Below are 144,179 nucleotides of genomic sequence, written 5' to 3' on the forward strand. Positions count from 1 at the left end.
ATGGTGTGTGAATCTCTACAACGTGAACATTGAAAACACACCAACAATTAACAGGGGCACTTATGATTTCTGAAGGTCCCCAACATCTAAAGGCATGCTAGATGGGTAGAAAGATAGCAGGCGCACAGAGGAACTAAATACTTTACTGCAGTAACAGGCAATGCCCCAAATAACGGGCATTAAGGACCGGCACTGTGTGACAAGGAGACAAATTTGAGACGTACAACGGCATCCATTCTTACAGCTTACTGCCTCGTAAGTAAATTAGATTCATATTTGGGACAAGAGGATTACAAAGAAGAGAGTGCAAAGGAGGAGGAGAACAGTCTGCTGATAGGTCCGTGTTATTGTAGAAAAGAAAATTGAGGGTTGCTATGGGAGCCTTGAGGTTTTGGTATTCGAGGCATGCTGCTGTGCTCTACTCTTCCATACACATGGGAAGGTTGACAAAAGTGAAGACGTTGTATTCTATCATGATAGAGAAGCAGAGGAAAACGGCATACAGGACGAGGACGTACACGCCCAGCTTTAAATCCAGCCGCCACTTGTTGAAGTGGATCCCCAGCACCTGTGTACACACACACACACACACACACACACACACAAAACATCAAAAGGCTCGTTACTGAATCCTGAGCATGAGAAAAAGAATTTCAAAATCAGTTTCTCTACCAGATAAAATGAAAACGAAATTTCTCATTTATGTAGCAGCATTATCTGTTTAAACAAAACCAATTAAGCAAGTTTCACCAACAGAAAGTTGTATTTTTTTGCTGGCACTACAGTAAAGAAACAATCTACACCGTCTACACCTGATCAGTGTTTAAAGCTCACCATTAAGCAAATAGATCTCTAGTTTCCACTCTTTCCTTTGTTTACTCACTGCAACGATTTCCACTCATGATTATGTATTTGTTTACATGTGCATGCTGACGATTACTAACATAAAATGTGCTAAAGTGGAAAAAGACACACACGCACCAACAGCCAGAACTCTGCTGTGCACAAGTGATACTGCTACAGAAAATCTATATGGAGGGGGACCACGCACACATTTTGTAATAACTACAGTTTGTAGAAGTAATATTTGTTTACCACTTACTGTGTGGGGACTCATGTATATTTGATGTCACACTGTGAAATTTATGAATGTGTCTGACTGGAGCTCAGAATTTTCAAAGGATATCAAATTTCAAATTATTGCCAAATGCAGCACAAGGTTATCACATTGTAGAATTCTAAATATTGAATGAACCAATTATCACAGAACAGAGACAACACTAACCGAAGTGCGATCTTAATTCTGTAATATTACTTCAGTTTTATTTAAAACATGTACAGCAATTAACTAGATCATCTTTCTACAAGAGAGCAACGTGTGAACACAACATGTAAGCATTTTATTCTCACCGTGAGGGCCACAGAGCCCAGGAGAAGCACCACTGAGTAAAGCAGCCCCTGACTGTTAATCATCACCTGAAACACAAAGAAGACTCATGTGCACGATTCACCTGGATTTTGGTGGTTTCATCCATTTAATAGAACAGAAACGATCAAGTACAAACTCTTGTAGAGCAAACTAGCCTCTCACCACTGATCCATAGTTAACGCACATGGTCTGCATCGCCCAGGGAACCCCAAGTCCCACTAGAATATCAAAGACATTACTGCCAATGGTATTGGACACTGCCATGTCTCCCAAACCTGCAAGAAAAGAGACCAAACAAAGTTGTTTAAAAACTTAAGTTTTCTCTTCTAGACTTTTGGGTAAAATAAAAATGCTTCACTTCCAACAATTCTGCTGTTCTGTAGCTTCTGGTATTCACAAGGGCCCTAACCTTATTCAGCAGTGACGCATGCCTGCAGAGTAACATCTATAAACAGCGCTGTACTATTTCCTCTTGTTTCTGTGATCTTGAGTACTTCTCCACTTGGAAAAAAAAAAAACCTTAGTTGTCTTTTATGTACATAGACACAAAAGACAACTGACAGCTTTGAACATATACTGCACTAGTTCCTATATCTAGCTATTTACCAAAAAAAAAAAAAAAAGCAGTATTTCCAGCTTTGCATTTCTAAATTCACGCCTGTATACATGCAACACATACAGCTTCCATCTGTGGGTTTCATACAATTCTACATGTAAATAGATTACATCCTTTTTAAAAGAAAGGGGGGACATATTAAGCATCAATGTAAAAACTAAATGTTAAAGATGTTATATTTACAAAAGTGTCAATTCTATATCTGAGCAGCATGTTTTTTTTAAAAAGTTGAGAAGGGTAACAGCACTGGAAAAGTTGCTCACGGGGTTGTGCGTTTGAGGAAACCCCAAAATAAATCAGAGGCAGGACTGGGCCCTTAAGTGCAGATGGGGATGGATTCATCATTGTGACCGAATGCAAGGGCAAATATTTCAATTTAACAATGACATTTCACAACAACAAAAAATGCAAAGAATTTAGAGCTTTCTTCAAACCCAATTAAAAAAAAACAAAAAAACAAAAACAACTTATTGACAATCCAGGAACCCTGATGCTTTCTCTGAGAGGTGAGATGAGGTCATGTAGCACAGTGGTTTTGATGCATGTTGCTAGCAAATGCTTATTCAAATTTTCTTGTATGTTCAATATACTGTCATGGTAAAAAGTCCTCTTTAGGTCTTAAAATTAGGTAAAAGCAACCAACATAATGCACAGTCATTTTTAACAAAAACACAAATGAAGAAGCAGAATTTGGAAAAACTTCACAAGTCTTTGCAGCATTGCTTCGGTTCATTGAGGTTTCCAGGCATTCATAGATAAACAGCATTTCAATGAGGCTGATGTCTAGACAGTCATTTTTGTAGATTTGTGATCACTTTGTTACATAATTCACTGTACACTGTTCCACAGATTGCCTCATATTCAACTCTACAATCATTTGGGCACCTTGTAGTAATCAAGTTTAACATATACTGCTCTGTATACCAGAGGACTGTTCTACAAAGCAATTTCAAAAAATACTCAGGCAATCTTTCCATTATCCTCATAGCCAAACTTGGGGTAAGTTAATCAAGATAAGTTATCAGGGTTTTCACTGTGCATTCACATGAGAGGGGTGGCACTGGCAACATCAATTATGGTTAAGTGTAATGCAGGCAGAGCAGCTGCTTTTAGGATTGGAAAAGAGCCCTTATATGAATAAACTTGAGCCCATTTAAAAACCACAGAAGAGGTGAAAATACCTTGCCGAGCCACGATGAGACTAGCTATGCAGTCTGGGACGCTGGTTCCTGCCGCCAAGAAAGTAATGCCCATGATAACATCAGGAATTCCCAAAGTGTAGCCGATTATGGTCACCTGAAAGTATACGTGGGAGGCAGTGCTCAACAAATGGCAACACAAAGCAAGACAAAAGATAAATGTCAAAAAATATGTTGAACCTTAGTATGAATCTTCAGTCCGTTCAACATTGTTAGGAATGATTTCAGTTGACTATGCTGTTGCTTATATGGTAGCTAGACACATGGCAAGAACAGTTAATATAACCAGTAGTGTTTGCTTAACTTTTAGCCTTTGTAAAATATATACATAAAAAATATCAGCTCCCCAAATGAAATCGGAGCATCATCTTGTATCTATGTTCCTTGGATTGCAAGTGTTAGATTGCTGCTGACCAAGCTAGCAAGAAGCCATTCAAAGCTAGCATGTAAGGGTAGTCCAAGACATTTTTAGGTTAAAATACAATTTAAAACGCCTCTATTCTCATAGCATAGTTGTGTTGTATTAAAAAGGGGTGACAGCAGTCTTATCCAAATGGAAACCTTTCGAATTTATGGATTGCAGGCTACTAAAAGCCTCAGCTTAAAACAGGACTTTAAAAAAAGTAAACTCTAAGTAACCCTATTTGCTTTTGTAGCTGCCTTCATGGTTGCAATTTATGCTGCTGTGATTCATCATATTTAATTTGGACTGGATTTGGAGAATGTTTTGGGCTTCCACTCTCCACCATTTCACCCCATAATGGGGGCTTAAATTTCTTTGCGTTTTATTTTCCCACAGCAATAGAAATTCCACTTTCAATTCATAAAACACAGTTTACACCAATTTTCACTTTTCTGCTTTCATATTTAACAGTTTGGTTTTTTTAATCAAATAATTACTTCAGCAGCAGTCAAGCAAAATTAAAATGTTTCACTTTGTGCTTTGCAAATGATCTTTGGCATACAAATATTACACTCACCATCCAGACCATAAAGTAGGAGAAGACTGCAATCCAGACAGTAGACAGGATGAAAGAGAGCATGAAGTATTTCTCCCAGCGAGGCTTGGCACAGTTTGGGACCGTAAAGAACAGCAGCAGGAGCAGAGGCCACGAGATCAGCCACTTAAACTTACTGCCTATACCCCCTGCAGTGAAACAACAGCAAGAGATCAAAATTGTCAATTTATTTTGGCCAGGCTTCATTTATAAAAAATGAAAAATAATTATTAGCTTTAGCATCACATGCCAACAAAAACAAATCCATTCCGTTTAATGTTTTTTCCTGGCCTTTTTTCAAATGTTTACACCTTTCGGTGAATTCGGTCATTTTTTGCTTTGACCTTCAAATTATTTGTGGTATACTTAGAAATACACATCACTTACAGCATTATATGAAGACTGTTACACGTACAGCCTAAACAGTCTGCAACTGCGAATTATTCAGCTTAAGGTCACACTGAAAATGACTGTCAAAACTGTAGCTCCATTTGTATTCAGTTCCTCTTTGGTTTTACTAGTGAACATAAACATGTTGCCTCATCTGTCATTTACCACAAACACAGAGCATCAAGCTTCATTTCTTTTTTAAATGAAGCTCTCATACTGACAGAGCACTCCATTTTGAGGAAAAAGATTTCAGTGTGCCTTAAAGCACCAAAACCTTTACTCTTCCATGTCATTTATAATCTAACAAGATGCAACACCAATTCCACCCACTTAGATTCGTCCGTTTCATGATAAATCAGGATAATCAGATTCAGTCTTTTCACATGAGCAGACACTGACTGATAAAAGGGCAGCCCTGCTTAGAGATGTCAAAGAGGATAATCATTAGTTGGTATACAAGAACCTACTGCCCAATTTAAGCAAGGACATCAATAACTGCCGAAGCAGAAATAAATTCTTGAGCAGACTGAGCAGCGCCATCCAACTAAGTATTCCTCTAAGCACCAACAGCACCTCTAGTTTTTAAAAATCTATACCTACAGGAGGCTGCATAGCAAGTTTTGAAATATGACTGGCATGTCTGTGTGTCCCCAATTACACGCGTTCATCAAAGAAATACATCAAGCACGTACTTGGAATATGAAAAGGTGAGATGGTGTCATTTTCCACCACCTCGCTGGGTTTGTCCTCTGGCACGTTTCCATTCTCGATTTCAACCTTCCCGTCGATCACTTGTGTCTCCACACCATTGGCAGCTTGCACCAACTTCTGGCGCTTTCAAAAGAAACAAACTAAGTCAAAGAGCACATGAGCGAACGTGCTACTACTTCTGCTTTTAAAATTGATTTTGTTCCTCTAGTTGTACAATAAAATTATGTAAGTGTATGATGACATAAAACCCTTCAGGCCTTCTTAGAAACACAAAGCTGAAAATAGTTCCCACCTTTAACCTGTAAAAGGCAGCTAAATCTAGTTACTGGAGCACCAACGGCCAGCTGTACCTCTGTAATGATGAGGCGACTGGCCATGCGCAGGCGGGTCTTGGGTCCAAAATGGCTGGTCACCATGACACGGAGGCCAGCCTCTGGGAACCTGAACTTTGAAGGGCTTGCATTCATGATCTCATCCACCATCACCACAGAGCCGCGGCTGTAAGCTTTGCTAGGCTTGACTAAAGGGGTAGAAGCACACATTACAGCAATAAATACAAGACAAACCAATAATGGCCCAAACCATTACAGCATATTAAAAAAAATAAAAATAAAAATAAAAACAAAAAAAAACATCTGCTATATAAATTTGTAGTCTCGAGACTTCCAAGCCAAAATAAAGCATTACTGAGAGCTAAGCTGCCATTTAATTAGTGTCAAACAGAGCTGCACTAGACCATATTATTATTCTACCACTCCCCAATCAGTGTGAAGGCAGTTAGATGTCAAATATATCAAGTAAAACCATCCCAAGATGAGGAATACCTTGCATCTACAAATCTGGATGCCTTCCTTTTCGAAAAATCCATCATTTCTTTCAAGCCATCTTTTTCTGTTGGTGCCTTTATGTCACCTGCTCTCTCAGTGACAGGGTAAGTGCTTCTCTGAATCCAATTGTAAGGTAACATTGTTGGTTTGGAGCACCAGGATGCCAATCTTAGCACATACAGTTCAGTTCAATTCGCTTCAAATGGGTAGACTGTAAGAAAATGCCAAATTTGATATTTCTCAGACAATTCAACTCAACTTTTTAGATTATCCAATCATATTTAAGTGGATTTACAGAGATGAAAGTTTTATATAAAATTGTATACAAAATTCTCCAATGTGAAACTACAATAAAGCTATATAGAAACTGATCTCAAGTTGGTGATTTACTGACGCCTCAGTCAGACACGTCTAGAGACCAGTTGGTGCCCTCCTGGCTACCCCCGTTTGCCATGGTAACAAAATGTGTACTCCAAGGCAAACTACCTAGCAAAAGAAAAATAAGAATTTGTGTTTTTGAGAGTTGAATTTTTTTATTTTTTTATTTTTTTTAACTTGTTTCGATTCAGATTCTTGCATCACCACTTAGGAATGATGAATCCTATCAGCATTCCTCTTTCCTACATTAGTTTTTGCACATTATGATATTTCTTGGAGATATAAATGGATGGAAAAAATGTAAAACTATCACTAAGAATGTGTGTGGCGCATGCTAGAAAAGCAAGGGCCCATTACAAACGCTTCTCCATAAATGCTCGTAGTACAAAAATATGAATTTTTTGCCTTTCCTGGACTTCAATCTCAAAGTTACTTGGTAGAAGAGGAATGCTTGTGGAGAAAAGGAGATGTTCAAAAACCCTTTGATTCCCAAGTGTTTCGTGCTTCTGGAATATTGACAGGAGAGTTTTACACAGCAACTGGGTTGGTTAAAATAAGTGTGCAGTTCATATGATTTCTGGATACTGAACTTCAAATAGCTCTCCCATATTGTCTTGTAAAATAAATTTTTTTTAAATATTTAAAACTAGCAACCAAGACTGATTTCAAAGGGTGCATCTTTGAACATGTAACCGCAGGAACCTTTGACTCAACTCTAGCTGTAATTTGGCCGACACGTTAAACAGTCCGCTTCAGACTTCAACTCGGCCTGCTTTATTGGCACCCAGCAAATCCACATTTGGTCTTTGCATGTAATTAGTACTAAGATTCAGTGTGTGGGGAATTAAAAGTTCTACAGTCCACTTATTAGTTTTACTCAGCCTTAATTTGACTTATTATACATGCAAGAATGCACATAAATTAAATATGTAAACAGAGCTGGCATAAACATTTCCTCTTGTGAAATTCATTACCACTTCAGGAGCGAGTGGGTCTACACCCCAGAGATCAGCAGAAGAAAAGTAGTATGCAAGCAGAAAGAACTGGCACACAGCAGCACAACACTGTTGACAACAAGCAAGAAAAAGTTTAGTAAGGCTAAACAGACAGGCATGTTAGCACTAATGCAGCCAAAGTAGGAAAGGTTAGGTCTCTCAGAAGGGTTACATGTCTAATTAAAAACCTTTGAGAGTTCAAAAAGAAGGAAGAAGTAGAGGACTGTGGCTATAAAGTACTGTAACATGACACCAATGGTATTATTTAAAAGACTAATTTTTCTCCCAGAATAACCTTGAGACCTAAAACATGTTGTGTGACATTAAACTAATCTGAAAAGATTTTTTTGAACTTTATTATGTTGTTGCCCTTTTAAAACTTCATTTTGTGCCTGTTAAAAAGCTACACTTGGTTATCACCCAAAGGAGAACTGAGAAAATGAGTTTTGGAGGGGGGTTTTGGACATGACAAATCGTCTCTTGTGAAGTTTGCTTGTTGTGCTTCTGAAGAATTATTAAAAGAAATAGTTGACATTTTGTGAAATGTCTTTTTGATTCCACTCATGTTTATATGCCAAATAAACTCACCACCCACTGGTGTACACCTTGCTAGTCAGAGTTGCTTCCGTTTTTTGACCGCATATCCTTGATATGAATCTTCATTCCGCCGCATCCCAAAGGGACTGAGATCTGGTGACCGTGGAAGCCATTTGAGTACAGTGAACACATGTTCAAGAGAGCAGTTCGAGATGGCGTGAGTTTTGTGACATGGTGCAGTATCCTGATGTAAGCAGTCACCAGGAGATGGGTACATTGTTCATAAGGGGATGGACATTGTCAGCTACACTACTGAAGCAGGCTGTGACATTTAACATTCTTCTGCAAACCCTGGTTTTAATGAGCGGTTATTTGAGTTGCAGTTCCCTTTCTATCAGCTCAAAGCAGTCTGGCGATTCTCAGACTTCTGACACCCAAAAAGCATTTTTAAAATCACAGAACTGTAGCTCACTGGATATTTCCTTTTCCAGTCTCTGTAAAACCAATGTGGGGAAAATCCTTTCTTCACCATTCTGATGCTCGTTTGGTCGTCTTGACCGCATGTACACGCATAAACGCATCAATTTGCTGTTATGTGACTGTGATTAAATATTTGCATTAACAAGCAGCTGAACAGGCGTTAATAATGAAGTGGAAGGTGAGTGAATGTAGGTACAGCTGGGATAGCCTACTGTTTTACAAGAACAAAGAGGGCAGATGGCTATGTGACCACTGGCTAGCAGTTTTAGTTTGTAGGCTATAGCTTCACATTCTTATGAGTGGTATTGATCTTCTCATCCAACCACCAAGTTGTAAATGAGTTCATTTCACAACATGTTTAACTACTGTTCTGGGCATATTTTTAAAAGAACAAAGCAGAAGCTGAAGCATTTCAGGTTAGTTAGCCAAAAGGAAGCAAAGATCAAAGCCACAGCCCTTTTATAACAGGAGGAAATACCCACAGTCTTCCATAGGATTAACCACGTTGTTGCCTTTTCAACATACAGTCTCTCATTTAGCAGAGACTAGTCATGGGTATGCAGCCTGTCTGATTAACCTTACCTGGAAGTAAAGGCGATGACGGGTCGTCATCCCAAACATAGCCATAACTAGTATTACCGTCCTCCATCTCACTGCTGGCTGCCGCGTTGCCATTTGCCACATTTTTGTTTGACTTTCCCATGAAAAACTTCTGCATGCTGGAGTTGAATCTAGTAAAAAGATTAAACATAATACATGAATCAAAGATAGTGCAGGAGAGAAAAAAAAGTCACAAGATTGATCTGCAAATGGGTTTATCAGCTTTAGATGAAAGGCACCAATTTGTTTGAAATATAGCACGTATTAATAATCCTCTTATTTCTCCTATACAATTTACAACTCAGGTGGCTCACTTTCTAATAAATATCAGCACATTACATTATACATAATGAGCTGCTCTGCATTGGCGTAAGAGAGAAAGAAAATATCCCCAGAAGGCATTAACAAGCTTTTCAGCCTCAGACTCTCAGCAGGACCATTTGAGTGCCATTACATAAAAATGGATCAAAAAAACAACACCGCTGCCTTTGAACATAATTTGCGTAGAGGTTACACTGGCAGCATTACAAGAGCTACTCTAGCCCCTCGGCACCTTTGGAAACATTAAAAATTAAAATTGTTTGTGATTATAGGCTGCAGTTTGCAAGAGAAGATCCAAGGGTATCATTTTTGTTTTTCAATTTTTAAATTGTGTTTTCTGTGTTGCCTTTTTCCCTCTCAAATGAACTCTGAGGACAGAATGGGAATAAAAGACTACCTGAGGACATCAATAAAAAGCCCTTCTAGTTAAACACGACGTGTTCGGGGCAAGACATTTTCTCAAACATTCAACAGGTAAAAAGAGGCTTTGTGCATATAATTACAAGCTCATGCACATACTTGATATGTGTAATATACCATAGTGCATAACTACTGAATAACTTTTAAACATAATCTTAGCTTTCAAGGACAAATGACTAATTACATCTAATTTAACAAATCCTTATAAATGTTAAAGTATTTATAGTGATTTATTATTCTTACATTTTATGCACCTAACTTCTCCATGCTGTCATTTAGCAGCATGTGTGCAGCTTGCTTGTGAAAAATCACAGCCGTGCACTACAAGGTCACCTCAGTGCACAGACTGTGCTATATAAAACCCACTTTATTCCATTTCAACTGGAATAACATGACAGCATATCCTAGAGTAAGCACTTCTTTCCTCCAAATGAGAAAGAAAAGGAGTGATCTGGTTAAGCCTGTGCTCTTAGCCACTGCAGAGGGGGGGAGAGATTAAACTCTTATGGCAGCGAGAGAGCAGACTGCTGCTGAGTGTAACACAGATTACCAGCTGGACAGAGAAAGCAGCAGAGGACAACCTGGTTGGCATTATTCACTTTGGTCTGGAAAGACAAAAATTGAGTGCAATGAACTCCAAAATCTGAAATGCCTATGATTCCTTTCCTTTTCTCAAGACAGCATCCTATAAATAAAGCTAAAATTTAGACACATTAACACTGTTAATTGTAATTTGAGCAAGTTTTCCTCCACAAAGCTCCCGTGTTGAATGAGCTTGTAACACTAGTCAGACAATACGAGTAGCTGGAAATCCGCTGCTCATTTGTGCACGCACGGTTGGTTATGCAGGTTGTTAGTGCATAAGAGCGTGAAGCAGAATGTGTTATCATGATTCCAGCCTGATTCAACAAAAGCAGCTGTAAGAAGAATTTGCAAGACTCACTTCATGACGAGGATGTATCCTGCATACATGAGCACCAGCACCAAACTCTCCCACCTGATGGAGAGACAGGATGAGGAATAAAATTAAAATGGCTCGACTTGTATATAAGAAGTTAAATAGGAATTCAGTAGGCTATACGTTTTAGCTTATAAAGCTTCGAGGTATTACATGACTGTAATACAGCGGCCCCTCCCACTTGCTTTTCAAACCTGCCCTATGAGGGGAAGCTAATCAAAAGAAAGATGTCTTAAAGAAAAGCAAATAATGGGTGTACTGAGGAGCTACACCAGGGACGTCAAACTCATTTTACAGCATCACACATACAGCGCACTTTGATCCCTAGACCAGTAAAAATCCCATCAAGTTTAGATGCACATTGAATCCCAGCGATATTTCAAAATAAGGAATAGAAATGCAATTTCAACATGATAAAGACATGCTGCTCTATTTTGATGACTTTAATCGTAAGAAATAAATGTGTAAAATTATGGGGGGGGTGAATGCAATAACAGCAATAAGACAGTATGAAGCAGAAATTTTTTCTTAATTCACAAAAAAAAAAAAAGGTGTAATATGAAAGACTGTGGGTGAGGTTTTCATGAGTAAGACAACAGGAAAATCTATGAAAATACAATTAAAAGTCCAAACTGTACGCTCTCCTTCACATTTACCAGTAGGCCGGACTGGAGTGGGACGATTCCGGCCCCTGGGCCTCATGTTTGACATCCTTTGTCTACACCAACCACCAATGTATAACAGCAAAGGATTGTTGCAAACTGAATCAAGCAAAGCTGTCCTAACTGAAAAGAACTGAAAAGTTGGAAAACTTTAAACAACCTCACTATAAATATGGTTAAATGCACAGCTTACCAAACTATCTTCTCATCATAGATGAACTGAAAAATAAAAAGAAATTATTTTTTGATTACAGCACAGTCATGGCAAGTACTCATTAATAAACACATGCAATAACTTACTGCAATCAGAGCCACAACAGACAGGATGTAATAGAAGGAATCCCTGAAAACAGCCCACCAGGTCAGCATCACCACCTAAGAATTCACAGAAAGTATCTCTTGAGTTACAGTTAACATATTTGCAGAACACTTTCTGATTACACCTGCAGTTTAGTTCTCCACTTTCACTAAAACCAGTTCTAAGAAAACTGAAGCAGATTGCTTCATTTCCCCTCAAATGCGACACATGTGATGCTCTGCAGTCTATAAATAAACAGAACGATACAGTCACAGCAGTAAGTCACTCCTCTCTCTCGCACACACCTGTCCAGCAAAGATCCCGCAGACACCAATGATGCATAGGATGTTGAAGACCGCTGAGCCAACGATGGTCCCCACCCCCACATCACCGTGGGTGATGAAGACACCTGCACACAAGGAGGCAGCCAGTCAGAATTAGTGGTGACACCGACCATCTGGGAACGTCTGAGTGGGTGCACATACTGCTTGTATGTATGCATGAGTACCGATGACAGATGCAAAAAGCTCTGGTGCAGAACTGCCAGCTGCCATGAAGGTGGCTCCTGCGACATCTTCACTTAGATCTAGTTTCTGCAGGAATTAAGCAAAGATGATTGGTTTTACATACACCGTAAAAGTGTAACTTGGGAAGAGAGGATGACAACCACCACGTACCTCACAGATCTTCTCCAGTGATGTCACAAAGTATTCATCACATGTTATAGCAAGCGCCAGAAACATGTAAAGAGCCTGGAGATGGGGGGGGGGGAAAAAGTTACATTTGTAGAATTTTTATGTGACAAGGGGCAAGGATATAGTAAATAAAGTGTGCATGGGCTTAATGGATATATCCTTAAATCTGCAGAAATTAGCTAAGTTAATAAAGCACCAGTTGCTAAAAAACAGCTGAAGGGGAATCCGCTTTAAATTTTAATATCAAATCAGTTTTAGGAAAAAAAATATAAATATTCCCCACCACCATTCCTAACAGGCGGCTGGACAATGTATAAATTATAGATCATGTGTGACATCATCAGGGCCTGGCAGCTCTGACAGGCATGCTCTGCTCTATGCTATCCACAGGGGGCAGTGCAGGACTGCAGTGTGAGCAGACTCTCCACACATTTACTTCTCAGCAGTAAAGTCAGAATAGACATTATTAGTTAAATTTAAATGTGTAAATTGAAGCTCAGGAAAATTAAAGAGGTTATGAGTGTATTGTCTTGACTGCAACTCAAATCAGTTTTGAAATATCACTTTTAATCAAATATGCTCAGACATTGAGAAATCCAGCAGTGATAATGACAGAAGCAATAAGACAGTATGAGCTGCTCTCCATATCTAAAATATCCCAATTCTTTGTACTAAGGAAAGCTTAAGCAGGAAGCCCAGTTTCAAAGCAGCCCTCCATCATTATTTCTTTAAATCCAAATACAAAAAAAAAAAAAAAAAAAGTTCAAAAGACACCCTAATCAGAGCATAGTCCTCTTATTAAATGTAAAAAAATAAATAAATAAAAACCCACTTCAGAATTCCTGTGACCCAAATTTTAAATTTCACTTCACAGACTCCAGTCCTGGGTGTGTGCATTCACAAGTGCATAATAACAAGCAACTCTTAAACTGTCTTTATGCAAAGTCAGAGACATCATGACTCACTGAAGGCAAAACTTTTTAATATGGAATAATAAATAAAATACATTAAAACGCACATGCATTCTTACGAATGATGCCAATGTTAAAGCTTGGACCAAAAATACAGCACTGGCATATTTATGAAGCTTTCCATGCACACTCCTGAGCAGGGACACTTTTATGACATACAGAACCATAAAATGAAATGACTGCTCCAGAATCTTACTGTGTGCATTCGACACATTCAAAAGACAGTTTGACATATTAAAAGGCTGACCTATTAATGTAAATTGCCTTTTAGATTGTTTACCAAATTATAAACCCTAACAGGAAACAATCTTATTACAATTGGACACAATTCAAGGGTACTTTGCAACTTTTGCAAGATAATCCAACTGCAAGGATTGTTCAGATCTTTCACTGTTTAACTTTAAAAAAAAAAAAATGTTATATTTGACTAAAGTGTCCTTCTATGTCACATTTTGGATTATCATCAGTTTTTGCAACCATTGTTTGCAGTTTAAGTATTTGTTATTTTTCTGCTTCCACCAACTGTACAAATAGTAAAGCGACACTGGAAAAATACATTTAAAAGAACATAGCACTGATTTGACATTATAGTAGAGCAAAAATGTGACGTGTTTTACACTTTAAAAAAAAAAGTTTATCATGTTATTCCCTTATCCCCTTTGTTCTGAGTATATATATATTAAACTATTTCTGAGTTTGAATTTAAAGATATTTGCAGAGAAATGGGTGCATACTTATTTTAAATAACATGCACTTGAGCTAAAGAAAAGCACCTCTGATCAGTTTAAAATCTGGCAAATCAAACAAGCCACCATAATCTCCCTCTTAACTTTCAGGCTTAGAAAGCTGAAAACAGTAGTCGGCTATGTGAAAAGCCTCCAAATCTTCCTACAACCAAATGAGTCACCGACTGGAGACTTGTCATGCAGGTGCAGATTCTTTTAAAAAAGTAGTCTTACCGCCGCAATGTGCAGCAGAATGGCTCCACTCTTCCGTTCATCGTTGGTGAAAAAGTCGTCGGGGAACTCGTGTATTGCTGAGAAAAGAAGAAATGTCACAATCACCACACATCAGCAGCTTGACTGCGAAGTACACATCACTGTCCCATCTTCAAGATGGCTCACACTACACTACGACCACGTTATTCTTTTTCTTCCTTCCCTTTCCCCTTGGCTACCTAATATCGAAATGTGTCTTCCATGTTTAAAACTGGGCAGCTTTCAAGACTTTGTGCAAATGAAATAGTTTCTGATCACCAGCATCCCAGAACAGCTTTAAGGAACAGGAATAGCTCAGGCAAAGGAATAGTTCAGGCACAGGAATAGTTCAAAACACCTTCAATATCACATCACTAAGGAACCAATTATTTCATACCTACTCAAGGGGGGTGGTCTCAATCATCACGTCCTCTTATGATGTGAAAAGCTCGGGCTATGATAAGAGGCTGAAGTCATACAGAATTAAAGCAAGCAGGCAGAAAACACTCCCATGCTGAGGACTCGTCATTCATCATCCAGAACTCCAGCTGGCCCACAGTGTGATCACGATACGAGCATAAGGCTCAGATAGGGGAGCACGGCCACTCCACGGTGCACCTGGCTGAAAACAGAAGCTAGCCATCTCCCTGACAAGAACAGCATCTGTGGGGGGGAACGGCCTCTGTCCGACCCATCCCTGCTGGACCTGAGCTGCAGGTTCACATCTCAGCTTGCAACAAGCCTGCTGTATTCCAAGTGTAATACTTACAAAACTAGAGCATTCCCTAAACTCTGTATACTGCAGGTGGGAGGCTAGACTGAGTTGGAGCAGTGTTTGGAGTAGATGCTAACACATTGATGTAGAGAAAGGGTAATATTTACATATTTTTATCCTATTAAGTTGAATACATTAGCAAGCTAAATACTTAATTCAGTAATTAGCACAGTACAGGTGAGACTGACAGCGGCACTGTATGGAGCAGTGTTTGGAGTAGATGCTAACACATTGATGTAGAGAAAGGATAAAAATATGTAAATATTACCCTATTAAGTTGAATACATTAGCAAGCTAAATACTTAATTCAGTAATTAGCACAGTACAGGTGAGACTGACAGCGGCACTGTATGACAAAGCCACCGAAATTGATCTTGAGAAGGAACTTAACAGACATTAAGTGTTATTTAAGGGACATCAATGCTGTTGAAAACAGGGTTTTGCCCCATTCATGGTTCTCTGCCAGTGCTGTGAGCACATTTTGTTTGTGAGGGACAGCCAGTCAGAAGAGGGCTGGGCTAAAGGCTCATTAAGAGGAAAGAATGGGAAATCTTGAACTGTGAATCAAGCTAAGCTACTCCAGTAGAGTCCAGGGATTTAAGAAAAAAAAAAAAAAAAAAAAAGGAATTGGAAAGTAGTGTGATATAGGCCAACATTAAAACAAGTAAATGTACAAAATTTTTGAAGCGATTATTTTGTAACAGTTGATACATTTCACTGTGCAAGTGAACACCAGTGAAACTAGGGAGTGTATGAGAACATGGAGGCCATCATTTGGATCCTTTGAATTTTTTTGCTGTGAAATTCAGTCAATCTGCATAAAAGTGGTGCTTCAACTTACAGACCATCCCTACATCCCTAGAATTGGGAAAACACCTGATTGGGTTACTGCAGTGCAGTAATCATTGCTCTATCCTTCAGTAATCCAAATAAACAGGTATTGTTAAAATAAAACACTACAATCCAAGCCTGCAGAACAATGCCGTGTAGAGCAGAAAATAAGGACAAAATTCGGGCCCCTGTCACATATGGAGTCGTGAAGTGGAACAGTGCTCACCTGAGACTTGTCAATGCATCTGTCCCAATCTCACAGACATCTTTTTGCAATGATATTTTATTGTGTGCACATGTGACTGAGTTAGCATTTGAAACCGTGCACAGGGAAAATCAAATGCTGTGCAGGATGCAGTCCAAGACCTCTTAATCAACTGCGTGCTTCCTTCTTTTCATTTAATTACATCACATGACTGGTAATGTTGGTTCATTATGCATCGGTGTGTCGTACAATAGCTCCCTTTAGTTGCAAAATGAAAAAAAAGAGGCATGGCCCAAATAAATTACTTTCAAATTAATCAAACCTCGATTTGTAGATTTTGAAATTTGGATAAATGCACCCGATTAGATTAGTATATATGATAATAAAAAACTGATTAACCTAGAGTGTAATATAGACTAACATGATGTATAATGAAAAGCCTAAGGTGGCATTGAAATCCAACAGTGGCATTGACTATGTCAGGAAGCTTTAGCTCATTTCATTTCTGACAGCTTTATATGGCATATGAAGTGCACCGGAAAACTGGCTGCCTCGAGTAAAGGTGCAATCAATTACAGGATTTGTCAGCTGTGCCTTAGAGGTGATTGAAAACAAACTTATGCCTTATGGCTACAAACATCATTCTAGCTGTTGAAGGTTACCCATTAAGCTTCTGAAAAGCATGGAAAGGTGTGAATTTCCCAGTCCTTCCATGTTCAGTTGAAACAGTCAATAATTAAGTAGTTATTTGGTGACACTGTGTCCTAAATATGAAATCAGCTCTGGCACGGAGAGCGTTTACAAAAATTAAAAATAAAAATGGAGGTGTCTAAAAGGGTGCTGGCACAGTGACCGCAGAGATGACAGGTAGGCAGGGGTCACCTCTCAGTCCCTGTAAACATATGAGCAGACAGTGTCTGCAGGGTTCGTCTGCATCTCCTCACAGCAGAGGTCAAACAGGATGCAAACATGCTTCCGTAGCCAGTTCCCATATAAGGCCAGAACAGGATGTCCATACAAGAGTGGGACAATGCACACACTGCTTTAGTGATCCTTCTCAAATGAGGTCCAAAAATAGAATGATAAATATGTACCACAGCTAAAGAAAGTGGGGGTTTTTTTGTTTGTTTTTAAATACATGTATACAGAAAATGAGGAAGCAGCTTGGGGTGATGGATTACTAAAGTGTACCGCAAATATAGAATGTTTACCTCCAGATCAAATTTTATGACTTTAATCAAAGAATCAGTCGATGTTTGCAGCTTACAGCTTCACCGTTTAACTATTTTAATTATTCTTGATTTACTTCACTTCATCCATTTAAAGCAAAAAAAAAAAAAAAAAAAAAAAATCAGTTCTGTGCTTTGGGCCAGGGTAACTTATCTTTTTTTTAAATGAATGTAGTCACAAGGTTATCATCTTCCAGAAATTTGGCCATTTTTAGCTGCAGATATATAAATGTTATTCTATGGAAAATGTAGGTTGATTTGTGATTAGTTGCTCATAAACAATATAAGTACTGATTGCCTTGTGTCAAACAAGGCACTCAGCAGTCTGCTGCTTTCTGACTGTAACAAAATTTTATGTTTACATTGTATATCTAATATAGACCCAGCTGACTTCACATTGTTGAAGAAAATACTCAAGCAGCTGGAGGTCGTCAGCAACCTGCAGCAGACAACTGAACCCAGCATCACCAGTTCTCTCAGTCATGTCTTTAGCACCATCCTGCAGCACAGCATGAAGAGTTTTTTGTTTGTTTGTTTTTTGGAAATGCACCACATCTGAAGCCATCAAACAGACCTGATGAGGCATAGCAGCATGCAAACCTCCAAACAGCTCTGCATGTGGTCCCACGTGAGACACTGGGCAAGCACTGCTGGTCTAAACATCAGCTGAGGACAGAAATGCTCTTCAACAAGCTGCTCATATGCCTTCTTAAAAAAAAAAAAAAAAAAAATTGATGCTGCTGTGTTGGTATGGGGTCTAATGTGGCTGACAGCAAGGAAATTCATACTTTGATTCCAGTGCTCTGAGAACTGCTAGCCTTCGAGAGCAATCTCCTTCGTAAGTGCTGTTGTCTTTTTTTCCTTTTTCTTTTTTTTTTTTTTAAATATAAACGCAGAATGGATCATCGCTGTACATTTTCTCTCAATTCCCCAGTGTTTGCTGCAAAGCTGATGTTGGTTTAAGGAACCATTTTTCACTCCTGCACAGAGCATAGACGGCTGGCTGCATCACATTTGTCATCTTTGCCTAGCCTAACATACATTACCAAACTGCTCACTCAGTGTACAACTAATGAGGTTAACATTACGTTGCCCTAAAGTGGCATCGGTGTATTTGCACATGAGCAGGTCAGCGCATCTCTAAACATAATGTTCAGCCCTCCTCTCGACCCTCAAAATTTCAGTACAGCCCTGCTTTTATTCAAACAAGTTTAACCTTGGTTGCATTGTGAACCAGATAAATCCAAGACTATGGTTTATTCACAGTCTACAGTTTCAAGACGTGCAATATAGCAAACCTCCCCTTCATAGAATCTCAGTTTTTTTGATGCACTAAAGCCAGAATGTGGTAGAAACTCATGCATTTCTGCAATTACTATTCCATAATCTGGTAATATTCCAGATATCATGGTGCTGTTACATAACACAGCTCAGTATTGGGTGCCTTCTGTTGTCCCAGAGAGATGATTGACAGGATAGTGCAGAGAGCAGGCCAGTTTTCACCCAACACTTCTGGACACAAAAACACCCTATTACAGATGCAAGACTGACAAGGAGCCCTGCAAAGGTCTGTTTTATAATCCTATCAATAGCCCTACTTCTGAAAAACAAAAGGCTATTAAATGCGATACAACCGAATTAAAATCTGACGCGTGCAAAATGTTTTGGCAGAGTGCCTGGTGAGACCTGTCACTGCTCGCGTACTGACCCACGGACCAGCCAGGTCATTAGCTGACTACAACTGACACGAGAGCGCAGAAGTCAAGAGACTCTTCAGAGGAGAGTGATTTCTCTGGGCCATTATTAACCCATTAGATAATTAGCTTGCTCCAGCAGACATGACTCAGCTGACAGCTCAGTCCTGTAAACATGACAACAACATCACGGGGACGACCTATGGGAGAAATCTCCAGGTCACACAGCAACAATAAGTTATCAAAATTGAAGCTGCTTGTTTGTCCAGAACACACATGCCCCGATTATCCTTGTTAGGTTAGTATCTTCTCAGGCTGAACCACCACATGTTGAAGCACTCTCACTCTCGTTTGTGTGAGAGCTTGACACATGCAATTTTCACCCGCATGAGCATACTCGCATACCTATTACACTTCTGCTTTAAACATGAATTGCCCCGAGCCTTTAATAATCAAATTGTTGGTGCAGCAGATTCACAGAGTCCTGCTTTGACAACTTAAAGGGGACACCGATATAGAACACATGCATTTAGTTGGGAAAATGCATTTAGTTGGAGGGGGAGGTCAGATGTGTTTGAATTGCACGGTACTAAAGACTGCTCTGTGCAGGTGCTCGTGCCTCTCCTCTGCGTTGCGTTATTTGCTGGCAAACGAGAACCAAAGTGAGGTCAGTTTCCATTATGCACAGTGGCATAATCCCCACTTGTGTAATTCCCTTTTAAAAAGCCTCCTTCTGGTGTTTCCCAGGAGTTGACGAACCAGCAATCCAACATGGACGGGCCTTTACTCACTGGCAGCTTCACCCATCATGCTCCCGCCAAATTTCCTGCCTCTAAATTGTTGTGCCAGCAGGAGAACTCAGATTCTTCTCACTAGCAAACATTTACACTAAAAGGGAAGGCTGCAGCTTTTACACGGTGACGCTGCTACTTCTTAGCAATATAGATTCAGTCACAGCTCCCCCTCACCAACCCCTGCTTTTCATCCCTAGCGTGAAACATGTGCGGCCAGTGTCTGTGAGCAGATTAGTACCATATCTAAAATAACTATAATCCAACCCATTTTGAACCTTTTTCTTTGTTGTTCACTTCCACTTTTGTGCTGCCATCTGCTTCAACCAGGACAATCACGCCACTCAAGAGGGAGTTCTCAATAAAGGGCATTAGTAGCATGTTTATTAAAGCCAAATTATTACTCCTAGAGAACATTAGCTATGCTTTTCTGCTCCCTCTCCCATTTTGTGCGCTCTAAAGTTGGCATAAGCACTCGGAAACGGGATACAGATGAGTGTATAACCCAATTCTTTTTCTCCCACCACCAAGTCAACCGTAAGCCATTTTTCAGGCAACGCATTACTGATCACGTTTCTTATAACAGCCTGAAAGAGCTCATAAAACATTTAAATCCTGAAATAAACCAGTCATTCATTTCTTCATATGTGGGTGAGAAATAGGAGTGCATTTGTTTCATTTGTCATGGGACAGCTACAGGAAATACTCAAGATCTGCATGTGATAGCTGGAAGATTATTCACATGTTGTTTCAGAAACTGAGTCATTTGGTTCTTTGTGGCTTGGAAGGATGCTTTCTAATCAAGAATGGACCCAGAAAGCAGTTTGGACAGCACCTTGTATTTGCCTGGAGTTATTACTGAACGCCTAATAAAACAAGCACTTGTGCTGCCTTAGCAGCACTTGGGACAATCAAAAACAGCATTAGCACCCTGTGAAGCACAGTGATCACAGAATTAATGAGGAAAAGGCAAAGACCAAAAATGGCAGAGAGAGAGAGTAATCCAAGCAGCCCACCAACAGACATTTAAGTGAACAGAGTATCATCTGTTCCACAATATCAGCATAAAGCAGAAGCCTCTAGAAATAATAATAAAAGTACCAGTCCTGGCTCCAGTACAAGCACTGGTCCACTGCTGGAGGAGCAGCCCTGGAAAACACATCTGCGAGGAATAGGCAGAAATGCAAAGATCTGACACAAACACATGCTTCCCTTATTGGGAGACTGGTATAAGGCTATTATTTAAGAGCGATTCCTCACTAAGAAGGCACTATGGAAACTCAACCTGACAAGTGCAACAAAACAAAAGGGTTATTCAATTTTAGTCAAATTACAAAATAGGACTTTTTTTTTCCCCCCCAGCATTCGTTATTTGAAGAGGCCATTTTAAATTCCATTATCAAGCCATTTTTAAAGGTACATACCTGTCGAAACCACAATTTTAATGGTAGGGGATTTATATTTGCTTTAGCCTTTAACATGAAAAAGGCACCCTGAATGGTTGCACAGATTTTAAAGCTTGGATATGGAGGGGGGGAAAGAATTGCAGTATGAGATGTTACAATGTTTGTGTTTAATTAAATTAACATTACTGACCTGAAATTTTGCACAAATCCTATTAAGGCGTTAAAAACCTGAGATTGTCAGGTAAGACGCTTGTGATGGAGTAATGTGGACTGATCCAAGTTAACTGTTGTCAATCCCCCCCCCCCCCAAAAAAAAAAAAAATTACCCCATTTGCTTGTATTTCTCCATTTTTTAGCCATGTTTGTACTGAATGTATACTATATAGTATATATAGCATGCATAGTGAAAAGTGGGTGACCCTTTTAGAATCATCTATACGAGCGCAGGTTTCTCTTAAAGTTTGAGAGTTCATGTCAACATTAAATAATTATCACACTAGTTACAGTGAAAATTGGATAATGAATGTGAAACTCAACAAAACCTAATTGGAGTCATAAGGGAGGAAACCTGGACTGTAATCAGTGAGACAAGACTTCAAGTGTGGGTTAGAGCTACACTGACAGACATTTGAGCTTGCTTACAAAAAGCTTATGTTCTGTTCAAGACAAATTATATGCATCAAGTTGGAATGAGTTACAAAGGAATCCCAAGAGTCTTGATACTCATCAGGACACGAAACACTGTCTATAAATGGAGAGTTTAGTAGGAAGAAATTAATGGAGTTTGTCGCCACCTCCGAGCTTGCAGTCATCCATACAAATGTCATAGTGCAAGGTTGCATGGGCACCACAGAGCATCTTGACTCATGTGGAACAGGGTTGAACTGCTCGGGATGAGCTTGCAGCCTAAGAACCTTCTGAAATTTGATGCCAGAGTGCACCAAATGCTCAGCTTTGTGTAAAGTCTGTCCGTGCTACAGTTAGGACCACACTGCCCACAACATTGGAGCAACCTGTCAGCCAGGGTGGTCTGAAGTTTAGCAGCTATGACAGGATTATTCATGAGACAAAGACTCAAGAACAAAGAGTCATATGATCAGCTTACTCTAACGAGGCAGAACACTGGTGGGAAAATAGGGAGGACTCCAGCCGATGAGAAATGTGTGGAATGTCAAATCCAGTCAGGTGCCTCCAGTGTGGAAGTCATTGGAAAAACAAAAAGGCAAAAGAAAGGCTTCCAACATTATTTAGCACTTTTAACCACAGCGAACTGTCTGGTATTGTGACTGGTGCAAAAACGTTTGTTTACATCTAAAAATTGCAGGTTGCAACACTAATGATTTGGATAATCTCTGAGGGATCTGCCTGCTGTGACCGGTAATGAAGTAATAGCCTGTTAGCTCTGACTGGATCACTTGTGATGCAGTAGAGTAAAGAGCATACATCACACTTTAAATTACTTCCAAATTGTCTATGCCCTAGTGTCACAACTTCTGTGCAACAAATACACAAAACAAAGACAAAAGCCAGTATGTAGCAAAGCAATTACTTTTAAGGCTTTAAAATCCAACCACAACCACTGCATTTCCAGACATTTGAGAGTTTAGTAACGGAAAGCACAGCTAGTCCCCAAATCCTGCCCAGCCAGTTAATCACAGCTCCGTAAGTGTATATATGCAACAAATGGCCAAAATGGACCAAACCTGTGCAACCCTGGCAGTCTTTGATGGCTCCCCTCTTCCCACTGACTCATTCAGAATCACAGAGCGCTCATGTGAGTCAGTGTTTGGGAAGAGCAAACTAGTCAGGACTGAGGCAATTCAAATGACATGGAAATAAATAAACAAATGCACCATTTCGTGACATTGCCATCACTGTTTATGTACCGTTTAAAAATCAATAACTTTGTGGTAAAAAACAGTAAATCTTTTTGCAGCACAATGCAGATCTCAGCAGAGAGTCAGCATATACTCCAGTGTATCTAAAGAGAGTGCTGCTTCCTTTAAGTACACCTAGGATGATGTAAGCTAATCAATACCCGACGCTGTTAATAGCCCTTTTGTTGCTTATTACTGTGCAAGTGATCTAAACAGCATCCGAATACAAACCCAGCAGAGATGTGAATTAAAAGCAGAAAATCAGCTGAGAAATACCACAACTCCCAGATGTCTTCATGCTAATCTATTGATATATTAGGTGCTGTAAAGCCCATTTACTACATCTTCTGAGCTGCAACAGAACTATCAGCCTCAAGGATGTAAATGTTTAGTTCAACAGAATTAATTTGCAGTTCCACCGTTTGAATAAAGACTCGCTTGTCAAGATCTCACTGTGTTCATAAATGAAGCCAAACAATATAACTGGCAAAAGAAAAAAGTGTTATCTTGTTATTAGGTGATAAATTCACTGTTCATAATTGCAACATGAGATCCAACAGTTGGCCATTTACACATCCAGCAGATCTGGCGTAACATTATGATTCAGATGTAGTTGCGTTTATCTCTGAGGAAACTATAAGGCTCCTCATCTGCTAAATGTTCATCCATGTCATCAAGTAGTTTAGTTAGCATTTGTGCCAGAGAAGCAAAATCTTCCAGGACATTCTGTTCTCAAAGAACATCCTGCTTTGACTGAGGATCATGAAAACATTGCTGTCAATATATTAAAAGGAAAAAAAATTACAATGGATTGTTAAGGAGAAACATTAATTCCAAGATGGTGTACCTGGCGCTGAACAGTTCTTCTCCTCAGTTTCATTTTCTGGTACTGAAGCCATTAGCCGTCTCCCCCAGATTTCATGGTCGGGATGTCCCTCCACAATCATCCCATGGCCTGAAACAGTATTGAAACAGCTTTGATTATCACATATTAACATAATAGTAATAATAAATACTAATAACAACTTTTTATTTAAATCCTCTTTTGATCAAGACCTTAAAAGTCCATTATATATACATACATACACACACACACACACACACACACACACACACTTCAAAAATGCAACAAAACCCAACATGGCTGCTATTACACAAAGTATGAGCAATGACCAAAAATACCCATGTTCTGAATTATGTGCAATTTCCCGAAAGAAGGTTGCTTTTCTTTAATCCTTTAAAAGTTTTTATTCATGTATAAATGACATGTTTATCCAGCAGCAACCGCCGCAGGAGGAATAACGCATCAAAATGTAGCTGTGCCATTATATTTTGGAGGGGGGGAAAGAGTGTAATTTTTCATTAAACTGCTCTTAAGCCTCTAATGAGAACAGGAGGGGGAAGAAAGAAAGAAAAAAAAATAGCAGTCACAAATCTATTATGTAAAAATCATAACAACAAGCTTAGCAGTGCTTTAAAATTGCAGCTTTCATAAAATGGTGAAGTGAGAAAGTGGTAACTGACGACATGATGATTTAGTAGTTCTACTGTTACACGATTATGAGCAGATTACTAAAAATACCACAAGGAGTAATGTCTACATTCATTCATACCGGTCGTTTGTCAACAGACCTACTCTTTTAGAGTAATAGATCACACAATGACTGGGACAGGGTCTGTACAGCAGCAGATTCACATGATCTCCATGACCAAAGTCTAATTACTGATCTTTATGACACTGAGCAAGTAATGTTTAAGATAAAGGAGAGAACATAGTGTTTTAAGCTTTAAACAAACTGCATGTGTACTAAGCCCCCCTAACTCTTTTAACCAGAAGTCCACAAAGTGCTAAAAATAACACCAATTAACAGATTTACAGATAATTACTCCATTTGCCTTTTTATTAGATTAAAACAAATTAGACTACACAGTGCACTACTCAGATCTGATTATCAAACCTATTCATCCACCGGTCCATTTTCTTATCCAACGTTAGGTGGTTCTCAAACATCTTAACTGCACAAGGTGACCGGTGGGTCTACCACATGGTTTAAAGAGTCAACCAGTCACACTCCTACTGGAAATTTGGAATCACAAATTAACCTAATATACAAGTCTCAAATTTCTGGGAGGAAACCCATGCAAGCATTGGGAGAACCATGCAAGAGGCAGAAAAGCCCCTGGAGACTAAAACCCAAGATGGTCTTACTGTGTGGTGACAATGCTAACCACTAGCAGCTAATCATTTCAGCTAGTTATTAGCCGCTAGTGCTGAATGTTCATAATAGCAACCCACACTTTAAGGAAGAAGTCAAGTATTAAACTGTTAGAAATTTTAACATGAGGTGGCATATATTAATGTAAACCAAGTAAATGTTAGCCAACTGTTACCTGACAGCCATATTAGCAGTCTGTTATCATTAGCATGGCAACTAATGGCTTATAACAGTATGGGAGAATAGTTGTTTTCCCCCATGGTGTTGAAATGGTATAAAGTATTTTTTCCAGTGTTTCAGCATTGAGTTTGAAATTCTAGTATTATGATAACTAGTTTGCACCATCCATTTAGCCTAAATTTTAAAGCTAAAGGACACTGAAGTACTGCTGAGCCAAGAACTGCATCAGCAGTTAGTTTCAACCCAAGTGCAGGTTAGCTTTTCACATTTTCCTACCACAACCCTCTTCCAATTGCCATTGTAAAACAGTTCTACCTGGCTAGATTGTATTTCCAATGTAGTGATACAGAATTATTTGCCACTTTCAATCCAGTAGAGTTAGACAGCCTGAAGATCAGCAGGCACTTGACAAACAGACTGTACACAAAGCAACTGCAGCTGCTTCCTACAGTTCTCCAATCCAAAAGACCAAAACCCTCCAGTCACTGCTCCAACCTGTTCCGTCTCACTAACCAGCATGGTTACACTCCCCTTCTGCCTCTCCCCTTATTGCTTGATTTCTTTTCAAGCAATGCTCGCATTAAAATAAACATGGTTTAATTTGATATCAGGGACATGAAGAGTCTGAAGTTTGCAGACACTAAACATGTGGACATTTCATGCCAAGAACTGCTTTTTAATGTTGTATTAATGAATAGGCTGAACTTTCAGATTTACACAAACTCCAGTAGACCTGGAGAATTTTACCCTTTAGAAATGTATGCATAAGATTTAAATACAATTTGCAGTTTCAGTTGTGTGGAATCACTTAACCACAACTATTAAGTCTTATGACCAATGATTCTTGGAAGCCTAAACAAGATAACTGCATGTATGTGCATATGCACAAGCAGTTCAACATGCTTTCTCAGTGCCAAGCATCTGAAAAGAAGAAAACAGTGAAGACATGATTCTATCAGTACATCGAGGCAGTGGGATAAACTAAGGATGCAAGCTTTTGTTTTGCACAACATTGCTGGCTTATTCTACATCGCCTTCTCCCAGTTGACCTGTTTTGATTAATTGTCTTATTCTCTGTGTTTAAATCTTCATGTTCTGACATTCTGAAGCTCTTTAAGGTTGGCAGTACCCCCCGATTAATCCTTGTTAGTTTGTTAATAGGAAATGTCATGAATTCAAGAGGCTGATTAGAAATTGGTTGAAAGGCAAATGAGCCAGTAATCACTTCATTTGTCTTTGTAGGTCTGAGATCAATAAGGAAGCATTTTTTACTTATTTAAACAGCTCAAGCTGCTAAAAAATTAGATTTTTACATTTTAAATACAATTCCACCTGTTCCTTCTCAAAATTTTAAAGTTGATCACTTTGATGGTAACATGCAGGTCAAGAAATACATTTGCAGTTCAGTATAAAAGTTTGTCACATTATTCAGGCACTACACCAAACTAATGTTTGATGCCAGTTTATTTTTACATTTACAGGGTCAAGAGGTCAACGAATCTTGAGTGGCTAAAAGAGGATTTTACATTAGAGCTGCTAGAAATCAATTAGTTAGCCATTACCCAGAAAGCATTCCAGCCTTGAGCGATTCTTATTTAGGAATCCAGTCAAGATTTTGTGATATGATATAAAATTTTTATCAGTTATCAGTAGTGGCCTTGGACGCTGTACACTAGGTTTGTAGAGTTTGACTAAATGAGTAGTGGGTGTAGAAAAAAAAAAAAAAAAAAAACCATGCCGCTACTGATAAAGTGTCAAATGAACCAAAGACAACATTTAAGAAAGAAAACCCATCCCTGGCTGCAGCAGTAAATGAGAGGAGCAAAGGAGGAAGTTGGGGGATATAAAAACCAGTTGATACAAAATGACTGTGGTGGATGAACTCCGCCACAAAACATCAAATGCTAATACAAGAGGCTGCAGTTTGAGTTCTCTTTTGTTTTTGTTTTTTTAAACAAATAGTCCACAATGAGTGTCTTAATGATAGTCCCCTACCCACATTTATCATGGCTACCAGGAAAATCAATAACCTTAAAACTAACTCATTTTAACTCCTACTATGATCTTTTCCTACCACTTTCTTTTGTCTCCAAACATTAGCCCCACCAAATCAGTTGCACAACATGAAACTTGATTTATTTTCTTTAAAATCAATTTATCAGATTGTCTCAGGTCTGCTAACCCTCTCAAACACACTATGTTGGATAACATATGAAAAAGCACATCTGTCATTCTGTGCACGTACATACAACATGTAAATTAAGGATGTCACAATCATTATAATAGGTTCAGAAAATTCAAGAAAATAGTAGCAATAAGGTTATCAGCCAAAAATGTTTCTATAAACTTGTTTCTTATTGTAATTGAATTTAAAATGTAGTGTAGCATACAAACAGTACAACTGCCATTAGTGCATCACTGCGTTGATATTCATGGTTTTTGAAAACCATGTGTATTGTCAATACAGATTCATTGTGATCGGTACTGTAAAGTGAACTCAGATTTATAAAATTATTCTCTAAAATTAGGGATATCCAGCTACTTTAGGCAAAACCAAAATGGATACAATTGAATTAAAAAAGATCATAACTTCACTTCTAGCTGAGCACGCAGACAATAATAGCACTGTGGTAATGTCCTCTATCCAGGCAGATCGACCAAGGACAGCCATCCATCAAGCTCACAATGCTTATGGTTATTCACATTCCTTTAGTCAAAAATGTCTCCGGGTTATTTACACCCACACACAGACATACGCATCCAGCACAATCAGCCCCTCTGCAGCTACCTATCAGAGCTCAGCCCTGCTTCTCAAAACACCTGCTCTACTCGCCCATGTGAGGTTTCCACACACACACACACACACACCACAACATGTTGCGCCCCACCCCTCTTCATGAAGATGTAACTCAGGAGTAGTACATCAAATCCCATCCATCTGGAGCATTCAGTATTTCATCACACTCCTATACTGCCATCAATCAAATGGATGGCAAGCACACAGACTTTCCTGTGACATGAGGCATGCTGGTCCCTGTTGTGATTGTTGAAATATGAGAAAGGGCACAGCTATTGAATTAGACAGATTTAGTTATGCTGAGCTTTGGGTCTCCTCGTTCTAAAAGGAAATTTCTTTTTCATACCCCCCTTTCATCAAGCATGTCACCTTGAAATTCCACTATCCACCACCAAGGATGCAGCTGCTTGTCAAAACGGCTGAAACCCAAGAGGAAGCCTCCTGTCAAATGCCTTCATGTGGACAGTTAATGTGTAGGTCAGGCAAACTTGATTAAATGAAAAGAGGGGAAGCCACTGGTGACCAAAGGGAGCTTACTTTGTCTCCCAGAGCCTGTCTTTCGAGATAAGAGATTTGCACCAGCCTGTATGATATCGCTCCAGAATAATCTTTTAAGCCTCTTGTTGTTTTTAACGTAATTAATAAAACTCCCTGATATGTCTTTAGGGATCCACAGGCAGGCAGGAGCTGTGGTGACTTTACAGCTGCTTTCAGCACTGGGAATTACTAAGTGGTTTCAGATGGACAGATCTCAGACAGGATCTGACGCTGAGGCTTACAGCGTTAGAAGCACAGCAATCCCGCTTCTTTCATGTGAAAAGTCCTGAATGGAGCACCAAGTCTCCTTTGCGATTAAAAAAAAAAAAAAAAAAAAAAAAAAAAAAAAAGCTAACAAAATCCCCTTTGGCACTGAATGCAGTCTCGATGTTCCCTCCTTGTGAACAGTACTGGCCTGAAGGTGTGTTCCCATCTAGTTAACCCATGATCCCAGTGGTGTGTCGGATATTCTTCACCAGTACAATGTCAAGGTTGGCGGTTAGATTATATAACCGTGTGTGGCTGTGTGGGATGCTGTGCGTGTCAGTGTTTGCGCGGAGTTTTGACATGTGTGAATGGGAGGGCATGTAGCTTGGAGTCTGTGTGTTTGCGTAGCACAAAAGCAGCCATCTAAATGGTTTGTTTCAGCCCACACTTCAGACTTTAACTATGAATATTGTAACATCCGGCAAGATAACGCATCCCCGCTGCTTACCCTCCACCCCTCCCCTCCAAGTCATAATCAGTGGCCTCTGCGTAAAAATCGGCATCCCTCGATCGCCATGTGGAACCTGGGAGCGTAATGATGCTCGTGATCCAGTGTGAGCAATGGTGTGTGAAGCCCAGGGGCAGACGTGATAATGCCAGCGTTAACGGCGATCCTGAGCGCTAATGTAGTGTGATCGACAATACATCTGGCACCAGAAGAAGAAGAAGGGAAAAAAAAGGAGGGTGGGAGGATTTTCTGAGAACAAAGGGCATAAATGCAAAAAGCGATCATACTGGGGTCGGAATGTTTTCTGAAGTGTGCACGTTATGCATGGAGTGCGCGTGTGCCGTAATTATGAGCCTGGCTTTCAATTTCAAAAACGTGCCAATGCCACGGCGCGCACACTGCGGCATATACTGTCAAACAGACGCGTGTATACGCCTGAACAGATTCTCTTTTTTCCCCCTCAAATGTCCCGCAATTATATTTAAAGCCGACTTTCTAGGGAGTGTGATGGGTCGGTAACAGCGGATGCCAAATTCTTTTTCCATGGAAACGACACGGGTATGAATGAATGAATGAATAAATGATAAAAGGCAATAAATACGCATTTAGGGTCTGAAAAAAAATACATATTTTGATCTCATGCCCTTGCTACTGAAGCCTGATGGTGCTCATGTGACAGATCTTCGGGGTGCATGATTACACTGCAGATCTGTGAGCAGCTCTGCTCCGTCCTCTGTTCTCTACACCCCGGTGGATCCCTTCACACTCACCTGTCTTGGTCAGTAGTGCCGACATGCTCCACGCTACGAACAGGACACTGCAGATAAAGCAGACCTGCACGAATAACATCTCTCTCCTCTTGCGAACTTTAAATATCTTCGCAATTATTGTCTTTTTGGAGGGGGTCGCGGTGTCAGTGTCGTGCTGCTCCATGCTTCGCACCTCGGCCGGCGGCCACTTTTTGCGTCCTTGAGCCGAAGAAACTGCCACCTCGCTTGCCTCTTCACACGGAACACAACCGGGATGTGACCCTCATTTCAAGCCGTCCAGTGCGCAAATGGAGAGTAGTAAAGCGGAAGGTTTTCCCCCCTTCTTGTCTCGGATGCTGAGATGATGCCGTTCAGCTGCCCGGGACTGGTGAATGGACAATGACAAGGCGGTCAAATTCCGATATATGTCTCCAAATCAGTTCAGTGGCGCCCCTGAATTCGGATTCTGCAAAAGGACGTGTGTCGGATGGGTTCCTATTGCAACCTGCATCCTGTCCCGTGGAAAGAGGGGGAAAAAATCAGCTGCAATTGCTATTATCTATCCGTGGCAGCCTGTAGTTTCTGTGTTTAGCATAAAATGCGTCAGTGTTCAGTCACAAATGTGGAATCGCTCAGCTGCGCCGTTTTGCAAACCACACGCACCTGCGCCTGTTAAGTGAAAGCAATCAGTGTTCATCAAGGTTAATTGTTAAATTCAGGCAGCAGTCGTGCCGCTCGCCTCGCTTGGGCGCCTCCCCTTCCGCATGAAGTCCTCCTCAGTGCAGGAAAACCGTGCTGATAATGAGAGAGGACCATCAGCTTCCCTCCTACTCTGTGCCCTTCATCCCCTCCATCGAGACCGTGCTCCTTTAACTTTCCTGAGTACTGCATGTGCAAACAGCCAGTGGGGGAAAAAATCTTCCTCCTTCACTGTCCACTTTAGAAACAACGGGAAGCTGCTGATTGATCACGCGGAACTCCAAACTCACGCGATCTCTTACATTATTTGACCGTCGAGTAGGCAAGCCCAATCATACTGTTTAAAAGAAAGCCTACACAGAAAACCCCTATCCTATCCCAACACTGCTGTGTTATGAAACCAAATCTAATATCTTCTGGGTCCCTGGCACAGCCCCTTTAATAACTGCCCTGCAAGTCACCTGCTGTCCTCATTTTGACACCACCCTGAATAAGTGAGGTGATGGATCTTCTGCTTCTTTCTCTCAAACATCCACAAATACAGAATAAATTCTTATTTTTTTAAACTTGCTTTTGTGCCCAAAACACCCATAACGGTTTTTGCTTCTCATAAATATGGGGAGCATTCACATGTACAGCACTGTGCATAAGTATTGAGCTACCCCTCATATCTTTATATTTTATTAAAAGAATGGGAAATAGGTGAAGGATTTTCTCGAAATGTGTAAATATAAATGAAAATACAGTATATATAAGAAAACACAGCCTGAACTCTTGTAGGTAGGCTTTCTTTAGGTATTCTTTGGGAATAGTTCTCCAGGCTTCTTGAGGGACATTTCAAAGCTCTTCTTTACCTCTTGTTCTGTCTAGATGTAGCTAGTACATCTAGACAGAGCCAGTAGCTCAGGAGGCATAGCAGGTCTGACCTGCAAACCAGCAAAATTAATAACTGTGACGTTTGTGGTTTTATCCCTAGCATACAAAAAATACAAAATAAACCAAAAATCAAACTAAATGACAAATTTGGAAGTGAACTGGAATTCAGCTTACAGTGAAGGCAAGGCATAAAGCACTCACTGAAGATCATTGCTCTTTGATAGTTAGCAGTCTTGCATATAGGGCATCTGTGTTGACTCAAGATTTAAATCTAAAGGTATTTAATGCTGTGGTTAGGATAGTGCACCAAATTATTATCCAGATATTATAACTTATGTTGTCACACGCAGCTCAAAGAAAAGCGAAATTCAAAGTTATTGGCTCAAAAGTTTAAACTCTCATTAATATATTCAACTTTGAGGTTGTGTTGGTGAGCCACCCTGCTGTTTGCACTAATGAAGAGCCTTCCAGTTGTATTTATAGACTGCTCCTAGAATAATTGAGTCGCTTCCCACAGCTAAATGTTTAATTTACTTTGAATTTGAAGCTGATGATGATTCCATGAACATGTAGAAAAAATTGAAATAGACAGCCCCACACTTTGAGAAATAGTGAAATAATAAAGTCAGTTGAGATGACGAGCTTAACATAAAGCCTGATAGCAGTGAGACACAGCAACCTAGGTCTAGTACACAGTGAATAAAAGCTTAATCTGTATCTTTAATTAAATGTTGTCACTGTAAAAGGTTATGTACACTATAAGCTTGGCTAACCCTGGTGGCACAAGCTTTCTTTTTGCCATACAAGCATAAGCAGGGCAATGGTGTTTATTGCTAGAAAGATAATAACCACTGTTTCATTAACACTCAAGTGCAACCTTGCCCTCCAATTATAAACAGCACACTCTTGTTGGAGGACTTGTGAGACTACAGAGCACAGTCTGCTCCAGCTGCTGCCTCCAGGCCTGCTGCAGGTCACCTTAGCTGCCAAGATAACAGACAGGAAAGCTGCTGCACTCTCAAAGCCATCAAAATGCACAGGTTGACAGGGCTGAAACAGCATGTCAACTTTTTACCATCACCACGGCTGCCCACTTAAGCAAAAACTGAGCCACATGTAATAGTCAAAGACCTCGCAGTCAGGCACAGTCTCCAGCAGACAAGAGTTATGTAAGACCAGGACTGTCCTGTCCATACAGTACGAGGCCATATTCCAAAAACAATTCACGTCATCTCCAAGAAGCATCCAAGATGCGTGAAGGGTGCTAGTTAAGCATGGAAGGCGATCGAAGGTTATTAGTTGGGGCTTTCTGAATCTGTTGCCAGGTCTTGTCTTTATCCTGCAGCTTGGGTCTTCTGCATGCACCCGTACACATCAACATGTGCGACTCATGCCCATGCCAAGGGATTAGTCCCCTTCAGGCCCCTGCCCGCACAGCAGGCAGGCAATCGGGGAGCAGCGCCAGGGCCTGCTTACAGAGATTTAGCCACTGCTGTACACTCCCTGCCTCGGTGAAACATACATATGGCTTCCTTTGCCTTCTACAGGACCCAGCGATTGCCCCCTGATCTGCAGCAGAGATAATAACGTGTGTGAACTGTGGTTTTAGCCACGGAGAGATAGTGAAAAATTGGCTTTGATATTAATGCCAGGCGTGTGTCATGTCCTTGCTCTGCAGATCACTAATGACTTGATGTCAAGTGTGTTTACAGTGTTGCACAACAATTGCAGTCTGACTCAGCGTTGCTCATTTAGGCTTCCAACTCCGTTACTGCTGCGATGACTCGTGTGGTTTATTCACTGGTTTGATTCAGTGATTAAATCCACTCTTTAAGGGCATTACAGCTGAATCACTTTACATCATGTGAACATATTTAATTAGGCCTTCAAATCAAGCACCATCAGCACGTGCCAGTTAACCAGTGCATGTTGCATGTCTTTTCTTAAAACTGTCAGAATTGATTTCAGATCATACTCTTTCTGTGGGAAATGGGGATTGTAATGTTTAGGATCAGATTTAACGGGGGAAATTAGGTTTATTCCTATAAAAAAAGTTTTTCTCCCCATAGTCCCAAAGTGTCACATTGGATTCTTTGGGTTTTTTCTCTCTGACATTGTAGGATTTTTACTTCACAGAGTAAAGGGCTTTGGGATGACTGTTGTAATCTGGCACTATATAAATCAAATTAAACTGAAGAAAATATAACAAATTAACTGAATTGAAGTTACCCTAGTCCCATTATGTCAATTAGGCACAGAGATACACAGGAAGTAGTTTTCAGGTTGAAAGTTAACCTCACCACACGTGAGTTAGAAATGTTCCCACTTATCCTGTTATTAAGCCTTCTTTTATTTTGTTACTTTTTCTTAGCACTTTAAAGGCAAAAGCAACTTTACAAAGAACTACATTTTTTGGCCATTACAACATATTTAAATGCTGTATTGTCGGAGTCTCAGCAGGTAAGAACAGTATCTTTTACTTGGTAATGTTAGGTATTGCCATCAAACAAGACTTGCATGATGGAATCAGTTTAGCTGTCTTTATGACTCCTCTCTACTGGTGTCACAGCATTTCAGAAGTTTTAGCATAACTAAACCAGGACTTTTAAGTTTGCATTCCTGTTCCTTTTTACATATTAGAAGGCAAAATTCCCTTTCATTTTCTGTGTTATAATGGTGACACCAGCAGCGAACATTTATCTGCTGTCTCATACATTTCAGACACTGAGGAACTTTTGTTGAGAAGTGATCTGTGCAGAGCTTTGAAAAACTAAGTATACCATTAAATAGCTTGTAGAACCACATCTAGCAATAATAGCTTGAATTAATCATGGCCACGTTGCACCAACATTTCAGTTCATTGAGGTTTGGAGGCATTCGTTTATGCACAGCACTACAGCGTTTCAGTCAGGTTGTGGTCTGTGCAGAATTATGGGTCTGGATGGATATCTCCAAATCAATCTTCCTGTTTATTTTGGTCAAAGGTAGTTTTGCAAACCCAGGCTGTGCTGTTCTTTGAAGAGAGCAGATGTTTTCTCCTGGCAACCCTTCTGACCAAGTCATACTTTTTCAGTCTTCTTCCAATTGTATTGTCATGAACAAGCTAACTGAGGTGGTTGTCATATTTGGACTGAAAATTCAGACACAGCACACCGGCAGCAGTTTTACAGTGATTTACAGTCTTATAGCTTGAACGCAACCAGGAACACTGTCAGAGTGGAGAGATGTGGTGAAGGTGAGTTTAGTGAGATCTTGTAATTTTTGTGAACTGTTTCAGTGACCTTACTTGAGCCCTGGAGGAGTAACCGACGGGCAGGCAGAATTCCAAAGCAGCTAGATGAGAAACAGTGACGAGTGGGCAGGCAGGTGAGTAAATGGTAAGCACAGGAATCGACAGAGACTAGCAGCTGCACCACTAGCCACTAGCATGGTGTTCAGCACCATCCAGCTATTATATATCAGAAGGTTAGTGAGATAGCTCAGAACAAGTGTGGGAAGAACATGCCGAGCAAGAGTCTGCCCACATGAGGGCCAACATGGAAACAGCAGCCCACAGTTTGTTTTGTTTTTCATTTCATCGTTTTTATTTTATTTATCAGGAGCAGAAAGTTTTGTTTTCACATACTTCATAAGTTTTCCAGCTATAGGCTAAATAAAATCACATGTACCCTCCCCATTTTTATATATGTATATAAAAAAAGACAATGCCAGTTGTACTATAAAATAAAGCACATAGTGTAAATGGTGGACACCATTTGTAAGCTGATAAGCGAATTCGTGCCTGTGTGATGGATCGTGATAACCAGGTGACACTGAGCCAAAGGAAGAAGCTGGACTCCTTCCATTAATGCACTGCTGGCATTGTAACTAATATTTTACCAATCAACTGAAGCTAGTAGACAGATGGATGGAGAAATATCCCAAGCTTTGAACGTTTTTTTTCCCTCTGAACCTGAATTATTGCCGAGCTCACTTTAGCCAACGGCTGGTTGTGTACAAGCTTGGTGTGCGTGCACACATACAGAGCCAAATTATCTCTGGAGACCTGCTGATTCTACTTTTTGCGAAAGCTTCTCATCCAGCTGCAGGAAAAATAAAATATTCATCATGAGTGTTGAACATTCGGTGGCTGCACCGCAGGTTTATTTGTATGCCTGTTCAGGTGTGAAGAGTAAACAAGCCGGAGACGAGCAACAGAGAGTCTAATCTGTGTATTCTGGAGGCAGCAGTCATCTTGTGTACTGCTCTCTTCATCTTCGAGGACATGAAAACCCACCCTTAGCGCTTTCGACAACAAAAGGCAGCACTGTCAACCCCAGACAGACAACATCAGTGACAAACATTACGATACACTGCCTTAAAATGGGTGCAATGGGGGACAATAGGACCTAACAAAAAGCAAAACGATCAGTTGTGTGTATTTCTTCCCTGGCAAGATAAATTAATTTCATTTTCTTTTGAAAACTATTACATAACACATAATAGGTCAAAGTGGTGTACCGTAGGTGGCTTCTGACTTGAGAGTAAAACCTGCACAGAAACTATTTGTCCTGTTAAATAGCAGTAAAGTGCTAGAAGCCAGATTTATAGTTTCTCCAATAACAACAATAGTTTCTTGCTGTAAAAAATATTATAGAATATGAGCATTAAAGTGTGATACTATTACCTGTTTGTGTTCCATTATACTGTTGTTTTAATGGTCCTATTGTAATCTCTATAAACAGCAAATTGTAAAATGTATCAAAGTAATGTATAGTAAATGGTATGTTTAGAAAAACGCTATTCCTCATGCTGCACCATGTCCCTATTCATGCTTCATTGTAAAGACAATGTTATTTTATTTAACATTCAGCTACCCTGAAGATGAACACTGGCTGTAGGTCATAAATCTCCGTGATCATGTTGCTAGCTGAACCTTTCTATTTGCCACACAGACACCGGAAACCACAACCTACATCTGTACATACAGAACTGTACATAATCCAAACCACTGTTGTTGTTTTTCTTCACATTACTAAATGACGTGGTTATAATTAATGCAACAGGATTTCATGCAGATGAGCTGCAGCAGACTCAGACTTGTGTGTCTGTCCAGTTGTCAGTGGTGTTCCCCAGGGCTCTGTCTTAGGTCTCCTTATATTTATAATTATTATCTTCTACCTCTCATATAGTCATATTTTTAGGAAAGTCACATTTTCATTCTTACACTGATGACCCACAACGTCATCTGTCCACTAAGCTCTACTCTTCCACCTTGTTCTCTCCACGGTTTGTTTACTTGAACTTGAAATGTGGTTATTTGCTAATTTCCTCAAATTAAATAGTGACAAAAAAGTGTTGGGTTTTTTTGTGGTAAGAACTAAAACTGTTTAGACAAATGTAATGTACGTAAATGGAAGTTTTCGCACTTCCATTTACGTAATATTAGTTGTCTACATCCATTTTTTACAGCTAACAATGTTCAGGGTACATTTTAATTCTACCCTCTCTAGCTTACCAAACAAACATACCCATATACTTCAAATGTTTCAAAATGCGGCTCGTTACCAGAATCCCTTCCACAGGACATAATACTCCTATCCCTCAACACCAGCTTCCTGTAAAATACCACATTAATTTTAAGAATCTGATTCTTGCTTTAAAGTCTCTCCTTAACCTTGCACCCGCTCATTCCCATACTCTGAGATCCTCCTCCTCTATTAATCTCATTATACCGTCTGCTCGTCTGACTACCATGGGCTTTAGAGCTTTTAGCTGAGCTCAGCTTCAGCAAGCCCGTACCCAGGTTAGAACCCAGGACCTTCCTGTTGTGAGGCAACAACAGGAAGGCTAACCACCAAGCCGCCCTGCTCCATTAACAAAGAGTGGTATACAAAATCCCTCTTATTTTAAAATGTTTGCTATTTTGAGGCACAGATACAGATGAATAGATGTATATCCTGAGACTTATATGTGATTGGTTATGAGCAGAACAGGTTGTAAGGTGCTTCTGAGTTAAAACTCAGGTCAGGGATCAACTGTAAACATTTAATTTGATGCTGAAATTTAAGGTGTTGCACTAGAATACTTTTAATTCAAGATGTTCATTGTTTGACTACTACTATACTATTACTGTAATACCTTAAATTAATTAAATGTGTCACTTATGGCCTTTATGTTCTTAATGTTATCCATTCTGCAGTTTACATCAAAACAGCTTCATCTTTTCAGTCCCTTCTCAACTTGTTGAAAAAGTTTTATTCCTTTAAGGATCAGGGCTGCATGAAATTGGATCAAGGTATTGCAGTTCTGCAGTTCTGCAGACAGTGGCTAAAGGAAAAAGGTTGGCTAAATCTGAGAGAGACTTAACCTTTTATAATGAGCTGCACATAAATAACGTTATTATTCTTTTCTGTCTGTGGGTAGGCACGCAAAGAGCAACCTTTTCGCCTTGCCAGGAAGAGTGGAGATTACCATTCAGGCTGACCACAGAGGTTATGTCAGACGAAGCAAGCAGCTCATTCATTCTGCGAAGATAGCATCAGAGTTGCAGACACAGGGTATAACAACTATATTAATGCAGGAAGCATTCCTGAAACAGAGGACAAGTGAGGGTGAGTTCATTTACTTCATTCACTTGGAGCTGGAGGTGGAGGGTGCGTGCAATAAAGTCAGTGAGCCAGTAGATTTCCCTGCTGTGTAATTTCATCACCCTGCACACCTCCATATTGGACAAAAAAAGTTATAGGCACTGTGTAGGAGGACAATGTGTAGGAGTTGTTAATGTCAACTTTTTATTATTCATAAGCAGGCACGTGGCACAGAATGTGCTTTTTGATGAAAAAAGCACATTTAAAGGAGCCCTCCATGGCTTTTGGACTTCATGGTATGTTTGCAAACATTTCCAATTTAGTCTATTATACTTATAAGCTTGTTTCACAGACTTGGGTATGGAGAGACTCTGGGTATTGGTGGGCTTTAACAAAAGATACGGTTTAATTGTGGGAATTGTAAGATTTGGTTTTTTAAGCTTGAGCGCAAAAAAAGAGGATCAGAGCCAGGATTTGTTGGCCTGCTGCAGCAGTTTGAGTGCTGTAACTTTTCTTGAGTACTACAGTTTCCTTGCACAAACCACTACGTGCCAGTTAAAAGACAGGAAAATTAAATCCATCAGCTCTTTGGTAGCAAGTCTTGAGCCTTAAAGGGAATTTCCTATTTAACCTGCAAGCATTGAACCTTTTCAGAGATGTCTTAATAGCATGTGCATCTCAGATAGAAGCTTTCTTGAGATTAGAATCACATTTTATACTCTTGATATGCTTCATTAGGTGATCAACATGTCAGAAACAAAGGCTGAATTGCAAATCAAGCCAAAAAGGCATCAGGAAACTGTCCTGAAGAGAGCAGAAGGCTCACCATGTGGTGCTTGTGGGAGTGTGATTGATTGCATATCTGTTCATTATTACTGTATGCAGCACGACAGTACAGTCACAATTAGGTGACACATGAATTATTACATAATCCAGAGGCCAGTTTTATAGACTGGTTAAGTGATTATGGACCTAATCTCTATAAACAGCAATCTGCATGCGAATATCCTAAATCTGCAGGCAACAGACATCATGGTGTTTGGTACTGGAAGCTTTCTGGTTTCCCTCTCCTTGTTGTCTGAGAGCGACTAATGAATCGCTTTGATCATCAGATAATCTACATTTTTCACTCGAGTCCCCGTAGATCCGTGGGCAGTCAGGCCTCAGGTCTAGTTTTATTTTTCAGAACACTCAACATTTTCTTTGAGTCACAAAATGCTCACTTATGCTGCGATACAAGGCAAAGCTAGCAGAATGATTGGGACTTTACATTTTACCGAGATCTGCAGGTCACCACTCACAGCGCTGGCATCTAAACTGAGCTGCTTAAAGATAAACTGTTGGCAGTGCTGAGTCACTTCTCTGGATTCGTACTCCTTGGTCTGGCCTCTACTAGTTTTCACATCACCATCATTCACTGCAGATGATTCAACCTTATTACACGGCCCTGTGGCATGCTGGAGAGTTAGGAGAGGCGTCTGCGGTGGTAAACACAGGCAGCTAATCTTCATCATGTTTACAGAACTCGAATTAATCATCAGCAGGGTCTCCTCGCAGATCTAAAGGTGGTGTCAGCCATGTCACATCAGATAAGGCCGCTTCCCTCTGATGTGCTGAGTGGAAAGAGCAGGCCAGCCAGGTTGCATTCTGCTGACTGGCTGGAACCACATGTCAGGCTGAATGCAGTTTTGCTAAGAGGCTGATACCGCCTTCACCCAAGAGCACATTGCCTGATCCTATTGCCTGTAATGCCTTAAGTTACAGACAAGCAACTGGTCAGGTTTGTTTTTCCTCCAGGAAGAGAAGAATGAACTGTTTATACCCAAACCAAGCAAAACAATCTCATGTGATCTGACCTAAATATTGACTCACACACACATGATCATTAAGTCATCCACATGTCTATGCCAGGGACTCAGCCAGGATCAGTCCCGGCTATGAATGCACCCCACAAAACACATTGTTTTATCAGAAAGGCAACATAGCAGCTGCAGCATTGTGGACTGTGGATAATCTGGCAGCAAGAGCCATCGTGGATTTGTGCTTGTGAGCTTTCCTGCTGTGTGGATGAGTGTGAAGAGCAGGGTGCATTAGAGGATCACCGCTGTAATGGTGTAATTCAGGATTTCTGTTTAACGGGATGTATGTTTATTTTAAAGAGTGGGTGGGCATGAGTGGTTCCTTTACTGGAGTGACCATTAACACAGGAAGATGCACAGGGATTACCCATGAAGGGAGGAATTAGGAAAGAGATGGAGGGAAAAGGCAAGAGCTTGAAGAGGAATTAAGAAGAGAGTTTAAAAGACAGAGTAAGGGGGGAGGAAATGAAATAAAAGAACTTCTAAGGCAAACACAAACCTTTTACAAGCTAGTTTAAGATTGCAAATATTGTTTAAAACGTATTCTGTGCATTTTTATTTAAAGGAATTATTCAAAATTTGAAAAAAGTTTAAAAAAAATACACCTGTTGACACCTCTAAAGCTCAATAATTAACATAACACATAATACCTCGTTTGTTTAATCTATACATAATCCGAAACGTTACGATCTTAGGAAGTTGTAGTTCAACAGGAAATTATACGCTATATTTCATTAATCTGGATAAAGTGTGACCCCATGATCAACCCCACCTACCCTTTTGCAACATCTGTTTTTGAGAAAAAGACTTTTGGAGGATAGAAAACATTCTAGCATTTGACCTTTCGGGAGCATTTCCCCAAGACATCAAGCCAAGGAGAAGAGAGTGCTCATCTACTGGAGCAATTTCTATTAGATGAAAGATGAGAACAGCTCATCTGTGAGAGCACTAATTTCTTAGTATTTTAAACATTTCTCTACACTTTTACTGATGATTAATTCATCAGTACGCCACCCATAAAACATAAAACCTAGATTACAAAAAGCTCATAATGCAGCAGTCTGTAGAAGACCTTGTTTCACTGGTAACTGGTATAGAGGAACCGCAGGCAGGCGCAGCAACTTCTTGTAAGTCAGGAAATTCTTAAGGTGTGTTCAGAAGCAGAAGCTAATTTTAACCTTGTAGCATTCATGCAAATTGGAGCACTCGTAGCTTTAAGCTACCTAGCAATGAACACAGCCACTTCACATGTAGGAGCGTGCCTGATTATGTGTGACAACTCAACCCCAGTTGAGTTTTTTCCCTCATGTTTCTCTAGTTGTACTCCTTTCCTATCAGTTCTGTGATTCACTTTATTAAATATATGAATAATGCCACAGGATTAGCGAAAGGTTTCAAAAGAAAATCCACATTGAGTCACACCACCTGCAAAATCTGCCTTGTTTCTGTCCAACTCTAAACTGGGGATGTGATAAGTAGTAACTACCAAACCCGAAGATGACACCCACTCAATACAGTGAAATTGCTCTCCTGGGAAGTGAGCCAAAAAAAAGTTTTCCTTCACACCACTACATATGCACATTTCCTTCCCCTCCTGGCCCAGCTGTGGGTTCATGCTCAGCTCAAAGAGTTTTATATTTTACAGAAATACAGCTGATTATTGTAAGCTCTGTGGAGGTTATACAAATGTGATTAAAGCTTCATAATAGAGGGGAAAAAACAACCTTGTTTAGAAATCTCTAGCTGTTTTTTATCATCCTGGTGTGTGGAAAAATAGTTTTTTGGCCATCAGGGAAATTTTGTGGTTGTTGTTGACCACTGTGAAAAACTGGCAGCAAAGACGAGTGGCAGCTGCTTATATTGCCAAATAGATGATAATTTTAACCTCTCCACAATGTTCAAACAGCGGTGCTAAAATTCCCATAATGTTTAAAAACTGATTTATTTATTTCTTTATTTCTTTTTTGTAACACTCTGTAGCTGTTGATAGGACATGTTCTGTTTCATTAGAGGATAGCAAATCCTTCACCTGTATTTTTTACAGCCCATTATAACAAAAAAAACCCATTATGAGCCAGCAGCAGTATTGAAACTGACTGCATAATTTCAGATTTCCTTAAAAAATAATTAATTTCTCTCAATAAATGTGTTTTCTGCAATTGCATAATTCCTCTGGAATCCCCCAGAACAATATTTTAACGTTTCACTTTCTTAAATATTGCATTTGAATCACATACATCAATAGTCTCTTGACAGATATATATAGAAAATTACATTTTTATAGTAGTTTAATTTTAATGAAGAGAGACAGAATATGAACCAACAATCCAGAAAAAAATGAGTGAAATAAGTATTTGATTTCGAAGCAAAACAAGCCTTAGTATTTGGTGGAGAAACTCTTGTTGGCAACTAGACATTTCTACAAACTCAGAAGGGATTTTGGCCCATTCATCATTACAGAAACTTTCTAAATCCTTTAGGTTTCTTGGCTGCTGCTTAGCAGCTCGAAGTTTCAGCTCCCTACACAGACTTTCTAGGCCTGAGCTGGATACTGGCTAGGCCACTCCATGACCTCAATGTGCTTCTTCTTTAGCCTCTCCTTGGTTGCCTTGGTGGTATGTTTTGGGATATTGTCGTGTTGTAATAACCATCCATGACCCATCTTCAGTGTTCTGGCTGAGGGAAAAAGCTCTCAAGATTTTATAGCCTCATCCATTCTGTCATTCTGTACCCTTAACAGAAAAACTGCCCCAAAGCATAGTGTTTCCACCTCTGTGCTTGACTGTGGGGATGGTGTTCTTTGGGTCAAATTCAGTGTTTCTGTTCTTCCAAATACAGTGGGTTGAGCTGATGCCGTAGAGCTCAATTTTGGCTTCATCTGACCATAGCACTTTCTGACAAACCTTCTCTGAATCATATACTGGCAAACTTACATGTGCTTCCTTCGGGGGAGGGGGGGGGGGGGGGGGGGGGGCTGCAGGTGCCACAAAATTTCAATTCATTACTGTGTGGTGTCTTACCTATGGTGTTCTTGGTGACTGTGGCTCCAACAGCCTTCAGATCATTAACAAGCTCCTCACATGTAGTTCTGGGCTGATCCAACACCTTTCATATTTTTTCCATTACTGAATAATCACACCAACAGTTTTCACCTTCTCACAAAGCTTCTTGCTGATGGTCTTGTAGACCATTCCAACCCCGTGCAGGTCTACAGGCTTGTCCCTGATGTATGCCAAGACTTGACAGCTCTTTGGTCTTTCCCATTGTGGTGGAGAGTTGAATGGAAGAAATCAGATCAGAAAGTAGATCAGCAGTTTCTGAAATACCCAGACCAGTTGGCTTGGCACCACCAACCATGCCACACCCAAAGTCACTTAAATCACCTTTCTTCCCAATTCTGATGCTCACTTTAAGCTGTCTGGACCGTGTCTATGTGCCTAAATGCCCTGAGTTGCCACCATGTGATTGGCTGATTAGAGTTTTTAACAGCTGAACAGATGTACATGATAATGTTTCCTATGGGTGTATTTATGTCACAAGTTCTTACCAAAAAAAAATACAAAATTTTAAATGTCCTGAATCTGGTAATGTCTTTATCTTAGAGTCTTAGAGTATAGGTACAAAGGTGCATAAAATTTTTCCAAATCTTTCAGATGTCTAGTTTTAGCCATGATTGCTGGTTATTTAGAACCCATGCTTAATCTCAAAACCAGTAGAATGTCATCACAATGTCCATTTGGGCTGAGTGACAGTTCCATTTTTAGAGCAGGATATCATGGGATTTTTGTGCCTTATGTTATGTTTGAATATTGTGTGGTTTCATAGAAATTTGTCCCCGTTTCACATTATTACATTGATGTCATTGGCATTAAGTGGTCTGCTTAGTGAAGAGACCAGGAATTCAAAAGGGATTAAATTCATTCATCCTCCGATCCACACAGATGAATGGGTATGCACGACCAAGATGCTTGTTTTTTGAGTGCAGTTTGGTGCCAGTGACTACAGCGTGAAAGGCACAGGGGTGGTCAACCTGGGTATGGGTTCATGATATGACATCAACCGGCAGATTGGAGGTGCATGTTGAGTGGAAAGCAGCTCTCTTAGTGGCCTCCAGAGGGCAGAGCGGCCTCTCTGCCCCTGGGCGATTCTGCCCTGTGCTCTGGGCTTAGCTGCTCGTTACATTAAAACAGGGGCTTCTGTGACAGAGTCAGCATTATGAAAGCTAAGAGGATTAGCTGATGGACATTTCTGGCGTTGCCGGTCAATTATCAAAATGAAAAGCAGTGACTGGGCAAGGCCTGGCATGCTCTATGGCACAGAAGAGCTCCTCTCTCTCTCCTTCTCATCTCCACTCTAGCTCTCCATCTCCCACTCAGCTTCTGTCTGTCACAGGTTACTGAGGTTTAGGCAGGGAGGCGGAGAAATAAATAAAGGCGTCATTGATGCCTTTCTGAACATGACATGGTTATCTGTGTGAGCCACGGATTAAAAAAGAGCATTTAAAATTTAATGTTTCTAAAGTGCAAAACTGTATGTTATGCAACTGTGTAAAAACAGGCCTGCATGTCAGCCAGCCATCCATGCTCCTCCAACCATGTGCATGATCATCCATCCCCACATACACTCCCTCACACTGCGTGCTTCGCTACTGTGTATGTGTGGGCATGTGTGTGACTGTGTAGCCCCCTGTGATTGTTTAGCACGCTATGATAATAGGAGGAGTCTCCACCACTGTGATGTCACGCTGCCAACACGTGTGATGCTGGAGTGTTGGGGGTGATTTGTGGGGAGGCAGGATGGGGAGGTTTGTTTTGGTATATCCAGAAAAGTGACATTCCACAGCTGCCCGTGTTAAGGATCTACCCCGGGGATTCACACAACACTGCGAATGTAATCAGCCGAGTCAGTGTGCCACCACGGCTGCAGCGGACACATCACGCCAGCAGTGACACCGTGCCTCCCCTTCCATCCTCAGCACTCGCTTTTATCGCCCAGCTTTAATACAAGCAGTCACACCTCACTGGGGCACGGCAGAGGTGAGGCTGTATATCCACGTGTGCCAGAAAAAGATAAGAAAGCAAACTGATCAAGTGTTTCTCTTATTATTATTTTAAAGCCAGGAAGGCAACATTTATATTTACTTCTATAACTGTGAGACAGTTACTTAACATATAAAAAGAGCAGTAATCCTGGCTTACTACAAGCAGGCTGAATTATATTCAATCCCAATTATCACTTGCGGGGACAATGTCATCTCGGCGCTGTATTACAAATGGTCCTGCTGCATGGGTAGATTTGATATGGGTATTCAGAGGCTGCTTACATACAGCTGAAAAATGTCTCCATCTGGTGTCACTACACAACTAGCTAAACTAATAGGTAGCAAAGTATTTGTAGTGATAGACCGATCAGCATATGTGACACATCATATGCTTATTTTTTTGTGTTATCAGTCTGCAGTTAGTTTTGCTTATTGGCTTATTTTCATTTTTGCACTGGTTAGGTTTATCATTGTCTGGATTTCTGTTTGGTTGTGTGTTTATTCCTCAATATCAGTTGATCTGAATTCATCTCAAAGTGTAGATTCTGAGAGAACTAATATGAAGCTCTGGAGCTTTGTCAAGCCCAAACTGCTGGAACCCTGTTCTCTTTCCTTGCCAGTGTGCCTCTGCCGTGCGCAGTGAAAACATACAGAGGTGGAAGAGAAGATTATCGAATTAAATCGGCCACATTTTGGATTCGAATCTCCAGGTAGGCCGGGGCCTTTCTGTGTGGAGTTTGCGTGCTCTCCCTGTGCCTGTGTGGGCTTCCTCTGGCTTCCTCCCACAGCCCAAAGAAGTGCAGTGGTGAATCTAAAGTGGCCGTAGGTGTGAATGGAAGGTAGATAAAGAGCTTAAGTGCACAGCATAAAGTCCTGTATGAGTATATGTGAAATACGAATGTGGGCTTGTAGTATAAAGTGCTCTGAGTGGTCAATAACACTGAAAAAGCACAATATACATGCCAGCCCAGTAAGGATTCTGAGAAGTTTTCGATTTTACCTTATATAAGCAGTAATGAATGCGTGAATAGGCAAGTAACGCAACATAACTGTAGGACTGAATAGCCAGCATTTGAAGTTATGGACATTTAAGACAAACAGAAATACATCTTGGAAAAAAAAGATTTTTAATGACAGATCTGGAGGCCCAAAACATTTACTTGGATGTGATTGTAAAGAGGGAGGACTTCAGAATCTGTTCACACAAAGATGTCAGTCCATGGAAGCATCTGCCTTTGCCATTATTGAGGTAAACTACCAATAAAAAAAAATTACCTGGAAAAGAAATTATAAAAGGTACAGGAAAAGGAAAATGTTCAACACGGTTTGCAGTGAAACAGTCGGAACTGCTCATCGGGAAGAGGTACACGCATCTTCTCTGGGTAAAGTCCTTGTAAAGGCTTGTCTCTGTATTTCCATGGTGTGCTCTGCTGCAGCTATACAACAGCGTACTGCTGATACAGGAGCTCCCGGATCTTATAGTAGTCGTCACACAGGCAGCCTTCCAGGCCAATGCGTCCGGCCTCCGTCTGGACAAAGAGAGCGCAAACATGCACAGGTCATCCACCAGGTCCTCACACAGCAAGCCTTCACCAGCCTTGTACATCACACCAGACCTTAAAAACAAGTGTGTTCCCCATTCCTTCCTACAAACTTGGATGAAAGCGTCTAATGAATCTGCATCAAGATTTTACAGTTAAACACCGCACTCCTTTACGAGTCTCAGCTCTCTTTGATTTCCTTTTCTGGGTTGCATCTATTTTAAGTTCTTGTCAATTATGCAGGTTGTTGTTAGTATCCTGGCTCACTCCTACTTTCTCTGTAGCTCTGAAGCTTTGCCTGTGTTTCTTATTTGCATCTTTTGGCTGAGGTGAGATGTTTTAATTTGCTGCTGGGGCTTTGGTAGCCTACTTACGCACGCTGTATTTGTTTCTCTTTGTGTGTAAACTACCATTTGGGGTATTTGTGCTTAAGTAAAGAAACGTTAAAGTACTCAATTTTTCAAGTCTGTCTTAGAAAAACAGTCAGGTACCTACAGAGTATCAACATTAAAACCAGTTTTCTTCCTCCTGTTCATGCAAATACACTTTAAGAGAAAACAGGAAGCAGATTTACAGCCTATTGCTTCCACCTGTTTTTCTCTACACCCCAGACTTTCCCATGACATATGAAATGACGTGCTCAGTGCACCGTAAGGAACTGCTCGGGATCCACAATCTATAATCAAACAAATGGACAAGCACAGTTTGTTGTAATTTTTTGTTAGTGTGTCTCATGCGATTAATTTTCAACTGTGCATCGCTGCATCTGATGGCTTAGAGTCTCATGTCACTATAGCCAAGAGTGTAAAGAGAAACGGTCTTTCAAACAGCATTTAAAACACAATTATTTGAAACACTGGCAGGTTTAATATGACTAATTGACTGGTTTTCTATCTATCTAGTATTCTTTCATGGGAAGGAAGGATACTTACTCTGCGGACGGCCACCATGTTGTTGCATACCAGCACTCCTCCCACAAACTCGGCCTGGATGCCCTCTCTCAACAAGACTTGCTTGAAGTCAGACAGACGAGGCTCGTTGATAAACACAGACTGATGCCCTGAAATCTGAAGAGAGAGTGAAACAGGGTCAAACTTTTCCTACAAAGACTCCTTATTCACTCTTTTGGACGCAGACTATCACAATCACATCACGAGCCTTGGGAAAAGTTTTCTTTCAGGGATCATTTCTGCATCGTACGTTGGTCAAATGACATTAAAATGCCAAAATAAGTTTTATGCACTAATTGTAGCAGCTATTTGGGCCTAAAAGTCACATGCTGCTCATGTTGTTTCATTTGCCAAAACAATTTGCATTACTGCAAGGAAATGAGGCTACCTGTCAAAATGAGCAGCAGCAAAAACAAGCCTTACGATCACATATTCTCTCTGAGCTGAATCGAAACAAAGCGCCCTATTTAGCATTCGTTCCACCCTCTTTAGCTTTCTTCGCACTCAGAGGTGGGACCACTCACTCGTACAACATCACTGACCCATCTAAATGTTTGGGGCACACTGGGAAAAACAGACTGTGTTTGATCTCTCATTCAAAAATATCTAACAACTCTACAGCAGCAAAATAAACTTGAAAGTGAATATTTGAAAGTCCTCCACTCAAACACGTGTTTAGAACATGTGCAGAGCCTGACACTGGGAGACGAAGAGAAAAAGTTTAGAGCTGGAAGATATAAGCAGAATTTTGTGAGCTCACAATTAGGAGACTATCTCAGAGCAGCTAAAGATGGTTCATGAGAGTTGGCTGTAGCCCCTAGGCTTGAAAAGTAAAGTCAATGAAAACATGCCTTAAATGGCTATTGATCGACAGGGGGTTGAGAACTCTGTGTGAAAATTTGTCCACTCTTTTCTTTGATTTATGAGATCATAAATGTTTTTCTACTTGTTTATATGTTGTAAATTTCAAGTGTTCTTCAATAGAATGCGACAGTATTGCGACAGTTATTTTGCAGGCCAAAAAGTTCAGCATATTGGTGCGGCCGTGCATAGTCCTGATTTTTATGTGGCCCCTTGGGGGAAACCCCCTTCCAAAAAAACGATGAATAGATTAGAGTAGGGCTACTCTATGAGTCACATGTAACAATCAGTCTTAATCTAAGTATAATTTCTGTACAGCAAAACAGCTGTACAGAAATTTGCTGTTTTGCACAAGCCAAAATTAACATCTCATTTCACATCACTAGAAAACACAATAGCACATTGCTAACCAAGCTAGCTTGTGATATCTTGTCCAAATATGGGCATGGTTGGAGATGGAAAGAAAGTCAAACTTAAAGTTTTAAAAAGAAAAGTTAGAAATACATGGAAGATTGTCCAGCTTTTAAATACAGTGTGTGGATGCATTATGCAACATAAACCATCAAAAAGAACTGCAAAATCATTCAAGACAGCAAGATTTCTGCTCCCCACCTCGTTTGGTGGCAGTGGTTCCAGCGTGGGAATGACATCACTCTCTTCGGAAAACTCCTTCTCGTCCTCTCCGAACAAGTTCTTCATGGCTCGCTGTGCCGTGACTGCTATGTTGATGGGGTCAATGTCAAGATCGGGGGCGATGTCCATAGCCAGCTCGCTTTCTTCCGCCTCGTCTTTCACACCCTCCTCCAGTATCACGCCGGTATCCACCTTCACTACACGCATGTCCAGCACACCGTCAATCCACGCTAGCTCCGTGTCTTTGGCCTTGCAGAACTGCAGAGAGCTCACCAAGGAGTCTTTTAACCGCACCTTTACCAGGACAGAAAACAAGATAGTATGAAGACCCTGACGAGTCTTGGAAGGATTGCAACACAATACTTCATATTTAAGGTCATAAAACACATTTAAGCTATAAGATCAAATGCACCCATTACTAAATTTTGGGGGAAAAAGACAAATAAACACACTTTATTAAAAATATAATTACACAGGCCTTAAATGAAGCTAACCTGGTAGATGTGGGTTTCACTAGTGGCATCCACAGTTTCCTGCAGTTTAGGCGTGTAGACTTTGATGTCCTTGCTAAAAGCCTTGCAGGACTCTGCCAGGTCCAGACTGGCTTCTGGTGGCCCACGAACAATCACCAGCTGTCTGGGCTTCATCTGATTGATAATCTTCTTTATGGAGTCCCCGTCAGAGCGACCCTCGTAGTCTATGTACATGACCCTTGCTCTGTGAAGAAACAGAGATGAGGTCAAGCCTTTCAACACTACCCTTGCTAGGACAAGAACTGCGCCAGAGACACCAGAGACTTGTTGACTACACATAACAATTTTCAGCATCATACAGGTTGATATTCAATCACGTGGAGGTGGATTCTACTGTACTGTTTGCCAATGGCCAGTTAAAATGGCTGAGAAAACACAGCCAAATTATCACAATGATCACTGACCTTATTTCAAGACTTTCTATGCTTGAGATGCATTTTGTGGGGACTACAGACAGATCCTGGTCCATAGGTTCATCTCCATTGGTCAAACCAGATTCTAATTTGCTCTTCTCCTCCTCTGTGGCTTGCAATTCAGGAACCAGAAACTCCTCTAGCCTTTAAAAGGTAACATTGGTTTTTATTATTATATTATCATTGATAAAAGTCAGAGTTTCACATTAGTGGCCTCCTGCATTCATCAGTCATCTGATGTTTTTGTGCATTAGTATCGAGTACCTGATGATTTCTCCATACTCGTCCCATTTGATTCTCTCCTCGTGTGTGGGGAACATTGGATATGACTTTTTGGCCTGTTTGAAGAAACTGCCTTTACGGCTGCCCTCGCCCTTCATCATCAAATCGTGGTGTTTGGTTTTTACTACAGCCGACTGATCCAGATCATCATCCATATCGCTCTCATCGCTGGAGTCCACATCCACCCTGCAAACCCATAAAATAAATATTAATTCTATACTTAAAAGTTTAATTTATCTAAGAGCAGACAACGTATTTTTGCTCGGTAGTAGAATATAAATGTTTGTCATAAACGTGTTATGACTCATCTCGCAGTTACAGATTTCCTTTTAAACAGCATGTTTGAGATTTGAAGTCTAGACCACAGTTTGCATTTGTGATGGCATTTTTTCCAAACCTAATTTGCTGTCGTACTCGTGAACTGACTGATGAAACGTTTTGTAACACCAAAAGCGTCACAGAGAAAATACATGCAACCCTTAAGCTACGAGTCATCTCATGTCTTTTTCTGTAGAAACTTACTCTTTTGCTTGTTCAAGTTTTTTAGCAGTTTCTTTCTTAAGTTTCTCCTTTTCCAGGTATTCTTCCAGCTCCTTGCCTTCGAGTTTTACTCTCTTCTTGACCTGTTGTAACAAGAAAAAGTGGCAAATGGATACGGTGTAAATGACAAACTGACACGTTTTGTTTCTTCCTAAGCCGGGTCTGCATATTAGCATCAGGAGCTTCCCATGGGGCAGATATCAACCCTCTGGTACAGCAAATCAACATTATGACTGCAGGCCTCACCTCCAGATCCAGCATCATTTCTCCAGGGTTGTCGATGAGGTAGCGAGCTAAGGTTCCAGGTGTGGTGCGGTACGTCAGGATGATGGAATTTTTTGCATTTTGACACCACTGGATAAAAAGTTCTCGAGAAAACCCTGACTCAAGGTCCGGTTGGCTGCAGAGCACCACCTTGGGGCTGGGTACTCGGGCCAGGTCTGCCAGACTGTGGCACAGGGTCAAATGTCGGAATTGGAACGGGTTGTTCCTCTTGTCCTCAAAACACCTCATGAGCTTGTCACTCATCCACTCCACCTAGAAAGGATCAGTGATTAATGAATTCAAGAATTATAACAAATATGTATTATTTGCTGTGCTCTCTCTGTAACAAAATGAAAGTTTTGACTGGAAAAATCTGAATATTTCAATAGTTTCTCCGATGTGAAAAAAAACAAACAGTTAACAGTACCTGGGACTTTGAGAACTCCACTACATTGTAGCTAACATTGTTAAGCAGAGCGAGTGGGTAAGCTCCGAGCCCAGCATCCTTTGTCCTCCAAATCTGGTCCAGGAGCTGAGCCAGTTCCAGCACACGCCCAGCTGTATCTACGGCAATAAGGACATTGCCATCACCACGCAAGGTCTCCATCACATTGGCTGTGGAAGAACGGAAAAAGAGAATTACAAATGTACATAATAAAATCTGTAACCGTTAGAATATGGCAGTATGAACTCGCATATTATTGATGTAATAGTGTTAGTGTTAAAGCGCCCAGTGGCTATTAATACGTACTAAGTAGCTGCTCATCTCTTTGCTTACGACGTGGTTGTACATACGCCGCATTGAAGGAGTCTGTAATAAGTAAGGATGGACGGCTGAGGCTCTCCAGTGAGCAGCCATTGAGGTGGCTGGAGTACACAGAGAAAAAGAATGCATTAACAATGAGCCAAACTAAAGCAATAAAATTTCATTTCACATTAACGTTTTCTTTGCTTACATTTCTCTCTTGTGGTTAAAGTCCACGGCGTAAACAATCTCCTCCTCCCCATCCTTCACAATTTTCCAAATAGTGCCTCCAATCATGTGACCGGCTGGAAGAGGAGTAATGGAAAGACCGTGCCCTTTTCCTGTCAGGTAAAAAAAAATACATAAACAATCACATTGTTATATGTGGTGCATAAACAGGGAATAACACCTATTCTGCAAATAAAACACACCTTTCAAATTGACAATCTGAGAGTATTTCAGCTGCTGGATCTTATCAAAAGCAGCATCCACATCATCAAGTGTGAACAGTGTAAAATCTTCACTGTTGTTTCGGGACTACATGGAAAGAAAGAGAGAATTTAATAAAGTAATGGTAATCAAGCCAAAAAGAACCTCTGTTAATTAAATCATGCATTACCCATATCCCCTTCTTACCTGATACAGATCGTACATAAACATTTGCCCCATCTTGTAGACAGGAATTGTGGCATAGATAGTACAGTTCAGCCCCAGTTTGCCCACAGCGTATGGCAGGGCTCCCAAGTGTATGGGGTCGGGATGGGAGAGCAGCACAGCGTCGACCTGATGAACATGTCTGGAGAGGGGGAAAAAGAGCATTGCAGCAGGTTCAAGTCCCAGAAAAGTGGAGTGGTTTAATTCAAATCTTTATTCAATCGCACAGTCTCGTCTCACAAGATCAAAATTTCTTCTTTAAAGGAGAACAATACGCATTCACAAGGAGTTCAAACAGATAATAAAGCTTTACATTTTACAAGGGAAATATAGGCTTCTAGTGGCCTCTACTTTGAGGACAGTTTGCGATTCATTCAAGATTAGAAGGTGCACAGTTCCAGAAACAAAGCCAACTAACATGTGCACATGGGAAATATTTAAAGTTGTGTTTAATGCTTTCCCCCTCAACAAAGATGACATTTCATGAACTGCCCTGTACCCTTAATGATGAGTTTTGATACCTCAATACATATCAATAAAGACGTGACAACCACTGAAATAGTTTTGGGGTTTTTTCCAAGGGTAACTGAATAGGCAGAGACCACCCTCACCAATTTCTGATACAAACCCAGTCATTTTGCTCTATAAGCAAGAGCTTCAAGGGTTACTTCTGATACTCCTGGTGTTAAGATAGCTATTGTGTAAAAATCAATTTAGAGGTTTCCTGAGTTTGCACTAAAATAAGACTTTAAAAAACATTTTTTCTCTGCAAGTTACAATTCAACCACTGTCTCTGTAGCTGTTGTTATTAGATGTGAGAAGAGAGGAGAGTTTAGGTAGTTTGGAAGCCTCAAGAGTAGAGCTGTGCCTTTTATTTTTGACTCTATAGATGTTCATCCAACCGATACAGTTAGAAATGAGTATGAAATTCCTCATTGGTGATAAAGCACTATAATACACAGGGTTTTACAACTGGAGTGCTGATAGTAGGGCTGAACGATATATCGCATTTGCGATAATATCGCGACATGATCAAGTGCAATTTTCTAACCGCAAAGGCTGCGATTATACTCTGGACATGTCCAAATTCATGGGCTGCATCCTCCTGAGGCCGCATTTGTAGACCGATTACGTCACAGCGACGCGCCGAAGGCTGTCCAAATTACTACCATATCCCAGAATTCATAGCGCGGCCCAGCCAAACTCCAGTTTCCAACAATGGCGGCCGCTACTAAGTTTTAAAATTACTCATACTAATCTTTCTGGGTCACAAAATAAACTTTTAAAATATTTTCAGGCGAGAAAGTAGTTGTGTAAACATCAAATATCTGCTCGGTTTATCAAGATATCCTATATTTGCAAAAGTGCTTCGACGTTTTCAGAGGCGTCTGCTACCCACCAGCTCGACAGCTAGCCGGGAGCTCGAGGGTTACTGATGCGGCCGAGAACGGCACAACTCCCGGCACATCATTTTCAGATCACCGCGGAGTTTCTCTGCTCGGGTTAAACGTAATATATAAGTCACCTAGACAACCTAAAAATGTCATTGTTGGGCTTTTTTCAGTGTTTTGTTTGTTCGTGAGTAAATCGGTTTGGCTGAGATTAAAGTTATTAGATTAGATAAAATAAAACTTTATTAATCCCCCGGGTGGGTTCCTCCTTGGTTTTCACACAGCTGACTAAACGTCAAACAGAAAACTTATTAAACAGAAGTATGAGACAGTCGAGAATTTACGCCAGTGTCTGGTTATATTTTAGATAGCAAGAAGCAGACGGCCGAGTTTATTAAACTCCACCGAGACAGCGGTGACGCTAATCAGAACTAGCCTTCTGATTCAGAAGGCTAGACCGTCCAATTTCACGCCTTTAAATTTTAAAGGCGTGTTTGTGTGTGTGTTTATACAATTGCTATTATGTTTGCACTTTATGTGTAATGTTACTGACTGCAGAGATCAGTAAGATGTGTGTATTTTTTATTTATTAGTTTTATTTATTTAATATTATTTTTTAATTGAATGACTGTCTAGTAGTTCACAGATGTCGAAAAACTGAGTGTGGTAAAGCCACTGATTTTTTTTTATGTATATTTCTGCAATCTGCACATTGTACTGACTTTCATTTTAATGTTTACACCAGGGTTCCTTGTCAGCACTTTATGCTCAGATGTTTGTAAGCTAAAAATAAACTATTGTGTATGTTCAAATATACTGTTGTGATTGAAGAAGTTAAATAAAAATGTCAGTCATCAATTCATGCATCACCTCATGTCATCATAACAGAGGTCTGTCTTCCAGGAAAGAACAGTTTAAAATTAATGTAATATAGTATTGGCCATACTATATGATGTATTGCTTGTCTTTGTTTAATAATACAGAAGACAAAGACCTTAAAAAATAATCGCATATCGCATCGCAATCGCAATATTGGGGCAAAAAAATCGCAATTAGATTATTTTCCATAATCGTTCAGCCCTAGCTGATAGGGCAGTATGACTGTGTGTGTGTGTGTATGTATATATATATATATATATACATACACACACACACACACACACACACACACACACACACATACACACGCATTTTGTCTCCAAACTGTTCAACTGGAACTGTCCTTCTAATCTAATTCTTTCGCCCAGTGAAAATCTTAACATCTACAAAATTGCCATTAGAGTATTAATTAGATAATTCATGTTGTATATATGTATAGGAAACAGCAATAGAGCAAGAATTAGAAGACATACATTTATCCATGCTAATGAAAGCATAAACAAGCAAAGGACTAAATTTGGAAATCTCTCCATATATGTTAAACCATCTCCTTGTGCCTGATATTCTTCTACTACAAGATGAGACAGAAGAAGTACAAATTCAACATACATGTAAGTGAGGTACATTGGGTTTTTGATGTTAAGATTTCTTCGCAGATGACTTTCAGACTCAAACAAAACCTACATCCATCGTCTAATATGTGGTATGACAGAAACCAACAAACAGAACCATATAATCTGTGGACTAGAAGCTTTTTACTATAGTATTATAAATGATGGGCTACACCTGGACCCATCTAGAAAGAATGGCCAGGACAGAAATCTCTGGAGATCTACCTTTGGCAGCCCATACCCTGGGAGGGGTGACGGGCAGTAGTAGTATTATAAACTTTTTTTTATGTCAGTAAAAAAGTCGGCACAAGCTTTCTTTCCCCTACTTCACGGTGGGGAGGTCAGTCATCAATAAACCAGACTGCTGTGGGTGTACTGTTTAGTGAGTTCATAAAGGCACATTTACTTTTTGCTAAGAGTTTAAAAAAAATAGAAACATCAACTGTTTTTGAAAGACTGGCGGTATACCGACCTCTTCATAGCATCTATGATTTCCGTGGAGAAGTTCTCATCCCACCCGCAGTCCAAGAGGAAGCGGAATTCATCCACCTGCAGCAGGTAACAAAGGGCAGACTCCTCCAGAACCCCTGACACGGCTGTCAGCTTGATAATGGACGTCATGGTTCTTCAGTTGTCGAGCTGAAATATAAGATTTGTGCTTGCATGTTATCCTCACCACGAAACCTTTCCTACTAACTCTAAGGCCCGTGGCTCTTTATGTGTGAGTGCGACTCTGCGAAAAGTCATTCAATTTAATCAACAAAGAAAACAAACACAACCATGGTTGGAGTTTGCCATTAAAATCTGTGTGAGGCTAATAGCGTAATGTTGCACAATTTTAACCAGTGATGTATGCAGCTTACAGGCTGTAAGTAAATATAATGTAAACATAGTTTTGTCGCTAGCCACAGCTAGCTTAGAGTTGTTAGCAGATTGCCCAGCAAAGTGTATTTACAGTGCTAGCTAATGAGTGTAAATGAACTAACAAAGGAGCGTGCACCATACCATTAATTGTAAAATAATGGATTAGTCTTCTGGAATAAAAAACAACCTTTTTTTCTGTTATTCCCAAATTAAACCATTTTGGCTCGCGTTTTTGATAGCGGCAGACATACTTGCCGCTGCATCATGTGTGAGAGGGCAAAGGAGCATACCACAAATGGTGGTGTCGTTACTAAATAATTCTAAATCTCTTCTAAAACACTACATTTAGATTTTTTTCGAAAGGTATCTGAACACATCACCTTTAACATCATAGTTTCAGTGTTGGATCGTATCTAATATTCCACTACTTGTGCTTTGACATTAAAATGTATTATTTAAAAATATGAAACCACCTCGTCGTAAGTTTACAGTTGGTAGAATCCGATGTCCTTCGCTTGCTGAATGAGGAACTGAAGGCCGCGGCTGGTGTAAACAGAAGGTATTATTTTAGATATTAATATTACATTCATTATTCTTTTTTGGTCGAGCCAGTGCGTTTTAATGTGTTTGTTGTACTGACAATACAGTAACCAGTGCATCTTAGAAATAATCCTTAACTACATCTTAAAACATATTGCTAAGGCTAACTAGCTGACAGGCTAGCTAGCCAAGTGCCTCTCTCTAGGATACCAAAAGTTTGTGATGAACGATCTGCAGACTTACCGGATATTTAGTATTCAGCTTTATTTATATATATATATATATATATATATATATATAAAAGCTGTAATGTAATGCATGGCTACCATATGATAACTGAAGTGACCGTGGTCTGATGTGCATTTAATGAGGTTTGCCTGTCAAACCTCATTGAAGTGCATAAAGAAGTGTTGTAAATCATTGTCAAGGTGTACACATTCTTAGAATCTAAAGTAGGCGTTTAAAGACACTCGGTTGTTGTGCTTATTGTGCAAGAAAATGTCTGTCATTTTTAGTTGACAACATTAGCTAATTTTGTTTTCTAGAAGTTTTTTGCAGGTCCTCTAAATCTATGAACATGGGCTACCCCCAGAATACTACATGTTGCTAAACATTACAACGTCTCTTTTAATGGTTGGGACTCGCAGCATGATCAAAATAATGATGGTGGCACAATATAAAAAGCATTCTCCCTTTCCTGATCTTAGTTTAAAAAAAAAAAATTTGTTTCACTGAAATGTTTGAGATCAAACAAATTTTAACATTAGACAAAGATAACCCGAGTACATGCAAAATCTAAATCTGTGTAACTAAATGGAAAGAAATGGAATTAAAAGCAGAAAGCTGTCGTTGCGTTCATTATTACTTTTAATAAGTCACTTCAGTTGTAAGTGATCTGATTTCCTACACTTTTAACAGTATTTCCCTTAATTTTATTTTAGTTAACTTTTACCCTTATTCATTTGAGAGCCTCATTTAAAATCATGATTTAATAACTGATTTGTTTATTTAACAGGGGTATCTATGTGGTGCCAGTGTATCAATGGTGTATCTTAAAAGAAAGCAATAAGATATTGCTATATTAGTATTTAGCCTTTCAAATAGCTTAAACAGAGATTAGGCTGTTCAGCAATAGTGGTAAATGTTCTTGTATCATTTATGCTTGTGCTTTCCTGTATCCATTCTTCTTATTATACAAATATGAATGCACAACTGCAATCATAAGTTTAATTTGGGAGTATAAAACCCATGCTCTTTTTCTTTTTAGGTAGGAACCATGGTGAACTTGGCAGCCTTTGCCCGCCAGTACTGGGCGCACATATTTGTCCCCACAGGCTTTGTCATTGGATGGTACCTTGACAAGCAACAGGACCAGAAGTTGACAGCTTTCAGAAACAAGAGTGCTTTGTACGGAAGGTAAGAACGAGTGACTGTTCACCAAATAAAAACAAAACAAACCCCTCAGGTTATTCTTGAATTTAAAGACAAGCTACTATGTTGACTTCATGGTGATGTTTGTCACTGTGTACACAATAGCCCATGGCCTGGAGTTATTAGTTTAGTGCATGGATATTTTCAATTGGGCAAAGTTATAAATACATGAAATCTGCAATTTCATAAAAAATCCACCTGTAAATTTTCCTAAAAAGCTAGTGCTATAAATCCTTAAGGTTACTTTGACTCCTATCTCCTTTTTTTTTCCTAAAAAAGGCTCAATTAATAACCAACTGCCTTCTATATCTATGCAAATCCACTTTAATAGATTACCATATAACACTTTTTGTTTCTACACTTTTCCACTTTCAGCCGATAACTCCAGTAGTGATCTTCTGGTGTAAAACTGTACTCATCCATCATTCTGTTCTGCGAAAGCCAAACATCTTACAAAACTTCAAATTTTTCTTCTTTTTATAGGGAACTGAAGCCTGGAGAGGAGGTGACCTGGAGGTAGACTGCTCTCTACTTGAAAGCCTGTGTGGTGTGAACGAATGGGTGTCCTCAAATCACAATATTTAAGAAGACTCCTGTACCTCTGTTTTTGAGTTGTATCAACCAATAATAAAGACGCCATTAATTGAAATCATTTGGTACTTGTTAATGATTCTGGTTGTACAAGACAAAAACGATAAAAATTTTTATTTTTAGTTGAACAGCAAAATCACAAATGCATTATCCATTTCCAGTCGAGCTAATGAAGGCTACTTGGAGCAGACATGGTCTCCACTGAAGATCTTATTTTGTATAAAGTGATTTGATCTCTTCATGCAGTCACCATGATGGAAGAATCTAGTGCTACAGTGGTTCTGCAGTGTGGATAATCCCCTTCTCAAAAAGTAGTTCAGCCAAAGCAATCTGGGAAAAAGTAAAGGGAAAAACATGAGGATCAACCACTAATGAGAAACACAGGACTAAATAAGTGATTTCACTGTGCAGAAACCCCGTTTATACAGGTACCCATCTAAAACACTGAAGATAAGCTGCCACATACGAGACACCTTCTGCCAAAAACAAAACTAAACATAACAGAGTGTGTGAAGGTAATAATTACCCTGTCCTGCGCAGATTCACATGGGAGGCTTCCTACTGTCACAAAGCCGGGATATGAATGGATCAAAAACTCGACAGTATCTGTGTACTAAGAGGAAAAACAAGTCAACCCCATCATTAGCACAGTTTACGAGACCTGACATTTGATGACAAACACATCTACCAATCTTTACCTCTGGTTTTATTTCAAAACTCTTGAGCTGCTCTTTGTGGTAAACTCTGGAGTTGTCAGTGGTGTAGTAAAGATGAACCACATCTCCGTCATTGCATAACCTGGCGATAAAGATTTACAAGACAAATGACAATGACACTTTTCTGCTTTAATTGGTAGCCTTAACATATAGTCAAAAAAATCTGTGTTACCGGGCACACTGAGCACGTAGAATTCTGATTTGAGTCTGGGTAGTGATGTGTACACCCACATCCTTTACTTGTCCACCTTCCCACCTTGTAGGTGCTCCTTTCACACTGGTGACCAGTTCATCTGTGGGTGATGATATGAATTAGAATTAAAAGCAATATCGTGACATGCATCTCATTAAAAAAAAAAAACTATTGCAACAATTACAGCTCTCTCCATCACATACCTGGAGTGAGAGTGGGAGGAAGGCAGTCATGAATGAAATCTTTAGCCTTCTGATCAACAGCAGCATCCAGTGGTGCGTAATTTGTTAGCCTCTTCATCAGATTATCGATACGAGAGAAGAACTTTGCCCTGCGCGGGTCTTCCTACACAAGGATAAGTTTTGTCTTTAGCTAGTAATTGGGAGTAAATGAGGACAACACCTGAAAAGTTGGTAAAAATCACTTCATTTAAATACCTTGTCGGAGTTCTGTACTCCCATGTACGTCAGGTAGTCCAGAGGTAAACCCCGTCTAAACTCCACATCCTCCTCCATTGCTACTTCCAATGCTGCTGGGACCAGCTGAAAAAAAAAGAGCAGTAAATTATGAATACCCCTTTGTAAGTATAACTGTCTTAGGCAATCCTTAGGTTAAGAAAGACAGGTGATGTATGAACCGTCAGCGAAATACTCTCCACCAGAAATCATTAGTATCATCTGTCAGCAGGAAAGACTGCTTTGATTATTACTCTTCACCTGCAATGCAAAACCACTTCATGCTGGATGCAAGATTTATACCCTTTTGCTCACTACTGGCACTTGTACTGGTTTCAGAGTCCGGCCGTTGTCTTCATCTGCATGCATCACAGGGGGAAACAGGGAGGTTTTTTTTTACCTTTTGCAGCAGATCTCCCCAGCTGTTCTTCTGGTAAGAGGAGATGGTGATGTGCAGAGAGTGTGCATCTGGTAGGCAGTTGCCTTGATGGATAAAACCTCGAGGGAAGTAGATGAGATCTCCGGCTTCTACCACCACATCTAGGATCGGCTTACCAATGTCTGCCTGGTCGAAGTTTGCTGAAGAGAAATCACAAAGCAGACACCCCTGAGCATTAATTATATTTATTTATAATTCTGTTTTCCAAGCAAGAGAGACCATTTTATTTCCACAAATCAGTAATTTATCAATCAATCAATCAAGCTTTATTTGTCACAAGCAGGTTGCCCTGCAGTGAAAATGGGACCCCCCCCCCCGACCTTACACACATAACACAGACATCACATGGGGTTACAAGTTGAGTGATGAGTTGAGGGATGAGTGAGTGCTTATCAGTGTAAGTGTATGTGTGTGCGTGTCCATAGTTCAGCTGAGACAGTGTCCTTTGCCCTATCAGGCTAAGTAAACAGTCCTCCAGCCAATCCAGGTGGCCTTGCATGGGATGGGAAGAATAGTCATCACACAGTCGTTATCAGGGAGTGATTATTCGGGTCCAGCCTTGGGCCTGCAGCTGGCACCATGGTGGTGTCTGCATTACTATGTTGATTTTGTTGATTTTCCATGCGAGCAGCCCAGGATAATTTCAAGCTGTTCTTTAACACTCCGACACTGGTCTCTCAATCTCCTGTTGGAGAGCCGCGAGCCTCCCCATGATGGTATCAAACTTCTGTTAGGTGGTGTTGTCATTCTTTTGATTCTGAGACCCCACAACTGCAGTGATCCGTTCCGCGATGTGTTCCAACTGTCGCTCAAGGGTCTCATTTTGAGCAGGCCTCTCTCTGATGTATCCCCCCCATACGCTCAATGGTGTTGTTTTGAGCCTTCACAGCAGCTGTAAGCGTCTCCAAGGTGTTAACCATGCTGCGTTCGTTGTGAGAGGTCGCGCCTCGTCCCATCGCTTCAATTCCAGCGGGCAGCCTTGGGGGGGGTTTGAACAGCCGGTTCCGCTCTCTTATTTCTCCGATAAACCAGGGCCAAGCCAGCTCCGATCAGCAAGAACCCTGTTATCATGGTTCCGAATAGGTAGATATCTTCAGCGTCCTCGATCGACAGTCCCGCCAGGCACATGACCCTCCAGTTCTGCCACCCGTCCATCGTGTATCCGGCAGGGAAAGTCCCTCCAGGGCACTCGGGCTCTCCCGAGCCCAGACTTTTCGTTGAGAAAAGGGTGTCAATAGCATTCAGAGACCATTTGATCAAATCCATAATTCTCTTTTAGGTTTTAGAGAACGACAGTGAGAGACTGTTCCAGGGAAAGTAATGCACACAAGACAAGACAAGGACATAGAGGCTAAGCAGGGAAGATAAGGGGAAGGAGGAGAGGAGGAAAAGTGCGACCGCCTTCGCTGAGAGCCAAAGTCTGTTTCAGGGCTAGCAAATCTTTACATATTCATGCATTTTCTCCATGTATAATAATGTTTACATATTATGATTAGAAACTGTTTGTAATTTTTTTAAATTTATTTGTAAGTGACACCACAAGACATGAAATATTTCTTTTTCTGCCCTCCTTTATCAAACCCACTCCACCATCATTCTCTTACTTTTAATTACAAGTGCTTTTTACAAAGTACCCATTCCCCTGCTGCCCCAGGATCCCATGAGGTTCAGACCCAAAGGCATCAAATAATTATGCTAATAAAACGCAACCGTTAAAAACTACTAAGACGATTAGTTTTGTTTTTACTCACGACTCGAAAGCACGGGCAAGACCTCATCGTCTGATCTAAAAAAAAAAAAAAAAAGACAAAAATGAAAGTTAAAATTTTATATATATATATATATATATATATATATATATATATATATATATATATATATATATATATATATATATATATATATGTATATATATATATATAAAACAAACAAATTAAAAACCACATATGCAAACTGACTTAATTTATTATTGTTTTAATTGGTCTGAAGGTTCAATAAACACCCCAGTTTCACAAAAATGAGAATTTTCTGCCAATTATTTTATGGTTCAGGCTTTGCTGGGTTCAATCAACACTGATTTGGATGCTTAAGTAGTTTTGCATAAAACTTTAGTCCATCATGACCCACATACTATAAATAAGTCTGTTATGCAAGTTTGTTGATTTAAAACATTTGCAGAGGTTTACTAATGTAATGACATCACATAATGTGCACTTTAAAATTGTGGTGCTCTTTTTTGAAAGTTTCCCTGCCGTTTTTCACCTTGGGCTGTACACTCGCCAGTGTTTCTTCCCCTCCAGCTGAACCACAAAGGCTTCAATGTCATCATAATGTGGAGCAAATCCTTGTGTGCCAGGTGGTGTCAGGTATCTGGTTGAAGAAAAGGCATACACAGATCAAGACCAAAACAAATGGAGTATTCCCCAATGTGACCGATTTTTGCCCCAAATACTTACATATTGGCTCCCGCCATGCTGCCAAACTGCTCTTGGAGGATGGACAGCACGTTCCACACCGTGGAGGAGAAAGCCTGAGGATTCAGCATGCGGAGGGAGCAGCCACTCTGGGAATTGAGACACCAAGATGACTACTAATCTGCAGCACAGAGCAGATGGCGCACTGATGCAGCTAATGGAATGACTTCTATCATGCGGCAATGAAAAATATTCAAATTAAAATATTACTTAGTACATAAATATACATCTGATTTTTCTCTTAATGAAGGTGGTCCCAGAAAATATGAAAATGAGGATAAGCTTTAATGATCCCCACAGAGAAAGTGAATGCAGCTAATTTGCATCAAAGGGCCCAATTATTAGGAAAGTAATCAGGACATTAAAAATGCAGAAATCACTGAAATCTTGCTTTAGACATAATCATAAATCAGCAGCCTGCAGCACTGTGTCCCCACCTCATAGAAGTCCCACGCAGTGTATGGGAGCACTCTCCCTGGAGGATTGTGAGTCTCTCTCTTGCCATTAGTGTAACTTGTGACATCCAGGTTCACTCCATACTGAACATCTTCCTTAAATATTAAAAAAGTCAACAAATATTCAGGACCTTTATTCCTTATTTATACTAACAAATATGACCAAACTGCTCTGGACGATTATTAGTCTGCACAATTAGAGCAGGGTTGTCTCTAATTTTACATGGCGGCTACATACAGTCGACCAGTGAAACGCCCCTTTCTATCAGTGTAAAGAAGTTTAACTAGGCACTTAATCCCTGAGATATCTTAATTACTTTGGTAATGTGAATGGCTGTGGCGGAGGTCTTCATCAATAGGAAAAGCTGTAAAACTTCAGAAAAATACAGTTAAAAGCCCAAAATTTATGTCCGACTTCACGTGTTCCAAAACTGTCCAGTGGGCCAGATTTGCCTTTGACGGGCCAAATTGACATCCCCGAATTAGAGGTTTAAAAAAGGTGCCAGTTTGGTTAAAACATTTGTGAGACTTCCAGTAACAGATTACAATCCTTAAAAGTGCCAATAAAGCCTGCCATCCATCATGTCCCCTGATAAACACAGATGGGGAGATTATGTCTTCTGTTTATCCACCCATTCTCCAAACATTTCAAGTACTTGGTTCCACTTGCACCTTCCCTTGACTCACCTGGTGCTAATTCAATGTTTTGAAAAAGAAAAAGCGCAGTATCCATTTTTAACTAAGTTTAAGACTTAGTTTCAGGTTTCTTACCTCTCTGAAAATGCGATCGAGCTCTGCTGTGGAGAACAGTCCCTTGTAGTAATCAGGATTCTTACGTTGGACAAAGATGGGCTTTTTTTCCCATATTTCCCTGAGGAAAGAGGGAAATGTATCAATACCCAAGACCTGTACTAAGGAGCATGATTTAAGTTAGTTGGTTAACCCTGGGGTTTGAGTATTGCTGCAGCAGTTCATTTCTCAGACAGGTCACTTATGCTGCAGACCTAACCTGCTCCAGAGCAGTTTATGTTCAAGATTAAAGATCAACATGTATAAAAATCACTGGCTAATGGCCAATCAGGTCTCTGGAAAATGATATCACCACTCCCAGAAGATCCCCCAGACTACTGAGCATGAATAATAACGTTTTAACAGTGTCTAAAGTCTTTGGACTTTCCCTGATGAGCATCAGAAAGAAATAGATTCTCAGGCACAGCTTTCCTCCTTTCCTCCCCTATTAGCTTCAAACTGTTTTATTGTTTTGTGAGCATTAATACATGGTCCTAAAACAAGGCCCCTGTTTGTGCTTGTGGACCTTATCACATGTAAATGACGTAAATGAAAAGTGAGGTAAAGTAACTGAAGGAGCAGAATATTAAAGTGTGTACTAAAAGTTACTGGGTGTCAATAAAGGTTGAGAGAGAGAGAGAGAGAGAGAGAGATAGAGAGAGAGAGAGAGAGAGAGAGAGAGAGAGAGATAGAGAGAGAGAGAGAGAGAGAGAGAGAGAGAGAGAGAGCTTCGAAATAAGGAGTGCCAGCTGTTTGTACCTGAAAAACATCTTGTCAGGAATGGGGGTGATGAGCCACTGGAACAGCTTGCTCGCTCTCTCCCTGCTGTTGTTGACTTTTGCCAGGTCTGCCAGCAGAGTCTCGAGAGGCTCAGCGCTCACACACTCCACCGTCACCTGATTCTGACAAACACACACTCTATTAGGCCTTACACGTTTTTGAAATTCAGAAGACATTAAACCTCTATATTTACACTAGCAGGTAAACACACTCACGTGCGGAACTTCCTTCTGATTCTCCTCTTTTTGTGACGGCTTGTGAAGCTTCTTTCGCATCTTCTTCCTCTCAGCTTTTGCTTGAACTTTGACTTTGAGCTTAAAGGCTGCATTGTCCTTTTTCTTTTTCTTCTTAACTTCCGCCTATAAAAACAGAGAGGTTAAAACAATGCCCAGAAGACAGACGTGTGCAGATAAAGAGGAGAGGGCTGGAGTCAGTGTTGCTCCTCGTGCAGCAGTCAGACACTCAGTCTTTGGTTTTACGTGTGTGTACCTGCATTGGAGGCTTCTTAGCCGGAGGAGGCTGGTCCGGTTTTAAATTTTGATACAAGGCAAAAGCTGACATGTGTTTGCTCTCCATTTCACACCCGATGTACCACCAACCCACGACTTCTACACATGCTCCTGTGCGCCACTCCTTCTTCTACGAATGTTGTGTCGATTTGTTCTCTAACGGACTCTTTACCGCCACCTACAGACGTGTGCTTGATTTGACCTGATTCAATTTATTTCAATTTCTCCTCTTCTCCTTGTTCTTCGTCTTCTCAAGTAAACCAGTGTGAATTTAAAAATAATTAAAACTGTTTATTGTAAAAAAAAATTTTGTTGTACAGCAATATGATGGCAGGAAAATAATCAAAAAAATTACCAAAAACAAAAAGGTTTTTCCCAAAAGATAATGAAGCAACAGAGAAAGGCTAATGTTTTTTCTTTATTTTTTATTTTTTATAACGTTCTACATTGTTGATAGATACTGAAGACATCAAATATATGAAGCAAAATATATGGAATTATGCAGCAAATACAAAATAGATTAGTAACTCAAATATGTCTTATATTTTTGACTCCTCAAAGTAGCCATCCTTTGCTTTGTTGCCTTGGTCTTCTCTCATTGAGCTTCATGATGTAGTCACCTAAAATGGTTTTCACTTCATAGGTGGGCCTTTTCACCCACTTTGGATGTTATCATTCTATTCAGTGGGCGTTATTAGGAAAAATCAGTCCCATAGATATGGGCCAGTAGGGGCCTTCTACACCTGCTAGTTTGTTCAGAAGTGTTCTCAGGGTTCATTTGTGGAATTTCTTGCCTTTTTAATGGGGTTGGGACCATCAGTTCTGTTGTGCAGAAGTCAGATTGGTACACAGCTGACAGTCCTTATTTGACTTTATGATACCTAAATAGACCCACATTGAAGGCTCAATAGGTAATGGACAAAGTCACATACAACAGTGATAAAATAGCTTAATAAAAAAATTAAACAAGAAAAAGAATGAAGGCAAATAATTGCTAATTAATGAACTCGTCAGTTGAACAATTAATTAACTATAGGCCAACTATAGCCAACTATAAGCCACTTCACCGTTCACCTGTTAGAAGACATCTGTTTTTTATGGTCCATAATGCCGGCACCAGGTGGCGCAGTTTCACTGCATTTCCAGCGTTTGACGGCACCGTAGCATCGACACAGTTTCCCATAATGCTTTGCTGCGTGCGGTCGGCGCTGTTTGTCCAGCCGTCGTTCCAACAGTGCAGCTTTTAATGGTGCTGGAAGCGGTGCGAGATGAAAATGCTGCAACACCGCAGGCTTGTCTTGAGACTGTAGACCTGCAGATTCAGCACACGGAGATTTCTGCGGTGTGTCAGATATTCCTGGCGCCTTTCACTCAGTTTTTTAGGACATCTTGGACTCCTCTATCCCGGTGAGTTGTAGCCGCTGAAGCTAACATCAGTCTGCCAGTGTAGTACAGAGCAAATGCGTTTTGTTGTGACCACTGCTGGCTAGCACGCTAGCTAGTTGGAGAGATGAGATTTGTAGCCCCTTGTGTGGTTCCCTGCAATCCCCTGGCCATCTTTAATATGTCCTCCCGTCCTCGTTGGTTCCTAGATGTGAATTTTCAAAGTCCCGAAAGGTAGTTGAGTGGATTTCTGTAGCCCCTGCTAGTCGTGAGTATGTTTTGCTTTGATCTCGGCACACAGCCGGTGTATTCGAGGCTTTGCTGTAATGTTGTCTGAATATGACCCACCTGGGCTGCCCCGAAAAAATTTCGATCTTTAATATTTGAATCCCCGTTTTTTTTTTTTATTGTCACCTGCAAAACCTGCGCCACTTTTATGGCGTGTAGATTGTCACAAATGTCGCTGTCAGTTCAACATCGAGCTGCTTGTCAGTCGTGATAATTTATATTCATGTTTCATGTTAATATACTGACGACAGTTTCAGCATCTCACCGGTCATCGTTTACACACCAATAATAAATAATAATTTGCTTTTATAATAGGCAGTCAATTATAATGACATTTTTTAGTTTTAACACAACGATTGGAAAAGTTTAAAAATGGCTTTAAGTCATGGACTGCATCTTAACCACTTAATCAGTTGGCTTTTTTCTCCTTTTTAGATATTATTTTCAGTGACTTTATCTCCTGGCTGTTCCACCCCATTAACTAGTATTGATTCCCATAATATGAGTAAATTCAAATTCAAATTTTATTTGTCACGTACACAGTCATACACAGTACGATATGTAGTGAAATGCTTGGACAACTGCTCGTGACCTAAAGAAAACAAAAAAGGAAAAGGCTATGAATAAGATAGGAAATAAATATGAAAAATTAATGTGCTGCCTTGTGTTTTTTGACTAAACTCAGCATTCGTTACTCAGTTGCCATCTATCATCTCGTTTATATAAACGAGGGTAGACCGAAAATTACGTAAACTCGCCAGATAACCACAAAATTAAACTGAGCTCAAACAAAAAACTGGACGTGATTGTTTAAGACTGAGTGCATGAAACTTTTTAAAAGCAGTGAGGGAGTTTTCCAGAGTATTGTCTTACACTCAGTGGCATCTTCTTTTGTTACACCTTTCTAGTACCAGGTTGGACCCGCCTTTGCTTTCTGAACGATTAATTCTTTGTGGCATGGATTTAACAAGATGAGGAAAACATTCGGGAGTAATTTCGGTCCTTATTGAAGTAATAGCATCACACAGTTACTGCAGATTTGTCGACTGCACATGTGGGGGTTATTTGAGTACAGTAAATTCATTGTTGTGTTTAAGCACTTTGATGATTTGATCTATGTAGGAAGACTGTTATCCTGCCGGAGGGCAGGGATGGACACTGTGAGCAACAATACTCTGGTACACTGTGGCATGTAAACGATGATCTGTTGGTACTAAGGCAACCAGAGTGTGACAGTGTTCCATTATACAACCAGCAGCATCAACCATTGATAAAAGGCAGAAAAGATCCAAGCTTTCATGTTGTTTACTCCAAATTTTGTCTCTATCACCTGAAAATCACAGCAGAAATGGAGACCAGGACCAGGTAATGTTTTCCCAGTCAGAGAATTGCAAAAAAAGTGAAGTTATTTACATGCTTGGTTTGACCTTCAGCGTGCCTAAATGTCTGAATGCAACGAGGTGCTGTCATGTAATTAGCTAATTAGATATTTGCATTTATGAGTGGTTGTACCTAACGAAGTGGCCAGTGAGTGTAAGCCCACTCTGAGTGAGCTCTTTGCAGATGTGGAATATAAAGCCCTGTAGCTGATATTAAGGCAAGGCTTGGCATGTTTTTGGGAAGCCTTAGGTTTCTGCCTGGGGCAGTGCTTTTAAAGCATGTTTCTATAACCAGCGAACCAGTTTTCACTCACATGTCTTTGCCCAAGGTCTCCACTTAATAGCTGCTGTATCAGAGTTGTAGAGCTGTAGCTGTGAGGTTAATTCATTTGTGCCTTTAATGAATTGCATTATCAGATTATACCTTTTGTTTACTTTTACGTTTAAGTCAGTAGATCATATTTAAAAGACAAATGAGTTTGAGTACATGTCATATTTGTACTTGACGCTTGGTGAAAGCTGCTGAATACACTCTGATTCTGAAAGAAGAGTGCAGGGAAATTGGCTTCTGTGAACACTGCACCTGGAGCTTATGTACTTTCCCCTATCTTAAAACCAATATTGATAATCGTGTCTGTATTTGTCATGTGTTATTAGAGTTCTGTCTGAGACTGGGCAGCAGTTTCTTCCTATCCGGTTAGTGCCGGTGTCTGATGTTATCACAGGAAGTGTTTTTATTTGAAGGAATTCTTCCATCTCTTGATGTTTTTCTTGCTGTGCTGAGATATGAACAAGAGCAGGTTGTTAAAGTGTTTGCATCATGATAATAAACAAAAGAGACATGTGTTTTTGTGATGATGCAGCACAAAATCTATCATAGAGAATGCCAATAAAGATCTCTCCAAAAGCTGAAATCTCACCAAACAGCTGTTTGTGTGGTTAGAAATTTCCACACTTACACGGTTAGATTGGACTACAGTGTGGATGAATATGGGCATTACAGGGCAGCGTGTGTTCTTCTGTGGATAAGGATATTTATCTAGTTTTTGGAGGTGTCACTGCCACGTGTTGTTTTTATTTATTTTTTGAGGGGTTGGGTGATTTCTTATTCTTGTGGTCACACACAGTAGCAATCAACATCTTTCACAAGACACACCAGTGTTAAAACTAGCATTTCCCAAAAGGTACAATATGCTTGCTAATATCCTTTGCTTGTTAAACACATACCTGAGGTGCACATTATTAAATTTGATCATGTCTAGTGGCCATTCAAGTGAAAAATTAGCTGTGTTACATCAGTATATTATATGCTATAGGATTAATAGTTATATAGGAGCTTCAGGGAAGTACTTGCTGCTTATGAACGGTGGGAGTCACCTTGTAGATGAAAATATGAGGCTCTGGATTTGAAGTCAGTTTTTTTTTTTTTGGCATGGGATCCTGTTTGGGTTAGAAGTGAATATGCTTGATTTAAACCAAATGCATCTGGCAGAATCCTACTGTATGAGAACCAGTATAACCAGGTTCCAGACTGGTCAGTAGTGAAATATTGATAAGCACCTGAACAACCACAGTCGTTATCGGTGTTTATGCTAATGCTGGTCAGCTAGTCATAATGAAGCTGTTTACATTCTGTGCACTCTATTCAGGGCTGGCAGGGCAAAATATTCATTAATGTTATATTACTTCACATTTTAATGAAAGTACACCTGAGTGCAATACACTGTGTGCAAATAGGTAGTCGTATGTAGGCAGGGTAACTCCAGCAACCTCAGGAAACGCACATGTGGCCTTCCTTAAAGCAGTGCAGTGTGTTTGGTTGCTCTAAAAGCAGCAAAGTGGTTGCACTACCAGAGTGAGGTTTCCTGGCCCTGATGCTGATGGGATTTTCCAAACTAACAATGTGACACTTGTTATTTTTTTAAAATAAGTCTGTAGTTACTCACTTGGGACATAGTGTTTGTAATTATTAGTACTTAGATGCGCAGCAGCCTCGGCTTTGTCACTGGAAGAGGTCAGACACCCAAATTGGGCAGCAAGGTGCTGCATTGGTTTGCAGTCATTTCACAGCAAGGAGGCCCATGGCTCAAATCATCTGATCTTGATAGAGTTTGCAGGTTCTCCCTGTGGCTGCATGGGTTTTGTCCAGATACTCATGCTTCCATCCATATCCAAAGATATTGATGTTAAATTAATTTTGTACTGGCCAAGGATGTGAGGTAGATGAAGGGCTTAAGTACAAAGAGTAAAGTGCTGTATGACTGTAGACTGATATGTGGTCAGTAAGACTAGAAAGCACTGTATGAATGAGCATCCAACCCATTCTCCACTGGCCTGTCTCCAAGTTTGTTGTAAAAGCCTGAAGTTCATTTTGGTACAGTATCCTCTTCCTGGTGGGAGCTGCACTGACAGTGAGGAGTAACTCGTTTTGGTTTGCTCATGAATGTTCAGATGTTTATTATTATGATGCCGCCTGTGTAGGCAGCTGGACTTATTTTATAAGTTCAATACTCCCCATCAGCTGTTAGAACTGAAGAAGCTTATTGGATGAGAGGTGAAACATCTTCAGGAATAAAAAAAAAAAAGGAATCCATTTGCCTTCAGCTCAGCCACTTGAGACCACCCCCATGTTAGACAGCTAATTAAATCACATGAATAATTCTTGAATTCTGTTTAGGTGTCTCTGTTTCTCAGCTTCAGACTGCTAGGTATGTCCTTGCCAGCTCACTGAGATTCTGACACCTGTGCTTTTCTGATTGCTATCGCAGGCCAAAATATCTAAATATCTGCTGTGAAATGGCCCAGTTGTTATTTTCTCACTGACTGTGATGAAGAGAAAAGTGGTCAGAATTTGGCTTGATTGCTCGCGATGATAATTATACCGTGGAAGGAGATGGAGGTGCTTCTTTATGGCAGTCCTGATTTGTTTTTTACCACACTAGAGTGAGAGGGTTCGGCTGTGGTTTTCAAACACTGAAGACATTAATTGCCTTGTATTTTGTGATGAGGGCCTGGATGAATCATCAAATAGAGCTTGTGCCTCTTGACTTGGATTCTATCAAACTATTCTGCTCTTGTCAGAGAAAATGCAGAGGTTTAGAGCTACTTGAATAGCTGACTGGTCACACTATGGAGGAGTGAGCTCTGCTACTCTGCATCATCCTCTAAATCTTCTTTAAACGGCAGGAAAAGTTAGGCAACATAAACCATGGACAGCTTGTTCCATTTGTTTATTGAAACACAGAAGAATGGTTTCTTTGCACTAGAAGACAGAAGTAAATGTTTTGAGTGAAGCTTCTGACAAAAACAGATGCAGCGGCTCAGAAAATGAGAAAAGAGCAGAATGACAGTCCTGCTTTTACTTAGCAAACAGCAGCTCTTCATGCACTGCCTGCAAGCAGTAGGATTTCTCGGCTCACTCATCTCCAATAATACTACAGTCACACTAGGGAAAACAGTAGTTTGGGACTTTGACATGATTAAAATTACTGCAACAAATAAAGCACAATAAACTTGTGATCCTTTTGCCTTTTAAATGGTTGTTTTGAAGACGGGTAGGGTAAGGCTGTGACTACTTGCAGTCAGTTCCCGTCCTTAGAGCGACTATGAGGCTTCAGGATGGAGATTAAACTGAGTCGGTGTGTTGGAGAGGATTCGTAGCAGCTTTTGGAAATTGGAAATAGTTTTATAGAAACGAGTTATAATTGAATTTGAACAAATATAAATGTTTAAAATATTATTTAAATTTGTTTAGATCTGTGTTATACTGATTGTCATTTTCTTTTCATGTTGTCTGTCCAAACATGGATGGAATGAGTTCTGTTGACGTTATATTGACCATGTTTCAAGACACTAATTAGGAGAGTTTTGTATGATAATTGATTTAAGTATTTTATCGCCCTGCTCCATAAAAATCGTTATTTCAAACATTTATATAAACTTATAAAATCCCCAATTAGGATCATTAATGATGTAGGATTTAGAGACCACACGATATTTTGTTTTCAGGTAAAAAATTGTGAAGGTCATGGATTTCAAAAAATGTAAAACTGCACAAGTTTTGTATAAAGTCAGATATAATCTGCAACTAGGAAATGTACAGAGGATTTTTATTTATTTATTTATTTTATTTATTTATTTATTTTGACAGAGAGGGAGACTATAACCCGAAGGCTAAGCTAAACTTCAAGACACCTAATGCACAAACAATAGTGAAAACCTCTTTTTCATTTGTGGAGAGAATAGTTTCCCATCTGTTTCTGTCTATGTCTCTGTCTATCTATCTACTGAATATAAATTTTGAGGCGAAGTCGAGGTGACGATTGTAAGTTGCTAGACTGTGGCGCATTGGGTAAGGATTATGAAGTGATTTATAAGTGTGCATAATTGAATGGGTCAGGTTTGCAATTACATGCAATTAGGGCTGCCACGATTAGTCGACTAGTCACGATTATGTCGACTATTAAAATCGTCGACGACTAATTTAATAGTCGACGCATCGTTTGAAGCTTTGTAAGATCACAAAGGACGCAGGAATGCGTAGTAGGATTTAAGAGTGTAATAACGGACTGAAACAGAAGATGGCAGCACTGCATGTACAAGGATGCCAGCTGCCGTTAAACCCCGAAGAAGAAGAAGCTGTGTCCCAGAATTCATAGCGCAGCTGTCAACAATGGCGGCAGCTAGTTAGTTTTAACTTTACTCTTATTATTCTTTCTGGGTCACAAAATAAACGTTTAACATATTTTCAGGCAGGAATGTAGCTGTGTAAACCTCAAATATCTGCTCAGTTTATCAAGACACCACATATTTTCAAAAGCGCTCCGACGTTTTCGGAGACGTCTGTTACCCACTAGCTCGTTAGCTAGGCGGGGGCAAGGCTAACTAGAGCCGTGAGAACACCGGACTCCCGGCAAATCGTTTTCAAACCCACCGCCGTCTTTCGCTAGTCAGGTTAAACATGATATATGAGTCACTTAGATAACTTAAAAATGTTATTGTTTGGCTTTCTTTAGTATTTTATTTGTTCCTGAGTAAATCGGTTTGGCTGAGATTAAAGTTATAGTTTTTGCACAGCTAAATAAACTTCAAGCAGACAGCTGATTATCAGAAGTGTGAGATGCTCCAGAATTTACTCCGGTGTCCTGTTATATTTTAGATAGCAAGGAGTTTATTAAACTTCACCGAAACAATCTGCAAATTTCATTAAAAATTAATAAACTATCATCTTGTCTTTATTTTTAGTTAGCACAGACCTTAAACACTTAAAGCTGTAAGCTAATGATAGTTATATAAGAGCAGATGCTGCTGGTGCAATAAGCTGTACGTCCAATGGATGATGATCTGATTAGTCGACTAATCGCAAAAATAATGGGTGACTAATCGACTATCAAAATAATCGTTTGTGGCAGCCCTACATGCAATCTCTTTGTGGTAATACGATGATAATTTGAAAATGGTTCCTATCTGCATACACAGAAATTCACACGAACTACTTGCCTTTAGAGTTCAGGCAGATCCTCATAGATTTGAAACAGAAATGATGAAATTCTGCCACACATGGTTACAAAGTTGCTGCAAGATTGCGAATTACCTGCAAATTCACCTTGCCAGTTGGCAACTAGCGATCTGAGTCCTCTATTGTAAAGTGTTGTGGTGTTGATGAGTTGATTGCCAACACGTTGCAATCAGTCTGTCTGTTTAGAAATTAAATGGTAGTTATTTGCAAACCTTCACCGAGAGTGTTTGAGAGTGATTGTTGTTGCTCCAAGTTATTCTCTACAAGATATGCAGAGATGTCACCAAACTGGAGCTCTGGGAGAGATGTCACCACTTTCAGGGATTAAATGAAGCTGCCAGGGCAAACTGTGGATCACAAGTCCCCAAAATTCCTAGTTTCAGTGAGCGTTTGGTTGCTGCAACTATTGTCAGTTGGTTGGCAAATGTGAAAAATTTCATTGTGCGAATCCGTTGTCCAAGTTGCTTGGAGGTTGCCTTGCTATATTGTACTTTAGCTTGACGGAGCAATAAGCAACGTGTTTTAAATGGGAAAAACAGTTTTGTGCACACCTAGTGGACCTTAGTCATTTCATTGTTACCCTTAAGGTACTGTAAGAGCCACTCGTGACTGAAGCAGTTGAAAATAACTGCTTTATTGCAAAAGTTGATTGTCAGTCTGGAAGACATTTCCTTCACTTTTTAATACACGTGGTAAGATTTTTCCTTTTTTTGATCAGTGTAGCTTTAGAGTTCAGCCCATTGTGAGGCTGAGTAGTCATTAACAGCATGACTTAAAGTAGTGTGAAAGCTCTACATTGACGCTCAGGTGCAGTCTCTTTTGGGGTGGTACACTGCAATAATTTAGCCTTGTCAAGGGGCTAATCACCCTGGCTCCCCTCCCACAATCCATCAGTGTCTGGAGGATGAGGCTTGCGGGCTTCTGGCAGCTGTTGTCAGGCTGAGTCAATCTGTTATGGTCTACGCCAGCCTGCACGGGAAGGGGGAGAGAAAGAGCTCTCAGGAGGTCACGGCAAGCCACTGCTATGGCAAGATAACAGGAGGAGTTATATGTTGAGAGGGCAGGATTTTACTATTTGTGTGCTAAATTTTGCTGTGTTATCTGCTGACTGTTCTGTCTGGAAAGTATTCATAGGGGGGGAGTCAGGTTTGAGCATGTATGACTTCGTGAGGACCTGCCTTGACATTAGGTTTAGCTGTTTGTATGTATAGCCCTTTATTGCTGGGGTTGTGTTTTAACTGTTGACCTTCAGTTCAGACATGTCTTTGATTAAACACTTAATTGATAATTAATGATATAATAGTAAAAACGGTTGGTAGCTGGTGCCTGTGTTATGTAAGTGCATCTGTCCCTGGTTCGTTGCAATGTTAAGCTATTCTGCTGGTGTGAAATTTATCAGTTGAAAAATAATATACTTCTTGTAACTTTAGCATAGTGCATCACAAAAAGACAGCACCAGTCTCTGTTTAAGAACAAAGAACATCCCTAATTTACAGTCTGACAGTGCCAATAATTTCCAGGGTTTAACTCAAAGCTGCAGCTGTTTTGACATAAACAGCTTCTATGTCTTAAAATGAATTGTCAGTGGCGTAATATATTTACGCCAACACTGTCAAAGAGAAATGTGCTGAAATTGGTTATATTCATGGAGCAAAGACAGTGCTCAGTGGATTTAAATCACTTTTGAGTTCCAGCCAGACATAGGCTATTTTTCTATGTGATTATTGAGGCTTACAAACTAGTCCTATTTATGGCTTTAGCCCAATTGTTGATATTGCAGCCCTGGTAAAGAGTGGTGTTGATGCTGGGAGAGAGAACTGGCAGAGACCTCACAATAAGACTCAGTCGTCAAGCAAATATTTGGAGGCATACTTCCATTTGTAGTCTGTTCAGAGTGGATGGCTGTCCGCAACTTTGCGAGGGCAGACTGAGAGGGAGAAATCTTTCAAATCGTGTTGGTGGATGTAACACTACATTTATAAAATAGCCAAAGGTCACAATCAAATGATGCAGCAGGGGCTTGCAGGCATCAATGAAAACTAAATGAGGGTTAAAGAATGGCCTTCTTTAAGGTAGATGTTAAAGAAGCAGAGGTGTGATTACTACTGCAGTAATGATTTTGTTTTATCTATGTTTGCCACAAACCAGGACGCCTGCATAGATTTTTGTTAGTGCATGATAAATTCTAATTTTGCAGTGAAAAAGATTTAAAAAAAATATCTGATTATGGCAGAACTTTAAACGCATGTAGCACGTGATAATGTAAGAGCAACTTTTGGTCAAAGGAATAACAGATGATCTGCAGATCCTCTGCTGACAGCTGTCCATCGCCACATGGAGATCCCTCAGATTAAGTCGATGATATTGATCTCTCTCTGTGACTTAGTCACTATGCAGCTTAAAAAATATTGTCACAACATTTTTGCTCATTTTGATCAGTATTGATAATTTTTACTGGGAATGCACCCATTGGATATTTGTACAGGATATTGGCCTGATGCTGACAACGTGCTGATCTGTTCAATTCAGTTCTATTTTTTTTTTTTTCCATTTAATTTATTTGTGCCTGATTGTTTTCTCAGTTCTCCAGCCTGTAGCTCAGAAATCAATCTCAGAATGCTATGTTCCCTAAAGGGCATAACGAGGCGCGGCACACATGGCAAACCACGGCAGGAGAAGGACTCATCAAATAACTATTCCAATTATTTAGGATGATACATTTTTTTGCCCTTAACTGTTTCTGTGATCATTATAATTTTTTTTTAAATGATAATGTTTTATCTGATTATGCCATATTGTGTTGTATAATGAAAAGTCTTCCTAAGTATAAAACATGATATTAGTACAGTTAAATCTGAGATCATAAAATACAGCTGTAGTTGCAGCTATAACAAAGTTATTTATGATGCACTTGGGTTGTTCTAAAGTGACTGCTCCAAGGAGAGGATATGTTATTTAGTTAAGTGCATGTTGCCTCGACCCCTCTCTCCTTGTGTCTCTACCACGCCTCCTCCACTTGCATCTCTGGTGGGAGGCGCTAAGGCGAGAAGAGGAATTGAGGATGGGCGGTTTGGGAAATTGAAGCGGGTGGTTTATTGTTCTGTGTTTACTTTGCCGCATGACAGCAGCAGCTAGCAGGACAGCTAATGTAGCATGAAGGAAGCTAATGGCAAAGACGCAGCAACTGGGGAGTTATTCAGTGATTGAAGGACTTCAACGAGATGATGCTTTAGCTTCTCTCTCTCTCTCTTGCGCTAAGAGTAACATAAAGGTTTATTAGTCAGTGCAATCTCTTACCGTGTTTGTGTGAGAGAGAAGGTGCAGAAAAAGGAGAAACCTGCATCTGCAAAAAACAATAGTAAGCATAAACCTATGGACTCTCCTTGATTTAAGAATTTGAGAGAATTAGTCCAAAAAATTAGGCATATTAAGTAAATTTGTCAAAAATGTGTAATATTTTATATTACTTAAACTTAAAGGATGGATTTCAAGTGTATTAGTTGAATACTGTTATCAGATTTGTGCTCGATATCAGTAGTAATCAAAGCGTCTGTGTTGGTTTGGAAATGGAAAAACTTGGATTGGTGCAGCAATTATAATTACTGCTTGCATTTGTTACTATGAATGATGCAGGAGCTGCGCTGATAATAATGTAAACATAATGTGTTTGTGTGGTGTCAGCTCACAACGGTGTTGTTGACTTCTGTAAGCTTAACAGAGAATTGGATGGTATTCTGCTTGGGTTTATAAAGATATCTATCTGTTGTTTGACGTTAGCATTGCAAAAGCCTAATATTAACTCATTCACTGCCAGCCATTGGCAGTGAATGAGTTAAACCCATTGACTCATTCACTGCAATTGACGGCTATAGACGTCAATGGCAGTGAATGAGTTAAAGAACTGTTCAGTTATTTTTTTATTGTAAATAATACAGGTCTTTGCTTCTCTGGAACAAAAAAGGTTAATAAAAATAAACAAATGATGTATAAGCTCACTTAATTACATAAGATAGTTTATTTTTATAGTTTCAAGTTTTATTGTCATGTTTTCCAGTACAATGAAATTATTGCCTGTCAGGTGTTTATTGGCAGTGGGGTCGATTACTACCAGACCATACTCCATGATTTTAAATATCAATGTAACAACTACAAACCTGCTACAATTGGCATCAGTTTGGGTTTACGTTTATTGGACAAATTAACTGAAAGGAAGTTCAAGCAATATCATCTCCCCTTCTTCACCTACTTTCTCTACTTGTTAACAGGATAAAAGTAGGTCTGCTGTATCTGTGTTGAGACAAACTAATTAAAAAGTAACAAAGTTGAAGCCAACTGTGAATAATTGCATTCGGTTATATATACATAACCACAAAGTCTTAAAAGATGCAAGGCTATGGAAAAGGAATACCAAATGGAATGCTATAATTTAATAAGGAAAGTAATTTTTAAGGTTGTCAGACATCTCTCCTTAAGGTTAGCATAAAGACCCCACCTCCTAGACACAATCAGTCATTCACGTCAGCAGCCGAACTTTTCACCAGTCGGTGCCAGACTTGTCTAAATGTAAAAATAAAATAAAATAAGCTAGCTCCCAGCATTAATTAACTCATTCAGCCGCATTTGTTGCTTCATGTTTAATCCGCTGACATTAATGGTGTCGGTCTTATAAGTCAGTTTAACTTCAGTAAGAAAGAAAGCATAATCCACAAAATGCTTCTTTTTTTTTGTCCTATAATATATTCAGCATACATAGAGAAAATCGGGATTTGGAACTCCCTGTGCTTTGGTGTATGTTACACAGCTTTACTTTAGATGTTGCTTCTTTGAGGAAAAAGAGGGTTTTTTGACACACCAGAGCCTCTGCGGCAGTGAACTTGACATGTGTTCAATCAGAGAAGCAGTTTCCACTCTGGAATACAGAAAAACTCTTTCATTTTCTCTGCCCTCATTCTTCTTCCTGCCTCGGACGAACTGTTGTAACACAGAGAGACTGAACTTTGTGTAGTTGTGACGGCTGGATTCACTTTGCTCCAGATAAAGTGTGATAAGAGCCAAAGCGACTAATTGGGGTCGACCATGCCTTTTTCAAAATTGTGACATCTGGGCTTGTGAAATGTTCTAAGATGGTGATTAATGAGATGAATACTTATTTTATTATAAATCTGCGTGGCTTTAACAGGAAATGGATAATGAAGCACCTGGACCCCCCAAAAAACCCACAAACTGAGAGATTCTGTACTATTTTGGCTGAAGATAAGAGTATAAATGTGAAGTGAACAGTATAAATACAAAGGTGAGAAATATACAGAGGCCACATATAATGAGTTAAAGTTATTTTTAGTAGTTTCCATTTAGGGTGAGATTTTACTAGATTCTGCCAGGAGGAAGAGTGCATGAGAGGCTTGTTTGTGGCCTCAGACTCTTCTGTCCTATTTCATCTCTGACTAAAGTAATTATGCAGACTCAAATGTTTAAATGAGTACCATGTGGCAGCCTGTAATTAGATTTTTGGTAATGAATGGGTGAAATACCAGTTGCAGGCATTCAAGCACAGAACTTCCCTGTAAAGACGAGGTTTGACAGTGTAGCTTGACAAGGGACAGGGATGTGTCATTTAGACGCGTCGTTACTTAGAGGATGAAAAGACGGTTTGAACTTTGGTTTCCCGAAAGTTTCTTTTCTTAGAACCGACTTTGCTCATCACTCAAGAGACTGACAGAAGTTCTCATTATTCTGGGTCTAACAAAAAAATTATTGATGAATCAGCGCTACTCATTTGTAATATTACAGAAGTGAATTTTAAAAGAAAATACCAGTGAGAGTCCTCCACATTTTTTGTGCGCAAAGAAGAAAATTCAACACACCTAGGTAGGGCTGCCACAAACGATTATTTTGATAGTCGACTAGTCACCGATTATGTTTGCGATTAGTCGACTAATCAGATCATGCATCCATTGGACGTAAAACGTACAGCTTATTGCACCAGCAGCATCTGCTCTTATATAACTATCATTAGCTTACAGCTTTAAGTGTTTAAGGTATGTGCTAACTAAAAATAAAGACAAGATCATAGTTTATTAAATTTTAATGAAATTTGCAGATTGTTTCGGTGAAGTTTAATAAGCTCCTTGCTATCTAAAATATGACGGGACACCGGAGTGTATTCTCGAGCATCTCACACTTCTGATAATCAGCTGTCTTCTTGATGTTTATTCAGCTGTGTAAAAACTATAACTTTAATCTCAGCCAAACCAATTCACTCAGGAACAAATAAAACACTAAAAAAAGACAATAACATTTTGAAGTTATCTAAGTGACTTATATATATTTAACCTGGTGGTTTTGAAAACGATTTGCAGGGAGTCCGGTGTTCTCAGCGGCTCTAGTGAGCCTTGCCCCCGGCTAGCTATCGAGCTAGTGGGTAACAGAAAACGAAAACGTCGGAGCGCTTTTGAAAATATGTGGTGTCTTGATAAACTGAGCAGATATTTGAGATTTATACAGTTACATTCTCGCCTGAAAATATGTTAAACGTTTATTTTGTGACCCAGAAAGAATAATAAGAGTAATATTAAAACGAACTAGCTGCCGCCATTGTTGACAACTGCGCTGGGCTGCGCTATGAATTCTGGGACACAGCTTCTTCTTCTTCGGGGTTTAATGGCAGCTGGCATCCTTATACATGCAGTGCTGCCATCTTCTGTTTCAGTCCGTTATTACACTCTTAAATCCTACTACTTATTCCTGCGTCCTTTGTGATCTTACAAAGCTTCAAACGACACGTCGACTATTAAATCAGTCGTCGACGATTTTGATAGTCGACGTAATCGTGACTAGTCGACTAATCGTGGCAGCCCTACACCTAGGGTATCTTCTCGTTATCTAGATTTACGTCCCTTACTAGTGTCATCAGCATACGCAGTCACGCGAAGCTGGTTATCAACTCATTAAGTTAACCTAGAGTTTCTTCTGTGCATTCACATGCAAGGGATGGCATTGTCATCCTCTGACCAATCACAAACATGGATATATGTAAGGCAGTAATGCGGCTGGTTTTCCAAAGGAAGTTAAAATTATACAGCAGCTGCTGCTGCAGTCAAAGCACAAGCAGGAGTGCGTGTATGAGTGGAAGAGCAGTGTGGATAATATAGTATTTAAAGTGTGCGTTTTAAGTGCTTTGGTCAGTAAGACTGAAAAAGAGCTACTATTGAGGTATTGGTTATGATTAAGGTTTTATTAAATTCATGTTTAAAGGATAGTTTTAGTTTTTATTCTTTCTGCTGCAGCCTCTGTGAGTGTAAAGATAAAAGAAAAACTAAATTCAGTTCAAATGTAGGCTTAGTCTATGTGCAATATAGGTGCAGGGACATGCAAAGACATTGGAAAATATTCAAAAACATTAAATCCTCATACCATCTGCGTACAGATTGTTTAAGGTATTCCCAGAATGCTAAGGCTGTTTTCCAGAGCATTGATTGGTCAGTAGGTGGTGATTTCATTCTTGTTGATCTTAAATCTGGAGTCTAGCCTGCTCCAGAGCAAATTGTATTTGCATGATATGTTATCATGGTGATGTACCCTGGTAAGAAAGGAATCACCTTCACAGTAAAGAAAACCAAGCGTTAAGCCTGAAGTTACTTAGATAAGCTCAAATCCTGCTTTGTTGTTCAGACCTCTGGCAGCACTAGAAGCTCAAAAAACATTGATTAATCCATGCAACCAGTAAGCCCCAGTAAGGCTGTACAGTGGCAAAAGTCATAATCACAATTCCTGCTTATTTAAGTCACACACAGCTAGAGACTGGTTGTAGACCACCTGAGAACCACTGGTCTTAAGAAAAAAAAAAGTGGATTCCTCGATTGGTTGACGAACAGTTGTAGCATTTGGTCACAAAGACGTATACAATTCCTTTGGTTGTAAGCAGATTACACTGGTTACCATTAATTTGCTTGGAAGACCCCAGCTTGTCTGCAAACACTTGCAAACCATTCACCAAGTCATAGTGAACCTATGAAAAGTGCAACACAAACCAGAAACAAGAGCATAATAATAATAATGGATTGGATTTATATAGCGCTTTTCTAGGCACCCAAAGCATGTTTGCCTTCAAAGTAAAACTTGTGCCAAATGTGCAATTTCACTTGTATTTTTATTTTTATTTTTTATTCCTATTTATTCTATTTATCCCCTTTGTATATTTTATTTATATATGTCTCTTTATTTATATATGTGTGTGTATATATAATATTCTGTAACTCTGTAACTTCTGTCGGTGCTGTGCTTTTTTGGAAACCGAATTTCCCAGAGGAACCCACCCGAGGGATTAATAAAGTTTTATCTTATCTTATCTGAAGCGTGTTGGTTGTAGCAGTATGGCACAGTTTTTACTTTAAAGGCAAAAATTCTCTGTTGTCGGTGTATGTCACAATTTTCATAATTCAAATGCCGCTCAGAGAGTAAATTACAAGTGTTTGAAAACAAATATGTGACTTCCATGCAAACTACAGGTGACCGTGCAACCAATTTCATCCAGCAGCAGCCAACAACCTCCAGCAACCACTCTCCAGACCGTTTCAAAATATATATTTTTCCATAGAGATCGCAGGTTGCCAGATCTGACATGATTACTCTTCAAAGTCTTTTTAAAAGTTTTATAAATACATGGGCTTGGCATGAGCTTCAAATGCATTTCAAATGGAAAAACAAAGAAGTGCAATTAAAGACTCGCAGGTGGTTGCGGACAAAAGTTTGTCGTTTTGGGATTTGAGCCCAGACCGGCTTGTGATTTTTGGACAATGGAGCCTGTCTGGCACAGGCAACAAACTAACACCTCCATCACGCTGCTGAAAGCCGACCGGGTGAGAGACCTTTGGCAATCCGGAGGCAACTGACAGCAAATTATAGTTTATCTTTTATCTCTGTAGATGTAATTTTCTCCCTTAGCTTGTCTCCTCTCTGTCACAGTCAGATATTGTCTGCACTGTGGATAAAGCAATAACTGTGAAAAACCCAGTCAATTCTGTATGTCACAGTCAGTCTAAGCTTTTAGTTTCACAACAATTCTCGATACAAAACAATATCTGGGAAACTCTTTGTGCAAAGAGACCGCAGAAGGACGCTGGAGTATGTGAACCAATAGATGCTCTAGATAACACTCAGCTCCTAAGTAAATACAATTTTAACATAAAAAGCATGACCGTGCTGTTGGGGAAGAGGAAATGCCAAAGGAAAATTGTCAAATACTGCTTTTCATACCACTTCAAGAAGAATTAGTTGCGCATCTCGCCTGAATTTTGCTCAGCAGGCACCTCATCTCATGCATCTGTTTGAATGTGGATTCAGTGTAACTTGAGCGCATTCACTTCTCCTTCCTGTCCTCTGTAGCAAACTCTAATTCTTTGTTGTATTTTTAAAATCTTTTTCTCTACATTAAATTGGACGTTATTTTGTCTGAGTTTGTGTACAAAGAGAGTCTGTCCAGCATCATGAATACGTGTTTTCAAAAAGCAATAAAACTGGAACTTTAATTAAAGGAAAGCGACAAAAACCAGCTTCATGTTTTTCTGCCAACTCTGCCCTTTGTTTTCAGGAAGGAGCAAAGTAACAAAGCTAACTAACCAGTTTTGGGAAACCGAAGAATACATGATTATATTTTTGCCTACTGTGCGAATTTCTGGCAGGAAAAAAAAGGCCAAATAAAAATTAAAGATGTCAGAGGATCTCTTTGGAGGCTTTTTGGAAGCTGAAACTCATTAGACAAAAAATGTGTGAGCTATTGTGTGGTGAAAAATGGAGGAGTCCTCTGTGTCTCTATGTCTGCTTTGTCTTTAATTGGCTCTCACATTCGCAATTCTCACCACCACGGCGAGAGACTCTCCGTGCCTCACCCCTGCGGGGCAGCTCGTGCCACAGCAGTTAAACAGCAGAGGCTTCACTGACAGATTAGCACCTCCTGCAAAGGCAGAACGATTCATTTTGTTTATCGCTCTCCGAGCGCTAGGTCACCGAAGATGTTCGCAGATGTTGGTCTACATTACCGGTGTAGGGTCTTTCGATCATGTGGGTGATATTTGCATCTGTGCATGCATTTCATGTGAGATTTACTCTAGGTTGTCTCTTAAATGATAAATATGTGCACTCCAGAAAGGACACAGGACTTTTATTTATTTATTTATTTATTTTTAAGGCTCGTGTGTAATCGTTGTCATACTGCAGGAGCTTTGGAGGTTGGAAGTTACCCAGGCCCATCTGTCATGAACTCATTCCTCCTCTCCCGCCCCTTCCCCGGTCATCACTCTCTGTCTCTTTCTGTTTATCTACATCTCTGTCTGTGTCTGTCTGCGCAAAATGGTATTCAGCAGAGTTATAAATACTCATGATTAGACCTAGTGATATTCGCTTGCAAACAAGAGGGCAGTTTAGTGTGGATTTTCTGTCTGCCTCTGTTTGTCTCCGTCTCTTTTAATGCACACACGGATATATAAAGGTCATCGCACCCATACATTATGTACGGAGTAGGAGGTGATCCACACGGAGGGCGAAATTAATTGCTCCTTCTCTGGGCGATCATCGCACCGATACCCCTCATAGTGATAACGGCCTCATTGTCATTTCCTCAGCATTATTTGATAATGAAAGAGGGAAGAAATGAGCATCCACTGAACCGTTTTCAGTTCATAGAGCAGTGTGGAAAAGTATTTCATCCTTAAGTTGGTGTACAGTCAGAAATGTTTCTGCATGGTTTTTGGTGTGGAAGAGGTGCATATTCCAAAAAATAGCTTCTCTGTTTATGATATGTATGTTAAACACACTCAGTAACTGGTGGGGGTTTTTGTTTTGTTTTGTGTTTTTGATGAGAATACCTTGGTAAAATCACTGCAGTCTCTCTGCAACACAAACTGAAGATTGTAAAACTCATAAAGTAAGGATTTATTGCAGGAATCCTGCCAGTGAGAGGCAATTTTTTTTCAACTGTAAGATCATCTTGGAGGGTGTCGCTTGTGGTGGTGTTGAACTGCGTTGCATAATTTAGCAGTGTTTAGCCTACCCCTACAGTGCTTTTCAACAGATTTAGATTGATTTGTGACAGTTGCGGTTGGTAAGAAATGTGTCCATGAGTGTGGCTCTCTTAAATGAAATATTAAGCAGAAATATTTTTGTTTCTCATCTTCAGATATTTTATTTGTCAAGTACTCTATGACAAACAAACAACAATATAATCAGTTCCAGATGAACTTCAGCTCCATTGTCTTGGATGAAGTTGATGGCTAGCATTCTTGTCCTTGATCTGCAGCATCTGGGCTTTCATTGTGCTTAGTGTGATCCTCTGCTAGCAACAGACCTGTCTAAAACTGAGATGAAGTACATCTGACTACCGTATGAAATCAAACACAATGAATTAGGGGAAGCATCAGGGCTCACTTTGGGGTGAAAAAAGAATGTGAGGATTGTTTACTAGATTGTAGATGACAGGATAATAAGAATGATGATGATGATGATGATAATAATAAAATATGTTAGACATTTGGCAAATATACCCCGGAATTTCACCCAAACCATTTGTGGAAAGACACTACTAATATAAAAGAGAAAAGTCTGATCATTTTTCATTTGCATGCACAGTATATGAGTAATGCCTTATGATATGCATTTGGAACATGAAGAAGTCATTAATAGGCTTTCATATATATATTATATAGTCTGGTATGTAAGATTGCTCAGGTTAAGCAGTTTGGAAACAAAGCCAAAGAAGAGAGGCTGAGATGGTTTGGACATGTGCAGAGGAGGGATGGTGGCATTATTAGGAAAGGATGCTGAATGTGAAACTGCCAGGCAAGAGGAGAAAAGGACAACCACAGAGACAAGTCATGGATGTAGTAAAGGAGACATGCAGAGGGTTGGTGGGACAGAGGTGATAGGGTGAGATGGAGGCAGATGATCCATTGTGGTGTCCCCTAAAGGGAAAAGCTGAAAGAAGAAGACGAAGATAATAGTCAGAGGTAGGTGGAGTATGAACTAGTTTGGGATCGGTGTGATTTTTATAATTGTTAAACCACATAAAGTTGCAACATCATTCACTGTTATGTGCTTATTCTGGAAGCATATTTACAACCACAAAATGAAACAGCAAACATCACAAATGAAATAAAATGAAATATTTCAAGCAAGGTTTAATGCTACTCATCAAGTAGCTTCAGCAATTTAAATAGGACCATCAATTGCTAGCTTTAATCAAGTACTCTTGTCTTGTCATAACTCCTATGAGTGCCTTACAGTTATTTCTGTAACATGCTAGTGATAAAAGTCCTTGAGATGCCTCTGTCAGCTGTCTGCAGATGAGCTGTGATCCATGGCTACAACAGCTGCTCCCCTCACACAGCCCTACCACTGTGCCTTTCCTGCAGCTGCCTCCACCTCCCCACCACCCCATCACCTCCACAGGGAATGCCATGCTTCGAACTCCTCGATGAAATTACAATTAATTATGGGAAAGGTAGTATGCAAGCACAATGAGCCCAAAGCCCCTTAAGGAGAGAGTAATGCATCAGGGTAACCTGGAGTCCCAGCAGGCATTAAGCTTTTCTCAAGTGCAGAAGCGTGTTCTTCGAAGACCTGTTCTTACTGGCCCAGTAAGCTAGAACTGCGTACATTTAAATTAAGGTTTCGGTTTTGCCTAGTATTTAACTACAGTGGTATGTTAGCGATGCATTAAAGTGACAAGAAACACTGTTTGACCTTTTACATATTCTCCCCAGCTAGGAAAATAACAAGTAGTAAAATGAAATGCAAATATGATAAACTCGATTCCCCCCTCAGAGCTCTACTGTAAGGTAAGGTGTTTAGATCATTTTTACAATAAGTGGTCCCGGTCCTACAGTGCATATAAGCTTCACACTGCTGCAGTATGTGCTAAGTGGCTGAAACTAGAGAGATACTGTAGCCTACTGTATTGTGTGATGCATTGCAACTTTGTCCTTGAGCGGTGTTATTTTTGAACATTGTCTTTTAAGTATACTGCAAGCTGTGGAAACAACAGGCTCAGCTATTTCACGTCATTGACAGCGGTGTAACCGGGCGTTTTTCTACAGGAGTGGCCAGGTTTATTACTTATTCCTTTAATATAAGGATTCATAATGGAATAATAAGTAATTCATTGGATTTATACTTTTTTCATGAACTAGATTTGATTTTTAACATTTAACTGAATAAAAATCCCACATTGGAACATTTACTTGTGCAAAACTTGTGCAACATAACTGCTAAACAACTTGTTTTCTTTAGATTTGAAAAAATAATCCAAACTCCTTTTGCAAGAGAATACAGGCAGTTAAATATTTCCTTCTGCCCTTGAATCTATGACTTCTTCTCGCTGTCTGTCAGACTCGTCATCTGCTGGCAGAAAAAAAACCCTCGCTCTCGACTTTGTTGCAGGATATGTCATTCCTCAGAAACTTCAGCTTTTACTCATTCACCAGCTGCTCCAGCAGCAGCCTTCCTCCGTGTCACCCCCCCCCACTCATGAGATGTGGTCCTTGAGTCGGACCGATTGTAGCCAAGTAAAAACCTGTTATAGCCGAATGTCACTGCTGTCTGTGTTCTGTGTTTCTTAAAGGAATTTCCGGACCGTCTCAAAAAGCACTGCCAGGTTGCAGAGACTGTTCAAACATTTATACAAGCTCTTGCCCTCAAATGCCAGCAGCACCCCCACTTCTTCATTCAGGCTCTGAGCCGAGCACCTGCTGCTGTCATTCTTTTCACCTCACATGAATACGTTTGTTAATTCCACACGATGAATTGCAGAATGTTTGCAAGCATCACAACATAGATTCTGTCCCACGTTTTTTTTTTTTTTAAGGTTTTGTTTCCTGATTTGTCTCAAGCTGTGAAATTGATCTGGATTAATATAAAAACCAGTCCTGCATCAAACCAGTTTTTATTCCTCTAAATCAAATTAACTCTCCTGGACTCCCACATTCTGTGTTATTCATAGGACTGACCAGCAATTTGCTGACTGAGTCGTTGGTTGCTCATTGCACACCATGTTGAGCAAGAGTGTTTTTTTTTTATCTGGGTCATCAGCTGTGCTTGAGCTTCTCCTTTCCCTTGAGAAGACTACAGAACTCCTGGTTTAACTGCATCAGAGGATTTCATCCTCTGAAAAATGAATGGATTGCATATCAAATGCATATTGATTTTCTACTTGAGTAATGTTATATTTGTACTATAATATACAGTGATTAGCCATCATAATGGAAAATCAATGTGAATAATTATGACATTTGCTGCCTGCGGCCATTCAGTTAGAGTTGCAAAGTGGCTTTGTGTAACATTGTAAGTGCACACCGTGATGTATAAGGTGAAGGCAAGGACAGGCATGCCGCTATCGCTGCGTCTCAGTGTTTTATGTGGCGCACTGTTACATCTCTTCTGCAAAAACCCACAAATGGAAATGGCTACAATAACAGCTCTTTAGGTGCTTCACACCAAACCAGCTTGCAGCTCAGCTGTAGGTAATGATGGCATTATCATTGATCCCCCACAAAGTAAGTCCACAGTGATCAATGCTCTCCCATGTGTTTTCCATGCAGACAGCAGTGAGATTAAGCCGCCTGTAGCAGGAGGCCAGACAGTCTGCAGATTAGAAAGTTACAACTGAAGGGACTGAGATTTGGTTTTATCTATGTGTGTGTTGCTCTGTCTCCCAGAAGCAGCTATAGGAAGAGTTTTAGGCCAGCATGTTTTTGGCTTTGGATTAGACCCGGCAGTAGTGTTTGCCAACATCTGCCGGCCATTACCCGGGTGACACTGGCAGTCATGCAGTGATTAATCGGACTGTTGTGATAGTTCCCGTTCGGTCACTCTGCACCTCAGGCACATCACTTAGCAGCAGGATGGGGGTCAGCGTTCACAGGGTCATATGTCCTGGGAGCTTTCTGTGTGTACCTTCCTAACTAAAGCAGAATGCAGGCCTTTAGTTACTGTGCAGGACTATCTCATATTAACCTGTCATGCTCTGCATTCCTGTGTGCAGTTCCACATTTGTAGCCTGCAATGTATCTATTGCACACTGATACCCCGAGACTAAAACGTGTAGAAAATTAAAATCAGTTACAGATGGTAAAGTTATTTTAATCGTGTAAGTATGTGTGTTGTTGTATTACAGCTCTGATTTGCACTAGTTAATGAATGCTTTTGGCAATCTACGTTTGGTTATTAAATTATTGTTTTTAAATAACTATAAATATCTTTGACAAACGAAGCGATTAATGGTTCATAAAAACAAACAAAACATCACTGCTTGCTTTTATGTATTTAGTGTTTATCTGGTCGTTTCAGTGGTTTTTCAAGCAGAACTTTTTGAGATTTCACTCCTGGTGATGTGAAGATTTTCCCATTTGGGGTGGCTGTAGCTCAGAAGGTAAAACAGGTCATCCACTAATTGGAAGGTTGGTGGTTTGATCGCTGGCTGCTGCAGTCTGCATGCCAAAGTATCCTTGGGCAAAATACTTTCTTCAAGTTTCTCTCTGATACATCCTTTGGAGTGTGAGTAAAGAAAAGAGATGAAGCGCTGCCATGTTTTTACAAATATTCTAAACAGGTGCTCATCAGTAGGGTGAAATGACTGAAAAACTTGCTGAGATTTAAAAATATCTAATAAAAAACTAGAAGCAAGGAAATGCACGACCTACGCGTATCGACTAAAAAGTCTTCATCAGGGAAAGATAGAAAGCACTTAGAAAATTGCTTGTATGAATGGGTGAATGAGGCATGTTGTATAGAGGTGGTTTGAGTGCTCAAGTAGAGTAGAAAAGCGCTCCAAAAGAACCAGTTAACTAAAACGTTGCAGACAAAATGGTTAGTTTATTCAAAATTGTTGGCAAAAAAACCTCGTTACTTTCCTGTGTTGTAAACCTATTTTTGAGGGATCAAAAGGAAAAAAAACCCAAAACATTTACACAAAGCTGCACACAAGTTATGAAGAAAAGATGTCTTGTCATCACAAAAACAAATCTTTTACAGATTTCCCTTATTGATATTATGCAACGTTTTCAGACTTGCGGCTTTCAAATTTGCAGATCTATGGCGGTCATTCTAGGCAAGACGGGATCACATGCCTGTTGTGTGATTGGCCGGCCCTTTTCTTCATTCCTCTCCTTGACAGGCACGCTCACAGGCAGATGCACAGCAGCTGTATTGCAGGATGCAGTTTTTCAGGGCGCAGTAATCTCTAAACATCAGAAATGCCAGCCACATGGATGCAGCAAGGCGACGTGATCACTTGAAGCAGACAGAATGAAAAATGGCTTTTCCCTCAGTTTGTTTTAAGATCTTATCTGCGTGCGCTGTGATCAAACCAGGCTGCAATGAAAGCGTTACATCCACAGATGTTTGAATCTACCAGTAGCCCGGGGAATAACATCCTTATCAAGAGGAGCTGTTATGTTGGAAAAAGGTAAACATCACCTGCATTCATCTGGTCTCTGCGACTGTGTCAGTCGGACCCGCTTTATCGAGGCTCGCTCTCAGTGTTGTGGGTTTGGTAACGTATTTGATAAGGTCTGTTTGGCGCTTGGCCTCTCGCTCGACATCCTCAGGGCTTGTGGTGTGATGGATTTGTGGCATGCTGCTTCTAGAAGGAAACAGTCTGTAGTGAAATTTAGATTATGCTTATGATGTAAGAGTCTTTAAGAGACATTCAGGGCTGTGGAAGAAGAGGTGCTGTGACTTTCAGTATTGCTGGTTTTGCCCTAGAGCTATCTTTTCCCAACATCTGCACACTGAAAATGCAGCTCCTGGGGTCTTTTTCCCCCCCTCTACTTTCTTTTTATTTTTTAACCAGTTCTGAGCTGTAAGGTACGCAAGGTTATTCTTGCACATACCTCCACTGGCCTCAGGAACTGAAATAAAACCAGCAACCCTACAGCTGGTGTCCTTTGTGTGTGCCTGAGCCTTTTTCTTTCCTGAGCTAGTGGAGATAATTCAGCATCACTCTCTGGGATAAACTGTTATCAAGGATGCTGAGTAATTTGAGGCAGTGATGAGGCTGGGATGCAGGCGGAGGCCTTTGATGAGATTTGCTCGAGGTACTCTTGGTGTTGGCTCGCTGTACGTTTGTAGTTTCGCAGTGATGGCTCTCCCTGGTTTTCTGCTCTTTCTGTGTGACTTTAAAAAGAAAGAAAAAGATACCTACCCCCTGGTATTTTGCAGCATACGGATGTTTTTTTTTCTCCAGGCAGTCATGCACAGAATGCAGCAAAAAAAACAAAAAAAAAAAAACAACTGGATAAGCTGCAGAGTCTTGCTCTATACAGAAATATTTATTGTGGATGTGGAAAGCTTAGCTGTAAATATTCCATATACACAGTTATTAACTGTATTTATATTTCTGGGCTTTTTACCTCTTGCATATCTAAGTAAACAAACTAGGCCGCCCTTATTAATGGGAAAGTGACAAGTGATCAATCCTGCTGTGGCTAATGAGTTTGCTTTACTAACTGCACCCAGCCTTCATCAAACAGAATTATACATCTAGCTCAGCTTTAAGTTTTGAGGTGCATAAAAAAAGTAAATATTTTGCCATATTAAAGCTTAATGCCAAACAGCTTTTCTTGCAGTTAAACAGAAATTCTTTTTTTTTTTTTCTTGCTGCAGATAATTAGTGTCATTCATTAGTTCTTTTTCCTGCTATTCTCCCTCTCAGGTTTCTGAATCAAGGAGGAGGAGGAAGAGTGGATTTCTGAGGCACAGTCTCTGGAGATATTTCTCATGAGGGGTGGATGAAAGATGGATGGAAGCGGCCCCTCTCAGCTGTCACACTCTGACCTCTGAGTAGCTATGTATTCCCTGCACCCAACGAGGAGGAACCCCTCCCCAGATGTGGGGCTGTCTTCTCACCCAGAGTTGGATTAATAGCCAGAGCTCACAAAAACAGAATGGCATTAGCTTGTGCAGACTATGACTCATCAGAGTTCATATCAGAGTACAGGTGAGACTGAGTCTCTAGCCGATACCTGCAGGACTCTTAAGGAGAAGTAATCAGCCTTGGATGACCTTCACAGAAGGATAGAGTTATACCCCAGGTTTGATGAATTAGTGTCTATTCCACTGCCTTGTTGACAAGGTTGGCCATGGCTGCTGCTGATCGCCAGAGCAATGGTTCCCTGAAGGGACGAAGAACAGACTGAGAGAGTCAACAATGCAGCGTAACGGTGGCGGCGTGGGCGTCGGAGGCCAGCCGTGGATGTTTCGCCGCGTGCGTCTCACGTGGCTCAGTTTCATGCTCTTCTTCATCCTGGTCTTCTTCCCGCTTATTGCCCACTACTACCTCACTACCATTGATGAAGCTGGGGATCGCGACAAGCACATCTTTGGGCCCCGGCCTGGTGGCGAGCTGTGCGAGGCCAAACATGTGCAGGACTTGTGCCGTATCCGCGAGTCGGTCAGTGAGGAGCTGTTGCAGCTGGAGGCAAAGAGGCAGGAGCTCAATGGGGAGATCGCCCGACTTAACCTGCGCATCGAGGCTTGCAAGCGCAGCATCGACAGTGCCAAGCAAGATCTACTACAGCTGAAAAATGTTATCAGCCAAACGGAGCATTCTTATAAAGAACTGATGGCCCAGAACCAGCCCAAGCTGTCGTTGCCCGTCAGGTTACTTCCCGACAAGGAGGATCCGGGGCTGCCACCACCCAAGTCTCCACGCTCCTGCCGCCTGCGCTCCTGCTTCGACTATGCGCGCTGTCCCCTTACATCTGGGTTCCCTGTATATGTCTATGACACAGACTCCTACCTATGGGGGAGCTATATTGACCCTCTGGTAAAGCAGGCTTTTGTTGCATCAGTTAAGAGCAACATTTATGTAACTAATAACCCCAACATTGCCTGTCTGTATTTGGTTCTGGTAGGAGAGCTGCAGGAGTCCCCTTCCTTCCCACTGCCATCTCCTTCAGAGCTGGAGAAGCAACTGAAAGCTCTTCCTTACTGGAGGTCTGATGGACACAACCATGTACTGGTGCATCTCTCTAGAAAGTCTATGACACAGAACTTCCTGTATAATGTGAGCACAGGGCGAGCAGCAGTTGCTCAGTCCACTTTCTTAGAGCAGCAGTACCGTGAGGGTTTTGACCTAGTTGTGTCCCCGCTAGTTCATGCCCTCTCTGAACCCAACTTTTTAGAAGTCCCACCTCAAGTTCCCGTGAAGAGGAAATACCTTTTCACATTCCAGGGGGAGAGGGTGGAGTCCCTGAGGAGCAGCTTACAGGAGGCACCGCCCCAGTCTTTCGAGGAGGAAATGGAAGGAGATCCACCAGCCGATTATGACGATCGCATAATCGGCACCTTAAAGGCAGTGCAGGACAGCCACTTGGATCAGGTCCTGGTGGAATTCACCTGCAAGAACCCGAGGCCAAGTTTGCCAACAGAGTGGGCTCTTTGTGGAGAGAGAGAAGACAGACTGGAGGTCCTCAAGGTTTCTACCTTTGCCCTGGTGATTGCTGCAGGAGATGGACAACTTGTAGCATCAGCAGGCTTTGGGATGAGGCTGTTTGAGGCTTTAGAAGTGGGGGCTATCCCTGTTGTCCTGGGGGACCACTCCCGACTGCCTTACCACCAGTTTATTCGCTGGAGTGAAGCTGCCATTTTGGTCCCCAAGCCCCGTGTAACAGAGCTACATTTCCTCTTGAGGAGCCTGTCAGACAATGACATGTTGGCTATGAGGCGACAGGGCCGCTTTCTGTGGGAAACGTACTTCTCAACCTCAGAAAATGTTCTCAACACCATTCTGGCCAGTATCAGAACCAGCATCCAAGTTCCTGCTGCACCCATCAAAGAAGAGCCAGTTCATGAGATTCCTCACAAAGCCGGGAAGTTGGCTGGGACAGATGCCAACCTGGCTGACAATGGTGATCTGGATTTGGGTCCCGTCGAGACGGAGCCTCCTTATGCCTCTCCACGCTTTCTCCGCAACTTCACATATACAGCTGCAGACACTTACAGATCATGGAACCGGGCCCCGGGGCCCTTCCACCTGTTTCCTCACACTCCTCTTGACCCGGTACTGCCCTCTGAAGCCAAATTCCTTGGCTCAGGTACTGGTTTCAGGCCTATTGGAGGAGGTACAGGAGGCTCTGGAAAGGAGTTCCAGGCTGCTCTGGGTGGGAATGTTCCCCGAGAGCAGTTCACTGTAGTCATGCTGACTTATGAGAGGGAGGAGGTCCTGATGAACTCTCTCGAGAGGCTGAATGGACTGCCATACCTTAACAAGGTAGTGGTAGTGTGGAATTCTCCCAAGCCTCCTTCAGATGACCTGCTGTGGCCAGACATCGGCCTGCCCATTGTGGTGAGTGTAGAAAGATTGATCTTTTTTACGTGCAACAATTTATCTAAATACCGTTGTTATAGTAAGTTTTTTTTAAGTAAGGAAATCATCTCGTGCTCATCCTTTCTCTCTGAAATGCAAAAAGGTAACCTGCGATGTTTGATGTGTCAGATGAAAAGTTTCTTTGAGTACATCAGGATCAGTCTCTTTGAAAATCTGTTGGAGTCCATACAAATTACCAGCAGCTTTACTAAAAGGATTGAAGAAGCTTGACACCCATGAATAATAAAATCTGTGCCTTTGAACTAAGGATGAAAAATCAAATATTCATGTGGTTCACATCCACACCATTAGGTTGTCACACTGACTTTCTTCACATGTGGTGAGCTGATGGGGAGGTACTAAAGAATTTGGTGGTGCCAGACTGAAACTGAACACAATCTTTGTCAGTGAATTATTTATATTATTCATTTGGTTAAATTCATCAACTAAATTAACCGATTAATGTGAGTCTTGATAGCAAAAAACAAGTTACATCCTTGTAACAAGCATTTTTTCCTTACAAATCGTAGATGACGATTAAGCATCATGCCCTCATGCTCCCATCACTCTGAAGTAATGGAAAAAGGTCCTGTGGTCTAATGAGTCCTCTATTACAGAGTCCAGTCTTTATGCTCCTTGGCAAATTGAACTTTTTTTCCCTTAGCCACTTAATCCCTTGAGTTGTCTTTGCTTTGTGCACGTGAGAATCCTTTTACTTTAACTGTTTAACACAGTTGTGACGTCTACTTTCAATTTAAGATTTGATTTCACTACATTTTAAGCCATTTGCAGTTAAGGTTTCAGTTCACCACTATCCCTATTGCAAGTCGAAACACATTAATCGCAGCACTAATTATCCAATTATTCGTTCTTACCTATTTACTTGGTTAAATGCAGATGGGAATGTCTCTTTCCTCTCAGCAGGGCAGAGCTTTTATAAATGCAGAGTGTTACTGTTAGCTGCCCCCTTATTCACCGGGGATCACCACAACAGGTAGCTCCACATGTTTGATTCGACAGTGTTTTTGTACCCAGTGCCCTTCCTGATGTAACCCCGAATGGATTTCTCTCTTCCTGGGATTGCACCAGGGATCTGTTGGTTGGAAGAATGTGTTAATGACTACACTGCAGAGCTGCTGTGTTAGAGCTGCATTAAAAAGGAAGAATGACGTTTAACGTGAAGACTCCACACCTCAGCTAAGACGTTACCGTGTTGTATGTGCTACATACAGTTCTGAGATTGTAATGGAGACACAGCCCTGTGTTGATCAATCTATTTGATCAACACATTATTTCTGCATTACATTCCTGAAAAGGTTTTCACATGATGCACCAAACACAGATACCAATATGCATCTGTCATCAGCATCATTACAGGCTGACTGATATGGACTTGGGCTCTAACTGGTCTCTAAAATGCAAATTTTTGGCACCGTTTTAGAATAAAGTGCACTTAAAGCACTTCAGCTTAACAGCTTGCATCTAACAGCGATTTGCAGTAAGATACAGGAAACAGCGTTTTTAGAAGCAGTCACTACATAAGCAGGTACTACTAGATCTCATCTAGACTACTACTACTTCTCTAAAACGTTCCTTTTATTAAAGCTCTTGCTGCCTCTCCTCTCCTGCCTGCAGGTGGTCCGCACAGAAAAGAACAGCCTCAACAATCGCTTCCTACCCTGGGATGCCGTGGAAACCGAGGCAATCCTGTCTATCGACGACGACGCTCACCTTCGCCACGATGAGATCATGTTTGGTTTCAGGTGAAGAAAAATGTTTTTGCTATCGCCTGCTGCACACTTGTCATTTCATTTGGTGTTTCGGCGTGCTTATTAAAAGCGTATTAACCCACCGTGGAAATTTTGCTGCAACATTGAAGATGAAAAGTTGATTTAATTAGAATTTTGCGACAAAGATCAACAGAAAAAAAGTCCCTCCTAATTCTAATGTGATAGCAGAGCTCTAAAAAGGGAGCTAATTACAACTGCTAAGCACAGTACTTGTTTAATTATTTTCATTTTTATTGGTGTTGTTTTGTCTTGCAAGTCATTAACTGGAACAACAATTCATAGATAAATTAAAGATGATACGTTGTGAGCGGTGCTTTTCTCAAGAAAAGTGCTTCTGAAGAAAACTGAACGTAAACATTGAGCTAAATAAAAAGGAAGGAAGGGAAAATGCTCAAAATAATGTCGAAACATCACGTTCCTAAAAAACACTGGATCCGACAGAGAGACTGAACCTCCTGCTAGAGACCAAAGTATAGAAAATAAAAGGGAAATGTGCTGTCAGCGTCTTGCCCATACAACACTCGGATGAGCTGAATATGAAGGCCGTGCTTAAACCAATTAAATGATCAAGCGCGCCGTTAAGTTATTTTGGTTTACAACCTCTCCCCTCTGTCAGACTTGTCTACGACTCGGTGCTGCAGCAGCTTGTCGAGGCAGGCAAAAACTCACTTGCCGAGCACGAGTACGGCGGGGTCATTTGTCACGAATTATCTCAAACTCCCCCAGAATTACACAGGAATGTTTCCCAATCTCCGCTCTCGCCAAAGAGGAGAAGCCATTCGGCAGCCGAGTGCGTTAGACATTTTAAGTGGCCCCACATGAACTCATTCGAGACTTTAATTTGCGCTTTGAGATTTCTTAGCTCTGTGAGTCCGAAGTAGGAATTTCAAGCATCCAATTTGAGGTATCGAAACACTTTTTGTGCACATTCCTGCAGTGAATCATAAGAAAAAAAAGGCTATATACTAATGGAAAAGAAAATAATTAATGCTTGACAGGAAAATGGACACATTGCTTACTTGGCTAACAAGTTGAAACAGATGGATTTGAAAGGACAGCATATGCACAGACTCTTGAAATCCAAACACAGAAATTTGTTTTTAACTCTAAAATAAAAGGGAACCATCACACAGTGTCTACATGTTGCTTAAGAAGTCTTCAAATATGTCAAATGCTTATTTATGAATAAAAGCCATTAAATTATTTAATAAAATTCAGTTTCTCTTTGGTCACAAATTTCAAGTGCGCAGTGCTGCTGTTCTTGCATATTTTGTGCATCTAGGTCACTCAGTGCAACTGCATAGTTGAGGCCAAGCTTTAGAGTTTACTGACTGGGAGTGCAATGACCAAATATTATTATTGGCTGGCGTTTTCCCCGTTATCTGATTTTAAGCAAATCAAACGGCATTTATTGGTGTTTGATAGCTGAATTTTGCAAAATGTTACAAAATTGCATAAGAGATGAAAAGGTAACAGGTAAAGAGGTAAAAATTATGTCAATAAAGATACATTAGCTGTCTTACCTGTTGTAGCTTATACCTATAAACCTCCCTAATGCAAAAATCTTCTATCCGCAGGCCCGGTGTTTACTTCTGAAAAAGTGTGTCGCTTTTGATTTGTACACTGCTCAAAGAAATTAAGCGAACACTCGATCATCACAGTGGAACACAAAACCAGTTAAACTTCAGGGATAACAATCTGTCCCGTTACGAAGCATAAACCAGAACTGGCAGGTCAGCCACTGGCACCCGCTCTCTTGACAAACGTAGCTGGATCACACCGAGCACATGTGACAGGCGCGATGGAGTCTGGAGACACTGACAAATATTATGCCTGGAACATGATGTTTGAAGAGATTGGGCACAAGTGGCTGACCTGGCGCTTGTGGTTTTCTCTGGCAGTGGAACTACGTGATGCTGGTCTGTGAGCACAGGTCCCACAAAAGGATGTCAGGCTGTCATGCTGCCCTCACAGAGTCTGATCGGTCAGTCAGAAAACTGAGTAGCCTAATGGAGGTCATTTCAGCTTTTCCTCATGCAAGGGATGTTTTAAGTTATGGTCCTGCTGCTGTAGCTGTGTCCAGCTCTCCTTGTGTGGTCATCCATCTTCTGGCAAAACCTACTCATGCACAAGCACATATGGATGTTCCAGCCTGGAGGAGCTGGACTATCTGTGCAGTCTGAATGGACCAGTAGTGACGATAACAATAACAAAAATTAAAACTAGGGAAATATCACTTAGTAGGAAAAGGAGAGAGCAATGGCCTGTGGGCCACCATCTGCAAAACCACTCCGCTTTTGGTTGGGTTGTCTTGTTTTTGCCACAGTGCACATCCATCCATCCATCCATTCGCTTCCACTTATCCTTTTCAGGGTCGCGGGGGGCGCTGGAGCCTATCCCAGCTGTCATAGGGCGAGAGGCGGGGTACACCCTGGACAGGTCGGCAGTCTGTCACAGGGCCAACACACAGGGACAGACAACCATTCACACTCACATTCATTCACACATTCACACCTAGTGACAATTTGGATTATCCAATTAACCTATCCCCACAAGCCGCATGTCTTTGGACGGTGGGAGGAAGCCGGAGTACCCGGAGGGAACCCACGCAAACACGGGGAGAACATGCAAACTCCACACAGAAAGACCCCGGCCTGATGTTGGAATTGAACTCAGGACCTTCTTGCTGTGCGGCAACAGTGCTAACCACCGTGCCACCGTGCAGTTTTATTTATATAGCAGCAAATCACAACAACAGTCACCTCAAGGTGCTTTATATTGAAAGGTAAGGACACCACAATAGTGGAGAGAAAATGTCTAAAATCAAAAAAACAGGTATGAGACAGCACCTGGCTAAAATGGGAAGGAAGAACTCCCTTTTAACAGGAAGAAACCTGGCAGACATTTGCCATGACTGTTTGGGGTTGATTGTTCTCACTTTAATTTACACCATAGGGGCTGAAATGGATTCACAGTGATAGATGCTTTCTAACTGGACAGATTTTTAACCCTAAAGTTTAACAGACCTGTTTATTAGACCTGTGTTATACTCTGATGATCAACTGTTTCTCTAATTTATTTATTTTTCTTTAGGATTGTATTTCCACTGCTCAATAGTTAAGTTTTAAATTGGTTTAAAGTGGTTTATTAGGAGGCTATCAAAAGCTATTAATGTATGTAGTTTTTGATTCAGAGTAGCAGCGAGTAGGTGAAAGGATACAGAACAGTAAACAGATTTTGATGTGTTCTGACACATAGCATTATATTTGGTTCTAAACACTTAATTAGAAAGAATCCAGCTTTAAATGTTTCCATTATGTTGTTGAGAGAGCCTGTGAGACCAAGCTCCTCGACAAAACATATCAGTATCATAGTTTCTAACAGGGAAACTGTATTTCTGGTGTTAAAAGATGTGTAAACCTAAATCAGTCAGACGATTTATCATGGCTTTGATATTGTCTCTTTGTGATTACTATCCAGTATGCTGTAGTGGCACAATGTGATTAAAGAAGTGCAAGTGTTAGAAAATAGAGAGGCATGTGTCGTCCTTTGTATTTGTATTCATGATAAATATTATTGTTACAAAGACTAATTATTTTGTAAAACAAATTTACCATATCAGTGAAGACGAGATTATTCTATCAGGCGGTCTACAGGAGGACATTTTTTATTAGGCATAGCACGACACAGTTCAATTAAAAGAACATGTTTATACAACTGATGGAACTGAATTCATTGGCAAAACAGATAATACAAAAAAACCCCAGTAAAAGTGGGTTTAAAACAATCTCTCTATTTGATTGAATTAGTGCGTGCGCTGTAATAATTGGTGATTCATTAAAATATTATGGTCTATTATGTCTCACAATGCTTTTCCTAATATGGGCCACAATTTATGTTGTAAGCCGCTGAGTGTTTGTATGTCGTTTGTTTGTTTAGGATGTTATAGTGCGCTATGAAAGATTTGTGACCCCAGGAGCTGAAGCTGCTGTATGGCTTCAGCTAACAGCAATCGTGCTAAACTAAACTGCACATGTAAACACCCTGCATCTTAATTAACTGATTTAAATTGGAATATTTTGTGGACTTCTCTGGGTGGCTCAGAGTGTGGCGTGAGGCCAGAGATCGCATCGTAGGTTTTCCTGGGAGGTATCACGCGTGGGACGTCAACCACCAGTCCTGGCTCTACAACTCCAACTACTCCTGTGAGCTCTCCATGGTCCTGACAGGAGCTGCCTTCTTCCATAAGGTCAGAAAATGAAAACGGCTACACGGTAGGTTCACATCTGGCTGTGTTGGAGCATATCATTTACATATTTCCCCTTGTCCTTGTCTTCTCGCAGTACTACGCGTACCTGTACTCCTATGTGATGCCCCAAGCTATTAGGGATATGGTGGACGAATACATTAACTGCGAGGACATCGCCATGAACTTCCTCGTCTCTCACATCACCCGCAAACCACCCATCAAGGTCAGTGACAGAGCATGCAGTCTGGCTCTGGGGGCTTTGCACCTCCTTCAGGACGTGGGTATTTATATTTCTGCCTGCTTAGCCTTGCCATTACTCAAACTGGCATATCCAATATTCCGCACAAATTATACTTTTTAAAAACACAAGATCGAATCCGTGCGTTACGGCAGATTTCTTTTCTTCTCTCTTTTCTCCTGGATTTTTATTGGAAGAACATTTATTGCCGCTGAGCACACTTATGGCTAGGCAAATAATTATAGCAATCAAGCTAGGGAAGCTGTTAGAAGAGAAATGTCATTGCAGCCCTCACTTTAAGTTCTTTTTGATTTAGTGGGGTGTTAATATTCAGGGGCGTTTCAGAGGGGAATTAAGGACGTCTTTGATGGAGTGTGTTGCATGACAGTGTTTTCGCTGCTAGGAATAAGTCTTGTGAATAATGAATTTGGGGCAACTTTGAACGAGTCCTAAGCGGTGAGGGAATCTATTTTTCTTTAAAATAAGACAAATAAAGAAGAAAATAAATGGATTTTGTTGTGCCACTGGTGAGGAATTGATATCTTGTGCAGATTTTTCAAGCTTGTTTCTTCTCCTCTTCCTACAATAATAAAAACAGCTGCTAGAGTTTGCTTTGGTTTGTTGTCAGATTCAGTAGCTTGCTGCAATCTAGCTGATTGCGCTAAAGTTGACATCAACTGTTTGCTTGTAATGTTTCAAGCTAACATTTTTTTAAACAACTAAAATATGATAAAAAGGTTTGACATTGATGGCGTGAGAAATTATACAATGCTAGAAACAAACGATGGACATGTTTGTCAGGAAAGTCAGCATGGGCGTGGTTAAAAAGATGCACTGTTTTTGCAGCACATAGTCATGTTTCAAACAGTGTTGTTTTAATAGTTTCAAAATAAAAGCAGACCACTTCACTGCTGCAATAACCTGATAAAAATGAGAGCAAATTGTAAATCAACTGGTATTTGTAGCACCTTTCTACTACAAGACTCAATCAAGTGCTTACGAAGAGTCACACACACTCACGCTTTGATGGATGCATCCCTGGAGGAGTCAGGGTTCGATCCACCAACGTTGGTTTTATATTAATTTCCCTGTTCGCCTTCCGTGCTCCCTCCGACTCTTTTTCTTTTCCCGTGCAGAGTTTTCAAAAGTTGCTTCAGTTTTTCCAGCATCAACCATTTCAGCTGCTTTGGAAAATCTATCAACTGCTGCTGTAGGAAAACAGAAACGTTATCCTCTTTCTGCTTTGGCTACGTGATCAAGCCTTTGTTTACCCCTTTGTTTAGAGTAGATGTCCTACCACATTTGGTACAGGGCATCAGTGAGCTACTGGATCTTCCACAGTTCACTTCCATACATTAACATCTCAGCGGTTCACAGCTGGATTCAGGTGTGGGGAATGTGGGGTCCAGTCGGTGGCATCAGTGTCCTCATGATCCAGGTAGTGCTTACAAACCCTGACTACGTTAACCTGGGCGTTGTCCTGCACCAGGAGGAATGCAGGGCCCACTGCACCAGTATTAGGTCTGAGGGTTTCATCCCTGTACTGATGGCTAGAATCTCGAGGTCTGTGTGACTCACATGATCACTGATTCACTGCCAAACTGGTCACGCTGGATAATTTTGCAGGCAGCACAAAGTTTGCCACGACATCTCCAGACGTTTTCACATCTGTCACATATGCTCAACATAAAGCTGCTCATCTCTGCAAAGAGAACAGGACATAGGTGGGAGACTTTCCCGTTCTGGTGTTCTCTGGCGTTTGCCGATCAAGCTACGGGGTTTAGCATGTATTAAATCATGGTGCATTTAATGATGATTAATGGCTGTCTATTAATGATAAACTTCTTCCCTCTCACAGCAATGTTGTGAAGCACCACTTGCTGAAACTACATATAATTACATTTCAGTAATGCAAACTCGAGTTTCTTACATTTTAAGCACTAACCCCCTGCTGTCTATTTTAGGTGACGTCTCGTTGGACTTTCCGCTGTCCGGGCTGCCCTCAGGCCCTTTCGCACGACGACTCGCATTTCCACGAGCGACACAAGTGCATCAACTTCTTCGTCAAAGTCTACGGCTACATGCCGCTGCTGTACACGCAGTTTCGTGTGGACTCGGTGCTGTTTAAGACTCGATTGCCCCACGATAAGACCAAGTGCTTCAAGTTCATTTAGCGTCTGGGCGAGCGTCAGCAAAGAGCCAAAAGCAGGGTGAACTGAAGGAGTGAAAAACAGCACCTTCCACTGCAAGCAGTAATAAAGATGGATGGGTGGGCTGCAGGGCAAATGGAAAGTAAGCCCAGAAAGACAAGTTAAAAGCTGTTGGCTGGCGGTCTAATCAGCAACACTACTGAAAATGTGAGGAGTGGAAGCTGGAAGGGACCACTGCCAACAAAAAGAAGCCTTTTCAGTGGATGTCACTCTTTTTCCCCGTGTTCTCTAATCATGCTCAGTCATCAAACCACTAGCTGCAGATGTCATTTGCACCTCTTAACCGCCTGCTGAGGAGCGAGGGCGGGGTGTACACAGTGTACAGAAATTCTCCCAGGTTAGCAACACCTGATAATGGGGTTGGCGAGTAACTGACAGATGCCAGGCTGCGTTTGACCCAGCAGACTTTTAACGGTTTCAGCTGAGAGATCAAACAGCACACGGCCGCCACTACGATTTTGTTTTACGGTTACAAACTGTACGTCTTGTACATGTATATGAGCGAAGCACTGAAGGTCAGAAGTATTTTATTGATCTTTTTTTTTTAATGATGTCGTTTAAGTGTAAATCTTTATGTGGAGTGAACCTTTTCCACAGCCCCTGCCTGTGGGAGATCAGGCAGGACCTCGATTGAAAGTCAGCCCAATCATGTTTTAAGTATCGTCGAGTGCTCAAGGGGGAAAATTCACTTCAGCGGTCACCATAATGCCTCAAATTTGTCATGAAAACCAGCCACCATGTTGTCATTTCATATTGCTTACACGATCTGGACTCGGTGGAAGTGTTTGAAACAGCTTGATTTTTTTTTTTATACTATGATGTTTGTAAAATTAGACGTTAAAAAGTAGTATCGGCTAATCAATGTTCGCAGGTAAAGTGCAACAAAGTCAAGAATAACAGCTGCCAAAATCAACAAAACATTGACTTTATTATTGCTGAAAGTTTTCAGTGACGGTCAGAATTATGGGAAAATCTTAAAGAGAACAATGATGTTTTGTTTAAAAACACTTACTTTGTTTCTGGTGGAGAAGTGGAGCAGGATATCAATCCCTTTCTCCAAACAGGCTCTTAAATATTAAATCAAAGCCAACAGCTGATGACCCTAACGTAGCATAAAATAAAGACTGGAAACTACCGTGGCTCTGCTTAATGGTACCAAATACTGCCCAATTGCACCTGTAAAGCACACTAAATAATCCAATGGTTCTCAAACTGTGGGGCCAGCCCCACTCTTGGGGCATAGACCCCCTGAAGGCGGGGCTTGGAGGACAAGGAAAGAACTCCGAGCTAAAGTGAATGGAGATGGGTTTTGTATTGTAAATAAATTGACGCTATGACGCTGACATTTATTTTACTTTAACATTAAACTTGTTATTGTCACAGACAAGTGGGAGTGATTGAATTGCGTTTGATTCGTGTATTGCTTTCCACCTGCTTTAATACTGATGATTATGTCGGCGGGCTTGTGTATGTTCTCTACAGAGGAAATAAAAAGAGGAGGATGATGGGGAGAAAATGTGTAGTCAGGTCCACAGTAGTGTATATATACCACCAAGGAGAGCAGCCAATCATATTCAACCTTGCTAACACAGCAGCGAATGAGCTTATCAGCAGAAGGGGTAAACAGTATTGAGTTATAACATTTGCCTGGCTCTTTAATCCCCTTCTTACAGTTAATAGGAACCGTACACCAACAAGATGACATTAGCAAACTTGACGGTTGTAAATTCCTGGCCTGATGGGCGGCTGGGTTTGTATACAGTAGTGTAAAACCCTGGGTGTTGGGCATGTTATAAAAGCTTTGAGAACCATTGAATGAACCCTTTTTGATTCATTTTATGGGGAGATTTGCTAAGATGTTTATACCGTTTCCAGTCTTTGCATTAAGCTAACAGCTGCTGGTTGTAGTTTGTTCAGTCACAGTAAGGAAAACAGGTGTTGGAAACTATCGCAGACAAGTTGCACTCATCAGCCCTGACTGACTCAGATTGATTGCAGTCAGTTACCACAATCTGTCTTCATTTGTAACTTAGGCAGCACTTCTGTGCAAGCCTTTGCCAATCTGTCAGAGTGATTGCATTCGGTTGAAGTCACACCACGACTGTTTGGAGACGGGTTGGGTTCTAATAGGCAACTGGTGCAGTCTCCTCTGAATCAAAAGTGCCCAGAGTTTGAGGGTGCTGCTTACTCAACCTGTAGGCAACCAGTTGCAAAAATGCAACAACAAAAAAAAAAACTTCAATGTTTTTTCATAGTCACAAGCAGGTTGCCATCCTATTTTTACTCCAGTGTGACCGAGCCATAACAAATATGAGCTTGCTTTCCACCAGCTGGCAAGCCTGTTTTCTAAACTGTACAACTTGTCTTTAAACACTTCTGACTTTTCAGTACAGGTATTCAGTATGTTCCACCATAATCACGTCATCCCTCTGCAGAGAACTCTCCCACCTCGGACAGAAAAGTCACTTTACAGTGTCGCCATATTGGTTTCACTTCATCTTCGACTGTTGCTTGATGAATGTTTTCTTTGCCAAATAGGTACGTTGTCTGCTGCTTTCCAGCGTAGTTTGCAGGTGCAGATACTAGGTGAAAGGATGCAGTCTGGTACACCCACTTCCACTCTGCATGGTACTTGACCAGGAGTCAGTCCACTGGAACCCAATCCATCATGTACGAGTGCTTTATTTGACCTTGTCAAGACTTAATTCATGCAATCTAAATAAAAAGCATAAGATTCTTATAAATGTCATTCAGATTATGTTCTGTGAGGATGTTTTTATCAAACAAAATGTCATAAGGCCAGGGTTCCTGTGTATTTATTGAATATATTACTGAAAAAGATTTGTTTTTTAAACCGATACTGAAACATGCAATAAACTGTCAAGATATTGTAGTTTAATAGACCTGAAAACAAAGAAATCTCAACCTGACTGTCAAACTTGTCATTGCCAAAGAAAACTAGCTGGTGCCACTGACTGAGAGCTAACGGATGACTTGTTTTTAAAAAGATTAACTTGCAAACAGATAGTGAGGGGACAATAGTGGAGTTTCTTTAAATCCAAATCGCCTGCTCCATATTGCTACTCTTGCTCCGTAATCCCTCCAAGTGAAACATAAAAATGTTGGATCAGGCCTTTTTACCCAAGAGGGATAAACACGGAGCGAGATTTCTAATTAGTGTGGGCGAAAATGGCTGCGCAGAGTCCAAATTTCCACTTTGTGTTGCTGCACTGAACTAGAAAAACCAGCCTGGCTCCTAACCTCATCACGTCTGAACACTTTTATTGGCACTCCAGGGGCCTCATAATTACCTGGCTGACTCTAAAACAGTCCTCGGGGCTCTGTTGGGGTCAGCTGGTGTTCCTCCGGTCCCTGTAGTTCCCACCCTCGAGGATCTGTGGCACAGCTGGTTTTCTGTGGCTCGGAGCAGGATGCATTTGCCTGGAAGGCTGCAGTCACTCTGCTAGGTGTAGAGTTGTGAAAAAGGAAAAAAAAAAGTGCTCCTGGGTCTGATCCCCAGCTGTGGGCGACCTGCAGCGTTGTACCAGACTGATGACTGATGACAGCGTCAAACATACCATTGAAGGCCAGATGAATGGAAATAAAAGCTCTCAACGTTGTTAAAAAAAATATGACTCTTGTCCTTATTCAGGTGTCTGTTGGAAATCTGCTCCTTAGACTTGGATCAGGACATTTTGGGAAGTAATTATTTGCTCTTTAGTGGAGTTCTGTCAAGGGGGGAGGTGCTGCATATATTGGCAACCTACTACTTCCCAGAAATTTCCCATTTCTGACCACAATGCACTAATAGTTGGAGTTCCTACTTGGTAAACTTTGGTGGGGCTTCTCAGCTTTGACGTTAATATTTTCCATCATTCCCCGAAATGAAAGCTTTTTTTCCAGGTAATAAAACTAACCACCTACCTTCAGGTGACCTTTTTAGCTCTTTGGTGTCTTCGGTTAAGTGAACAACACTTACCTGTTTAACTTCTTACTAATGCAAATATCTCATCGGCTCAAAATAGTCTCACTGTTTTTACGGTTTTCTTAACAAGTCAGAGTGCTCGGTCCTAAAAAGGCCTCCAACGTCACAACCTAACCTCAACCTAATAGAGCACTTTTGGAATGTGGTGGAACGAGAGATCCGCATCATGGATGTGCAGCTGCGTGACGCTATCATGTCAATATGGACCAAAAATATCTGAGGAATGTTTCCTGCACTTTGCTGAATCTACGCTATGAAGAACTGTGCCTAATAAAGTGTCCAGTGAGTCATTTTTCTCAGAAATAAAACACTGTTTGTTCCCCTTTGTGCGCAGATCAAAAATTTGTAAATGACTTTTCCCCCCTTTGTGGTTTTTTTGAAAATTAAGGCAGAAACCTTAAGAGATGTGAAACATATATCATGTAGTTACCAGTTGTTCATAACCTGCTACACAAAAATTTGATTTGTCGGGCAGACCTTTATATCTTTAGTCACAGCCACTTCCAGGGCTGCCTGCTGTGTGTGTGTCACAAAACTAACTCAGTGGCCAGAGTTGGGAATGAGAGGCAGGTGTTTGAAGGAGGAGAGCATTACAGCACCATGTGCTGATCTGGAGTCTGGATCTAAGTAAATATTTTAACTATATTTTTACAATGTACTTTAGTAATATTTTTTTTAATGTAATTTTTATGCGAAATGCAGAATGATCCATCTATCCAGCCAGCCCATGAATATTTCATCCCACACTTTGAAAGCAGCTCATTTAAGCAGGAAAACCACAGACCTGGCAACCCTGGATGTTTTCCTCCATTTCCAGTCTTTAGTCTACATTAAGCTGGCTCGGACTGCACATTTGCCATTAAAGCTAACTCTCCAAGAATGCGAACAGGCCTGTTCCCCGATATTGTGTCAATGGTTATCAGTGCTGGCTAAACACAACCTGCACTTTAAAACTAAGTGCACACCAAACTAAAAATTTTCTGTTATTCCTGATTGTGAAAAAAATGATCATCTATTAGAAAATCTAGATAACATCTGTTTTTTATTAAAACCTGCAAAAACCTCTTTTGAAAACGTAGAAATTGAAATTGGCCCAACAGAAGCTCTAAAGGGACGAGGAGTGGTTGCAGTATTCATAAGTGAGAAGAAGGGTTCAAATCTGACATCACTGGGACAGAGAAAGAAGAATGCGCCCCACACCTCTCGGTTTCAACCAGCAGAAGCAGGGGAAAGGGTTTCATTCACTAATACAAGGGTGTGGCTGTGCAGTCTTCAGCATTCTTATCGGGGGATTTTCTGACTCAGCTGCTCTTTCAGAGGAGTTTAAAATGGCCTTTGTTCCAGATGAACCCCTCGCCTGGATAATAAGATTTCTCAGTTCTGAACATTTTTTTCCCCGTTTTATTTTAGCCTTTATTTAATAATGAAAATGAGAAAATATGATCATCTCCTTCTTGTGATTTGTTTCGCCACTCAAACTCAAATTACAGCGTACACAGTCGAGGCAGAAACGGCCAGCTTTACTTGGCCTGTGCAGGCTTTTGCATATTCCTCCTCAGCGGGAAGCACCATGTTTCTACATGAATGAACATGGCTGAGTTGTTAGAAGGCTGAATAGTGAAACAGGCTCGATCTGCATTACACAGGAAAGGAAGCTGCTCTTTGATACCGGTGGCATGCAGAGCTGTGTCCAATTCTGTAAGAGACTCGGCAAGCACAAGAAAGAATTGCATTCCTCTCGTCTAAAGTGGCGTCAGATGCATAGTGCACTGAGTTATGCAAGACCACGAGATAAAAAAGAAAATCTGTCTTTGTTTAACGCACAGCCCACAGAAACGACCATAAAACTGGTAGACTAGGAAGAATAACCCAAGAACCTAAAAGGAAAAACCAATGAATGGATCTTGCATAATGTCATGTGCGTGTAAACAAACTGTATAAAGCATAGCTTGTAAGTATAGCTGCAGCATGTTATAGGCCCTTTGTAACAGTCTTCTTCATTCATTGTCTTTTGTCGGTGGCTACGACTGATTGAGTAATGTCTGGTATGCTGGTGGCAGCTGAAATCCAGAAAAGGAAAGAAGGAAGGAGCCTGCTAGTACTGGACCGAGCTCTTTGGTCCAAGATTCAGAGGCGGAAAAATGTCTGGAAGTGTCTTAACATGGTCCTGTAAACAAGGCGGAAGCAGGAGTCAGCCCATCTGTCTCAGAGAAAGGTGGCAGATTAAAGGGTATTCATGCAGTCTGGCAGTTAAGACGAGGAACCCATGCTCACCTCTCACACCTCTATGCAACACACACAACACACATCCCACAGGGAGTTTTCTTGCGTTCCGAAAATGTAGAGGGAATGCTCTTTCTGGAAGTTCGGTCTTGGAAAATCGTCATCCTATGTGTCGGTGAGGGTGTGCCAGTGGCAGACCTGCTGTCCCTCAGCCTCCTTCATCTCTGTCCAGTGGGCCTGCTGCTCCTCGCTGGTGCTGTTGAGGCCCAGGGAGACCCAGCCCAGCCTCTCCCTGGGCCTCATGCTGCTCCGGCGGCAGAACACCGACACCACTAGTGACACCTCGGACAGCTGGAAGAGCGCCACCTGGAACACGAATGTCTCCTTGTAGATCGGATTGGGCTGGCCACGGCAAACGGCCGTCTTACACTTGGACATCTCCTTTCCCTTTGAGTCCAGCATGGTCAGCTTCACATAGGTGTCTGAAAGGAAGCATTGGAGGAGAGAAGTGAGACATTGCCATCAAGTGGTCGGACATGTGTACTACAGCAGGAGGTACGGAGTGTCTTTTAATAATAGCTCTCAACACCAAGAACGCTATAATTGCCTCACTCCTAAAACTCATGCTGCTGGTGGATTTTTTTTAAACTGTGGAACTCTTTGAAAACTGCAAATGAAGTCCCATTAATCTATTTCATATTTGCTGGCAGCAGATTTCTGAAATATTCTGCACATAAATTATAAATGATGCCAAAGGAAAGTGACCTTTAGAACATGCAAGCAAGTCAGTGCAGGGTAGAAAACTAAAAACTTTGTGGCTTGCGAAGGACTACTGACTGACATGACTGACATTTCTGGGAAGCTACTTTCTTGCCAAGATACTGATCTCTATCAGCTTAGTAAATATGGAGTTAGAGCCTGGAGAAAGTTGGATTATCTCAGAGTAACAACAGGAGAAAACAGCAAACCAGCCAAGGGCTGACCTAATTTAACTAATTCTGTAGAGTCAGTCTAATGCTCCTCTGACTGTGCCACTTCTCATGTTAGCAAGCTGTTCCCTCGATGCTTACATTTGGAAACAGCAAACTTGGTTTACTGAGGTTACTACTAAAAAACAACTGTGTCTGTTAAACTAAAAACACATTAAACGTTAATAAAAAAAAAACCTAAATGAAATGCACTACATGGATCTGCACTATTAGCCAAAAGTTTCCTACCAATCAAATCTTTAATCCAACAAATGTTTTTGTAACTGACATTCGTTCACCACATTAATGCACAACTAGCTGAGCTCCCAGCTCTAGATTTATATATATAACATAAAGAAGTGAGAGCTGAATTCACCCTGTCTGACAAGAAAGCAAAATGCTGAAGTCTGGCCTCAGAGGACCAAACCTAAGAATGCTACAAACTGGTACCTACGGTGCGTAATGTAGTGCACAAAAGTCTTGATCTACCTCCCATTTCTTTATATTTTGCAAGAAAGAATGAATGAAATGTGCAAATAAATACATGGAAACATGCAGTAAATAAGGGAAATAAAACAAAGTTTGTAAAATTCTAACAAACTTGGTATGACCACCTTTGTTCTTCAGCGAAGTCTGAACTCTCATAGCCAAGCTTTCTTGTAATTTCTCCAAGTAGTCTTCTCCAGGCTTCTTAACAGACGTTTAAAGCTCTTCTTTGGATGTTGCCTGCCTTTTGTTCTGTTCTCTGTCAACATGATCCTACACTGCTTCAATAATGTTGAGGTCTGGACACTGGGGAGGCCATTCCCCATTAAATTAGACCTGCTTGCACTGATTTTCAGTTCGGTTCTTGCGTAATTTGGCATACCTCATCCTTTTCTCCTCGTTTCCCTTCCTTAAGAGTGGTTTCTTGACAGCAACATTTCCACTGAGACCACTTCTGCTGAGGCTTCAGTGAACAGTAGATGAATCAACTCAAGTTTCAGATGCATCTCCTGCAAACGCGGTGCTAGATTTTTTCTTAGTTTGCAAGGATGGGACTCATAGCATTCCTCTGAAAATGGTCAGGTACAAGGACTGGACTGAAAATGAGTGAAAAAGCCTCCAATGCCCAACAAAAAGCTCTGAAGGTCCTTCAGAACGCCTGGAGAACATTGCTCAAGATCACTTTTAAAAATTACAATACAGCAGAGGTGGGACCAAGTCATTGTTTTGCAAGTCTCAAGTAAGTCTCAAGTTTTTATCCTCAAGTCTCAAGTCAAGTCTCAAGTAATGTCAGGCAAGTCAGAGTCGAGTCTCAAGTCACTGGTGTAAAAGTCCGAGTCAAGTCACAAGTCTGAAATTTTGAATTTCAAGTCCTTTTGAGTCTTTAAAAAAAAAAAACAACGAAAAAATAATGTTGCAGTTATGCTAAATGTAAATGTTAGACCATGTAATTTTAAAATCTGTGTTTTTCTCAACACATGACAAAATAGTGAACTTAGAAAATATACACAAATTGTGAAATTGCACCTCTTTAAAATGCAGCTCAATTAAACCTAGCTCCAAGAATAATTTTCACCGACAGTTCTGAGATAAGCTGCATGTTATTCTTGGATGCGGTTGTAGGACCGGCTTTAAAACCGCATGACAAAAATATCATACACATTAAAAAAAAACTGCATCACCAACGTAGCCTGGACAACATTTGCTAGTTAGATGAAGTCAGCTATCTCATCGTAGCATATTTATATGCATATTTATAATCATACGGTTCTTGGAGTGAGTGCATACACTCATGAAGTTTAGTAACTTCAGGTCACTGCAACAAGCCCAGGTACAGTTTACCGACGGATGGGTACAGGACCTTGAAATGCACCGTGTAGAAAGTAAAGACCATCGTACGAACAAAGGTAAGTTTACCAGTCTCACAAATCGTCTTCATAAATACACATTCATTAACCGTTTATTAATAGGACCTTTGAGCTCAACGGTAATTAATTAGTAGTGGAAATAATTTCTGGTAGCATCACAGAAATGTAGCAGTGACAATAATACTGTATGCTGTAATCGTACTGGGCAATTAGTGATACAAAAAACCTGTTTTATCCTGTGAATAAAAGTATATGTTTTTGTCAATGTACCATAATAACAGAAGCGAAACGCAATATTGTGTCAGGACAATTCACTATTTATGCACAATAAATAAAGGAGCATAGCGCGACAATTTCTGTTCAGCACCAGACTTACTTGTAACCTATATCACCAATTATGTTATGAAAATGACGTGTTAACTACAACAGCAGACTGACCTTCGTGTAAATGCTTGGAGCAGACTAACCTGTGAGCTGGAGTGTTCTGGGACGTTATATTTGATCTTTGAATGGCTGCAATCCAGGCCATCCATCGCGTCTTTGTTACTTCGGAAACATGGCTCGAACAATTTCTCTTCAACGACGTAATCCGATAACAACCGATCTCTTTACCCGTCGGCTTCCCGTGGCTGTCATGTGACCGGCTATTGCAGTTAATAATACAACAGCTTCTTGACATTTTTGTGTTTCTTTTTATCGCTGTGATTTCAATTGAAAGCCTGCGTGCGCTAGTACCTCTTGCCACGAGTTCCCAGAATCCTTTGCGGTTCTACCCGTGAATGACGTCACATTTTCAATCTCTATATAATATGCATGTTAAATTTTATATTTGGGGTAAAATATCAAGTCTTTTCAAGTAAACCGGTTCAAGTCCAATTCAAGTCCCAAGTCATTGGTGTAAAAGTCCAAGTCAAGTCACAAGTCTTAGAACATTTTTTCAAGTCAAGTCTAAAGTCATAAAATTAATGACTCGAGTCTGACTCGAGTCCAAGTCATGTGACTCGAGTCCACACCTCTGCAATACAGCCTGGCAATATAAAGAGAAAAATGTAAAGGAATGGGAGATGGGGCAATACTTTTACACAGTTCTACACATCTGTACAACCCTCACCAAATCTACAAACGTACAGAAAGCTTACATTTAGTTTACTTTTGTCTTACCTCTCATGATATAAAGCTGTCCCCCTACGAAGTGTTTTACACAACAAAACAGACCATCTGTGGCAGACACACACCATAGCACACACACCATTGGAAAGAAGAAAGAGGGGAAGCAGTTTAAAGATTTCAATATACAGCAGAAGGTCAGCTTTCACGGGAAGCACGGCGAGCATGACAAGCAGCAGGTCCTTCAGCATTTTGGCTTTAATAGCTTAGGTTATTAAAAAGCTGGTGTTCGTGCCAGGAAACGTTCAAATGTAATGATCCTCTATTTGCTTCTGTTGCATGCTGTTGGAAGTCCTGCCCATCTGCTCGGCCCAAACAATAGCCTGACATATCAGCACCCATTGGGGGAAGAGAAGTTTAACTGAACAATTTACAGCGTCATTCCACACTTCAACCCACGCTGGCACAAAAGCCCAAAGTTAAATATATGTACTTACTGACGGGTTTATCAGATGCTGTCGTTTTGAAGTGATTTCCCTTGATTACCTCAGCTGAGAGCTGCCCTGTGGCAGAGTTGTAGATGAGACCCAGGAGGATCTCGGGTGTGGATGAGTCTTCAGTGGAGCGATAGGACAGAGCCCCCGCACTGCGAGACACGCTCACCACAGAGCCACAACCCTGGCGAGGCAAAACCCAGAGGCACTTTATTTGAGTCAATTACCACTTAATCATCAATTAAAACAATAAGAAGCCAATAATTCATTAATCAACCTAGGAGTTAGGAGGGGCAGTTTGAGAGTGTGACAAAGACAGATTTCTGAATCTGTAGAGAATGATGGTAGAAATGTAACTTTCAGTGGAAAAAAGCATCAAAACTTATTCACCAAAACTTTTAAATGTTTTTTAAACCAATTTAAATGGTGACACTATACATGCAGTTTTTATGTCCTAGATGCCCACAGTTGCTTCTTAATAACTGCTCAAATAAAAAATAAAATAACTGCTTCTACAAGGATGTGTAGATGAAGGAATGCTGAAGATACTGATAAATAAAGTAGAAATGGTGTACAGCTGATATTTGAGATGTAAAGTATATTTAAAAAGTGTTCTCACTGTAAGTTCAGAGCCAGGCTCCAGGGTGACAGGTAGAGCAATTTTGCCCTGCAGGTTGAGCTTCGTCAGGTAGAACACCTTCTCTCCCAGGACCTTCTCTTTTTTCATCCGTCTGATGCTGTACAGGCGGAAGCGAACAGCATAGTCTCCCAGGGCCTCCTGCTCCACCCTGGAAAACTTGAATGTTTCTGTGAAGATGGGACACGGGCCCTTCTGAACGCCGGTCTTAGCACGTTGCTTCTTGGTGGGCAGCAGGACCAAGTGGACCTGCCACGAGATGTTGCCGGTCTGTTTGAGAGCAGGAATGTCAGTTGCAGCTGTGACAGTGACGGCCAGCCACTGCTCACTGGAATCGTACTCAAAGGCGACATCCAGGGTGCCGTATTTGGCGAGGGGCTCTGGCTCGTAGGCAGTGGGAAGCGGAGGACCAGAACCATCCTGAATGTACAGAAAAGAAAAAACAATTTCCCCCTCCTTTATGAATTTTACTTTAATTTCTGGAATGTTATTAATTTTTCCCCATTCTGACATAGTATTAGAACACTCAAATAATTAAGTCAGTTCAGAGTGTATTTCCACATTTTTACAGAAAATACACAACAAAAAAATGAAACTGTTGTCAGCGAACGTATCACCCAGCCCTTCCTGTAAGTGTTGATGAAGTGTTGCTCCCAACTTTGATCATTCCATCAAACTACAGGGCATCCAAAACAAACTGCTTACACACAGAAAAGACAACAAACAGTAGGTCTGATCTCCCACCTCTGGCCCTAGAACAGCAGTGCTGTCACTGGGTATGTCCTCATCACAGGCTTTGTTGAGGTAACTCTCTGTGTCCTGGTCCCCGCTGGCCTCGCTGGAGCAGTGGGGGCTGTCACAGTGCTGTGTGGACAGTGCCCTCCTGACCCCTCGCTCTGAGCGGGATCGAGAACCCACGCAGGCCCCTGAGCCCTCGTCTTGGTACGGTGGAGGCTGAGGTTCACCGAGCGAGGAATCTTTCTTTATCCTCTGGATGCTGCTGGCTGCTCTCACGACAATGACAAAGAGGGATGCAGAAGGAGTGTTACTGGAGTCGTACTGTGCTCTGCATGGAAACTCACTAGGTATGCAACATACAGTCTAGCGACATACAGTGTCTCCTCAGTCTTTGCAAACCTATATTGTCATTTTAAATTCTTGTTAAATCTTGGAAAAACAATATTTCATGTACTAATATAGTGGTGTCAACCATAAGGTCTGGGGGCCATAATCGGCCTAGCAAAGACTCTAGTCTGGCCCACTAGATGGAAAATTATAAGACGTGCAAATATATTTAGACTTTTATTGTATTTTCATACATTTTACACCTTTTCCTACTGATAAAGCCACCCCCACCCCCAACCACTGTGCTTTATACTACTACTCCTGTTTTTGTGCTATTTAATGTAGAAATGTGTTTTTGTTTTTAACAGTGAGTCCACTTTTTTTAAGGGAATAAATGGAAAACTAAGTTTTATAATTTTATAATTCCAGGGTAGTCTGGGAAATGAACTACCAGAACTTTTGTCATTTTATACATTTATCATGTAGTTTAACTGTTCAGGCCCACTTATGGCCAAAATATACAAAGAAAACATTCCCTGTAAGCCAAAAGAGAAAGTAAAGAAACACATTCTCACTCATTATGTGTTTATACAGCTCTCTGCACTGAATCATACTTGGCTCTCTTCCACAGCATGTCTTTTGTCCTGTTTTCCTCCTCCTACCCCAACCAGTCGCGGCAGACGGCCGCCCCTCCTTGACCCTGGTTCCGCTATAAGCTTCTTCCTGTTAAAAGGGAGTTTTTCCTTCCCACTGTCACCAAAGTGCTTGCTAACAGGGGGTCATATGATTGTTGGGTTTTTCTCTGTATGTACTATTTTACGGTATACCTTACAATATAAAACGCCTCAAGATGACCGTTGTTGTGGTTTGGTGCTGTATAAATAAAACTGAATTGGACTGAATTGTAAAGAAAGCTCTTAGAACATTAGTTAGTTATCCCAACTGGCAAAGACGCACAGTAAACAAGGTCAGACAACAATAAGGGAGAAACAAAATGACAAACAGAACAACGCTGTCATCCCTTATGTAGCAGGTTTATGGGATAAACTCAGGAAACTCTTCTCCAAGCACGACATCCCAATGCACTTCACACACAGCCATACACTCAGACAAAAACTGGTTCATCCCAAGGACAAAACTCCCAAACACGAACTGAACATCGTAGTGTATGCAGTGCAGTGAGGAGTGCTCAGACCTCTACATTGGAGAAACCAAAAAGCCACTTCATAAACATAGAAGAGCCACCTCGACAGGACAAGACTGAGCCGTACATCTGGATCTAAAGGACAAAGGTCACTCTTTCGAGGATGTCAATGTCCACATTTTGGACAGAGAAGACAGATGGTTTGAAAGAGGATGAAAGAAGCCATCTTTGAACAGAGGGTGTGGCTTACAACACCAACTGTCTGCCACCTAAAATGTAGTTTTGAGATCCCTTTCCAGGTGCCTTTAATTCCCATTAATACCTTGCAATGGTTTCACATGAAACCTCTGCTGATAATAACCCACACCCTTTTTCACACTTTGGCTCGTGTGATGAGGCACATGATCAATACTGGCTCCTTATTCATATTCATATTAAATCTATTCATTAAATATGCATCCTGTGATTTTTTTCCTCATCACAATATTTGACAAAAGCAGCTTTAATTAAAACATTTAAAAGATCATTTTACAACAATAAAGATCAACACCACATTATGTTTGTGCAGTAAAAAATGAAGATACAGCCAGTTAGGTTAGATTGGCCTGGCATCTGAAACCTGGCAGGTGAACACAACACAATCAAAACATATCACTGCATAAAGATAGAAATAGTGGCTTTTAGAGATTGTAGCATGAGAATATTTGTTACTTCTGGATCAATCTGGGTGAGTTTTTCCCCATTAGTCCTGAGGGTAGTGTCATTATTGAATTATAACCAGATTCATGTATTTGGGTGTTAGACTGCTATCAATTTTCTATTCCAAGTCTGGGAAAGAAACCAAATAAATTTTACTTCCTTCTAGTAACAGACATTTAGCACTAACCCAAGATGTTTAGAGAAAAGGACACTTGCCAGAAACTCTCCATATGATCCACCAAAGAGACATTGGGGCTCAATGAAACGAAACCCAAAATATGTAGCTATTTCTATTAATTTAAAAAAAAAAAAAAACAGAATAGACACTACAATTACAGATAAATAAACACAAAAAGATGTTATGCATTTGATGTTCCGAGTTTAGTATTTATGCAATCTTAGATGATTCTTGTATGCATTGTGTTTTATGATTCTTATCATATTGTATCTGATTTTGTGGGGTTTTATGTTCAGCGATGTACCGTGTACGTACTTTTCCACTGCATGTGCTCTCACCCTGTTCACTGGAGGCCTCGCTGCTGTATCCTCCGTGCTCAGATGACTGTTTGCGTGTGCTGCTCCATGCAGAGGTTGTGTTCTGCTGGGCCTCGCCCTCTGGAATTCTGTCCTCCTCACTGTCTGATAAAACTCCCTCTGCACGTCACACATGGGCATTAATTCTAGTAAACCACAGATTATAACGTGTGCAATATTTAACGAAGTAAGAAACTCAACCAGTTAAACATGCAGCTGCTGAAACTGGCACACAACAGGTCAAAATTGTGAATTTTAGTGCAAGAACTTGAAAACATGAGCAGAAGAGAAGATCCAAAGGGCAGTGAGGAGAGAGAAGCAGCACACTCTCTAACCTTGGTTTCCTTTCTTTTTCCCCTTTTTGCTCTTCTTGCCTTTGTCCCTCTTTTTTTCCACATCCGAAGCCTGTTCAGTTTTTTTCGAACCCTCTTTTGCGACTTTCCCCTTTTTCTTATCCGACGTTTTCACTCTGGAAGACGATCTATAAAGCTCAGATTCTTCCTCATCGTCTCCCTCTCGCTCAGTGCCATCCTCTACCTTCTCTCCCTCCTCCTCATGATCTTTTTGCTCTTCCTGCTTTGACACCCTGCTTTCACTCTCACAACCAGATGAATGAGGAGTTTTATCATTGTCACCACTTTTTTGCTGAACAGCTGATTGGTCATTTGACTTCTTTTCTGTGTTTTCTAAATCATCAGCCTTCTCCTCTTGAGAGTCTTCTTCATTTCTCAGAGACTTGGCTTCTTTCTCCAGCTGCTTCTGTCTCCTTTCTCTTCTCCTCTGTTCTCTCCTCTCCTGTAGGTCCTTCTCCTCTTTATTCCTCCTCTCTTCCTCTGCTAACTCGGCTTCTGTCTTTTTAACTCGCCAACATCCGTCCCTCCATTCCCACTCCAGCTGGCTCTGAGTGTTCTCTGCCTCGGTTGTATCACTAGTTTGGCTGTTCTTTGAGCCTGTGTTCCCCCCCTCTGAGTCTCTGGGCATTTGCCACATGCTTTTACTCCCGGACTTGCCTTCTTGCAGGGTGGAATTCTGACCCGATTCCTGGCTGCCGTTTTCTCCATCTTCCTTTTCCTGCACCTTGTCGATGATAGTAGTGACCTGTTCGGTCAGCTGGTCACTGACAGCATAGGTGACATCGCTGACGGCATTGGCGAGATCGTCCACACGACTGGTGACTGAGTCCAAGATGGAGGAAATGTTGACAGATGGGAGGTTCTGCTGGAAACTCTTGAAGAAGGCCATCTCTCAGCCGGGGTTCCTCCTGTCACCGTGCTGATCACTAGATTAGCTCATCAGAGGCACTGACACAACATGTGTTTGTTAGCATGGTGTGCTGGCAGTGTTACAGTGAGTGCTGACATGTACATACGCACCAATATGGTGGTAATAAGAATTATACTCGTTACAGGTCTCATGCTTAGACATTATCGGTCAGTGTCACGGATGTAGAGTAAGCCTAGTCATAGACTAAAAGAAAAATACAATTAAGACCACAAAAATAGCTTTCAGTTCAAAACTTAGACAAGACTATGTGTGTCACAGCAAAAGCAATAAAATGTGTATTATTCTGCCTTCAAAATAAGAAAATACAAAAACTGCAGTGTTACACATTTAATGGTTTAAGCCAACTGTGCTAACTCTTACTTCCTCTACTTTGACACTGTGCTGGTTTTGTCTTGGTGCTTTTTGCAAACAGCACACATGATGACTCGTTTGCAAACCGAACATTCAATAATCATAACAGCCTGAATCCACGGTGGATGAACTGTGGTAATTGTTGGGTCAAGCTTTTTGGCATCAGCGCTAATACATGCAACCAATTCTACACTGAACAACACATCACCACAATTCACCATCAGCCTTTTATGGCTGAGGGATAACAAGAGTTGGATGCACAAGTTTGAATTTAGTTTGGATTTTCCCTATTCAACCCAGGTTCAAAAAATATACATGCAGGCTAAAATGTGCTTACTTAAGCCTTCTAATAAGTGGTGCTTAAGGTTCTACAATGTCTTAACTTGACAAGGCCAAGGCCTAATTACTTCTCCTTAGTGATCATGATTGACTACAGAAAAATCATTTATTTGACAGAACTCAATGGACTGACCAATACTGAGAACAACAGGAAAGTCCAAGGAACCTTGGTGAAGACCTAAGAAGGACATAAGTATACTTAGACAAGTTGAGAAGGTTTTAATTCTTAATCAGAGAGCAAATTCTGTACAAGTGTACAAATTAAGAAACAAAACAGTAAGCCGAGGTAATAGAATGACATCGTTTTGACTTGGAGAAATGTTGTCTCAGTTCATATGCCGTTGTATTTTTTTTAACAGAACACAGCTAAGAGGATGCAAAGCTGCCATTAATATCATAATGCAGCAGGTACAATGTTCAGTTTAAGCATGGCTCATAAAGATGTGGACGCGCTGTCATTACAGTGATGCCCACACGATAAAGCCGAGAGCAATCCAAACGTCTGCATAAATTTCTACAGATTTAATAGCGTAATAAATCTTTGAGTGTGTTCAGTACCTGGCTGGTTGTTCTTATAGTCACTGAGATGTGACAGATTGTCAGGACTCTCCATTGACAATTTGTTGTTGAGGTAAAGAAAAAACAGAGCCATCAATGCCATGAAAGCTGCAATGGAAGACAGGACACCCAGGAGCTCGGGAGAGACTGAGGAGAAGAAGAAGAAGAGGAGGAGCCATGAGGAACAAGCAAAGCAAGAACTGACAGAAAAAAAGAAATCCAAATGTTAGACTTAAACAGAAGTAATACCAAACCAAGGTATTTGATTAAGTAAGAAAAAAAGAGCCCCATGTTTTTCTAATAAAAATACACAAGGTGGTTACAAGCTAAAAAAAATAATAAAAAAAAAGTCTTTTGATCAGGACTCCTGAAAAGCCGCAAACAACCCCAGTCAAATAATTTGTTTTGTGATAATATCTTAAAGTTGCAATAAAACTCCTGCCATTTTGGCTTGTCAGAGGAGAGTTAGATATTTTTCATTTTAACAGATCCACTTCAAAGGCACACGAGATAAAATCTACAGCACTGTATGTAGGCCAACCATACTTCATGTAACCATGCAGCCCTGTGCTATTTTTATAAGAGCCTCAAAGGGACTGTATCTAACTGAAACCTAGACTCAGCAAACCCAGGGAAAAAAACAGACCGGGCCTTGGTTTAATAGGCTACAACACAGACACAGCACAGTGTAATAGCCAGGAAACGGGGAAGAGAAGGTGGACAGTGAAGCATGAACTGCATTTCTAAAGATCACTTGAAAGGGCAGATTGCTAAATAAGAGACACTGAAACTGAGCGAGTTATAGGCACATATTACTGCCTTAACAAAATTTAATCCCAATAAAAAACTATGGGCATATTCATGAATTAATCCCTCTGCATTTCCATTTTTAAGGATTAGGTTGTTTTATACCCCTAATCCAAATTGTCCAATCACGGCTCATCGATTGTAACTAAGCAAAATACCAGAGCAATAGTATAAAAGAGTTTCGAGGGTTATGTTGAGTTGTTGTGTTATAATGTAACATAGCAGAATTAGATCGCACGTATCTCACAGCAGCAAACAACCAACTTTACACTGCAGTTACTCATTTAAATACTGTCTAAAAACGGCCACAGGCAGCTTTAAGATGCTGCTTCACGTCCCTTTAAGGTGAAATCTTACACTGCTTACTGAAACCTCATTCACAATATTGCCGTGTTGTTCCATTTTCATTTGTGACACATTATATTTGGTGGTATGAGTTTGGTGAAATTGAAGATGACTGTTTGTTTCAACATTAAAACAAAACAAAGACATAAACCTGAGGTATATTTGGGACAACTTGACAGAGCTTGACAGTTGTTACACGTCTGCATTGCAGCAGGTGGTCACATCCTGAGGACCAATCACCCGTCATTGATCAAATTGGTGTAAAAATCTGGTCTCAGATGAGAAAACGAGAGAGTAAAAACAGAGGTATACTTTTGCAAACCTTGTTACTGAACTTATTATGGACCGACTTGTCTCACCATGGCAACAGGCAGAGATGACTATAGCCTGACAACTAGCTGCTGCCTGCTGCAGACTGCCAAAATGGTGAATGCTAAATTCCCAAGAACGGCAAAAGAAGTAGGAGGGAGATAAGAGAGCAATGTGACAACAGAGGCTTACCTCCTCTAAATGAATATCCTCTTTAAAGCCAGCTGTTCCCAAAAAGCACTGCTTCTTAAAGCACTGATAGTAAATGATCTAAGAAGAGGGAGGGAAATAACAAAGTTGTCCAGCTCAAAAGTAATCCTACATGTAACAAATCCCTGACACTTAGTCTGGTCCAGCACTCGCCAGGCTTACGTATCAACTCTCACTCCCGACAGCAGTGTTGATTGAGGCAGAATGACCTCTGAGGCTACGAGAGCAGCAGCCATCTGTCGAAAACGAACAGCTTATGGTCCTGAGCTGCGGCAAGCGATGACACTTCATACATGGCCATATTCTGTAAATGTCAACAGCAGCTGAATAATTCAGACACCTGGGGTAGGTAACCTGAGCCCCCCCCCCCCCCCCAAACGATATACACTGGAAAGTGGAGCGGAGCAGCAAAGAGGCCTTTGAAACAGTTCGCCCTCCTGTTTTTACATAATACCTAGGAAAGTGTGATATCTCTCTTAAGAGCAGAGCAGATTAAGGTGGATTTTTAAAAACTCTGCTCTTTCATCTCATTTTATCCTCCCTGAGTGTGTGTGCATGTGCAATCTGTGTGTGCAAACTGAATAAACAAGATAAAAATAACAGAATAAATCTGTTTCTCACAGCATGTGAACTCAGGCTGAACTCCGGATTCTGAAATGAGCCTCAGGATTCAATCTACCTTTTTTCCCCAGGTAATGACTCCAGCAAGCTAACAAACAAACATGAAAGCACAGCCACCGAAGCATTCATTGAGAAAATAAATAACAGCCTGAGAGAAATGTGAGCTAGTTTGAATGAAGTGTCTGTGTCAAATAAAACAAGGGAAGCAAATTACTCTTTCATGTTCCTAATCTGCTAAGACACAGAATGACTAAAATTTCGACATTGCGAGTGCTTGATTAATTTACTTTGTTTAAAGCTTTAAAACTCAGTGGCGTTTCTGGGACATGCTCGTTATGCAATCTGGAATTGTTGCTTACACATGGACCTCTGATACGAAACAAAACCTCCACTCTGAATAAATCATGAACACACAGCTGCCTTCTTTTGCTGAAGTGAACCTAAACTTGATACGCTGTGCATAATTCACACATGAACCGTGTGCTTACTGAGAAAGCTATAGAAAAGCATTCTATACATCATATTTCAGTAAAAATTCACAAGCAAAAGAGAGTGCCTGGGGGTGGGGGGATGAGCCAGTCTTCTCCAGTCATGCAACAGAAAGGCTTAAAAATGCACGCACAAAGGCCTGCTTAAGAAATGGCATTATATCAAAATTTTATAATCTGCTTACATCAGAAAACTCACAAAATAAAGCTGAAACAAAGATCTGGAAACTTAAATCTTAGCAGAGGATTGAAAATCAGCTTGTGCTGTAATGCATAACAGATGGTGAATACACGTGTCAGATTAACTCGTAACTGGTTAATGCGCACATATGTAGCACCTGCCAAGTGGTAAATTGGTAAGATAAAAAATATATGCACTAAATTCACAGCCGCTAAAGGAATACTTATATTCCCTGTATTTGTTTTAATTGCTGTTATGTTTGCCCTTTTCGTTCATTTCTTCTTGATCTTTTTGCCAGGAGGGATAAAGAGTTCACACATCTACATGTCAAATGATTATTTTATACCTGATGAGGGTAAAGCTTTTACATCTTGAAACAGGACTGGGTAATTAATTTTTCCCCAAGGGTCCATATTAGAAATTGGGGTTGCTGTAGATGGCCTCTACCTATAGCTCAACTCACTTTTGCTCATTTTATAAGCTTATTGGTCCGTCCCTCCACAACAGTCCTAATTTCCCATGTGGCCCCTTGGTAAATATTAATTACTAATCCCTCGTCTACTGTGCAAACAACAATAAAACTAACAAAAACAAAACACTGTCATAGCTTCCATGTTGGAAAAATGAAGCCAATGCATAAGTGCCTTAAAGCTGAATCGTGGTATTGCCTACTCATTCAATGACTAACAACTTGCCAATCGCAAATCATTAGCAAGTTAGCAAGTGGTTCTCAGTCAGACCCATCTTTTCAAATCACATCCGTTTTCTGCAACCAAGATGGTGACAGTGAAAAGGTTTCAAAATGGAACTTCAAAAACCAATGAAATTTTCACAGCAACCACTAGGGCTGTTTGATATAACGATATATACCGGATGACGATATAAAAACGTCTATCGTTTAATTTTACGCTATCGTTTGTTTCGTGGTGTCGCAAACTAAACTGTTTAGGGCAATATTTTTTCATCGTTTTGATGTCACTGTAGTGGCTATATTAATTTCTTAAAGTTCTCTCTTTCTCTTATATTTAATATAACCACACTACGGACGGAAAAGCGCATGTATTTATACGACAACGACGGTAAAACCATTGCGTCACGTGTCCGCTTGTTTATGTTCCACATAAAACTTTCACAATAAAGCTCAAGATCCTGTTGAGACTTTTCAAAATAAACTGAATCGCGTGAAAGAGTATGCAGAGTATTTACGGATGAGAAGCAAAAAAAGAGCCGCCAGGTGCTAAAAAATAAACCTTAGACTCAAACGTTAGAACAGGCTTTTCCCCGCAGCACGCTGTGTAATAAATACTCGCAAAGAAAACGGCGGCTGTTAAAACTTATGTCTAAAAATGTATCGTTTCATGCATCGGCACCCTTGACTCCAGGTACATGACGCCCAGCTGGAAACAGTCCACGCAAGTCGAGCTGCCCGAGATTCACAGAATTTACAAAAAAAATGTAAATTTTTTGTGATTTATATCGATAGATGTCTTATATCGGGATATGAGATTTTGGTCATATCGCACAGCCCTAGCAGCCACAGCCATCTTTAATACTGTCTATGGTTACAACATGAAAACGGAGCATCACAAAATCTTAGAGACAATCCTACTGCGTGCCAACCGCTTGCCTCATTATCAGAATTTACTACAGAGGAATTCTACAACTTCTTATTTCAGTTTCTGGATTTGCAGTTATTCATCAGGGCTGATGTCTGTGACATTCAGTATTCAGGAACTCAGTTTTTTGAAGGGAACCCTGTCAGGAGGGCTGATAGACAGGAACAGCTACACTCCTGTGTGGAAAGATCATCCCTGACCTGACCGTTATTCACTGCATCATTCAGAAGTCCATAATCAGTCCAAGATGCTGTAGAACACTTTACCTAGCTGAGTCATTTTCAAATATTTCTTGATATTTAAACTCCAAAGCCTGCTGTTGATCTTAATGTTGATCTAAAACATGATGCCGCCCTTCCTGTCTGGAGATGCAGATGTGGGAAAGAGACCAACGCACCGCAGATGACACTACACAAGAAATCAGAATCATCAGTACATCATCCAAGCAGGATGTTTAAACAGGAATTTACTGCAATAGGATATTTATTATTTCTCTGAACTAACTGCATTTTGTGCTGTTGCATTTTCACATTATTACATATTAAATATTAAATGGCACAGCTAGTCAAAGTGGAAGAAGTGGAAGTGGGATTTAATTATGTCATGTTAAACCCATTTGTATTCTTTAAGTTTTATTGTCTAAAAAAGGAAATCATAAGACTTTTAATATTATGAATATTAAATTAATTAAATATAAATGCAATATTATTGTAAATACCCTGGTTAATTTCTTTTCTTGTTGTTTAACAAAATATACTCTTGAAAATGCACACACGCACGGTTTTAAATGTGTGGTTGCAATGTGGTCTTACCTCGTCTGGCACAGATGAGCTCATGAACACCACAGTTCCTCCCCCCTCCTGTGAGAAAGACGATGTAAAGCTGGGAGTCAGAGTTTTAAATATGACTTTATGCAATGTAGAAACATATGGTCTGTCCTCAGGTTAAATGAGACAGATGAACATGTCAGCAAACATAAAACCAATAGGCTTGAATGACCTTGTTTGCTTTTCGTGGTCTCTGTTTCTCTGTCTTTAATATATTGATGGGTATATTAGCCTATAGAGCAGTGTAGGCTATCATTAATCATCTCTATACCAGTAATAACCACGGGCCACTACAAAGGAACACTTTTAAAAATGCACTCTGCCACAGCTACTCTGAGGCTCAATGATGTCAAGAAGTCATGCATATTAAAGGCAGTAATTATAGCTCCATGCATTTTTTATAAGGCAACTAATAACTCATTGCTGTGATGACTGGCATGGATTCTACAAAGTAATTTCCTGTTTTATTTTGTAATTCCACTTAGCTATGATGCCTTGTCAGTTTTACTCTGTGTCTCTGTTTGTTTTCCGGATATTTTTTTTTAATAACGCCTCTTTTTAATTAGCTGTCATTGTCCCTTGTTTATGCATCTCCTGTAAAGCTCTTGCCACTGGCCTTCAGTTCCCAGTCGAGCATTTTTTATTATTGCTTCTCCGTATCCTTTCCTGTAAGTTTTGAGCACAGGGTGGGTTTTGTATTCTAGTTTGATTTTTCTGGAGACATTTACTGCACTGTTTGCTTTGAACTGCCTTCCTGTGTAATCCCTTATTACTCGCCTAGTCACCAAAAAAAAACCCAAACAATTAAAAAGGTAGGGTTCATTGATAGGCGCATTTTAGCCTTATGCTAAACAAGAAAATAGAATATTTCATCTTTCAAATAAATGCTCTTACATCTATTTTAGCCTTGTAGTTCTGTGGTTGTAAGGCTTTCCTTTTCGGTATGTTAAATAGAGGAAAAAGTCCGTGTACAGTGACAGATGTGAACCCAACCCTTCAACAAGTCACTAAAAGTTCCTCTGTCAAATTGCTATATTTGGGTCGGCTCCTACAACTATAAGCAACAGCGTAGAAATTTAAAAAATAAAATTACATGAACTATTTCCTCGACAGATGCAAAAGCCCAGGCATGAGTTGCTTTGCTGGAAAATTATCAACATGATTTTGTAACGCAATGCAATGCAATGCAATACGCTGCTCTGTTTGGGTTATGGAGAAATAAGTTTTAGGATTTAGTATTTTCACTGGAATACAATTTCATAATGTGTCAACTGGTTGTTTTACATAATCGCTATGAGGCTTAAGTTAACAGTGCTTCCTCTCCTTCACATCCCCAAGTTTTTACAGTGACACATAATCTCTCTTTGGCTGAACAGTTCAGTATTGAGGCTCCAGTATCACCATTAATTAAGGTGTCTCTACTTAAGAGTTTGGCAAGGTCACGTCTTGGCTCTGAATTTAGGTTTATTATTAAATTAAAAATAGCGGCAATGTGTTTTATACATTCTGAAATTTGTTGCTGAGTTGTCTCAAACCAAGAAACAAAATTTTAGTGCATTAAGAATCCCTTCATAACGTTAAAAAAGGTGTATTAGTTTCTTCACATCCAGGACTGCACAAGATAGTAGAAGTGGCATGAGGTCTTGACTTTAGTGCCAGAGCAAAGAGAAAACTGTGACTGAGGTAGCAGACAGACCTTGAGCGACTCAATTCATTCTATTAATTCATTAGCAGAAATTCTCTGTTGTCTATTCTCACCAAACTTTAGTAATTCTTAGTGTACAACAAGTACTTGCCTTAAAAGCTCAAAAAGAGATGGATTTTTACAATAATAGAAGTAAATGTTGTCACTGTCTGTCTGTGTACAGTTGTGACTCATATTCTGCTTTCACTGAGCCAGACTTTAGGTTATATTTCTCCATATTTTCTGAAGGTCCTACAGAGACTTTCTATGGAAACTGCCTGTTTTTCCACTCATTTTTAGTCCAGTTCTCATATCTGACCATTTCCATTGAATTGCTTTTTTTGTTAAGCCACTTAACACCGACCTATTAGTTAATATAACAATGCCTCCACATCAGTGCTGATACAGAAGGAGAAGAAGTCAAAACAGTAGGCAAAGAAATTGTTTTTTTCCACAGTATTTCAAACTGTTTCAACAAGTCCTGTGTATAATCTGCGAATCTCTGAACTTCTGTTCGCCAGCCACTGCATAGTAGGTGTGGTGAAGCCCTTACATTTCAACACTGGACCTCTCCACACCCTCATCCAATGATGTTCTAACATCAAGGTTTAAGACCAGTGATTCCCAAAATGTGCCCCGGGAAGGTACTGCAGGTGGGCCGTGGTAATAACAGAACTTCAGTTTGAAATTACTCACAAGTATGTACAGTTACAAATTTATATAAATGTATTTATTCATATGAAAAGTATTAAAACTGGTAATATTTATAGACAACAGCATTTTGAATAAAATTTTCAAGGAAACATATCACCCTCTCTTATATTTGAATGGAGTAACGGTTTAAGATTCGTTGAGCCCCACAGATTTGCTGGTTTTTAAGTGGGCCGCAGCACTCTTGACTTTAGGAATGGCTATTCTAGACCAGTGGCATTACTGGAAAGGTCCCCAGGATGGGAATTTGGGGCAAGTGCCACCCATTGCTACCCTTCTGTACACGCCCCTGCTCAGTGACGCCAAGCTGCTGCAAATTTCATTAAAAATTTGCAATAAAACATCTAATTTAAAAAAATTACACTAAAATTCTTCTGGAGCTGTCTATCTTTAATTAAACCACACCACCTCTCTCAAGTGACACTGCGCAGGAACAAGCGCCCGTGAAACAATAAGACCCGTATCCGTGACAGCACGGGACAAGGCACGAGCCTACTTTTTGTCGCTGCCTGGTGATGTGTCCCGGTCACTTTCACTAAAGCCTGTAGGAGACACTTTTCCCTCAGCATGAAGGCTGTTAGATCCGCTGCACATGTTAGCTATGAAGGTATCTACAGCACGTGCAGCCATCAAATAAAGTTTGACAGCAGCGGAGTGTTCTTCAAATATTACAACCCTATTCTTCCGCCAAGTTATATAGTTCTTTAACGGAAGAAAAACAAAAAGTCATGTGACGCTAAGCAGCGGCATGCTAAGACTTTGTGTTAAAATATTCAAATTAATCGCTACGTGCTCACAGGTGTCCCATAACTGACGCTTTTTCTGCCGTCTAAAAACATCCCTAGTTTAAAATCAAAGCACCGGGACTGCCTGCTTGTCTCGGTTTACTCGCGAATCACTTCACGTGCACATCCCGAGAAGATAATGAGACCTCAGCGGTCCTGCATCAGTGCGGGTGTCCGCACTTCAGCATCAGCCCCGCGCCCCCGGAGCACTGCGGTATACTCGCCGCGTGAGTTACAGAGAAACTGGACCAGAAATTACACACTCGGTGAATACCGCGTGAGATTATGGAAAGACGTCCTCCTTCAGCCCCGTGCAAAGTTTCCCACGAGTCCCGCAGGACACCTGAGAGCGAGTACCTACCGTCAATCGCCATGATGTTCCGTCCCGGACTCTACCAACTGTAGGGGGGTGTGGGGGTGTGATGGAGGCGGCCGGTCATTCATTTGTGTGTGTGTGTGTGTGTGTCACAGAGAGAGCGAGAGAGGTTGTGTAACAGTTCTATATGTATATAATAATAATAATGGATACTTTATTGATCCCCATGGGGAAATTACTTGTTTTTCTCTGCATTTGACCCATTCACTCAGTGAAGCAGTGGGCAGCCCACTAAGCAGGCGCCCGGGGAGCAGTGTGTAGGGACGGTACCTTGCTCAGGGGTACCTCAGGGTAGCCGTTCGAACCGCCGACCTTCCGATCATGGGGCGACCACTTTACCTACTGAGCTATCCCTGCCCCAATATATATATATGTATATATTTAATTATATAAAACAGGCTACAAATAATAATATGTGCAGTATAACTGTATTATTGATGTAGGTTGGTTATTTTTGTTCTCCGTGGTAACATTCATTTGGATTTCATTCATTTGTCCAGTTGTAGTAACCTACACTTTAGAAGTCTGCTGTTATGCTACATTATTCCAGTTATTCCACCTCATTTCTGGGGCAAATATTGTGCGTTTAACTGCAGTCCAATTGCACTCTCTTTCCAAAAAATTGTAATTGTTGAATAAAAAATACCTAAGACCCGATATTGATAAGATAATGATAAATGCTTCTGTTTCTTCTGGAGGAGGGACCCTCCTGCTTCCTCAGTTGATCATGAGAAGGCGTAGCCCATCTTCCTCCACCGCTTTTTATCTCCTCAAACCTCTACCTCCCCCTCTCCTTCCACCTCTCCATCACTCTCCATTTTTTTCTTTCTCCCCTCCCTTCTTCATCCTTTTTCTTTTCTTTTTTCACCCTCGCTTAACTTATTCTTAACTAACAATAAATATAATCAACCATATTTTTACTTGTGCCAAATCAATGTCTTCATTCAAGAAAAATTCATCTTAAGAATAAAAACAACAAATGTGTGATGTGTGTGTTGATGGACCGGCACACATATGTTTTACATTTTAGCAGTATCTGTTGTGATACGTCTGAGAGTGAAGTTAAGTAACGTGGGTTACTAGTGGTTCCGAGAATATTTAAAAGTGGAATGGGAGCCAGAGCCTTCGGCTTTCTCTGCCTTCACGATTAAGCTTAAAACTTTCCATGTTGATAAATGTAACTCTATACACCACACCCTGTCCAAGTATTGTTGCTGACTATGTCCTTCCCTTTACGACCACAGTGTACCCATCTTCTCATGGCTGCTTCCAGCAGGACAGCATGCTGTCTCACTGCGCTCAAATGGCCTTCACACGCACCACATCTCAATCCAACAGTGCACCTTCGGGGTGTTTTGGACCCGTAGATTCACATCATGAATGTGCAGCTGACAAATTTGCAGCAACCGCATAAGGCTTTCATGCCAGTATGAACATGTCTGAAGAATGTTTCTAGCACTGTGTTGAATCTGTGACATGAATGATTAAGACAGTTACGAAAGCAATAAAAGAGTCCAGCAACTGGATCTAATATTGCCTGTGAGCTCAATAAAATAAAATATAGCAGGAAAACAACGCCAGATCAGTTTCTCCTCGTCGTTAACAAACAATCAAATGGTAAATGGTAAATGGCCTGTATTTATATAGCGCTTTACTAGTCCCTAAGGACCCCAAAGCGCTTTACATATCCAGTCATCCACCCATTCACACACACATTCACACACTGGTGATGGCAAGCTACATTGTAGCCACAGCCACCCTGGGGCACACTGACAGAGCGTTACCCCACACTGCTGACGTCACTACGGGAAGTCACGCCCATTAGACTTCCCCTTACTTTACATTTCCGCAAAGTTTTGGAGTTGTGGCAGGCTTCCCTTAATCGGGTTTATTACAGTTTTGTTTATAGACATTTATAAGCTAAAAGAAAAGATGAGTGAAATTAAGCCCAATGATAAAGGGTCGAGTGAAGAGAGCGCCGAGGAACAAGACTGGGCAGCGGCTAAGGCTGCTTTCGACAACCTCAAATCTAACAAACCCAGACCTGTGAGTGTTTTAATGCTATTTTCCTTTTCGTTAGCATGTTTGCTGTGTTATATACTTTCACGAAGAGTTGTTTGGGTAACAAACCCCTGAACATGTCTTGCATTTCTTTTTTCTCATTGTTCATGCACCCCCAGCCCAAACCCAAGAATGCAGTCACCATCGCCGTCTCCTCTCGCACTCTCTTCAACATGAAGGCCGAGAGGAAGATCTTTGAGGAAGAGGGCTTAGAGAAGTATGTCGCTTTCCAGCAGGAACATGAAAACGAGCCCCTAAAACCAGGACCTGCTTTTCCCTTCGTCAAGGTAGGCCTGGGCCCCTGTACTGTCAAACCTGCTGTGCAGGGCGTGTCCCCTCAGAAGTGTTCATTCACTATTACAACTGTCTGTGATCACATAGTTAAAGCCAGGGAATACTTATTGATAAACAGTAATAGCTAACAAGGGGCTGCATGTCTATCCCTACACCTAAGAGGAGGTGGTGTAAATGCAAGTGTTTGGCTGTTGTCACTGCTAGAGCAAACATGGCTAAAATAAGAGAAATACCTAACACCGCACCAATTGCTTAATATTTAACTTCTTCATTGCTTTAAAACCGGTTTTACTACTTGTTACAATGACATGGTACAAGCTAGGAAATCAAATCATTTTCAACAAAGAAGACTGAGAAGTTATTCCTGTAAAGCCTGATAGGTGCTGAGAGCTGATGTTTGCACATGTTTATCAGGTTCATTGTCTCACAGAGAGTTATTTTAAAACACTTCTGGTTTTCTCGTTTGACAGTCACTGTCCCTGTGGTTCATAATGAGTGCTTCAACTTTGCTGGCACAGCTGGTACCATAGCCACTCCTGCCATTCATAACAGCCAAACTGTCCAAACACAGAGCATTACAACATTAATGAATTTGGTACTAAATGCAAGGTTAATGTATTAGGTTGAAGTCATTTTACATAATAAATTATCAGCACAGTGTGTTTTTGTGCAATAATATACAAAGGGCCCTATCATCATTAATACATATATACTTTCTATTCCAACAGTTGACTGTCGGATAATAACACATGGATGAAAATATACTGGTAGTGCCCACAGCATGGAATAATAAATGTGACTTTTTTAATAGTCATTTCTCATATGCATGCAGCCCCGAAAGTCTACTCTACCTAGAGGGTATTTTAGATGTAGGTGTCAGATGGGTTCAAGGTGGGGGTGGGACTACATTAGAGATCTGCTGGTGATGGATAAGTTGACAGAAGAGGTCAGCCAGGAGTCTCCATGGACTATGATGTTTGCAGACATTGTGATGTAGTGGGAGTAGGGAGCAGGTCAAGGAGAGTCTGGAGAGGCGGAGTTATGCACTGGAGAGAAGAGGAATGAAAGTATGTAGAAGCAAGACAGAATACCTGTGTGTGAATAAGTGTAAGAGTGAAGCTGTAAGGAGGAGAGTTAGTGAAGGTAGATGTGTCTGAACCATCCAAATCAACAGACAGTTCACAAGAGAGGTGCAGGAGAGTGCAGGCAGGGTGGAGTGAGTGGAGACGAGTGTCAGGGGTGATTTGAGACAGAAGGATCGCAGCAAGAATGAAAGGGAGGGTTTACAAGATGGTAGTAATACCTGCTATGATTTGGAGATGATGGCACTAATAAAATGGTAGGAGGAGGACCTCAGAGAAGGTTCCTGGATGCAGTGTGAAAGAGCTGGCGTGAAAGAGGAGGTGGCTAGGGATAGGGTGAGACGAAGGTGAATGATCCACTGTGCCAACGCCTAAAGGGAGCAGCTGAAGGATGATGCATTGCTTTAAAAGTATGATTTAACCAAAAGAATAGTGGTTACTTCTGTTGAGCACTCATGCAATATCCTTGCTTTGGGTGTATAACATGGTTTGTTTTCTTGTGCCTTCTTAAGGCGCTGATGAACGTCAACACTCAACTGAGGGAGCTCTATCCAGACAACGAGGAGCTGTTTGATATCGTCTTAATGACCAACAACCATGCCCAAGTGGGAGTGCGCCTCATTAACAGCATTAATCACTATGGTATGCTGCGCCGAGGTCTGAGCGTGGAGTGTGATGTTGGATCAAGTCTAGCAATTGCGCGTCTAAAATGAGGAAGTCTTTCTTTTTCTGCACATCTTACTTGTTTTTTCTCCTTGCTTCAGATTTGACCATAGAGAGATTCTGCATGACAGGAGGGAAGAGTCCTATTGGTTACCTGAAGGCCTACCTGACAAATCTTTACCTCTCCAAAAGTGCAGACAAAGTCATACAGGCCATAGATGAAGGTAAGTGATGTTGGTCTAATATTTTAATCAGTACTTTGCAGAGTCTTGGACTTCCTTCACCACCTTCTAGATGTTTAAGTACTTCTTATATTTACAAGCCTCAATGTTGACTTTGTGACTCATTCACGCTTCAGAGGGAAATCTCGACTTCATACTAAACTGCAAGAAATAGCTGGTTGAAGGCAGCATGAGATTTACAGCCCGCCCACCATTCAAATGAACACAGAATAAGCTTGTGTGTTAACCATGATATTTATTTAAAACAAGGTGAATTAAGGGCTCTTGATAGGCTCAATTTATTGTGTACATACTATATACTGTTTAGAGGTTTTAATCCTTGCTTCGCTTACCTTTCATCAGGAATTGCTGCTGCCACAATGTTCACGCCGGACACAGAGCAGGAGCTAAGCAACACTCAGTTGAGAGTGGCGTTTGATGGTGACGCTGTTCTCTTCTCCGACGAGTCAGAGATCATCGTGAAGCAGCATGGCCTGGACACTTTCTTTGAGCACGAGAAACATTTTGAGAACAAACCTCTCGCTCAGGTAACATATGGTTGTTTCCATCTTCTCCTACATCGCTGATGATTTTTTTCTTCCTTTTTATTTTGTTCTTCAGGAAACAAGAAGTGAGCATTTTCAAAAAGTTTAAGGACACACATAGAGTGCATAGTTATAGCTTACATAAAATAGAAGATGGGCTTTGCCCATGCCCCTCCAAACCTGTCTCAGGCATGCCTTTACCCACACCTCACCATGTGGGATCATTTCAGCCCAGGCGACACCTGAAGACTTTGCACTGCCACTGCAAAGACAATAGTGGTGTAACAACATACACAGAAATTTACATTAACTGCTTACATTTAGAATCTAGATTCTAGATTTTTGTTCTGTGAGGTTCTATCTAGAGTCTAGATAGAACCTCACAGAACAAAAATCCCTCCACAAATACTGACCTAGTTGGTGCAGGATGTGGCAACATAATCAAAATACAACAAGTTGGAATATGGCTACGTCCCCTATTGCAGATATATATATTCTGTCCATCTGTGCAGACTGACTCAGATCCATTGCAACATGTTGGAGACAGGTTGCAACCTGTGCAATTACCTTGCAATCAAAAGTGGTCACCCAGAGGCTGAGAGTGTTCCATGCTACTTGTAATTGAACGCCATATCCCCCCAAAAAAGCAATGCTATCACCGGGGCAACTGCTGATGATCCTTATGTTATTAGGATGTTGTCCTGTATTTACTGTTGCATGACTGAGCCACTAGTCAAATACTATAAGTGTAGCCATTCACACTTTTTAACAAGTGTTTTGCTCTTTGTTTTTGTAGATAGTTTCACTGTGCAGTCATGGTGAACTGTTGTTTCAGAAGCTGACTCGGTATCAGTAGACAGTACTGGCTGTCACCGCATACTAATGCACCCCACTAGATTCCTCATTAATTACAGTGCAAGCTGCTGATATGAGCATATTACGCTCTGAGAATTATCTGTGGGGTTTACGCACCCCCTTGTGAGTTTGTAAATATGTTTCACATCATCTGAAGCATTTATTTTCCTTGTGTGTGCTTGTGGTTGTGTATATACTATCTGTATTATCCGTCCAGATTACAAGTAGTAGCAGTTTTTCAGTAACTGTGATGTTCTCCACCCAGTGCAATCATCCATCGAATGGAAAGATGATTTAAAAGAGAGGCTCTATGTAAATAAAAGCAAACACATTGCAGTGGATTTCTTCAAATCTAACCTATCACACACAGCTTTTTATCTTCACAGTCCTCATTTTAAATTCAATTTACTTTTATTCTTTGACTCTTTCAGGGACCATTAAAGTGTTTCCTGGAGGCCCTGGGAAAGCTCCAGAGAAAATTCTATGCCAAGAACGAGCGTTTGAACTGCCCCATCCGAACCTTCCTGGTCACGGCCCGCAGCGCTGCCAGCTCTGGAGCTCGTGTCTTGAAGACCCTCCGCAGCTGGGGCCTGGAGATCGACGAGGCTCTCTTCCTGGCGGGGGCTCCGAAAGGGCCCCTGCTTCAGAAGATCAGGCCGCACATCTTCTTTGACGACCAGATGTTCCATATTGAAGGGGCCACGGAACTGGGAACCATATCCGCACACGTCCCCTATGGAATCGGACAAAAGTACCACAAGGGAAAACTCATCGAGCAGCCTAAAAAAAAGGAATAACCTAAGAAAGGTTAAAAAAATAATATTACACTCGCACTACTTTTGCTCCAGATTAAATATTTATATTCATAAAAAAATGTCCATTAAAGGAATCCTAATTTTTAAAGGATTTTGCTCATGAATTGGCAATAAGCATTTTCCTCATGAGAGGGAATAACTGCTGAACAGGAGAATGTATTTTCACACCAGAGTTACACTAGGTGCTTTACTTTCACTTACTGCTGTCGAGGAAAAGCAACCTTTTGGTTGGTTTTAACGTTTGTGCTTACCACTTGAAAGATCTGCAGAATAAGTTTTCTGCTGTTTTTTTTTATTATGTTCATAAAAAAGGTTTATCCCTTTTATCTGTGAGGTTTTTGGCAAATACATATATAAATATATACATATAAAAGTACTGGTACAGATCACCAATTCCATTATTTTCGGTGTTTGGCAAAATCCTCACCCATTTCATATTTTGAAAGGGATTTTAGGAGGTAGAATAACTTCAGCTTACAAGGAGCGCTGATGCTGTTTCTGTGTGTTACTGTACTCATTTATTTTTGAAGTGCCACAAAACTTGATCTTGTTCTGTAGGCTGTTTACGCTGAGTCTGTGTGTCAGCCAACAAGCTGTAACCAGACTTTCTAGGATGGACTGACTACATCTACGTATGCCTTTGTATATGTTTGCAGATATTTATGAAATTTATATTGCATAAATATGTACCTTAATGGTCTGCATAACTAAATGTCAGGAAGAAGTTGCACAGATACACTCGCATGTTTTTATATGCTGGTATATTTAATCTTTTTCATTTTTGTACTCACATTGTGGTAACACAATGATAGCTTGTCTACACCATTTGACTTTTCTACCAGCGAGTAGTTAGATAAATAAAGGAATGCGATGAAACCCCAGTTGTTGTGTTTTGACAGTGTTGGGTAGTACCTAACTGCACGTACTGTAATTATTTGGAGGCACTTTATCCTGCTTTTTTTCTTCATTTGACATAAAAATATACTAAAGATTCTCTCAGATTGTTGTGTTTAGGCAGAGTTTGCCTAGTGAGAGCAACATCTTTTTATAAAAGAGCTACAGAGCTGCTTTTTTCTTTTCTTTCCTTATGTCAGGATGCTTCTGATTTATCTCAAGGCCTTTTGAGAAGGCCTGACTGACTCACACACAAACAGATTAATGGCACTTAGTGTAATACTGCAGTTTATACTAATATTTCATATTTTTGGCACACAGGTTATTTGCTTTAAAAAATGACACATTATGTATATAATACCTCGGTATTTATAGTTTAATAGGATTTTGGTTGCAGAGCTTTTACATTTAAAGGTATTTTTGTCCACCGCTAGGTGGTGCTATTTACCTGTAAGTGCTCCTCTTTACATTCAGGGCCTCTGGGATAGTCTTTCTTTTTCTTTTTTTTTCTTTTTTGTTTAATTGAAAGAAATTTTCATATACAAAACAAGTCAAGGAAACATTTCAAAAGGTGTGTGTGCGTGTGCACTTTAGTTTTTAACAATATATAGTATTTAAAGGAACACACTCCACTTTTTTTGGAAATAGGCTCATTCTCCATCTCCCTCAGAGTTAACAATGCAGCGTCTTCTTTCTAAATCTGTAGGTTAATAGGACTTTGGAGCGGGATCTTAAGGGATGGGGCGTGGCCAGGATTTTTGCTCGAGGCGCCATATCAGCAGGCCAAACAAATGCTTGCTGTGTGTGGACACACAGACACGCATACACGTTTACACACACAAACCATCATATAGAAGAGAGATTTCTGAATAGGGATTTTGTTTCTGTTTTTTGTTAAAGAGACATGAAAGACCTCAACTTAAGGTTAAGTGTATAAACTTGAACTTGAATCATCTTTATGATGCAACCGAAAGAATCATGAATCTGAAAAGCTACATGATTTTTCTGGATTTTATTTTTGTCGACTTATGAAGTTATATATATTGTTTTGTATATTTTTGAAATTTCTTAAGGAGAAGATTGCTGATTGGTCCTAACCAATTACTGTATAAAAGATGAACGACACGACAGCACTTCCTCCCATTGTGCAAAAATGAAGCCAAAATATCCAGCTTGTGGGAGCTGCCATGTTCCACTTTTGGAGCCAGAGTCTGCTCAGTAGTAACTCGTGGTGGAGCGTCTCTGCCCACACACCCACTGGACGTGACCGTGAACACGCCCCCTTACACTTTTTACATAGCCCGGCTGCTCTGTCTCTCATTCTGCAGGGTATGGGTAAAATTTATCATACAAAACATGCACTCTGTGTAATATGGATTAACGTTACTGCTGAAGATGTGAGGACATCTGATCTCTGAAAAAACAACTGTTAATGAAGCTGGAAAAACACACCCACGTCTTGATCCTTAAAAAAGCATATTAATATATAGTAAAAGCCAATCAGAAATAAGTAGAAGTAAAAGGCTTCAGCCTACTAATATTAGTCAATAAAATACATTCTCTGCGTCAAAAGTGATGAGTTAAGGTGCCCATGGAGGCATTTGGCCCCGGGGTAGACCCAAGTCAGGCTGGAGAGATTATATCTCTTGGCTGGCCTGGAAACGCCTTGGTGTTCATATTCATATTAATATTCTTATTCTTCTATGACAAAAAAGTACAAGTGTTCATTTAAAGAAATAAACAGAGCAGTAAGAGATGTTTTTTTTATTTTATTTTTTTTCTTTATTTTCCTTAGCCGAAGGCCGTGTCGTTTGTTTTCTGACCTGGGAGTTGGATAGTCCTGGCTCAGGGACTTTTTTGGACGCCCTGTGTCACTACTGTTTCTGGCCTCTTGTTGTCTTTTGGTGTGTTTTCAGAGGTTCCACTCAAGGTCATATTGTTCATTTTCTTAACTAGGAGTCGGATAGTGCTTGGCGAACAACTTTTTTGGCTGCTCTGTGTCACTGGTGCTTGTCCTGGCCTCTTGTTGTATTTCAGTGTGATTTCAGAGCTTTTGGTATCGCTCGAGGTCGTAACATCCATTTTCTCAACTTGGTCTTGGATAGACCTTGACAAAGAACTTTTTTGGATGTTCTGTGTCACTGGTGCTTGTCCTGGCCTTTTTTCCTTGGTGGAGAGCAGCTGTCGTCACTTCTGCAATTCTGTGCAACATAATTCGGGCCGCGCTTCCTCTTGAGTGGAAGCTGGAAATGTGTTTCCACAGAATTTGGCTCTGGGTTTTGGTGGTCCATTGTAGTAAAACCAGCGTAAGCTTGTTGGCTTTTGTATAGTAAGCATGTTCTTATTAGTAAATACTTTAAAGTATTTACGATAAGATTTAACAATAGTGTGGGTACTGCTTTACAAACCTTATTATAATTATTAAATGAAACGTCTATTTTACACTTATCATTAAATTATTCATAAGATAGCAAGTTTCCGTTTTTATCAAGCAGATCAACAACAAAACATACACCGCTATCATACCAGTCTGATTTAGATAAGGACTTCTTATTGATGACTATAACCCTATTATTCTTTTACCATTTTTTTTTCTATTTTTCTATTTTACCATCTTGGTAAATCATTTTTAAGGCAAGCTATGGCATTTTCTTCCCAGACTTGATCCTTGATCCATGATTATTACGACAGCACTTGAATGCACATCTTCAGTTACCTGTTTGACTTACAGCCTTAAAATTTTTCATAAGGAGTCACTTTCTTGCAAAAATAAATATGTTAAGGGCCGCTACAGAATATTTCTGCCTTCCATGTTCAATCGTCTTAGATGTGCATGACGGAGGGAACCACTAGGGGGCGCTCCAGCTTAACTAGATTAGGTTAGCCGTTACATTTCCTGCATATAGACTCAGCTGTATAGAGAAAAAATATAGTAACACACGCATAGTTTAGAGAAGCCCATTAAAAGCCTTAAAATCATCCTACCAATGCCATCATAAGAATGCTGAACCGTACAAACCTACAATAAGTCCTCCTTTTAGAATACCAAGTTCCCTTTCAGCACATTTCCAGGTATCAAAATATCACTGCCAAGCACAGAAAGAACAGCGAAATGCAAATCACCGTGTTCGCACTGAACATTAAATCTAATTAGAAGTTAATGAACTATATCCTGCAGCTTCAGATATATTAGAATATCTGAGGTTTACCATTCTTGGACTGAGATTGCAGAGATAATATGTGGTATATGAAATAAGAACACATTTTATACACACTGACAGTGAACCCTCTCGCTGCCGAAAAGCCAGTCAGGCCATTAAAAAAAGGTCGTCTGTGGTGGGAAGGTGTAATTAATTCTGAAATTGGTTGCAGCGAAAAATGACGACACGGAAAAGGAAAGATGATTTTCAAGGTTTAAGTCCGCTAGATGATGTGAGTTGATGATGATGATGATGATGATGAATGAAGACAGAAGAGCGGACATAAATTTAATCTATACCGTGTATGGACTGATATAACTAGATTTGGAGGTACATGCAAACATATATGATATATACGTTGTAGCTGATTCCACACGATTTTTCTTCTTTTTCTTCTTCTCAAAACCTAGTTCTTATATCAAAATTTGGTGCTTTTATCAAAACCTGGTTCTTATATCACCCAGAATGGCAACAGGTGGCTCGAAGATTATGGTGCGTAATGCAAATATCACTTAATGCAATCTCAGGTTGTTTGTCAGAAGTAGATTTAAGAAAATGGTTACAGATGTCTGAACATGATTCTTTGTAACTCTAAACTTCAACCTCAACTCGTGCATCATTTGAGGCCTTCATCACCCAAATGAGTCTTTACACAGCTTTTTCCACCTGTGCACTCTTACTCACTGAGACCTTGAAACCAGTAAAGATGTTAAAATAAATGAATAAAGATAACATTGAAAAACAGAAAACGATTTACATTTATGGAACAAAATGTAAGTAGCATGTCATGTTGTATTAAGCCAAGGCTAAGGTGGAGTAAAGGATTTTTAGAGTTACTATAACAGGAAAAGTGAAAAATGTGGCTATGAAAGATAGTGAAGATTAAATATAAAGTGACTTATATGAGTAAAATAAATTTCACTAAGTACACTTAGCAGATTTTTACAGATTTTTTGTGTCCCTCTTTCTGTTTTTGTAGAGCTTGAATTACTGCCAGCATCGCTGCCAATGTGAGGTTTTTTTGGGGGGGGGGGATGCTCACTCGGCAGAAGATATTTTTTTAATTTGATCATATAGTTGAGTTATTCATCTTGTCAGGGGAGTAGCTTTGCAACGAAGCAAGGTTTTGTCAGGCAGAAGAAGTGTGTGCATCCCTGAGAGCTGGGACCAACTGGCTGTTGCCATGGATACTTGGTGCTGACACCACAAGAACTGTGTAGGTTTGTTGAAGATATAATTAATAACAAAGGATTAGAGGCAAAGGTAGCATGGGGCTCAGTATGAGAAACCTCATCACACAGTTTCTATAATTGGCACTCTTTCCGTGTGTGTGTGTGTCTGTCCGTGTAATTGTGTGGACACCGCAACAAAAGTTCTTGAAAAAAACAAAAACAGTAGCACCCTCATTCTCTGCTGTCGCATTTATCTTCTTGACAAGCAATTTGCTCTAAATATGTTCCCTTGGTTTGAGTTTCAGAATGTTTTTTGGAAAGTAATTTATTTGTACCTGCATTACCGTGATTGGCCCATTGATGCATATCCTGGAGATCTTGGGAACATTTATTAGACATAATTAGATAATTGATATGTTTTTATGATACCGTGGCTTTCACGTCGCTGTGCAGAATCTTAAATATGGAACATGTTTACAAGGAGTAATGTACAGACTTAATGAAGGCAAAAGGCTTTATAACAATATGAATCAATGGATACTGGATGTGCAAAGAAAGAAAGAAAGAATTTGTTAATCTGTAATTTTTCTGTTGTGTTGGCTGCAGCGTTTTTAATTGCATTTTTCAGAAACTACAGTCATCCTAATATCCTAATCATGTCTTTTCTTTTTAGATAGGCTTATTTAATATAAAAGATTTACAGACCACAGGAGTGTGTCTAAAGTTACGGCTTGGAGTGGCCATGATTTTCCCTATCATATATACCACTGGACTAGTGCTTCTTGAGATTCAACACATTTCATACTTTAGTTTTAATAAAACAGGTGCAGGTTGCACAGCACGTTCAAAAACTATGAGAAATCACTTGGTTAACTGACTGTCATAAGTTCAACCAATGGTTTTGCTAATGCAACACTTTCATTTTTCAGTGAAATTTCGAAGTCTTCAGTTGTCTCCAGCATTTCAGTAAAAGTCTCCATGAAACCACTGGCTTACCCATCCTAGCTACTTTTCCATTTTCCATTTTTGAGCACTTTACTTAATTTATTTGTTATGTTTAGCTTATACGTAAAACCGTTTGACCCTTTTTTCTTGCAGTTTCAGTAGTTAATATATTAGCCAACAGTCCACAATTTCACAAATTTATTAATTATATAATTAATTATATATAACCCTATTATATAACTATTTCAGTGATTTACCTATGCTGTTATCTTGCAGTTTTAGAAAGCAGTTTAACTCCTAGCCATATTTTATAGCTTCTGTAGCTTCTTAAAGTGTTTACCCCAATGATTGTATGCAGTGTATGATTTATCAAGTTTAGTTATCAATTCCGTTTGTTTATTTATACTATTAGCTAATAGTTTTGTTTTTTGTTTTTTTTTACTATTAGCTAAACCTTAGCTGGTGATTTTAGCCATATATTATATATTCCCTTTTTGACCTTTCCTATTACTGTTTTTTGAGGCTTTTGGTCTTTCCTGTGACTTATTTCTACAATCTTCAACCGAATAAGCAGATGAATAAACAGAAATGACAGCAGTGAGTTGTCCCTACTATTTTAATTGAAGAAAAAAGTCAAATTAATAGTCTAAACAAGAGAGACTTATATAGCAAGCACTGAAGTGACTTGTTGTAAAACACTGTGTGATATAATTTCCTTGTGCAGTAATGAGCTACAAATATATTATGTCCAAACAAATCCTGTATATTTTGGTACTAGAGTGAGGACACTTTCAAACTGCAGGAATCAATTTTTTTAACAGCCATTACAAGAAAGCTAAAAAAAAATCCCCTTGGTGTTTAAAGATGCTATGCATAGATAAGCCATTTAAAAGAAAAGCAGATATGGTCGTAGGATGTGCTACACATAAGAGTTTGGATAATTTTAGAGCTTCTTCTAACCAGAAATATGGCAAAGGCAGGAAATCCCACACCATATCAATAAAAATGTCAGAGGCCTTTAAAGAGCAAAGGGTGCACATAGGGGGTCAGTAAACTTGCACATCAGGTGCATCATAGGAGGTGTTAAGTAGGTTCTTTTCAGTGATATAAGCATTCAGAAAGTGTAAAAGAAATCTGCAACAAAAGTAGCTATTAGCAGATATATTATTTTACTGATTTTTTTCAGTGATTCTTTCAACCATTTGGCTAGCAAAAGTTGCAAAAACGGTGAGAAATGTGATCACAGTAATTCCTTAATATTCTGTGAATCTGCAAAATGGTAAAATTGTTAAAAGGAAAAAGCAGCTCATCTTCACATTTGAGAAATGCAATTATGGAATGTTTGACATTTTTACATGAAAAATGACTCAACAATTGTGCGCACTCCTTTCGGCTTTACTCACGCTCATTGTTAGGTAACTACTGGCAAAGCAGAGCCTTTTTGTTTTCATTTACTTTTCAAAGCTGTCATATCATTGTAACAGGCCGAAACATATAGTGTTATCTGCTAAAATGTACTTAGACAAAAGTATTGTGCCATGAAACTAAAGTAGTTAAAAATGGTACTCAAGTGGAGTACTGTGAATGTACTTTCACCACTTTTTCTGTAAATACAATTATAGTGTGAGTTTGTGGTGATGAAGTTTGGATTTCTGCAGGTGGCGCTCACTTCTTCGTCTGTTCACCCGTGAAGATGGTCAGCACTTGCGATAACAGCTCAGTGAATCTGCTGCACGATGCCATGCTCACCATTTGCTGTGTGACTGAGTTTGTGGAACA

The 144,179-nt window shown here is 40.4% G+C and overlaps 7 protein-coding genes across 10 annotated transcripts; 3 read left to right on the forward strand and 4 right to left on the reverse strand.

The window, feature by feature from the left end:
- Positions 1-418: 418 nt before the first annotated feature.
- slc24a4b (solute carrier family 24 member 4b) lies at positions 419-30,648 on the reverse strand. 2 transcript variants are annotated; one of them, XM_085372125.1, is made up of 17 exons: positions 30,486-30,648; positions 24,118-24,225; positions 14,445-14,521; positions 12,497-12,571; positions 12,328-12,412; positions 12,125-12,228; positions 11,822-11,896; positions 11,715-11,740; positions 10,845-10,898; positions 9,200-9,291; positions 5,694-5,863; positions 5,325-5,466; positions 4,225-4,391; positions 3,227-3,341; positions 1,592-1,704; positions 1,411-1,476; positions 419-568 (listed from the first exon to the last, which is right to left on the reverse strand). In XM_085372125.1, exons 1-17 carry the CDS (start codon positions 30,646-30,648, stop codon positions 419-421), a joined length of 1,782 nt encoding a protein of 593 aa, XP_085228251.1. The 2 variants fall into 2 exon arrangements, with proteins under 2 accessions (XP_085228251.1, XP_085228250.1); XM_085372124.1 differs by having other exon boundaries at positions 9,143-9,291.
- Positions 30,649-46,660: 16,012 nt separating this feature from the next.
- Positions 46,661-56,927, reverse strand: cpsf2 (cleavage and polyadenylation specific factor 2). 2 transcript variants are annotated; one of them, XM_085372074.1, is made up of 15 exons: positions 56,857-56,927; positions 56,278-56,444; positions 52,907-53,066; positions 52,702-52,807; positions 52,482-52,611; positions 52,277-52,392; positions 51,953-52,140; positions 51,508-51,798; positions 51,244-51,344; positions 50,704-50,907; positions 50,431-50,583; positions 49,988-50,210; positions 49,473-49,787; positions 47,982-48,116; positions 46,661-47,037 (listed from the first exon to the last, which is right to left on the reverse strand). In XM_085372074.1, exons 2-15 carry the CDS (start codon positions 56,424-56,426, stop codon positions 46,945-46,947), a joined length of 2,364 nt encoding a protein of 787 aa, XP_085228200.1. In that variant the 5' UTR covers positions 56,427-56,444; positions 56,857-56,927; the 3' UTR covers positions 46,661-46,944. The 2 variants fall into 2 exon arrangements, with proteins under 2 accessions (XP_085228200.1, XP_085228199.1); XM_085372073.1 differs by having other exon boundaries at positions 56,811-56,927.
- A 238-nt stretch (positions 56,928-57,165) lies between these two features.
- Positions 57,166-59,274, forward strand: ndufb1 (NADH:ubiquinone oxidoreductase subunit B1). The gene is made up of 3 exons (XM_085373180.1): positions 57,166-57,228; positions 58,477-58,625; positions 59,124-59,274. Exons 2-3 carry the CDS (start codon positions 58,486-58,488, stop codon positions 59,158-59,160), a joined length of 177 nt encoding a protein of 58 aa, XP_085229306.1. The 5' UTR covers positions 57,166-57,228; positions 58,477-58,485; the 3' UTR covers positions 59,161-59,274.
- Positions 59,275-59,396: 122 nt separating this feature from the next.
- riox1 (ribosomal oxygenase 1) lies at positions 59,397-66,125 on the reverse strand. The gene is made up of 15 exons (XM_085372703.1): positions 66,022-66,125; positions 65,748-65,891; positions 65,512-65,654; positions 64,735-64,834; positions 63,946-64,059; positions 63,491-63,597; positions 63,297-63,404; positions 62,786-62,820; positions 60,996-61,174; positions 60,578-60,682; positions 60,344-60,485; positions 60,120-60,240; positions 59,930-60,029; positions 59,758-59,844; positions 59,397-59,561 (listed from the first exon to the last, which is right to left on the reverse strand). Exons 1-15 carry the CDS (start codon positions 66,106-66,108, stop codon positions 59,502-59,504), a joined length of 1,632 nt encoding a protein of 543 aa, XP_085228829.1. The 5' UTR covers positions 66,109-66,125; the 3' UTR covers positions 59,397-59,501.
- A 1,139-nt stretch (positions 66,126-67,264) lies between these two features.
- Positions 67,265-107,057, forward strand: extl3 (exostosin-like glycosyltransferase 3). Its single transcript, XM_085372881.1, has 6 exons — positions 67,265-67,448; positions 92,311-94,944; positions 96,601-96,728; positions 100,860-101,004; positions 101,099-101,227; positions 103,207-107,057. Exons 2-6 carry the CDS (start codon positions 92,806-92,808, stop codon positions 103,414-103,416), a joined length of 2,751 nt encoding a protein of 916 aa, XP_085229007.1. The 5' UTR covers positions 67,265-67,448; positions 92,311-92,805; the 3' UTR covers positions 103,417-107,057.
- A 2,768-nt stretch (positions 107,058-109,825) lies between these two features.
- LOC146617314 (synaptotagmin-14-like) lies at positions 109,826-119,403 on the reverse strand. Of its 2 annotated transcripts, none has more exons than XM_085372783.1 (7): positions 118,497-119,403; positions 118,144-118,281; positions 115,464-115,723; positions 114,702-115,139; positions 114,086-114,266; positions 113,643-113,699; positions 109,826-110,142 (listed from the first exon to the last, which is right to left on the reverse strand). In XM_085372783.1, exons 1-7 carry the CDS (start codon positions 119,401-119,403, stop codon positions 109,826-109,828), a joined length of 2,298 nt encoding a protein of 765 aa, XP_085228909.1. The 2 variants fall into 2 exon arrangements, with proteins under 2 accessions (XP_085228909.1, XP_085228908.1); XM_085372782.1 differs by having other exon boundaries at positions 115,464-115,726.
- A 12,117-nt stretch (positions 119,404-131,520) lies between these two features.
- Positions 131,521-136,202, forward strand: LOC146617315 (cytosolic 5'-nucleotidase 1A-like). Its single transcript, XM_085372516.1, has 6 exons — positions 131,521-131,699; positions 131,834-132,001; positions 133,603-133,732; positions 133,855-133,977; positions 134,338-134,522; positions 135,806-136,202. The coding sequence occupies exons 1-6, from the start codon at positions 131,586-131,588 to the stop codon at positions 136,169-136,171; spliced, it is 1,086 nt and encodes a 361-aa protein (XP_085228642.1). The 5' UTR covers positions 131,521-131,585; the 3' UTR covers positions 136,172-136,202.
- Positions 136,203-144,179: the final 7,977 nt, after the last annotated feature.

This window comes from Diplotaxodon limnothrissa, linkage group LG15, assembly GCF_057381915.1.
Source record: "Diplotaxodon limnothrissa isolate DT_005_m linkage group LG15, D_limnothrissa_male_GT1.1, whole genome shotgun sequence".
NCBI classification, from domain to species: domain Eukaryota; kingdom Metazoa; phylum Chordata; class Actinopteri; order Cichliformes; family Cichlidae; genus Diplotaxodon; species Diplotaxodon limnothrissa.

Coding starts and splice junctions, on each gene's coding strand:
- extl3 (XM_085372881.1), top strand. CDS start 92,806: ATGCAGCGTAACGGTGGCGGCGTGGGCGTCGGAGGCCAGCCGTGGATG. Junction 94,945..96,600: donor ACATCGGCCTGCCCATTGTG/GTGAGTGTAGAA, acceptor TCCTGCCTGCAG/GTGGTCCGCACAGAAAAGAA. Junction 101,005..101,098: donor GAGCTGCCTTCTTCCATAAG/GTCAGAAAATGA, acceptor GTCTTCTCGCAG/TACTACGCGTACCTGTACTC.
- cpsf2 (XM_085372074.1), bottom strand. CDS start 56,426: ATGACGTCCATTATCAAGCTGACAGCCGTGTCAGGGGTTCTGGAGGAG. Junction 53,067..56,277: donor ATCATAGATGCTATGAAGAG/GTCGGTATACCG, acceptor CCCCCTCTCCAG/ACATGTTCATCAGGTCGACG. Junction 51,799..51,952: donor TGGAGTTCTCAAAGTCCCAG/GTACTGTTAACT, acceptor GATCCTTTCTAG/GTGGAGTGGATGAGTGACAA.
- LOC146617315 (XM_085372516.1), top strand. CDS start 131,586: ATGAGTGAAATTAAGCCCAATGATAAAGGGTCGAGTGAAGAGAGCGCC. Junction 133,733..133,854: donor TAACAGCATTAATCACTATG/GTATGCTGCGCC, acceptor TCCTTGCTTCAG/ATTTGACCATAGAGAGATTC. Junction 133,978..134,337: donor CATACAGGCCATAGATGAAG/GTAAGTGATGTT, acceptor ACCTTTCATCAG/GAATTGCTGCTGCCACAATG.
- LOC146617314 (XM_085372782.1), bottom strand. CDS start 119,403: ATGGCCTTCTTCAAGAGTTTCCAGCAGAACCTCCCATCTGTCAACATT. Junction 115,727..118,143: donor CGAGGCCTCCAGTGAACAGG/GTGAGAGCACAT, acceptor TTGTCGTGAGAG/CAGCCAGCAGCATCCAGAGG. Junction 115,140..115,463: donor CTGCTGTTCTAGGGCCAGAG/GTGGGAGATCAG, acceptor CTGTACATTCAG/GATGGTTCTGGTCCTCCGCT.
- slc24a4b (XM_085372124.1), bottom strand. CDS start 30,648: ATGGAGCAGCACGACACTGACACCGCGACCCCCTCCAAAAAGACAATA. Junction 14,522..24,117: donor GAAGAACTGTTCAGCGCCAG/GTACACCATCTT, acceptor TTCTTTTCTCAG/CAATACACGAGTTCCCCGAC. Junction 11,741..11,821: donor CTGTTGTGGCTCTGATTGCA/GTAAGTTATTGC, acceptor TTTATTTTTCAG/TTCATCTATGATGAGAAGAT.
- riox1 (XM_085372703.1), bottom strand. CDS start 66,108: ATGGAGAGCAAACACATGTCAGCTTTTGCCTTGTATCAAAATTTAAAA. Junction 64,835..65,511: donor CCTGACAAGATGTTTTTCAG/GTACAAACAGCT, acceptor CTCTTTCCTCAG/GGAAATATGGGAAAAAAAGC. Junction 59,845..59,929: donor GTTTTGAAATAAAACCAGAG/GTAAAGATTGGT, acceptor TTTTCCTCTTAG/TACACAGATACTGTCGAGTT.
- ndufb1 (XM_085373180.1), top strand. CDS start 58,486: ATGGTGAACTTGGCAGCCTTTGCCCGCCAGTACTGGGCGCACATATTT. Junction 58,626..59,123: donor AAGAGTGCTTTGTACGGAAG/GTAAGAACGAGT, acceptor TTCTTTTTATAG/GGAACTGAAGCCTGGAGAGG.